The sequence below is a fragment of the Tamandua tetradactyla genome, chromosome 5 (assembly GCF_023851605.1).
Source record: "Tamandua tetradactyla isolate mTamTet1 chromosome 5, mTamTet1.pri, whole genome shotgun sequence".
NCBI lineage: Eukaryota > Metazoa > Chordata > Mammalia > Pilosa > Myrmecophagidae > Tamandua > Tamandua tetradactyla.
Window position 1 is genome coordinate 43,867,992 of NC_135331.1, and position 144,179 is coordinate 44,012,170.

General features: G+C 36.5%; 2 protein-coding genes across 3 annotated transcripts; one reads left to right on the forward strand and one right to left on the reverse strand.

Moving 5' to 3' along the window:
• Positions 1 to 22,679: 22,679 nt before the first annotated feature.
• On the reverse strand, positions 22,680 to 26,683 carry SERP1 (stress associated endoplasmic reticulum protein 1). The gene is made up of 3 exons (XM_077160772.1): positions 26,079 to 26,683; positions 25,719 to 25,794; positions 22,680 to 24,660 (listed from the first exon to the last, which is right to left on the reverse strand). Exons 1-3 carry the CDS (start codon positions 26,160 to 26,162, stop codon positions 24,620 to 24,622), a joined length of 201 nt encoding a protein of 66 aa, XP_077016887.1. The 5' UTR covers positions 26,163 to 26,683; the 3' UTR covers positions 22,680 to 24,619.
• Positions 26,684 to 26,721: 38 nt separating this feature from the next.
• Positions 26,722 to 97,052, forward strand: EIF2A (eukaryotic translation initiation factor 2A). Of its 2 annotated transcripts, XM_077160770.1 has the most exons (14): positions 26,730 to 26,870; positions 36,720 to 36,789; positions 50,653 to 50,727; positions 53,614 to 53,732; positions 54,742 to 54,841; positions 55,115 to 55,197; positions 57,496 to 57,569; positions 57,700 to 57,844; positions 58,040 to 58,156; positions 61,858 to 62,429; positions 83,923 to 84,036; positions 95,060 to 95,188; positions 96,021 to 96,086; positions 96,675 to 97,052. In XM_077160770.1, the coding sequence occupies exons 1-14, from the start codon at positions 26,819 to 26,821 to the stop codon at positions 96,738 to 96,740; spliced, it is 1,782 nt and encodes a 593-aa protein (XP_077016885.1). In that variant the 5' UTR covers positions 26,730 to 26,818; the 3' UTR covers positions 96,741 to 97,052. The 2 variants fall into 2 exon arrangements, with proteins under 2 accessions (XP_077016886.1, XP_077016885.1); XM_077160771.1 differs by lacking the exon at positions 50,653 to 50,727 and having other exon boundaries at positions 26,722 to 26,870.
• Positions 97,053 to 144,179: the final 47,127 nt, after the last annotated feature.

Here is a 144,179-nt window from a genome sequence, read left to right on the forward strand (position 1 = left end):
ATCTATACTTTGACTAGTGCATCTCCTAATATAACTTATGTAGATAGTTGATTGAACACCTTAAGTACATGGAACTTTGTATAGGACATGAGAGTTTGTTGGTTTGTCCAGGTGATACCATGATGAATCCCAGAGTGATTTGATCAGTGAGTGGAAAAGTATTTGCAAAGTCCCCTTTGGGGAATGGTGAGAACAGGGGAAAACTCAACTTCCCCAAGTTGAATTCTTGATATTCTCACAAGCAGTGTGGACAACTAAAGCTATAGGCTGAGCCCCCAGTCTTGGGGTTTGTTCATATGAAACTTAAGCCCACAGGGGATAGATCAAGCCTACTTAAAATTAAGCCTAAGAGTCACCCCCAAGAGAACCTCTTTTGTTGCTCAGATGTGGCCTCTCTCTCCAGCCAACACAGCAAACAGACTCACCACCTTCCCCCTGTCTACGTGGGACATGACTACCAGGGGTGTGGATCTTCCTGGCAGCATGGGACAGAAATCCCAGAATGAGCTGAGATTCAGCATCAAGGGACTGAGAAAACCTTCTTGACCAAAAGAGGAAAAGTGAAATGAGACAAAGTGTCAATGGCTGAGAGATTCCAAACAGAGTCAAGAGGTTATCCTGGAGGTTATTCTTATGCATTAAGTAGATATCACGTTGTTATCCAAGATGTAATGGAGAGGCTGGAGGGAACTGCCTGAAAATGTAGAGCTGTGTGCCAGTAGCCATGTTTCTTGATGATGATTGTATAATGATATAGCTTTCACAATGTGACTGTGTGATTGTGAAAACCTTGTGTCTGATGCTCCTTTTATCTACCTTGTCAACAGATGAGAGGAACATATGGAATAAAAATAAATAATAAGGGGAGCAAATGTTAAAATAGATTTAGTTTGAAATGCTAGTGATCAATGAAAGGGATCAGTAAGAGGTATTGTATGTAAAATTTTGTTTGTTTGTTATATTTTTCTGTTGTCTTTTTTTATATATATATTTTGTATTTTGTATTTTTATTTTTTTCTCTATATTATCATTTTATTTCTTTTTCTGTTGTCTTGCTATTTCTTTTTCTAAATTGATGCAAATGTACTAAGAAATGATGATCATACATCTATGTGATGATATTAAGAATTACTGATTGCATATGTAGAATGGAATGATTTCTGTTGTCTTTTTATTTCTTTTTCTGAATTGATGTTAATGTTCTGGGAAATGATCATGATGATGAATACGCAACTATGTGATGATATTGTGAATTACTGAGTGTATGTGTTGGGAATGCTTGTGTTTCTTGTAATTTTTTTTAATTAATAAAAAATTAAAAAAAAAAGAATTAGCTAGCTAGATGTATGAATGAAATCCAAAAAAAAAAAAAAACTATCCTTGTAAGGAAGACCAAACTTAATTGGATCAGTCTGTGGAACAATTTATGCCTCAGGATGGCATTGGGAAGAACAGAACAATCAGCCAATAATTTGTGGAGCCTAACAGCTGGGCATGGTCAGAGAAAGAGACAAAGAGAGCCTTGCCAAAATCACTGTCACCCCAGGATGCCTGCACCCATGCTGGAATTTGCATTCTCTGAGAAACAATATCAGAGGCTTCATACTGTGTGTGCGTGTGTGAAGGGGGATAGAATGATAGAATTCACTAAAATAATCAGCCTTTCACTAAACAAATAGACAAGCAAATATCAATAACCAGCACTGGAGGGCTGAAGGGGAGGGGGAGACAAGTTTACAGAGTTGCTACAATACATTATCTTAAATGCCTAGTTTCTAATATAAAAATCACAAGACATGCAAAGAAACAGGAAAGTCTGAGAAACATACAGGAAATAGGAAGCAGCGGAGACTGCCTGTAGGGGGCAAAGAGAAATGAGACAAAATAGCTTCAGTGGCTGAGAGATTTCAGAGTTGAGAGGTTGTCCTAGAGGTTATTCTTATGCATTATATAGATATCACTTTTTAGTTATGGTGTATTGGCGTGGCTAGTGGGAAGTACCTGAAACTGTTGAACTGTGCTCCAGCAGCCTTGGTTCTTGAAGATAATTTTATAATTATGTAGCTTTTACAATGTGACCATGTAATGATGAAAATGGCATGGCTGATGCTCCCTTTATCCAGGGTATGGACAGATAAATAGAAAAAAAAAACTAAGGGCAAAAATAAATAAATAATTGGAGGGGATAAGGGATAAAAAAATTTGGGTAGATTGCTATACTAGTGGCTAATGAGAAGGAGGGATAAGGGGTAGTGGGATGTATGAGTTTTTTCTTTTGTATTTGCATTTCTTTTTCTGGAGTGATGCAAAATTTCTAAAAATGATCATGATGATGAATACACAGCTATGTGATGATACTGTGAGCCATTGATTGTATACTTTGGATGGACAATTATGCACATGAAGTTACCTCAATAAAAATACATATATAAAAAAGAGACTGCCTAGAAGAGTGACAAGATGTTGGATTTGACAAACTTCAAAGTAACCATTATGAACATGTTCAAAAACTAAAAGAAAACACACATGAGGAAGGAAAGAAAGATATGATGATTATTTTCATCCAATAGAGAATATCAGAGATATGAATTATTAAAAAAAAACATGAACAAATGGAAATCCCAGAGGTGAAAAGTTCAACAATTGACATGAAAAATTCACTAGAGTTTTGTTCAATAGCAGATTTAAGGCACCAAAAGAAAGAACAAGTGATTTTGAGAAAAGATCGATAGAGATTATGCATATCTAAAGAACAGAGAGATCAAAGAATGAAGAAAAACAAAGTCTAACAGAAACAAGGGACATCATTAAATGCACCAATATATATGTAATGGGAGTGCCAACAGAAGGCAGAGAGAAAAGAGAAAAAAAATTTGAAGAAATAACAGCTGAAAAATTCCCAAATGTGAGGAAAAACTTGATATATTCAAGAAGAAAGAAAATGCCAAGTAGAATAAATACAAAGATATCCACGAACAGATCCATCGTGGTAAAAATGATGAAAACAGAAGAAAAGGAGAAAACCTTGAAAGTAGCAAGAAAAAATTAATTGCCACTTACAAGGGAATCCAATAAGAATAATAGCTACCATCTCATCAGAAACAATGGAGGCCAGAAGGCAGTGGGATAACATATGAAAGTGCTCTGGGAAAAAATCTATCAACCAAGAATTCTATATCCAGTAAAAACTACCCTTCAAAAATGAAAGTGACATAAAGGCATTCCAAGATAAAGAAAGCTCAAAGCATTCATTGCTAAAACAGACCCACTCTCCAAGAACTACTAAGGGGTAAAAGCAAATGAGTCCAGACTGTAATTCAAATCCATATGAACAAAGAGCATCAGTAAAGGTAATTTTGAAATTATAAAACAGTATAAATGTGTATTTCTTTTCTTTTATTCTCTTAACTTAGTTGAAAACCGATTGTATAAAATGATTTGTGTATAATTGTATTGAGGGCCTATAATATTATAGAAATGTAATATATTTGCCAATACAAAGGCAGAGCATGAGTGTAGCACTGTACTAGGGAAATGATTCCAGATTGCAATTTGAAGCCAAGGAACAAATGAAAAGAGCCAGAAATAGAAAATAAGAAGGCTGATATAACAAAAGGTATAAAGATATTCTTGCTCTCTTTTTTATATTAGCATGTTAAAAAGTTCTGGGCCACAGTGGCTCAGCAGGCAGGAATGCTTTCCTGCAATGCCAGAGGACTCGGGTTCGATTCCCGGTACCTGCCCATGTAAAAAATAAAAAAATAAATAAATAAAATAAATAAAAAAAAACTTCTATAATTATATAAAGTAATAATTATAACAACATATTATGGGTTTGTAACATATATAGATAAAATATAAATAACAATAGTACAAAAAAGGGAAGAAATAATAGGGCTATATAGGAGTAAAATCTCTATATCTCATTGGAATTAAGTTAGTATAATACAAAATAGATTCTAATAACATAAAATATAAGTAGTAAGGCTTAGGGCAAACGTTAAGGAAATAACTAAAAAATATATATAGTGAAAAAAAAAACTAAAATCTTAAATAAAAAAGTATTCATTTAATACAAAGGAAAGTCATAAAGGAAGAAAAGAAGAACAAAAAAACATGAGGTATATGGAAAACAAAAAGTACAACACATACAAATTCAGCCTATATCAGTAATAATATTAAATGCAAATGAATGCAACAATTCAATAAAAAGACAGAGATTGTGAGTCTGGATAAATAAACAATATCCATATATATACTGTCAACAGGAGGCATAGTATAGACTCAGCTACTAATAGATTGAAAGTTAAAAGATGGAAAAAATATATCATGAAATCAAAACCATAAGACAAGCGGCTAAACTAATATCTGAGAAAATATGTTTTAAATAAAAAAATCCTATTAGAGAAAAAAAGAAACATTTTATAATGACAATTAGGTCAATTTATTAGGAAGATATATAATACTATAAACACAGATGTGGCCTCTCTCCAAGTCCAACTCTGAAAACGAAATCATTACCCTTGCCCCACTGTAGGACATGACATCCGAGGGTGAAAGTCTCCCTGGAAACGTGGGATATGACTCCCAGGGATGATCCTGGCCCTGGCACCAAGGAATTGACAATGCCTTCCTGATCAAAAGATGTAAAAGAATTGTAACAAGGTATCAGTGACTGAAAGAGTTCAAACAGACTTGAGAGGCCAGTCTGGAGGTACTCTTATAGAAGCTTCAGCTAAATATTGCTAATTACCATGATTTGCCAAACCTTAATGGAAACCATTCCTGCCAACCCTAAAGAACACCTATGGTTTTATCTAAGATTCTACAAAGGTTCCATGCACTAGGATTACTTTTCAGAAACCTCCAACCTCCAGATGGGCTCCTGGACCAGATAAGTTCTGAAACTCAGAGGGGCTAGCCTCTCCAGAACATCAACTATTTCCATCCCCCATCCCATATTATTGACAGTCCTTTCCAGCATGAAGAAGTTAGAATGGGCATAGTCCAAGTAGTCCTAAAGATTGGGAGAAAGATTAAAGAAGAAGGTGGAGTTATAGCAGAGAAGATAGGATTTAACAAATGAATATGATTGCTGAATCATTATATTTGTATTTCTTTTAGTCTCCAGTGTCTTGGGGCAGCTAGAAGAAAAAACCTAAGGTTGTGTAACTGTAATCCATATCAAACTCTGAAATCTATTCTATACCTAATTGTTGCAGTGTGCTTTGAAATTTATTGGTTCTTTTAAATATATTTTATTTTTCAGAATAAAAAAATATATGAATATGTATGCACCCAACAACAGAGCACCAAAATACATGATGTAAAAATGGATAGAACTGAAGGGAGAAATAGAAATTAGACAAAAATAGTTGGAAACTTCAATATTCCACTTTCAATAACAGACAGAACAACTAGGCAGATGACCAACAAGAAAATACAAGACTTGAATAATGCTATAAACTGTTTAGCCCATGTAGACACCTATAGAGCACTCTGCCCAACAACAGCAGAATACACATTCGCAAGTATACATGGAAAGTAGGCCATATAGAAGGCCATAAAGGAAATCTTAATATATTGAAAATGATTGAAATAAGACAACAATGGTGTGAAATTAGAAGTCAATAATAGAAGGAAATTAGGGAAATGCTCAAATAAGTAGAAATTAAACAACATACTCCCCAAAAAAACAATGGGTAAAAAAAGAAATCACACCACTTCTGGGCCAAGATGGCGGCTTAACAATGTGCACATTTTAGTTTGTCCTCCAGGAAAACTGCTAAATAACCAGAAACAGTACAGAACAGCTCCTGGGCCACATCAGTGACCGGACACACAGTGTATCCCAGTCTGGATGAGCTGGACCGGCTGCGAGCTCCCCCAGAACTGTGAGTTCCCCAAGCCGTGGCAGCTGGCGTCCCTCCCTGACAGGCTGCTTCCCAGAGGGGAAAGGAAAGAGACTTTACTGGCAGCAGGGGATGAGCCCAACCAAACGCCAGTTGTGAAATTAATTAACAAATTCTGACTACTAAAAGTAGGCCTCCAGCTCAGGTGAACCTGGTCAAAGCAGAGGTCGCTGATTTTTTTCCCAGAGCTGAGGGGGCAGGGCTGACTGAAAAAGAAAAAAAAAAAAGGAAACAGAGGTTTTTGTAGCTGTGTTTCTACAAAGGCTTGACTGCCTCTGGATTCAGCGGCAGTACTTCTCGGGCTGCACCTGCCTCAGACATAGCAGAAACAAGGATGAGAGCTTGTCTGGAGGCTTTGCCTTCCCCAGTGGAGTGGGGAAGCCCACTGCAGGGGGAATCCCTCCCTCGGGGAATTCAGACCCTAGGGCTTGGTCATTTGGAGCCATTAAAACCAGCCTACAACCTCTCCTCTGTCTCCACCATGCCCCCACAGGGACAGTCTGCCAAAGTTAAAGGTACTGCATCATCTTATGCTGGTGGGACCCGCAGGCAGACAAGCGTCACATACTGGGCAGGATAAGAAAAACAGAGTCCAGAGACTCCACAGGAAAGTCTTTCAACTTGCTGGGTCTCACCCTCAGGGAAAACCGACACAGGTGACTCTTTCTTCCTGATAGGAGGCCAGTTTGGTCTGGGAAAATCCAGCTGGGGTCTATAATACCTAAGTAGACCCTCCTAAGTGTGGGGGGAAAAAGGCACCACACAAGCAGGGCAAGAAACAAACAAAAAAAGAACCGAAAAATTCTCCTCTGTTAAACAAAACTTAAGCTAGAGGTCCAGATAAAGCCGAACTGAATATCAAAGAACAGATAGACAACAAATTCACCCAACAAGAAAACTCTAGATAAAAGAAGTGAAAGCAATCTCCAGAATAAAGTAATTAAGGTAATTAAATGCCTAGACGCCAGCAAAAAAACAAATCACACTAGGAAAATTGAAAATATAGCCCAGTCAAAGGAACAAACCAACAATTCAAATGAGATACAGAAGCTGAAACAATTAATTCAGAATATACAAACAGATATGGAAAACCTCATCAAAAACCAAATCAATGAATTGAGGGAGGATATAAAGAAGGCAAGGAATGAACAAAAAGAAGAAATTGAAAGTCTGAAAAAGAAATCACAAGGAAAATTATAAAATATTTTGAGAAGAATGAAAATGAACACACAGCTTACCAAAGCTTATGGGATGAAGCGAAAGCAATGCTTGTAGGGAAATTTATAATTATGAATCCCTATCTTAAAAAAAGAAGAAAGATCTCAAATCCATAACCTAAACTTATACTTTAAGACACGGGAAAAAGAAGACAAAACCAAACTCAAAGTAAGCAGAAAGAAACAATAAAGAGTACAGGATAAATTAATAAAATGGAGATTAGATAAATAATTCAAAAAGTTAAACTGAAAGTTGTTTCTTTTAAAAGAACAGCAAAATTGACAAGCAACAAATATTACTGAAACTGACTCAAGTATAAATAGAATATCTGAAGAGACCTACAACAAGTTAAAAGATTAAATCTGTAACCAAAAACCTCCCAACAAAGAAAACCCAGGCCCAGATAACTTCACTCATGAATTCTTCCAAAGAGAATTATTGCCAATTATTCTAAAACTCTTCTGGAAAGTAAAAAAGGAACTCTTCTCAGCTCATCAACTCATTCTATGAAGCTAGTATTATACTGATACCAAAATCAAATAAAAACATCCCTAGAAATGAAAACTACAAAACAATGTTTCTCATGAATATTGATTCAGAATTATTCAATAAAATACTAGCACACTGAATCAAGAAACATATAAATAGAATTGCACAGTATAACCAAGCAGGATTTATACAGGAATACAGGGTTAAAAACTGAAAATCAACAAATGTATACATCTTATTAGTAGGGAAAAAAAAATCCCTCATGATGATCTGAATAGATTTAGAAAAAGCATTTGACAAAATCCAACCCCCTTTCATGATAAAAACGATTAATGAACTAGGAATAGAAGCAAATAAGATAAAGATGTCCACTGTCATGACTTCTATTCAATATTTTACTGAAACATTTAGCCAGGGCAATTAGGCAAGAAATAAATGATATTTAGATTAGAAAGGAAGAGGTCAAATTATACTCTTGGGTGGCATGACCTTGTATATAGAAAATATTAAAGAATCCACTAAAAAACTATTAGAACTAATAAACAAGTATAACAAGGTTGCAGCATATAAAATCAATATATAAAAACAAATAGTATTTCTATACAGTAGCAGAGAGCAAGCTGAAAATGAAATTAAGAAAACAATTCCATTTATAACAGCATTAAAAAGAATAAAATAGGAATAAATATAACAGAAGTGCAAAACTTACAGTCTGAAAACTATGAAAATTGTTGAAAGAAATTACAAACAACAGAAATAAATGGAATCGCATCCTATATTTATGGATCAAAAGGCAATCAAGGTGAAATAGCAATGCTCATTAAATTGATATACAGATTCAAAACAATCCTTATCAGAATCCAAATTGGCTTCTTTGTAGAAATCAACAAGCCCTTCCTAAAATTCACATGGAAAAGAGAGGCTGCAGAATGGCCAAACAATGTTGAAAAAGAAGAACAAAGTTGGGGACTCACACTTCCTGATTTCAAAACCTACCACAGAGCAACAGTCATCAAGACATTGTGGTGATGCCATAAGGATTGACATACAGATCAACGTAAAAAAAAATTGAGAGTCCAGAAATAAGTCCATATCCATATATTCAATTGATTTTTGCCAGGGTGTCAAGAAAATTCAATGGGGAAAGAACAGCCTTTTCAACAAATTGCTCTGGAACAACTGGAAAACCACGTGTAAAAAAAAAAAAAATGAAACTGGACCTTTCCTCACACCAAATACAAAAATTAATTCAAACTGGATCAAAAACTCAATGTAAGAACCAAATCTGTACGGCAGAAGAAAACACAGAGGGTACATCTTTCTAAACTTGGATTTGGCAATGGATTCTTCGATATGATACTCAAACCACAAACAACAAAATAAAAATAAATTGGATGTCATTAAAATTAAAACTTTTATGCATCAAAGGATACTATCAAGAAAGTGAAAAACAAAATGAAACAAAACTCATAGACTGGAAGAAAATATTTCCATGTCCTCTATCTGATAAATATCTAGTATTGTAACTGAGAAACTAGGATTTAAGGGGTGATTTTGATTACTGAGTCATTATATAGATTTTTTTTTTACTTTTTGGTACATTAGACAGAGGGAAATACTTGAAATCTCTTAACTGTGATCCAGCTGCTTTGATCTCCAATAATGATTAGATAGGCTTTATCTTCTGTCCCTGTGATTATAAAAAACCTTGTGATTAACCTTCATTTGTACCCATTTATCCAGTTTTTCAACTTTAGAGTCTTGTAATCACTAAAAACGGTCCCTAATGTTTATTAATGAAGGGTCTTAGGTCAGCCCAGAACTAACTCACCCCAAGTCTACAGTTATCTGGATAACTGAGACTAGCCTTAACCAAAATGGGCCCACCTGACATGAGTTGTAACTCAGACTTTAACCTGCAAGTCACCTATAACTCATTGTAATACTAAAAATCACACCCGTCATCATATTAAGGCTGCCATTTTCTTACGTACATTCAGTGACTAAGCATGTAATTAATCTATGCATGCTCAATAATTAGTTCACCTCTAATTACATCATCGGGGACCAATGTGCTCATTATCCTAAATCCTGCCCACATTTTCTCTAATAAAACTATCCAAATTACTGCAGTTTGGGGAGACAGATTTTGAGCTCATAAGCCATCTGCTTTCCTGCCACATGCCTGGTAATAAGCATTTTCTCTCTTTGAAAGTTTAGTGTCTCAGGAATTGGTCATTTGAGTGCATTGGGCAGGCAAAAGAATCCACCACCTTTGTCCAGTAACAGTATCAAGAAATATATAAAGGATTCTTACAACACAATAATAAAAAGCCAAATCCCCCAATTTAAAAAGAGGCATAGGATGTGAATAGACATTTCTCCAAAGAAGATACACAAATGGCCAATCAGCACATGAAATGAAGCTCTCAATATCATTAGTCATCAAAGAAATGCAAATCAAACAATGACATACCACTTCACACCCAGTTGGATGGTTATAATCAATAGGTCAGATAATGTTGACAAGGATGGGAAAATTCTGAACCTTCTTGTACTGCTGGTGGGAACGGTAAATAGTACAGGCCTTTAGGAAAAGTCTGGCAGTGCCTCAAGAATTTAAACAGAAAAATTAAAAAAAAACAAAAATCATAGAAATGTACAATACAAGAGTGAACATAATGTAAACCATGGTGTATAGTTAATAGAGTATTTATTAGTGTTTCATTTAATATTTTTTCAATTTAATATTGAACAATTGACAATTTTATAGTGTTTTATAAATTTTAACAAAGCTACTATACTAATGCAAAATATTTGTTATAGGGAAAATGGTGAAATGGTGTGTATATGGGTGCATATATGGAAACTTTGTACTTTCTGCATGCTTTTTTCTGTAAACCTACAAGTGCTTTAATTTAAAAAATATTAAAAAGTTAAACATAGTGTAACAGTTTGACCCAGCAATTCTGCTCCTAGTTATATATCTAATAGAAATGAAATATATATGCACACAAAAACTTGTACACAAATGTCAATAGCAGCATTATTCATAATAGCCAGAAGTTGGAAGCAACTCAAATGTACATCAACTGATGAAATGATAAATAAATGCGTTATATACAAATAATGGAATATTATTTGGCTTTTAAAAAGAATTAAATACTGATACACGTTACAACATGGATGAACCTTGAGAACCTTGATAAATCTAAGTGAAAGAAGCCAGTTACAAAAGACCATATATTATATGATTCCATTGATATTAAGTGTGGAGAATAGGCAAATATTAGGAAATAGAATGGATTTGCACTTTCTTAGGACTAGGGGCAGGAATGATTGAAGAGGTTGTGGGGTTTCTTTTTGAGGTAATAAAAATGTTCTAAAATTGAATATAGCAATGGTTGCACAACTCTGTGATTAAACTAAAAACCATTGAATTGTACAGTTTAAGTGGGTGAATTTTAATCATATATGAATTACATCTCAATAAAACTGTTACACACAAAATAAAAGTTAAATGAGAAAATGAACTTGACTGTGTACTGCATTAGTTACTTACATAAAGAAAAATTTCATTTGTATAATAGTAATTTGACTATATGTGCCTCGTGAGATATTCCTAAAGACAAAAGAACAGTAAAGAAATAAAAAACTTTTTTTCATAATCATATTGTTTGTAATAAAATTGAGATTGTTATTCTGAAATTATTTTATATTTCGTAGGATAAAGCAGGTAGGCAATTCCAGTAACGTGTATAGTAGCCAAGATTTTCAACTTAAGAAAAAAAGAGATATGAATTCAAAATGAAAGAAATTATGTGAAAACTTATCTTAAAACTGAATTGGATAAGTGTTCCAATTTCTCCACATCCACTCCAACATTTGTAGTTTCCTGTTTGTTTAATAGCAGCTATTCCAATAGATGTGAGGTGATATCTCATTGTAGTCTTGATTTGCATTTCCCTAATAGCTAATGAGTATGAGCATCTCTTCATGTGCTTTTTAGCCATTTGTATTTGCTCTTTGGAAAAATGTCCATTCATATCTTTTGCCCATTTTATAATTGGGTTGTTTGTTCTTTTGTTGTTGTTATGATTTCTTTATGTATACAAGATATAAAGCCTTTGTCCCATATGTGGTTTCCAAATATTTTCTCCCATTAAGTTGGCTGCCTCTTCACCTTTTTGACAAAGTCCTGAGGCATAGAGGCATTTGATCTTGAGGAGTTCCCATTTATCTATTTTTTTTTTTTCATCAATTGTGCTTTGGGTGTAAAGTTTAAGAAGCTACCTCCCAATACTAGGTCTTGAAGATGTTTTCCTATGTTTTCTTCTAGGAGTTTTATGGCACTAGCTCTTATATTTAGGTCTTGATCCACTTTGGGTTAATTTTTTTATAGCATGTAAGGTAGGGGTTCTCTTATCCATGCCCATTTATTGAAAAAAGTATTTTGTCCCAGTTCAGTGGATTTGGAGGCTTGTCAAAGATCAATTGACCATAGATTTGGGATTTTATCTCCACACTCTCAATTCAGTTCCATTTGTCAATACTTCTATCTTTGTGCCAGTATTATGCTGTTTTGAGCACTGTGGCTTTATAATAAGCTTTAAGGTCATAAAGTGTTAGTCCTCCCACTTTGCTTTTCTTTTTTAGTTTTTTAGCTATTCAAGTTCTCTTTCCCTTCCAAATAAACTTGATAACTTGCTTTCTCAAACCTTCAAAGTAGGTTGTTGGAATTTTGATAGGTAATATATTGAATCTGTAGAACAATTCAGGTAGAATTGACATCCTAACTACATTTAACCTTCCTATTCATAAGCATGGAGTGTCTTTCCACCTATTTAGATCTTCTTTGATCCAGCAGTATTTTGTAGTTTTCTGTGTACAGGTCCTTTACATCCCTGGTTAAGTTTATTCCTAGATATTTAATCCTTCTCATTGCTATTTTGGATGGGAGTTTTTCCTCAATTATTTCCCTAGTTAGATCATAACTTGTGTATAGAAACATTACTGGGGTTTTTTGTACATTAATAGTGTACCCCACCAAATTTGCTAAATTTGTTTATTAGCTTAAGTAGCTTTGTTGTAGATTTCTCAGAATTTCCCAAGTATAGGATCATGTCATCTGCCAATAATGAAAGTTTTACTTCTTCCTTTCCTATTTGGATGCCTTTTATTCCTTTCTCTAGCCTGATTGCTCTAGCGAGAACTTCTAGTACAATGTTGAATAATAGTGGTGACAGTGGGCGTCCTTGTCTCATTCCTGATTTTAGGGGGGGATGCTTTCAATCTCTCACTGTTATGTATGATGCTAGTTATGAGTTTTTCATGTATGACCTTTAAGCTATTGAGGAAGATTACTTTGATTCCTACCTCTTAAAATATTATCAGAAAAGGATGCTGAATTTTGTCAAATGCTTTTTCAGCATCAATCGAGACAGTCATGTGGTTTTATCCTTTCAATTTGTTAATGTACTGTATTACACTGATTTTTCTTGTGTTGAACTATCCTTGATTTTCTGGTCATAGTGTCTTATTTCTTTAATGTGTCATTGGATTCAATTTGCCAGTATTTTGTTGAGAATTTTTGCTTTTATCTTCATTAGGGTGATTGATCTATAGTTTTCCTTTCTTGTAGCTTCTTTATTTAGTTTTGGTATTAAGGTGATATTAACCTCAAAAAATGAGTTAGGTATTGCTCTTTTTACCCAATTTTTTTGAAGTGTGTGAGAGGATTAGTTAGGTTTTTTTTTAGAATGTTTGATAAAATTCCCCTGTGAAGCCATCTGGCCCTTGGGCTTTTCTTTACAGGAAGATTTTTGATTGAATCTCTTTACTTGTGTTTGGTTTTTTTTTTTTTGAGATCTTCAATTTCTTCTTGAGTTGGTGTAGGTTGTTCATGCATTTCTATGAATTTATCCATTTCATCTAAGTTGTTTAGTTTGTTGACAAATTGTCATTCATAGAATCCTCACGTTGTTATTTTTTTAATTTCTCCAGGGTCCATAGTAAAAACATCCTTCTCATTTCTGATTTTGTTTATTTGCATCCTCTCTTTTTTTTCTTTGTCAGCCTAGCTAGGGATCCATAGATTTTTATTGATATTCTCAAAAAAAAAAAAAAAAGAACACCTTTTGGTTTTATTGATTCTTTCCATTATTTTTTGTTCTCCAATTCATTTATTTCTGTTTTAATCTTTCTTATTTCTCTTTATCTATTTGCTTTGTGGTTGGTTTGCTGTTCTTTCTCTAGTTCCTCCAGGTGAGCATGATTTTTGCTCATTCTTCTTTTTTTTTTTGTATACTGCATGATGGGGGTCACATTTTATTCTTTTTCCATGTGAGTATCCTGTTATTGCAGCACCATTTGTTGAATTTTTGTTTGGTTGGCTTTTTGTTTGTTTGCTTGTTTGATTGTTTTTGGGGAAGTGCATGGGCCAGGAGTCAAACTCGGGTCTCCTGCATGTCAAGAATTCTACCACTGAACTACCCTCGCACCCCTCTGCTTATTCTTTTTTTTTGTATGCTTTATGGTGGGGTCACATTTTATTCTCTTTCCATGTAAGTATTCCGTTATTGCAGCACTATTTGTTGAATTTTTGTTTGTTTGTTTTTGTTGGTTTCTTTGCTTGGGAAGTGCATGGGCTGGAAATTGAACCCAGGTCTCCCACTTGGCAGGCGAGCATTTTACCAGTAGAACTATCCTTGCACCCCTCATTCTTTTTTAATGTAGGCATTGAGTGCAATAAATTTCCCTCTCAGCACTGCCTTTGCTACATCCCATCAGTTCTGAAATGCTGTATTCTCATTTTCATTCATCTCCCTGTATTTACCAATACCTAGCAATTTCTTTTTTGACCCACTGATTAAGAGTGTGTTAATTAAATTTTCATTTATTTGTAAAAGCTCTGATTCTTTGGTGGTTACTGATTTCCAGCTTCATTCTGCTGTGGTCATAGAAAGTACTGTGAATAATTTCAATCTCTTTGAATTTATTAAGACCTGTTTTGTGCCCCAGTATATGATCTATCATGGAGAATGCGTCATGACCATTAGAGAAGAATGTATATCCTAGTGTTTTGGGATTTAACGACCTATATATGTCTGGTAGGTCTAATTCATTTATCACATTGTTTAAGTTCTCTATTTCCTTGCTGATCTTCTGTCTGGTTGTTCTATCTATAGAGGAGAATGGTGTATTGAAGTCTCTAACTATTATTGTTGAAACATCTATTGCTTCCTTCAGTTACAATCCTTTCAGTTTTAAGCTCTTAGAGCAGCCACGTTTATTCCTGAGCTTTAAGTGTTATTTCTAGATTCTGAGATGCTGTGCTGTGTATGTATAGCCACGTATTTCTCTGGAAATTAGACTACCTGTGCAACATCTTATACTCAGAGTTGAAGTTCTGCAGCTCTGGATGTCAGCAGAACTTAGTTCTTTAGTCTGTTAAAGAAATAGAAAGATCAGTCTTCAATTAGAGACAGGAATGAAGCCAATCTAGTTGTGACTAAGGTAAATCAGAATACAGGGTAAAGGGTGACAGTGTTTGTACTTTAGAACTTTCCCTACTGTATGAGACCAAAGAAGAGAGGTTTATTTTGTCCAAAACCTAAATTTTCTGTAGCACACAATCTAACTCAAACTGTCTGGATAATTCATTTAAACAACCCAAACACATGAGAGTCCAGAATGAGAACAAGAGCCTGTAATTATGTATAGCTTAATGTAATACCTGAATACATCCCAGATTATGTTGGGCACATACTTAAAAAGTATTGGCAAAGTCACTTGAGGGACTGGAGAAAAAATATGGATCTGTTTAACTTTCCCCCTGGGGAAACTCCTGATATTCTCTCAAACTTTAGGGGCTCTCAGGTTAATAGGCCAAGCCCTTGATCTTGAGGCTTACTGTTATGAAACCAATTTCTGTAGCAGAAAAGCTAAGCCTAACTATAATTCTTCCTAAGAGTTACTTTCAGAAAACCTCTTTTATTGCTTAGAGGTGGCCTCTCTCTCTCTCTTTCTAAGCCCAACTCTGCAAGGAAAATCACTACCCTCTCCCGTATGTGGGACATGACATTCATGGTTGAAAGTCTCCCTGAAAACATGGGGCATGACTCCCAAGGATGAGTTTGGCCCTGGCACCATGAGATCGACAATGCCTTTGTGCTGGTTTGAAAGGAAGTATGCCCCCTAAGAAAAGCCATGTTTAATATAAATCCCATTTCTTAAAGGTAGAATAATCTCTATTCAATACTGTATATTTGAAACTGTGATGAGATCATCTCCCCGGTTGATGTGATTTAGTTAAGAATGGTTATTAAACTGGATTAGGGGATGACATGTCTCCACCCATTTGAGTGGGTCTTGATTAGTTTCTGAAGTCCTATAAAAGAGGAAACATTTTGGAGAATGAGATATTCAGAGAGAGCAACACTACAAAGCAGAGAGTCCACCAGCCAGCGACCTTTGGAGATGAAGAAGGAAGACACCTCCCGGGGAGCTTCATGAAATAGGAAGCCAGGAGAGAAAGCTAGCAGATGACGCCATGTTCGCCATGTGCCCTTCCAGCTGAGAGAGAGAAGCCCTGACTGTGTTCGCCATGTGCCTTCACACTTGAGAGAGAAACCCTGAACTTCATCGGCCTTCTTGAACCAAGGTATCTTTCCCTAGATGCCTTTGATTGGACATTTCTTTAGACTTGTTTTAATTGGGACATTTTCTCGGCCTTAGAACTGTAAACTAGCAACTCATTAAATTCCCCTTGTTAAAAGCCATTCCGTTTCTGGTATATTGCATTCCGGCAGCTAGCAAACTAGAACAGCCTTCATGACCCAAAGGGGAAAAATAAATAGGTTTCAGTTGCTAAGAGAGTTCAAATAGAGTCCAAAGGCTACTCTGGAGGCTACTCTTATGCAAGCTTCAGCTAGATATTACTAATTGCCACAGTTTGCCAAACCCCAACCAACATCAGTCCTGTTAACCCTAAAGAACACCTAGGGCTCTATCTGAGATTATAAAAAGTTTTCATGCACTAATTTTACTTTCCAGAAGCCTGTAACCTCCAGATAGCTTCTAGGCCAGACAAGCCCTGAATCCCAGAGGGGCTAATATCAACTAATTCTATTCCCCTACTCTATATTGTCGATACCCCCTTTTCAACATGAAAAAGTTAGAATGGGCATAGCCCAAAGACCCGTAAAGATTGGGATAAGGATCAAAGGAGAAGGAGGAGTTATAACAGAGAAGATAGCATTTAACAAATGAATAGACTGATGAATCATTATATTGATATTTCATTTAGTCTCCAGTGTCATGGAGTGACTGGGAGAAAAAACTGGAAATTGAGCAAGTGTAATCCTTACAAAACGTTGACATCTGTTCCATAACTACTTGTTAAAATGTACTTTGAAATTTATTGCTGTTTTGTATATATGTTATATATTTCACAATAAAAAAGTTTTTAAAGAAGGCACTAAACAGAAGCTAAATGTCAATAATAGGGGGAGATAAGGACTATGGGATTTTTTTTTTTTTTTTTTGGAAGAAATGTGAATGTTCTCATATGACTGTAGGGGTGAATGCATAACTATGTGACTATACCAAGAGCCATTGATTGTATACTTAAGAAGGACTGTATAGTGTATGAATAAAACTGTTTTAAAAAATTGAATGGAGGAGAGGCAAGGCAAGATGGTGGTGTAGGGAGGTGTGAAATTTAGTTAGTCCTCTGGAGCAGCTAGTAAATAGCCAGAAACTGTCCTGTTTGGGGACATCCATGATGGTTCACACATTGTAAACCAGTCTGGAATGGTAGAAGAGCCAAGATCACAGCACAGAACCAAATGGAAATGTCTTCATATAGATTGGGGTGATGAATGCATCATTATGTGATTATACCGGGAACCACTCATTGCTCACTGTCATGCATAGGATAGATTGTATGGCGTGTGAATAAAACTGTTTAAAAATAAAAAGGAAGGGCGGGCCATGGTGGGTCAGTGAACAGTTCTCACTTGTCTCTGTCAAGGTCCTCACAACTCTTCCAGAATCTTCCCCTTAGCTATTTAAAAATCTATTCCAATATATTTGGTATTTGCAAACCACAGCAACACCTACTTCTCCAGCACCAGAACAGAAACATAATATCAGCTAATCAGAACATTTCCTCACTTTTCCCACATAAACTCACTTTCCACTTCTTTGGTAGCACTCCCTTCTATTTTTTTGGATGGGACAGTGCCATATTCATGAATTGCTCAATAGAGCTAAGATCTTAAATTACATGAAAAGTTTTTCTTTTAAAATTCCTATATTTTCTTTTGTTAAATGGTTTTAGCTATTATATTTTAGTCTTTTTCTTAGTTTCCTAGGGATGCTATAACAAATTTCCCAGATTTGGTTAATTTTAAGAATCAGGATTTATTGCCTCACAGTTTTGGAGGCTAGAAATCCAGAACCAAGGAAAATGTTTTCTCCTAAGACTAGTGTTCTGGTGGTGGCTTGTCAGCAATCCATAACTCATCCTCTACCTCTGTCACATGGCCATCTATCTGCTGCCTCCTACTTCTCCTACCAGTGTCCAAATTTCCTGTTTATAAGGACTCCAGTCATATTGGATTAAGGCCCACCCTGGTTCAGCTTGGCTTTATCTTAACAGGATCTTTGAAGATCCTATTTACAAATGAGTTAACATCCACAGAACTAGGAGTTAGGACTTTAATATATCTTTGTGGGGGACATGATTCAATCCATGACAGTCTTTGATATTTGTAGTTAATATTTGTATGTGGTGGGAGATAGGGGGCTCAACTTCATTCTTTTGCATATGAATACCCAGTTGTCCCAGCACCATTTGTTAAAGAGTAATGGCAGTCTTTACATAAAGTAATAAAAAGGGGTGTCATAAAAGCCTCTGGAAGTAGAAGTAACCAGTATGGATCTCAGTATCTTTGAGTCAATATGCCCCCTGGTTTCTTTTCACTTTCTCAGGTGCAACAAATTTTTTGTTGTTATTGTCGTTATTTGTTTTTTTGAGGACCTGCTATATAGAAAGCATTTAGTGGTGGAGGATAAAAAGCTAAATGTGGTTTATGGTCCTATAAGTTTTGAGAAGCCATTCAGAAGGCAGCGCTTAGGAAACAAAAAAGTATAATTCTATATTTGTAAATAGCAGGTGATCCTGCCAAGTCAAATACAAAGGCTACAGCAACTTTTGACTTTCAGTGGGAAGTCCCTCTCCCGCCCCCCCCCCGCCCCCGCAGAGTTCCTTGTATTTGTACTTCACAGTTGACGGTATCACATTTGCATAAGGCACTTTTTAACTTTTCAAAGTACTTTTACCACCATCAGGTCTAATAGCTCCCTGAAGGAGGGAGGTAAATGTTCCCTTTTCCTCCTAGGAGAGGCATGTAGCCCAAGAAAGTTGTGGGATTTGTTTAAGGCCATGGAATTAAAACTCATAACCCTCTTCAGCAAATCTCAGGGTTTAATTTATATGTGAATCCCCTATGAATCCTGTGAAAATGCAGATTCTGATTCAGTGTATCTGGGTTTAGCCCTGAGATTCTGCATTTTTAACAGGCTTTCAGATTATTGCTAGTTTCCAGACCACACTTTGAGTACGAAGAGATTACACCTTTATCCTGTGCTGGGTAATGAACTCTGCTAGTCAACTTTCCCTGTGTGTACTTGGGAATGTGGATGGATTTTAGGGTAATGTTTAGCAAAACAATCTCGCCTTGAGAAACATCCTGATGCTGTTCTCAGTCAAGCAGGACTGACTTTTAGAGATCAGGGTGGTTTTCATTCTCTGTAGGACCTTCCTTCTCCACATCATCCTCCGTAATTAATGGTGGGTTGTGTACACATACACAAGGATGAAACTAGGCAGAATCATGTTTGGATACTCCCTCTGTTTATTTACCTTTTTTTATTTCTGCTTTGTTGGAAATTATAATCTCTTTCTCGGTCCAGGATGTTTTCACTCCTTGGTTGTATTGTTCACCCTGGTCCCTTGGTGCCAGTGGCTGCCAGGAGTTAAGTGTTCTCCAGTCGGGGTGCTGCGCGCATTTTCCAGAGGGTCCTCGGAGCCGACTTTGCAGAATATGAGATTTGGTTGGGAAACCACATCACATTTGTAATACTTTGCATGGGCCAGTTAGCCAACATGGTGTGACCTTGCTGTGGGGAATTCCTTTGTGAGGGGAACAAACCTGCCCATTCCCAGGGACTAGATTTGGTTTAGGAGCATGCCTGAGGTGCACAGAACAGTGTTGGTCTACCCAGGTGTGGCATGAAGGGTTCTCCGGTATGGTGTCCTTGGACTCTGGTGCACTGGAGATAGGGTTTATGGCTGAGGGAGGCCGACAGCCCACAGGCACCTGCTTTAACCAGTAAGCAAGGCTGTTTGACTCTTTGCTTATAACCAGACAAACTGGTGTGATGAGGTGTCAGCTTTCCTTAATAAAGCACTTTTAGTTTTCTGAAGGACGCTTATTATGAACGGTTCAGATACGACTGAACGACAAATCTTTCCAAATATTAAGCCTATCTCTGGTGAATTTGTTCCAAGGGTAGAGAATCTGAACTCTGGCCTTGTGCCCAACCATTAAGCAGGTCACTAAGATTGGAAGTGGTTGGGATGGCTGTTGTACCAGGGCTCGAGGAATTCACAAGATGTGTTTCTTTAAAGATTATGTAAATATTATTGTCATATCAAAGGGCATTCCTTTGCCCTCTTTCACTGTATCACTCAATTAATGTGCTGAATCCTTACTGTGCATAAAGCACTATACTAGCCTTAGGGTGGTGAGAGCTGTTGAGGAAAGAATAAAAAAGAAAGAAAAAGATATGGCACTTATCCTTCAAGATTCCATACTCAACTAGTTGAGAAACGAGCTAACAAAACTAATAAACATAGTAACATATAAAAAATGTTAACTGATCCAGAGTCATCAAGCTTTCATAGCTGTTGGATAGAAGAGCATGTTTTTGACACCCCTGCTAAGGGAAAACTTAGGAGGTGAAATTTATGTGGACCTGGCAAGACAGGTAGTATTGCAATGTGGGGAAAATGAGCAAAAACATTTGAAGCTGTGGGGAATGCGACTCTAAGGCAGGCTGGAATCAGCTTGTAAAGTCCTGAAAAATCAAGGCTAATAATTATTTCATCCTAATGGCAATATGAAGCCATTGAAGTAAAAAACCTCAGATTTTACCTTAATGAAACACTCACGGAGTTTCATGAAATTAATACATAAATAATTCCTTTAAGATGCTGTTTGGTCATCACAAGACCAGTTTTCTAAACCTTGCTCTGCTACAGGTTCACTGGTGTTGGCAAAGATAACCTCCCTAGGCTACAATTTCCTCAAGTGTAAAATTAAGCACCCAATCTAGCTAATTTCTAAAGTTCCTTCCAGTTCTAAAATTAATTATTTTCATTTTATTTGAGAGACTTTCTCCATAACAGTGAGAAAGAAAAAACCTTCTACAGAAGGTACTGATGTTATTTTTATTTAAATCAATACATTTTTACTCACAGTAGTTCTAACAGCATCCCAAGGTAGACATTCACACACTGGAAAAGAAGTCACACATAGTTTATTCATTTGCCTTTGTTAAAAAGTGACTTTAAAAAAATTTTTTTGACTACCTAATAGGAATTACTTTTCAGTATCACATATGAGAAATTTTAAAACAAGCACAGTAAACCTATTGCAAAATAATTTAAAGAAAATGTACTCTTGAAGGTGCCTCAGTTAATATACTGCTTTGATCTTTGCATTTTTGTGCTGTACAGGAAACACCAATAGTAAATTTGCCATGTAAGTTTATTTTCAAAAGAAATTGCATCCATGAAAGGAAGAGTTCTTTTTTTTGAACCAGCAACTCGAAAAAAATTTTAAAGAACTTTTCTCTAAAAGCAGAAGTAAAGATCCCATGAAAACATGAGTGTTCTGTATGGTCTTTTTGCAATCATTCCCATGGCTTCTATACAAGACAATGAGTCAGGAAATCTGGGTTCTAGTTTCTGCTCTACCTCAACAAGTCCTGCAACAAATACCACCACATAATTTTACTTTTCTTTGGAAGTACATATCACAATGATGATCATAATTTCATTTTACATTCTGTTCCTTCACCTACTGGACTGAAAGATTCTTGAAATTTTTAGCCCTTTATTGTTTATCAGTTCTCTTTCCAAATAAGGACATTTTTGTCCTAATCTAAACTGAAGACAAAGTAATACAAACCGCTTGTGACTATAGGGAGTTTGCTGACAACGCCAATTCTTAAAGTTACAGTTTACTTCTAAAACAATAAATCAAAATACCAAATAAAAAGGTAAAGGCAAATCAGGCATGAGAACAATTTCTAAATGGAGAATTTGTTCTAAATTTTATACATGCTAAAGAAAAATAAGTTTGTTGATGAACTTGCTACTGAGCCCAAGAACATAATCCAGTTCTATAGGGTAGCTCTCTGTGCCAGCAGAACAGTATCTAATAACCTCAGTGAGAAGAGCCATGGCCCTGCACAGTTGTGTATGTTACTTTACTGTAAGTCAAAGCCTATTACAAAGCATCCTGTTACAGTGAAAATCTTTACTCATCTTGGAAGCCCACTCAATTATTTTAAGCAACAGTATATACAACCTGACAGATACAATGAAATTGACAACCATTTGAAATGTTACAGCTAAATCACCAATTGGATAATGTAGACAATTCAAATACATTTTATTTCAATACTGTGCTCAACATTAAATATCTAAATTCAACTGGGAAAGGGAGATCAAAAGACATTTTTCTATAGATCAAACTGGGATAATAGTGAGATGAGGGTAAACCCTAGGGGAAGTATTTAATTGTGCTTTTTATATATTTTTCTTGCTACCCACTTCCAGTTATAAATCTGTGCTGGGTACTATTTAAACTCAAGTACAACTTAACACTAGGCACTCTTTAAAAATAATTTTCTATTAATTATAAAAAGTAAATTTATTTTGTAAAGTAAGTAAATTTTGAAAATAATTTTCTTTTAGAAGGCATGAAATATTCAGGGAACTTTATTTTTTAAAGGACAAATCAAGTAAGATACAGTTTTCATTTACTCAAACATGCATAATCCATCCTTAATATAAAATGCACTCAGTTGGTAAATTACACATGAAATACAAAGGGAATGCAATTTTACAAACGTAAAACGAGCACATCGATACCAATTTAACAGTCAAATTAATCAAGACCGTATTTTTTTAAAACCCAACATTTTAAAGCCAATTATCTATAGTAAACCAGGGGAAATTCTGATATGGAATGGTTTAACTCAAAACAAAAATTAAGGCACCTGCTATGAATTTAGAGCAGTAACTTTCATTTGAAAAGTTTAAAAAACAGACTTATTTAACCAAGACACCTATTTCAGGAGGGAACCAAATAGAGGGGTTGATTTATTGGATGAGAAAGGCAGGTAATGATGTGATTGAAAACCGACTGGCCCAAGGTCAGCTGATTTCTATTCCTTCATTTGGAGCAGTTAAGCTAACCTGAGTAGTCAACATCCTTAACTACTTCTCTCCCTTCTCCCCATGGGGGGGTTATCTGAAGCTATGAGGTTCACACTGTGTATAGACTAGGTAGATTTCCCTTCTTTTCCTCTTAACTTTAAAAAGAGATATCCTGAGACTATCAACAAAGCCAACAGTAGCAGCTTTTTTCCAATTCATTAGTAGACACCTCAGCCTTTTTTTTACTAAGCTATGGCTAAGGATATAAACAGCCAATACTTGCAGTTTTTCAACAGTACTAGAAAATCCAAAACCTGCCTTATCACCCTCACCCCTACTAGAAGGGAAATTTGATCAATCAAAACTTCAAAATCATACTACAAAGGAAGACTAAAGACTGATTCTTATCACTAAATTGATTTAATTTCAAATGTCACTCTAATCTGATGTACCTAGTAACAATAGCTTTTAATCATAAACCCAGTAAAAGCATTTCTAAACTAAGTATGACTTTTAGTTTAGTTGATGTGCCTTTTTGGTATTAAAAGTGCTAGTAACATGCAAAGATGTCTTATGGCACATTGGGCTCAAAAGCATGTCCTGATGAGGCACCCATCTTTAGCAGTATCTTTTCCATTTATTTTGTCTAATATAATAAACTCCTTTGACATATTTAAATAGTTCCGATCAAATCAATGCTGACATAAACAACCTTCCCTGACTTGGCTCTACAGTAGCTTTTAGTGAAACTGCAACGACTAAGTTACAAAATGCTCAATCGTTTTTTTTCTTTTTAATGGCATCTTAGATTAGTATATTCACTCATGCAAAATCCAAGGTAGTATAATAGAAAGACTATTGTTAAAATAGATGTTGTGACTATACGCATCTCCCTTCATATTAGGCATTTAGAAGCTTTTCAAAATTTTCAGGTGCTAAAGGTTGCGGTAAAACTAGGCCATGAAGCTGTTCCATTTATAAGCACCTTATTACAGGACAGTTACTTTACCTTATATGGGAATGTGCTTTCAATTCAAAAGATAGTCATAAAGTGCCTACTTATCTATACAAAAACCAGATTTCAATTTTTAAATTAAGCTAATTGCATTGACACATTAGGGCTAACAAAATTCAGACCCTGCCTACACAGATTTGATCTAATTATCCATACTGCATACCGTTTTAAACAACCATATAGAAAAATTTACTCTTTACTGACTGAATAAGTAGGGCCCACTACTGAAGCTTAACAATCAAATTTTATTGCTTTATTCATGTGGTGCTTTTGCAAGGCACTGTGGTATGGACTAGAAAACTCGGAATGACTGGTGAAGAAACCTTGGAATGACAGATGAAATATTATATGAACAGTCATTCTGAGGCAGGATGCTTTACTGAATTGTTTTAAACAGGGTATCAAACATCAGGAATGAGTTCAAGTTAAAATTCACAGGAAAATGGAAACATCTTAAGGTCAGTCACTTCACATGCCCATCCTGATACTTTGAATAATCTGGAAAATTGCTGTAAAGAGAAAGAGCAAATATTAAAACAAGTTTTAAATAAAACGGGTCTGATGACTGATGAATATTTTATTAAGGTAGTTCAAGAACCCATGGGTACTCTTACAATTATTTGCAAATGCTATATACACTGTAATAAGACAGACCTACCTTAACAAAATAACCAACTGTTCGTGAGTTATTTTCTTTTAAAATCTTGGCTTCACTGAATTTTAAACTTAAGTGTCCAAGAGCCCTTCCAAATGGCTAGTCATTACAAAAGGAGCGTAAACCACTGAAGCAAACAGGTTTTTCTAGCATAGAACTATTCTGGTTTATCCCTAATTAGTATGTCCTTTTAAGACCTCCTCACAATATATCCAAGTTTCCTTATTTTCACAAAGCTGAAATTCAATAACCTTTAGGTTATATAAATTACTTGGCTCTTGGCCATTTATAAGGAAAGCTTCCAATTGGTTTGTTCAGGAGAAAGTGAAGTGAAATGTTTTAACAAGAATTTCAGAATGTGGAAAACAGAAATATCTACTTCACAGCTTGCATATTAAGATAATAAATGGGGAGGAAAGATATTGTGTAATCCATCTGAGACAGCAGGAACCCATTGCTATAACAACAGCTGTCCTGATAACAATTTTTCTACCATATGTCAAACTTTTTTATTCATCTAAAAACAGTTCCTTTATAGTGAATCAACACTTTGCCCTTGCATTACCTTTCATATATTACACCCAATTTTTTGACTTGCAAAGGCAAGGACAATGGGTTTGCAAAACATCTGCTTTTGCTTTGACTAAATATCTTCTAATTTGATCATGACTTAAGGCCTGACCTCCTTTCTGATCTCCTGTGAGAGCAAACCATGCTGGGAGAAGTTTCTGGAGCACCACCCTCTGTGCATATGTGGGACAAGTAATTTGGTTCAGATGAAATAGAATCATGAGACGCTCCTGGCAGGTGGGATGAGAACTGTACGGGAAGCACTTACCACTGACATTTCACCACGTCATCCCAAAGCCGTCATCCAACATCCTACCCAGCGAAAACCCCCAAATCACTTACCAGAGCCACAAACAACAAAAATGAAGAGAGCTAACAACCAGGGTCCTACAGACGCCTTCTCTTCGGGGGCATTTCTCTGCAAAAAGAAAAACCCACCGTTTCAGATTCAGAGAAACCATCTGGGCCTGGGCCCTCAAAGCTTGCACCCCAGGAAAGGCCCAGTCACCTCACACGTTTCCCTCCAGCACCCACTTCTTTGAATTTTTCGACTCCGGGGCCGGCTCGGGTCACTGAGCAGACCCTCCACGGCAAAGGGAGGCCGGGGTCCGCCGAGTCTGTGGAGACGAGCTCGACGTGGCCCCCGGACCCCAGCCTCAGCACCGGGGGCGGAACAGAGAGGGGCGCTCTCTCACTTCTTACCGAGGTCTTGGCGACGTTGCCGCGCTGGGTGATGTTCTTACTGTGCTTCTCGTTGGCCATACGGATCCGCTGCTTGGCGACCATCTTCGCGGCGCCACTCTTAGCCCCGGCTACCCCCTCAGACCCGCTCGCTCGCCTTCCCTCGGGCCGCTGCGAGGCTCAGCTCCTAGGGTCCGCGCCGCCGGAGCGAGGAGGCTCTCAGGCGGGGCGCGAGCTCCGGCCGCTGGGCCTGGGCGCGGTGCTCGGAGGGGCTGAGCACTAGCCGGCGCGGGCCGCCGACGGTCTGCCGAGCAGGACGGGGCGCGGGAGTAAGAGAGCAGGCTGCCGGGACGTCCCTCCGCCGCCACCGCCGCTCGGGCAGCAGCCGAGAGCGTGGAGCGAAAAACGAAGGAAGGGCAACGCAACAACCGGACGGTACAGCCAGCCGCCTCGAACTACTTCGGATTCGGTTGCCAACGTCAGCACTGGGCGGTCTCCGCTCGGCAGAAGCGTGGGCTCCGCCCTCCGGGGAAAAGGGAGCGGGAGGGCCGAGACACGCGCAAGGGCCTAGCCTAGACCGCTCGCGCCCCGCAGTGTTGTCCCACAGCTGCGCGTGCGCGTGGGCGATCCCTTCCCTGTGCTCTTCGAGACCGGAAGTCAATGGGCCACGAGGCTGTTGGCGGAAATACTGACCCGCGCCTCCCGGCCTGGGGAGACGTGTTGGGGCCGGGTTCGGCCCTCGTGAACTCTGACCCGAACGCATGGGTTTCTCTTTCCGGAATAAGATGGCGCCGTCCGCGCCGCTCCTGGCTGGTGAGTTTTGGACAAGCGAGGGACTGCATTTTCACAGCAGTTTCTTTTCATGCCTTTGCCTCTGAGAACTAGCCGAGGAGCACTGGAGTGTGCTCTATCTTTACTTGTGGCTTGCGGAAGGGCTGGACGGCCTTTTGAGTTTCTTAGTGTGGCGTGGCAGTGGGAAGTGTGGCTTCCGCCCCTCGGCTACGGTATTCTCCCTCCTTTTTTTCCTATCCATTTTTCCCTACCTCTTCATCTTCAGGAATAGAGAGGAAGGGGGTTAGGGAGAGAAAGTGCTACATGAATTTATGACCCCTGGGTGTGCAGTACTATTGTTACCACGGAGTCTTATGTGATGACAGGTCCTGTGGACCGTGTGAAGTCTTTTAACTCTGTAAACATGATAAAAATAGGCATGTGACTCAGTCTTCTAGAATGACCACACACTTTAAATACACCTGAACGTAATACCACATTCTGTTCTCTTTGCATTAATGACACACCTTTTCTAAAGGAGATGGATGGGAACTCACTGGAACCCACAGCTGACTTAGAGAAGAAGCAGTATGTTTCAAAAGACCAGTAAGATGAGATTTGCAGACTCTGTGGTAGTGCAGGATCATGTGATGGTCTAGGGTGATAGCAGTGAGCATTACAGAAATACTCTAGCAACATTTGGTATCTAAACGGTTATGGATATTTTAGGATTAGAACACTAGAGGACTCCTGTAATTTGGAAGCGGAAGCTGAGTTTTAGTGTTGAAGAAAATGATAAACTTAGTTTTGGAAGATGCCAATCCAGAGTAAGGCGGGGAATCTTGTATAAGACTTTTCACGGAAGAAGTGGGGAGGTGACAGGAAAGAAGACTGTGATAAAGTCACAGAAAGGGAAAATAAGTTATTAAGAGGAAGATTGTCTACTTTTGAGTTGGGAATAGTATTCCCCCTGAGATTTGATAAGAATCTTTAAAAAGCTTTTGAGGTTTTGCCATTCTATGTTTTAAGATCTTTGATATTTATTAGGCACTAGGCACACTCAAATTCAGTTTCCCTAGTTCATTCATCACAAATCCAATTTGCTGGATGATCTGCTAGGCCAAGCCTGTTTAAAAGGCATAATAACATAATTAAATGAATTTTTTCTTTGGCTTTATAAACGTGTCTTGAATTTTAATTACGGTTTTCGAATACTAAATGCATTTTTGAACTCTGATAAAAATTAGTACATTTTAAAATCTAATAAATTTCCTTCCCTTTAAAAATCTTCATAATGACTTAGTGCTTACAGAGTAAATTTCATACTGTTCAGCATAGCATTTATAATTTTTGAATAGCTCTTCAGGGTCATTCGTTTCCTTGCCAGTGTTTTGTGCTCCATCAATTCTGAACTGTTTATAAATTCCTTTGAACAACCTATTTCTTCAGTCTAGGACTATACTATAGTTAATCTTGTTGACTTTAACTTCTTTTCATCTTTTAAAATTCTTCTCAAACATCATTCCTTCCTGAATTCGTTCTTGACTCCAGAAAGGGTCAGTCACTCCTCTGGGCTTTTTTTTTTTTTTTTTTTTTTGCATGGGCATGCACTGAGCATCGAACCGGGTCTCAGGCATGGCAAGCAGAGCTCTGCCTGCTGAACCACCATAGCCCGCCCCCTATTTTTGTACCTCATATATGCTTGAATGTTTTTTTTTCACTATTGCATGGGATAATTATCTCGCTACTCAGATGTTTTTCTCCCCTGCTAGACTGTGAGCCCTTTGAAGCCAGGGGTATTATATCAATACCAAATACAGTACTTGATAAGCAGTAAGCACATTAAATGTTTGAGGAATACATTAATGAAGAATGGCCAGTTAATAGTCATATTAACCAAGAATGGCAATTTTCATAAATCGGATTTTTTTAATAAATGGGAATGACTTTAAATGTTATGTGGTCTACTCATATTCTGCAGAACGAATAGAGTCTCAGATTAAATACTCAAATTCACACTGCAAGTTAGTAGGATCAAAAATATAATTCAGACCTTTCTACTTATTGTAGCCTTTTTTTTTTTTAGAGAAGTGTGTTTACAGAACAATCATGCATAAAATAAAGGATTCTCACATACCATCCCACACCAACACCTTGAATTGATGTGGAACATTTGTTACACTTGATGACAGCACATTTCTATAATTTTACTATTAATTAAAGTCTTTGGTTTAACTTAGGGTTCATTGTATGGCAAATTTCCATGGTTTTTTTTTTAAACTTTATTCTGTTACCATATGTACAATCTAACATTTCTCTTGTAATCACATACAGATATGTATATTTTTAGTGCTTCTAATCGCATTCACAATGCTGTGCTACCATTACGAAAACATTTTTATCAGTTCAAATAGGAATCCTGTACATTTTAAGCCTTAATTATCCCCCACCCCAACCTCTGGTAACCTATATTCTAGATTCTAACTCTGAGTTTGTTTATTCTGATTGTTTCAAAACAGTGAGATCATACAGAATTTATCCTATTGTGTCTGACTTATTTCAGTTAATATTGTGCCTTCAAGTTTCATCCATGTTGTTGCATGTCAGGATTTCATTACTTTTTATGGCTGAATAATATTCCATTATATATACTACAGTTTATCTATTAATTTGATGTTGGGTTGCTTCCATCTTTTGGCAGGTATGAATACTACTACTCTGGTTTTCATGTCCCTGCTTTCAGTTATTTTGTGTATATACCTAGTAGTGGCCTATTTTTCTCTCACTAAAATGCTATTTAATCTTTTAAACATTCTTACTATAGGTGGTCCAGCAACAGTAGAACATTGTACTTCAAAGGGTTTTTATTAAATTTAGACTCATGGGATTTTATAACCATGATTTGGAGATTATCTAGTAAATTTTATTAGTCATAACTTAATTGGAAATGACCAAAAGCTAAAGCAGGTGAAGAAAATAATTTTATTTCTTCTCATGTAACCTGGATCCAGATACTCAAATGACTCAAAAAAAAAAATCTGTTTTTCTCCATCCCTAGGCTCTTGCTTCTCTCTGGATTAAATTCATTGTCAGACTAACTTTCTACATGGAAACTCCAGGGTTGCATTCAACCAGCTAAGCAGACTCAGAGGAAAGAACACCTCTTTGCCAGTAATCCCAGCAAAAGTCTCAAGCTGTCTTTTGGCTTGGCTTGACTCTTGCTCATCTTTGAGAGAATTCTTCAGATTGGCCAGGACCAAATCATATTCTCAGTCCAAACTAATGTCCCTAAAAGGAGGTTTGAGTGCTGGGCATCTAAAACCCACAGTGTCTTATCAGCTTAGTCTGTTAAGGTATTTGAGATAATTTATTCAAATTTAAATAGTTTTCCTAAATTGATATGTAGTTAATTGGATGTAAAGGTGAGAGAAAGTCTCATATTTTAATCACGTTATCCCTGATGTGATCCCTATAGGTCTTTGTGTTTTGAGGCCCAATGTTTTTCTCATTTTAGCTCAGACCTGGAAAGCAATAAATTATACGAGTATCCAGAATGGCTAGTAAGTTTAGAAAAGATACTATGTAGGTACAACATTTAGTGTAATTATTTTGTTGAAACAGTTACTCTGGGTAAAACTCCAGTATTTACTTGTTCCTTTAATGAAAAGCTGTTTGCGTTCTAGATTTTTCTTTCTGGTAGAGCATGTTGTTTATCACCCACCCCCCAAGTTTTTTTTAGCTTTTTATTTTGACATGATTTCACATTTAGAGGAAAGTTGGAAAACCCCAAACTCCATAGAACACCCACTTAGATACCCAGAATTACCAACTATTAGCATTTGCCACAATTATTCTTTTTCCTTCATCCCTTCCTTCTATCCATACATCCATTATTTCTTCATACTCCTTCACTGTTTCATCTGTTTTCTAAACATTTGAGTGTAGTTTGCATACATCATGCTCATTTAACAGTGCCCATGTACATTTTCTAAAAACTAGGATATGCACTTATGTAACAGCTATCAAGTTCAAGAAATTTAACGTTGATATAAAGCATACAGTCCATATCTAATTTTTTCCTGTCCTGATAACGTCCTTTTGGGCCTTTTCTCCATTATTACATCCAGTTCAGGATCACATATTGCATTTAGTTGTCATTGTGTCTTTAGTTTCTTTGTTTTTTAATGGTGGTAACACATAGACAACACAAAATTTCCCATCTCAGCCCTTCCCAAGCCTATAGTTCAGTAGCACTGATCACATTCGCAATGTGCTACCATCATCACCATCTATTGTCAAAACTTTTCCTTTCCTGCAAACAGGAACTCTGTATTCTTTATGCATTAACTGATCCCCTTTGATTAAAGAGGAAAATCATGAAAAACAGAATAACATTACAATTGAGTGTATTATCGTAAGAAATCTCCACATTCTGTTTAATATTTCATGTCTAGGCATTTCTAATTTAAATGAATCCCTCATTAGAAAGTAATATGTAGAAAAATTATTTCAGTTATTTAGAAGGTTTTGAGTCCACATTTATTTTTGCTTTTATGATCTTTTTATGAACACAAAATAGTTTATGTTCAGTTATAACTTGATTTTGTGTTTCTCCTAATAAACTTAGTTTGTATACCCATTTATTCAAATTTATGTGAAGAAGTTGCTCAAATTGATTAAATCCAGGTCTCAAAATGTCTCAGCACTTTCTTATAGTTAGGTATCTTTATAGAGAGGTGTGAAATAAAGTGGTTGTTTTAAATAGTGGCTTAATACATGAAGAAAATTATGATGACCTAATATGACTTGTATAGCTACTTCCTCTAAGTTATCAAATGGACATATGTATTGCAAGGTATCATGTGTAAAGAAGGTTGTCTAATTTAATGGGGATTAACAATGTCATCAACCTCTGATATGTACTTTTGTCTCCTGCAGTATGTTTTGCCTTAGTACAAAAAATCCTGATCTGCTAAGTATTTGATTATAATTTGACACTTTCTTCCAGTATTCCCAAATAAAAACATTCTCAGGAAATGTTGAAAGGCTTAAACTTTCAGTTGGTTTAAATTTCTTGCCATATTGTCAACAAAGCCTTACCAAAAATGATAGGAATCTTTGCAAAGCTTTTTATTTTGATATAACTTAAGACTCGCAAGAAGTTGCAAAACAGTGCAAAGACTTTGTGTGCACCCTTCACCTGGCTTTCCCCAATGATAACATCTTACATAGCTGTAATACATTATCAAAACCAGGGAATTGACGCTGGTATAGTGGTATTTACTAAACCACAGTCCTTATTCAGATTTCACCAGTTTATGTGGATTCTGTGTGTGTGTGTGTGTGTGTGTGTGTGTATAATAACATTTTATCAAGCATAAAGATTTACATAACCACCAGTTATTGGATACAGAACTACTCCATTACAAAGAAACTCCCTTGTGCTGACCTTTTCTACTGAAGTCCCTCCCACCCTAACTCGTTACAACCACGGAGCTGTTCTGTATCAAAACAATTTTGTCATTTCAAGAATGTGATAGAAATAATGCTATACAATATGTAACCTTTGGATTTTTGTTTTTAAGGTGTTCTTTATTTAAAATATGAGCGTTCTAAAACTTATGCATGTTGAAAAGTGGTTGATTAATTTTATTCAAGATTTTACTTCTCCAGAAGCATGCTAAAATCAGGAATTGGTAACCAGATGAGATTTTAAATCCTATTTAAAGAGAAAGGACATAGCACTTCTCACACTGGATGTCTCTCAAGTGTTGCTTTCTAAAATTTTGGGTTGAGAGTCCATATGAAAAAGAAAGGGCTAATTGTTTTTTTGTTTTGTTTAAAGTTTATTCTGTTTATTAAACATAGCAACATACAAACACAAACATTACCATATGATCATTCCATTCTACATATATAATCAGTGATTCACAATATCATCACATAGTTGTATATTCATCATCACGATCATTTCTTAGAACATTTGCATCAATTCAGAAAAAGAAAACAGAAAAAAAATCATACATACCATACCCCTTACCCCTCCCTTTCATTGATCACTAGCATTTCAATCTACTAAATTTATTTTAACATTTGTTTCCCTATTATTTATTTATTTTTAATCCATGTTTTACTCATCTGTACATAAGGTAGATTAAAAAAGCATCAGACAAAAGGTTTTCACAATCACACAGTCACATTGCGAAAGCTATATCATTATACAATTATCTTCAAGAATCATGGCTCCTGGAACACAGCTCTACATTTTTAAGCAGTTCCCTCCAGCCTCTCCATTACACCTTAACTAAAAAGGTGATATCTGTTTACTGCATAAGAATAACCTCAAGGATAACCTCTCGACTCTGTTTGGAATCTCTCAGTCATTGACACTTTATTTTGTCTCATTTTGTTCTTCCCCCTTTTGGTTGAGAAGGTTTTCTCTATCCCTTAGTGCTGAGTCTGAGCTCATTCTAGGATTTCTGTCCCATGTTGCCAGGAAGGCTCACACCCCTGGGAGTCACGTCCCACATAGAGAGGGGGAGGGCAGTGAGTTTGCTCATCGTGTTGGCTGAGAGAGAGAGGCCGTATCTGAGCAACAAAAGAGGTTCTCTTGGGGGTGACTCTTAGGCCTAATTTTAAGTGGGCTTAGCCTATCCTTTGCAGGGTTAAGTTTCATATGAACAAACCCCAAGATTGGGGGCTCAGCCTATTGCTTTGGTTGTTCCTACAGTTGTGAGAATGTCAAGAATTCTCCACTTGGGGAAGTTGAATTTTCCCCCTTTCTCACATTCCCCCAAGGGGTCTTTGCAAATACTTTTTTATTCACTGTTCAAATCACTCTGAACAAACCTACAAAATCTCATGCCCTGCTCATGGTTCCGTGTACTTATGGTGTTCAGTTAAGCTGTCTGCTTAAGTTATATTAGGAAATGCACTAGCAAAATACAAATTTAGTACCAAAGAAACATTTTTTGCTTTAGTCTCACACATAAAGTTTTAAAATATTAATTACCGTCTATTTTCAACACCCTGCAGTATTGACATTCCTTTGTTCTTCCTCATGCAAAAACATTTTTAAATTTGTACATTTAGTCACTATAATTATACACTGTAGGCATTCCTAGATTATATCATCTCAGTCTTTATTCTGTCTTTCCTTCTGATTTCATTTGTGCCTCCTGGCCTCCTCCCTCTTTCATTCTCACATTTCAGCTTCATTCAGTGTTCTAACATTATTGTATTACAGTTAGGTAGTATTGTGCTATCCATTTCTGAATTTTTACAATCAGTCCCATTGCACAATCTAGCCCTTCAGTTTCAATTACCCAATATCTACCCTATATCTATCTCCTGATGACCTTTGTTCTTAACTGAAATTCTCCAAGTTCATTCATTAATGTTAGTGAGACCATACAGTATTTGTCTTTTTGTTTCTGGTTAATCTCTCACACAGCATAATGTCCTTAAGGTCCATCTGTGTTGTTATATACTTCATATCCTGTCTTATAGCTGCATAATATTCTACCGTATGTATATACCACAGCTTGTTTAGCCACTCATCTATTGATGGACATTTTGGCTGTTTCCATCTCTTTGCAATTGTAAGTGATGCTGCTATAAACATTTGGTGTGCAAATGTCCTCTGAGTAGATACCTAACAATGGTATTGCCGGGGCATATGGCAATTCTGTACTTAGCTTCCTGAGGAACTGCCAAACTGCCTTCCACAGTGGTTGTACCATTTGACATTCCCACCAACAGTGGATAAGTGTGCCTCTTTCTCCGCATTCTCTCCAGTACTTGTTGTATTCTGTTTCAGCTAATTGGATTTTTATCCCCTCTATTCCTTTGGGGTCTTTCACCTGTGTCTTAGTATGAGATGTAGGTGTAAAATACAAATTTTATAAAAGGAAAACTTTTTTTTAGTTGCCCTGAATTTCCTAAAAGTTCTTACTGCTGTAGCTGAAAGAGCTGCCTTCATGGGTTAAAGGAATACAGCTGCTACTTAGTAATGTACAAAACCTATGAAATTTTCCCCATAAACATTGTCATTAGTAAACACTAAAATCAACACTTATGGAGGACCAGGGTCTCTAGTTACAAGTGATGAGAAGAACATCAAAAACTAAGATGAGCTAGGGAAAAGTTGGGTTTTTGTTTTATTCTTTGCAATTCATTTCAGGCTTATGTCTTTGGGTCCACCAGTTGATGGCAGTAGAACACGTCATTATGTGGCACATTTTCTAGTTACACTACCACTTCATTGGGTCTACATTGATGATGTATAATTTTCCAGGCCTGTATGTGAATTCTGAAAGAGTTTTTAGTGTATTAAGTTACCACTGCAGCTTGTAGGACTTCCTGAGGCTGACAAAATAATTTTGTAACCTAAGAATAAGGTAAAATCTGGTTACTGTAAGTTTCTTAGTTTGAAACATTCATTTTTTATTAATCCCTCACATAAATGTTTGTTACAACCTTAAATATATTATTAGGAATGGTGTGTTCTCTTCTAAATCATAATCTATCATACATGATATTGTAGCAGGTGATTGATTTGATGATGAGAAATGGAACTGCTGTGCCTTTGTGGTAAGAACATTTTGATGCTAAAGCATTAAACTTAATCATTTTTAAATATTCTAGGAAAGCATTCTCGGTGCATAACATTTTCTGAATGTTTTTAGAGATTTTTAGAATCAATATGTTCAGTGTTTCATTCAAGGTGATCAATAGTCTGAGCCCTTTTGAATTCACTATCTTGAATGCAGTGATGGACTCATTAAAAAATTTTTTTTTATCCCTAATGTCTAGCACTTAGTAGAGCTATGCAAGTCATACAGAGCCATGATGTAAAAAGTTTGGATTTTCCTATGTGCAGAACACTTTGCTGGGCTCTATTTTCTTTAAGGGCAAACTAACCACAGTACCAGCAGTTTTTCCCAGAGAGCTCAGTCCAGTGCTCTGAATATGAGGAGACATGGTATCCAGCTCTAAATTTGTGAGTGGATATCAAGCTCAGTAGTCAATTATGTGCTTGCTTGTTTTCCATTTCTCCACTGGAATTGAAGCTCCATGAAAGCTGAGATCTTGTCTTGTTCATCAGTGGTTCTTTTACTTTAAATTATTTCAGGGACAGTAGGTTACCTGAAAATTGAACTAGTTAATTCTCGGGTAGAAGATCAGAATTCTGATACTTGTGAATAGCTGGCAGAAAAGGAAGCATGTAATGGTAGCCATAAATCTCAGTGAAACCTTTTCTATTCTTCAGCCCTTGTACTGTTGCTGCTAGTAAAAATTCTGACTAATAAATAGCAAGTCATCACCAACCCCTGTCAGTTTTACCTCCTAAATATTGGACACTTATTCACTGGTGATACTGAGTATTTATAAAAATTACTTGAGCATAAGCTGATATGAAGAATATTGAATTTAGCTTTTAACTCTGTATCTAAGTTTACAACTTTTATATATATTGAAATGAGATTAGAAGGCAATATGAAAACAAGTAAGATACCTTTTTTCATTTGAATGAAGGAATATAAGTATGAATGTTGTATATCAATGCACATGTGAAAGTTTCTTATTAAATAAACAAAAGAATTATTGAAGTAGTCACCTTAGAGACTAAATGAATATACTTTATAGGAAAAAAAACAAAGGAATATCACCTATTTATTTCTCAGCAGTTATATAATTTTATGCAGTAGGTTAAGAAAATGTGCCCTTTTATGTTGATATTCTATACTTCTATGAGAATTTTTAGTGATTTCATTAAATTTTGACTGAAATTTGACTGAAAGAAACAAGCTTTTTGTTTTTTATAACATTTGTGAAAAGTCAATCTTTATTAGCAAAATAATGGTGGCTCTTTCCATTTTGTTTCTTTAGTCCGAGGATCAGAAGGACTCTACATGGTGAATGGCCCCCCACATTTTACACAAAGCACAGTATTTCCAAGGTATGGTTTGCTTTGTTGAGTGATGGTATAGGAAACTGCGTCTATTCTAAAATATATTTTTCTGTTATTTTCTGAACAATAAAGAGGAAAGATAAACTAATTTCTTGGGATATATATAATACTAACTGAAGTTGGAAAGAATGCATATTCTTTTTTAAGGAATTTGATAGTGGTATAATTGAGTTCAAGCCTCTAGCTTAGAAAAATTTGATCTTAGGGAATGAGTAAAACTTGCAGACATGATAGCCAAATCATGGCCAGTAATCTTTGTAACATCAAAGAACGTAAAATGTATAAGAAAAGGATACATGAATATATGTGTATAATATGTAGCTCAATAGATAAATACGTATTTTCCTGTAAAAGAATCAGTGGAAGGTAAACTAAAAGCTAATGAAAGTGATTACCTATATGGGAGAGTTACAAGATAAAGGGGACATGTCTGTGAATGAATTTTGTATTATAATTTTGACTTTGGGCCATGTAATTTAAAATTTTAAATTATATTAAAAAATTAAAATACAAAACTGAAACTAGTAAGCCTAGTTTTATATGAAGTTCATGGTATAACTGTATAAAGAACTGAAAAAATCTTAAATGCATTTAGTAGTTTTATTATTAGCAGAAAGTTTATATTACTTTGAATCTATTGTAGGATGAAGCAAGTAAGGAATTATATTAATGTTATTAGGAACCAGGATTTTTCATCACAAGAGTCAAGAGGTAGACTCTCGAATGTCAACATAAACTCCTAATTTCTTTTTGTAAAAACATTTGTACTTCCTAGTTTGACCACTGAAATGGCTTAGAAACATTGAAACCCAGTAGCAATGAATACTCCTGCCTCACAGATTGAGCTCTCTTGTGATGTCTAAATATCATTTCTCACTAAAATGAACCAGTTCCTTAGAACAGTGACTGACTCCAGATCTAGGACAGAAAATGTCAAAGTTGAACTAGAGACTCTTGTACCCCAAAGCAAAGAAGCTGCCTAAGTTTTTGTCAACGAGTCATAAGAGTGAACTTGAAGAGGCTCATGCCAACCTAATAGGGGCCAAATTTGGGCACTAAGAATAATGACTGAACGAGTTAAAACATGTCACACATATAAATGCTCCAAAGAATTCCCCTCCCTCAGTCTTATTGTTCAGCATTGGAGGTTGTGGAGTCTTTGCTCATTACATTGAAAATTGACAAAGAAAGGAATTAAGTAAGTATCTTGACTGCCCTGTGCAAACTTTTTTTTTTATTGACTTTATTTTTCAGAGCTGTTGTGGATTTATGGAAAAATCACACAGAAGTCCAGAGTTCTGTATACCCTCACAGTTTTCCCTTGTAATAACATTTTGCATTAGTGCATACTATTTTTCAGAGTAACCAAATAGTTGGTCAGAAGTTCTTTCTAGAAGAATTCCAGCTGATAAAGGCAGAAGGAATGATGGAACTAGACAATCACAATTGTGTAATCCTAAAGAAAAATCATGGATCTAGGCTAGTGGTTCTGAAATTAGCTTACATCAGAATCACCTGGAGGGCTTGTTAAATTAGAAATTGTTGGCCCTACCCCCAGAGTTTCTGATTCATTGGGTCTGGGGTAGGATCTGAAGATAATTGTTTTTAACAAGTTCCCAGGCAATATGATGATGCTTTAAGAACTACTGATCTATGCAGACAGTCACCAAGATATTGAAGCCATTATATGAAGTCTTGATGAATTTTTTAATCAGGCTGACATGACCTGAATCTATTTACCAATTTTTAAATTTTTTTAAACATAACAACATACAAGCACAAACATTCTTGCGATATGATCGTTCCATTCTTGTTATATAAACAATAACTCACAATATCATCACATAGTTGTATATTCATCACCACGATCACCTCTCAGAACATTTGCATCAGTCCAGAGGAAAGATAAAAAGAAAAAAGAAAAAAATCCGTACATACCATACCTCCTCCCCCTCCCCCTCACTGATCACCAGCATTTCAATCTACTAAATTTAACATTTGTTTCCCCTATTATTTATTTATTTTTAATCCATATCTTTTACTCATCTGTTGATAAGGTAGATAAAAGGAGCATCAGAAACAAGGTTTTCACAATCGCACAGTCACATTGTGAAAGCTATATCATTATACAATCGTCTTCAAGAAACATGGCTACTGGAACACAGCTCTGCATTTTCAGGCACTTCCCCCCAGCCTCTCCACTACATCTTAACTAAAAGGTGATATCTACTTAATGTGTAAGAATAGCCTCCAGGATAACCTCTCTACTCTGACTGGAATCTCTCAGCCATTGACACTTTATTTTGTCTCATTTCGCCCTTCCTCCTTCGGTTTTCTCCATCCTTTGATGCTGAGTCCCAGCTCATTCTAGGATTTCTGTCCCATGTTGCCAGGAAAGTCCACACCCCTGGGAGTCATATCCCACGTAGAAAGGAGGAGGGCAGTGAGTTTGTTTGTCAAGTTGGCTGAGAGAAAGAGGCCACATCTGAGCAAGAAAAGAAGTTCCCTTGGGGTGACTCTTATATTTACCAATTTTTTATTAAGCCCTAATTATCTAGAACCTTGCTACAGAGATTGTGGGCCCAACAAGACTTGCCATATAGGAATCACTTGCGATCTAGTGCAGATGTGTAGCATCTCAGGCCCTACCTGATTTACTGAATCAGAATCTGTATTTTTTGGATTTTGAGAGGCTGTTTTATATATATAACCTGATATTTAGAGATAAGAATGAAGCCAAACAGATTGGGGTCAAAGTAATTCAGAACATAGGGGTAAGGAAGACAGTGTCTGTATTTTAGAACCACACATATTCTTTGAGACCAATGGAAGAAAGGTTTATTTGGTCTGGAACTGAAATTTTCTTTAGTGCATAATCTAATTCAACCTATCTGTATAGCTCATTTGAACAACTGAAACACAGGGAGCACAGAATAAGAAAGAGGTCCTTTAATCCTGTATAGATTATTGTAATGCCTGGAAACATCCTAGAGTATATTAAGCAGATAATCAAAAATTGTTGGCAAAGTCCCCTGAGGGATGGGAGAAAGAATATGGAACTATTAAACCTTACTATCAGCGAACTATGTCATAGTTTAGGGATACCCAAATCAATAGGCCATGCCCTTTATCATGAGGCTTACTCTTATGAAGTTTATGTAGGTAGCGGAGAAGCTTATGCTACCTATAGCCATGCCTAAGAGTTACTTCTGTAGGACCTCTGTTGTTGCTCAGATGTGGCCTCAGTCTTTCTAAGCCCAACTCTGCAAGTGAAATCATTGCCCTCCCCCGTAAGTGGGACATGACATCCAGGGATGAAAGTCTCCCTCATGACATGGGAGATGACTCCCAGGGATGAATCCAGACCTAGCACTGTGGAATCAGCAATTTCATCCTGACCAAAAGGGGGAAAAGAAGTGTAATTGATAAAGTATCAGTGGCAGAGAGTTCAAATAGAGTTGAGGCTACTCTGGAGGTGACTGTAAGGTAAGCTTCAGTTAGACCTTGCTACGTATCATAACCTGCCACCCTCCAACCAGGATCATTCCAGCCAATCCTGAAGAACACCTAGGGCAATATATAAGATTCCATGCGCTAGAATAACTTTCCAGAACCCTACAACCTCCAGATGGGTCCCTGGTCCAGCCTCTGCAGAATATCAGATAGTTCTATCTCCCTACCCCATATTAGTGACAGATCCTTCCAATATGAAAAATTTAGAATAGCCATAGCCCAAACACCCCTAAAGAGAGAGATGGAAAGATCAAAGGTGATGGTGGAGTTATAGAGGGTAGATAGGATTTAATAAATGAATATGAATGCTGAATCTTGAAATTGATATCTTAGTCTCCAGTATTTTAGAGTAGCTAGAAGTAAAAACCTAAAATGGTGAAATTGTAACCCATGTCAAACTCTGAAATATGTTCAACAACTAATTGTGGTACTGTACTTTGAAATTTATAGCTTTTTTCTATATATGTTAGTCACAAAAAAAAAAAAAAGAAGGGGAAAAGTCTATTGTGATGATAAAAAAAGTATTTAAGCCCTCTAGCCTCTTATATTCTGGAGAAGCTAGAAGGAAAAATATGAGAAGATTGTATGGTAGCCCATGACAAACTCTGGGATCTATCCTGTAACCAGTTGTTGAAGAGTCCTTTGAAAACTGTTGCTTTTTATGTTTTGCTTTTTATATATGTTTTACTATACAATAAAGAAAAGTTAAAAATAAAAAATAAAATGTATTTTAACAAAATCCTCAGGTGATTTGTATTCATGTTAACATTTGAGAAGCACTGCTCTGGAAAGCAGAGTCTGAGTTAAACTTTATGTGGTATATTCTATTTGGGTGTGCAATCTCTAGGCAGTAGGAGTAAGAAAAAAAGGGAAGTGAGACAGGAAAGAAGCACAAATAAACACAAGATAAAGTGCATACAGCCTCACAAAATATAACCAGTTGCTTGGTCATGCAAAATGTCTCCGGAGAGGCTGTATAGAACCACTGTGCTTTGTAACAGTTTGTTGAGGGAAGGAAAGGTAACAAACTCATTTTCAGCAAGAACTTTTTTTGGTCATTCAGGTTGAACCTGAGTGCCAGAGCTCCTCTGCCTGTTATTGAAGTGCAGCCTTAGCTAGAGAGAGTCTGAAATAACCAGTGGTGTTAGGAGATGAGGTGGCCAGTTGAGAGCAGGAAGATCTGAATGAATCTGAAGAGATACATAACTGAGTCCAGAACAGTCTCAGCATCATCAAGGGTGTAATAACCAACCAGACATTATGTGCCTCCTAAGAGCTGTAATAGGAACTACATGGTACGTTGCAGCTATGAATAACTTGCCTAAATAAAAACCTGATTCGGGCTTCTAGACAAGTGGTTCTCAGATTTGACTGCATGTTGGAATGACCTGGGGAGCTTTCTAAAAACCCCAGATACCCAAGCCAAGTACTGGGTGTTAGACAGTATGAAGGGGTTATTGTTAATTTTGTGAGATGAAATGGCATTGTGATGATTATGTTTTTAAAATATATCTGTATCAATTAGAAATGCATATTGAAATATAGAGTGAAATGCCGTAATATCTGGTTCTTGTTTTAAAATACTCTGGCATTCAAAAGAATGAGTGAGGATTCCTATCTTACACCCCATACAAAAATTAATTCAAAATGGATTAAAGACCTAAATGTAAGAGCCAGTACCATAAATTTCTAGAAAAAATGCAGAGAATCATCTTCAAGATCTTATAATAGGAGGTATCTTCTTAAACTTTATACCTAAAACACAAGCAGCAAAAAAAAAAAAAAAAAAGACAAATGAGGATTCCTGAAGGTCAAGAGCTTCTGTGCCTCGAAGGACTTTGTCAGAAAGGTGAAGAGGCAACCGACTCAATGGGAGAAAATATTTGGAAACCATGGATCAGATAAAGGTTTTATATCCTCAACAACAAAAGAACAAACAACCCAATTAATCCACTTATAAAATGGGCAGAGGATATGAATAGATACTTTTCTGAAGAGCAAACAGGGATAGCTAAAAAACATATAAAGAGATGCTCATTTTCATTAGCTATAAGGAAAATGCAAATCAAGATGACAATAAGCTATCACAGCTATAGGATTGGCTGCTATTAAACAACAGCACTACAAATGTTGGAGAGGATGTGTCATTGAAATACACTGTTGCTAGAAATGTATAATGGTGTAGCTGCTGTGGAAAACAGTTTGCGGAGTCCTCAGAGAACTAAATAATAAGTTGCCTTCTAACCTGGCTACACCAATACTTAGTATGTACCCAGAAGAGCTGAAAGCAGTGACACAAGCACACATTTGCACACTGATGTTCATAGCAGCGCAATTCACAGTTGCCAAAAGATGGAAATAATCCAAGTGTCCGTCAACAGAAAAATGAATAAACAAAATGTAGTATAGACATATGATGGAATATTATGTACCAGTAGGGTAAAATGAGGTCCTAAAGCATATGACAACATGGGTGAACCTTGAGGACATAATGCAGAACTGCAATGAGTCAGACAAAAGGACAGATACTGTATGAATTGCTATTATGACTCTGATAAAGGTTATCTCCGAGGTTACACTGTAAAATATAGCATTCCTAAAGGTACACAAAGCCTCGACATGGGGGAAAGGCTACTCAATGAGGTGGAACCTAAATACAAGAAAATAGATAGAAGTGGTGGTAACTAATTAGTGGGGTTGTAGATAACATTGCCATATTGAAAGTGAGTATGATTGAAAGGGGATGTATAGTGCCATATATCCCACTGATTAAATCTACAGTTATAAATAAGTTCTCACATGAACTGTTCCAAAGATTCAGTGGTGGATAACGAGTCAATAGTAGAGGGGTATAGGGGAAAACTAAAAAATGCATGCTATGACCAGTAAGTAACAGAAGACATCAATGGCACCACAGCACTACCAGGGACAACCAATTAGGGGGAAGGGACAAGTGACAAGGGGTAGTTATTTGATAGTTCCTGAAGCTGTGCTTCTTGGTTCTTTGTTGTTACAGACCAATAAAAATTGTCTAAAATTGAGAGTGTTGCTGATTGTACACCAAGTGAGACTAGTGTAAGACATGGTTTGTTTATTACAGACATTATCCGTGTTGTCCAGTACAAGATGGAGGGAGCTGAATGGTACAAAGGTTGAGAAGCAGAATGGCAATCTATGCTATGTTTTTATGATGAAATATGGTGTGACTGAAAGGAAGGATGTTTTTGAGAGGCATGTAATGAACTGAGTAAACTTTGGGAGCAATGTGTTGTGCAAAGTATGCCATAAACAGAAGAACAAATATGTTAAGGTCTCTTTCAGAAAATATTTATAAGAAAGTGGGAGCCTAGATTGTAAGTCCTTATAGCAGCCACACTTTGTCTGAAGTTGTACATATATTTCTAGATTCTGAGACACTGAGCTCTATGCATATCAGCTGGTATTTCCCTGGAACTTTGAGTAACGCCTATGACCCAGAAATGGAGTGCTGCAGCCCTGAAAGTTAATATAGCTATATATAATAAAATTAAAGTAACTGAAAAATATCAGGTCTCAGTTAAAGTTAAGAACAAAGCCAGTTTAACTGGGTCTAAGGTGTACATTAGAATACAGAGTAAAAGATGATAGTGTGTGTACTCTAGACTTTCAGTAACTATATGGGATCAAAGGCAGAGAGGTTTATTATGTCTAGACCTAAATTTTTGGTAACACATAATCTAAATCAGACTGTCTGGATAGCTCATTTAAATAACCCAAACTTCTGGAGTCCAGAATGGAACAAAGCCTTGTAATTCTGTATAATGTAATACCAGCATACATTTCAGAATGTGGTGGGCTGATAATTAAAAAGTATTGGTAGAGTCCCTTGAAGGTTCAAAGGAAATAACTATATATATATATATATATATATATATATATATATATGGAACTATTAAACTTTCCCATCTTGCAAACCCCAGATACCCTTTCAATCATTGGGGACTCCCAAGAAAATAAGCCAAGCTCCTGATTGGTTTTTTTCAGAGTATTTACTTTATTTAACAAACACTTATAGAGTACTTACAATGTGCCAGGTATTATTCTAAACGCTTTACCACTGTGAACTCATTTAATTCTTTTACAAATCTCATGAAGTATGAACCTATGATGATTCCCATTTTATAGATGAATAAACTGCCCAGAGAGGTTAAGTGATTTTCCTGAGGTCACACAGCTGGTGTGTGGCTGAGCTGGTATTTGGATGCAGAGAATCAGGCAATATCCAGATTGTTCTATACTGCTAACAGAGGAGCTCCACCCACACCGAGAGAAATGAGAGCTTGGTGTTTTTTTCTGTGTGCCCAGATTCAAGTCTTTGATTTTGAGACTTGCCCTCATGAAATTTATTTCTGTAGGGGAGAAGTTAAGACTATAATGAGCCCTAGGAGGTGCTTCCAGGAAACTTCCTTTGTTGCTCAGATGTGGCATCTTTCTCTCTCTAACCCCAATGCTGTAAGGAAAATCATTACCCTCCCCCCCGACGTGGAACAAGACATACAGGGGTAAAAATCTCTCTGACAATGTGGGTTTGACTCCTGAGAATGAGTCTGACCCTGGCACCATGGGATCAACAATGCCTTCTGGACCAGAAAAGGGGAAAGGAGAGTAATAAAATAAGGTATCAGTGGCCAAGAGAGCTCAAATGGAGTTGAGGCTATTCTGGAGGATATTCTTAGCTTCAGTTAGATAGTGCTAATTGCCTTGGTTTGCTAAACCCTAACCAACATCACTCCTGTTGATTCTTAAAACACCTGGGGCTCAAACTGAGACTCCATAAAGGCTTCATGCACTAAGTTTGCTTCCCTGGAACCTATAATTCCCAGAGGGTTCCTAGGTCAGATAAATTCTGAAATCCAGAGCTACCAGCCTCTCCAAGATAATTAATTATATCCCCCTATCCTTTAGTGCAAACACCCCTTCTCAACAGAAACAGAACAGGCATTGCTCAAAGATTCCTGCAGACTGGGAGAAGGATCAAAGAAGGAGGAGGCATGATAGAGGAAATAAAATTCAGCAAATGAATATGACTGCTGAATTACTCTATTATTATATTCCTTCTAGCCTCCAGTGTTTTGGAGCAACTAGAAGGAAAGATCTGTGATGGTGAAATGGTAGTCCATGACAAACTCTGGGATATGTTCTGTAACTACTTGTTCAAGTGTGCTTGAAAATTATTGCTTTTTTCTTTCTTTGCTTTGTATGTATTTTATATTTTATAATAGAAAAGTTAAAAAAAATACTGTGGAAAAAATCAAAATAAAATTAATAAATAAATGATACTCTGGTATTAAAAAAAAAGTTGTAAGGTAGAGTAAAGAAGATTGGTTGTAAATTAATAATTATTTAACTTAGGTGATGAATGCATGGGGTGAATGTTTATTATACCTTTTCTTTATTTTTGTGTATGTTTGAAATTTTTCATTTAAGAAATTGTACCAGAAGGAAATGGAGAAAATTATGCAGTTGCCAAAATTAAGAAAATAATTGAATTTTGGATTCTATAGACTAATAAAACTTGCCTTCATCCTACCTATTCTAGAGTGAATTATTAAATGAACACTTTGTAAACATTGAGTTAAGGGGGTGATTATTGGTGTCAAAATGATGAGCTTGTTAAGAATAATAGAACTATAAACTTGATTTTAGAAAAGTTAAAAATGAGAGTTTGGGTTGAATGAAGGAAATTGTTGATGTTGGTTATGAATTATGAATTCATCTGATTTTGAGTTGATTGTAGTTTGAGGAAATGTACTTTGGTGGAACCACAGCATCCTCTTTAGAGCTGATTCAGTATTCTTATAAATTATTTAGATTATAGTTTAAAAAAGTGCTTTATAATTTACACATTACACAAATCTGAGGATTGACTAATATTTTCAGGAGAGAGAAAAGCTTAAGTGGGTCTTAGTAGGCTGGAATGATAGGCCAAAATCTAAATGGTAGAATTTTTTTTTTAATGCCAGTACCATTGTATTTTTTTGTTTTGTAAATCTACTTTTTCTTTCTACAAGGTAGAAAATGCAAATGCACGAAAAGTAATGATAAATCACTGACTTTAGACTTACAATGTGTAAATATGTACCTTGTGACAAGAACTACAAAATGGGGGAACAGAGGCATATAGGAACATAGTTTTGATATGCTAATGAAGTTAAGTTAGTATCCAATCAAACAAAATTGTTATACATTTAAGATGTTAAATTTAAATCCCACTACAGTCACATAGAAAACATTGGAAAATATTTTTATAGAGGAAAAAGAGAAGAAGTTCTAAAGGATTCACTACAAAAGGCAAATTAAATACAGAAATAGACAGTAAATAGAAGTGAGTGGCAAAAAGGTTATGAAACTTACAAAAACCATAGAATAGAAATAGCTCCTGTATTATCAGTAAGCCACTTTAAATGTAAGTGATTGAAATTACGTAATCAAAAGTTACAGATTGGGTGGTGCCATGGTGGCTCAGTGGCAGAATTCTTGCCTGCCTTGCCAGAGACCCAGGTTTGTTTCCCGGTACCTGCCCATGTAAATAACAGCAACAACAGCAGCAACAACAAAAAATAATCCAATAGAAATTGGCATGATTTTCTCAATTGTCACAGAAACGGGACGTGACAAAATCTAGTACCTTTCATTGATTAAAAAAAAGCATGACCAAACTGTAAGCTGTTCACTAGAAACCCACTTTAAATCAAGGTTAAAAGTGGGTGATTCAGTGGTAGAATGCTCACCTCAAATCAAGGTTAAAAGTGAAAAAATGTTAAAAAATATATATATAACATGCAAATAGCCAAAATAGAGCAGGGTGGCCACAGTAATATCAGACAAAAAGGACTTTAAGTAAAAAACTGCTTAAAGAGGGGAAAATGACATTATATATTGATAAAAGTATCTATATATCAAGAAGATATAACAGTTACAAATATCTGCACCTATAAAGGGTAGAATTTAATAAGGATAATTATAAAATTCTGCTTTAAGGTTCAGAAATGATTTTCAGAAGTACAGAATGGGGTAAATATTGGGCAAAACTTATTATGTGAGAGAGGGAAAATATGTTTAGATAACTACAAACTGATTGTAAGCTATAATTATTGTGTGGCTGCAGAAATACTTAAGACGAATTAATGCAAAGATAGTATCAGTTTAAAGAGGTGTCTTAGTTTGCCAGGCTTCTATGACAAATACCACAGCACGTGGTTGCTTAACAGGAATGTGCTAGCTCATGGTTTCAAAGGCTAGAAGTCCAGAATCAAAGCTTTTGCAGGGCCGCGCTTTCTTCCTGAAGTCTGGATGCTTCATGGCTTGCAGCATTCTTTGGGGTTTCTTGGCTTGCGTCTCTACTTCCCATCACATGGCAATCTCTCTTTCCTTGTGTCTGTCCTTTCGGTTTCCCAGAATTTCCAGTTCCTGACTCAGGTTCTCTCTCACTTCTCTTTTAAGACCTCCACTACTACAGATTAAAGCATACCTTCTTTCATTTTGACCAAACATTAGCTAAAAAATAATATTTCCAAAAGGTCCTGTTTACAGTGGATTTGTCTTTTTGATGTACATAATTCAGTCTACTGCAAGAGTATATACTGATCAGTTCTGAGTGCCAATTTATTTAACAATTCAAGCATTTATAATCATTGAAATTCTGATGTTATGTGAGTACACATATGGATATCTACATGTATACAAATAGGCATTTCTATTTGAGTCCTCATCATCACTGGAAAATATACTCACAGTGAGCATCTCTGGTTGAGAGGCACAATCCTTGGAGTTTTGATGTTCACTTGGTAGAATATTGCCAAGAAGTCTGATTTCCTTGAGTCTGTTTTTTGTACAAGAATCCAACATCAGTGTTCTAGTTTGCTAGCTGCTGGAATGCAATATACCAGAAACGGAATGGCTTTTAGAAACGGGAGTTTAATAAGTTGTTAGTTTACAGTTCTAAGGCTGATTAAAATGTCCCAATTTAAAACATTTAAAATGTCCCAATTAAAACAAATCTATAGAAATGTGTCCAATCTAAGGCATCCAGGGAAAGATACCTTGGTTCAAGAAGGCCAGTGACGTTCAGGGTCTCTCTCAAGTGAGAAGGCACATGACAAACACAATCAGGGTTTCTCTTTCATCTGGAGGAGCACATGGCGAACATGGTGTCCTCTGCTAACTTTCTCTCCTGGCTTCCTGTTTCATGAAACTCGCCAGGAGGCATTCCGAAGATAAATGACTCTCAAACCTTGAAATCTAATGGACTTGGCTGTGCGGGTTTTCGAAACTGTATGGGTCCAGTGACCCCTGTGTTCCTTCCTCCTTATGGAAATGGCTATATGTATCCTATGACTGTTCCTCCTTTGCGTGTTGGCAGCAAATAATTAATTCTGAATTTCACAGGTCCAGAGCCAGAGGATAATTTTGCCTTAGACCATGCCTGTAGCTAACTTTGATAGGAGTTTGTACTGTTTCTAACTTTGTATTTCATTTGTATTGCTAAACTGAAATTGTTTAAGGATTTCTGATATTGCTATGAAATTAATGTATTTTGTATATGGGGAAAACATGTCTTTTTTAGGGTCCAGAGGGTGGAATGTGCTGGTTTGAAAGGATGCATGTACCCTAGAAAAACATGTTTTAATCAAAATCCTGTTTCCTAGAGGCAGAATAATCCCTATTCAATACTATGTAGTTAGATCATCTCCCTGGAGATGCAACCCAATCAAGAGTGGTTGTTAAGCTGAATTAGGGGAGATGTGTCTCCACCCATTTGAGTGGGTCTGGATTGGTTTACTGGAGTCCTATAAAAAGGAAACATTTTGAAGAATGAGAGAGATTAAAAGAGAGCAGAGCAGAACGACATAGCCACAAGAAGCAGAGTCCACGAACGACCTTCAGAGATGAAGAAGGGAAATGCCTCCTGGGGAGCTTCATGAAATGAACAAAGTCAGGAGAGGAAGCTAGCAGATGACTCCGTGTTCGCCATGTGCCCTTCCAGATGAAAGCGAAACCCTGACTGTATTTGCCATGTGCCTTCTCACTTGAAAGAAAGATCCTGAACTTCATTGGCCTTCTTGAACCAAGGTATCTTTCCCTGGATACCTTAAATTGGACATTTCTGTAGACTAGTTTTAACTGGGACATTTTAAATGTTTTACATTGGGACATTTTAATCGGCCTTAGAACTGTAAACTAGCAACTTTAACTAAATTCCCCTTTTTAAAAGTCATTCCGTTTCTGGTGTAGAACAATCAGCATTTATTTAATATGAAAATGTTCTTGTTAATAATGTTTCTGTTTCTATGTATATTAAGTTGATAGAAGTTCTTTGTCCTTCAAATCCAGGGGCACTTGTTTTGAGGATATTCTGTCCACTAATGTTTTGTTAGAAAGGGTCAGGAGCATTTTCCACAAAGACTCCATCTTGAAATCTTTCAGCCCTTTCAGGATCTAGTTGATGGGGGATAACTTTCACATTCACTTACATTTTGGGTTTTCACCTAAAATAATTTTAAAAAAGAAGTATTAAGTCAGTTTTCAGCTACCTGGACTGCAGAAATTTCAAACACTAATGGTATAAACTGTAATAACTTCAGTCATCAGCTGCAATTTAGTTCTGCTTAACTACTATAACTTTTTTATAATCATTCACCCAAAATAATTATTAAAAAGTAATTTTAAAGTCAATTTTCAGCTACCCAGACGGCAAAAACATCATACACCCAATGGTATAAGTTATAGTAACTTCAGTCATCAGCTGCAATTCACTTCTACAGTTCAGTTCTTTAATTTAACTCTGCCTAACTGGTGTTAGACCAGACTCCACATGTGAAGGAGCACTATTCTACAAGATTGCCCTTCAAGGCATCAGTCACAAAATTTGGAGGTCCAAGCTACCTCCACTTCTGACCAGCTGTTTACAAAATGGGAGTTCCCACCATTTCATGTGGGTAGGACCCTCTCCGCTCTAAAACTACTGGTGAGGCTGATCCCCTCCCCTCATCAGCATATGAACTGTCAGGCTTGGCCCAGGGACCCTCATGAAAACATGAGAAATGTCAAGGATGTTCCTAGTAGTAGGATAAAGGCCAGAACTTTTTTTGGAGGTTAAATACCTTACTGTGACCAGATTACTTTACAGTTGTCATCGATACTACATCTTGAGAGATTAAAGTATTTTGACAGACTCAGGTATTGTGGAATTCATTTCTAAAATTTATTTGAGTTATTAATTATTAAATTAAGATTGTGGATATTGTAATCAGATTTTTGAGAAGCATTAATGTAAACATTTTTTTGGTCATTTTTCAGGGAGTCTGGGAAAAATTGCAAAGTCTATACCTTCAGTAATGATGGGACCGTGTTTGCCTGGGGCAACGGAGAAAAGTTAGTGTTCATTTATGAAACATATTTTATATGTGTATCATGATCATAAAGCATATCTAGCATTATTTGAATGGCATGTATTTGGGTATCATTAGTAAAATCTATCTTTTAATGTCATGATGTAATTAGACTTTATCTCTACCTCCCAAGTTGTTAGTTTCTGTTTATGTGCCCTGATTTATTTATCAAAATACTTTGAATTAAAATTCAAAATGTTAAAAAGGGCAATTAATTTAATGCTTTCTTCTTTTTCTTTTGAAGAAGTTGGAGATTTTTCGAAATGGTGCCCTATTATTTGAGGCTTCTTAATTTCTGCACTAACATTTAGAGAATAATTCTCTTTGCTTTTTTTGCCTTAGATTTGGATGCCTTTTACCTTTGCTGTTAAATTGATAACAACTAGCTATGGTTATTCTTTTATTGTATATAAAAATATATTATCTAAGTATTTTATAGATTATACATGTAGCATAACTTTTGAGTTATTATGTTAAGTATAATCTGTTACATAAAGTATCAGTTTATTGAATTGGTCTTGCAAAAAAATAAATATTTTTATTAAATATCCATAATTTCACTAAGAAAACCAAGCCTTTTTTTTAGAGAAAGGGCTTAATCATCTTCTGTATTAGGAAAAATGTTACATAAACTAATTAGAAAAAAACACATAATTCAGTGCAAAAATATCGAAGATCTGATAAGGCAGTTCACTGATTTCAGATGAGTAATAAATATACAAAATAAAAAGCACAATCTCATTTGTAGTCAGGTTATATAAATGGAAACAAAATGCCATTTTTACCTGTCAGATTTGGTAGAAACAGAAGCATACACCCACCCAGTGCTGGTGAGGAAACTAGATACTGTTGTCTCCTGTTGGTGGGTCTCCCTCATTTTGGAGGCACAGTTTCAGTGGATATAAAACTCTTGTCTGGAAGTTTTTCCCTTTCAGTATCAAAAACATATCATAGCACTCCCTTTTCACCTCCATGGTTCCTGCTGAGAAATCTGCTCTTGGTCTTATCAAGCTTCCCTTGTATGCTATGAAAACCAAGCCTTTTTAATTTTTCAAGTGTCACTATAGCATTTCAGTTCACAGAACCAGGAAAATATTAAATATTTGTTGCTTGGTTAAAACGTTATGTATGTTGTTTTTAATCAGATATAATCCTGTAAGGAGAAAAAAATGTATGCAGTAGTTTGAAAAGTACTTTTGAAATGCTGTTCTTTGCACAGTGGTAATGTATTCTGAAGTCTTTTTATTATAGGGTCAGCTTGGAGTAATCATTTTGTTTTTTTGAAGTTACTGAATCTAGACAATAAACTACTGTTCTCAAATTATGAACAATATAATCCTGTTAGATCCTGTTCACAGTCCTTGCAGACCAGTCTGAATCTCAGCCTCAAGGATAGGCTATACTCTTAGTTTTTCTTATTTCTTTTGGTGATGTGGGTTTTTGAGGATTTTTCTATCCATATTTTTTTTAGGAATGAACTAAGAATTAATTGAAATTTACCTTCTAATGGGATATATCATACTTCTTTAATTGCTTATTATCTTTCTGAAGTCACCCTTATTTTGCTAGCTTTAAAATTTATTAAATAAGTTTCTTTTCACCTTGGCAATTATCATTAATGATTTTATGTACTATCCTATTTATATTCCCACTTAGCCTTTTAAAGTGTGACCACATAGTACATATTGTTCCAGGACCAAGTGAATCAGACCTAATATATTAATTGTAGTTTTTAGTGAGTTAGTAGTTAACTAAGTCAGAAACACAAATTTTCCCTTACATAAGGGAAAGGTTTTATTTTTAATCAAAACTAATACCCTTCATTAAACTAAGAATAATTATTAAAGGTTGATAACAACAATTTGAAAAAATGAAAGCTTTATTTAATCCTAAAATATGTAATTTAAAGTAAGTTGTAAAGAATTTTACATGGGTACGTCACTTTTTATGTGTGTATTTAAACAGTATGCAGTAATTACATTCTTATCAGTTACTGATTATCCTAACCTCAATGTCCTTCTCAAAACTGAGTGAAACAAAGTGACTTTAAAGCAGTTTCTGGGAAAAGATGAAGTTGTTTTTTTTTTTTAACCCCAAAGTGTTTAGTGTAGTGCCCAAAAGCAAGTCAGGCAAAACTTATTTCAAAGCTAGGCTATGAGATTTATCAATAGTAAGATCTTGGGCAAATCACTTAATTTTCCTAAGCCTCAGTTTTACCATTTGTAAAATGGAGATGATAATACCTATTTCCTAAGACTGTTGTTTGGGTTAAATGAGAAAACATATGTGAACTGCTTAGGCCAGTACAAGACACATGAAAAGCCTCTAACAAATGGAAACTGCTTTTATTATACTATTTTTTATTTTTGTCATTACTATAATGCTATAATTCTTAAAGTTGTACCTTTTGAAGACATCCTCTAAAATTTTAGTAGACTTCTAAGTCTCCTTGCTGATTTCCATAGCTTCTACAGCTACCATTTATTCAAAAAATATTTTTGCTATACCTCTAGTTAACGCTGCTTTCCTGTTGGTATGACATACATCGGCTTCTCTGTAATTTAGCTGAGTTCCCTTTAAGATCCAGTTGTTTCTTTTCAGCTGTAGAAGGAATCATTTATTGCATATTCTGGCTAATTTACATTATTCTCCATTAGCAGCCCTACACAGGAGCCTTTTGGTAGAGTGCTCACTTCTTTTTTAGTTAAGGTATTTACTGGGTATTTTGTAGAACTAACTACAAATTGATTTTTGTGAAAAAATGAACTCATTAGAGTGAGCTAAATTTGAAAAGAGGTGTGACTGCTTTGGTTAGTGTTGGCTATTATAAAACAGTATTCACTGCTGAAGTAATTTCTTTTGAAACCAGAGTAAATATTATCAGTGTCACTAACAAGGGACCACTGCACTCCTTCGACCTCCCAAAGACGGTTTGCCTTGAGTTCTCGCCAAAAAATACTGTCCTGGCAGCGTGGCAGCCTTATACTAGTAAGTATTTTCCAATTGTAAAGATATGTTGATAGAACCAATTAAATTCGGTTAGAAAATATGAAAGCAGTTTATAACCTCATATTAAAGTAATTAGTCTTTATGATAGTGAATAGTATTTGTGAACATTTTTAATCAGCAGTGAATCTTTTACTCTCCAAATACAAGGTAGTTTAAGTAATTTCAAAGTATAATAAGTTAGTGAAAAGATCTGTTATGAGATGGATGAAAAGAAAATCCTCAAAGGAAAATTTAGGAGGTATATAATTATTGAATATGAATAGTCCTTAAAAATTAAGAAGAATAATGACTTTTAAAATAGAGAATGTCTTAAATTTATCTTTATAAATGGAAGAGGAAGTATAGTAGATAAAACATTCAACAGATAGGTATGATATGACAAAAAAAAGTAGAAAATGTGCCATTTTTTCTAATGTGTTTGAAGATATCTAGTAATAATATATTTTATGAACATTTTATATAGTGGTGCTTCATAAATAAGGAGTGGATATTGATGAATTAAATATAAAATAGTTCATTATTGGGTTCTAAACCTTCTGGTTTGCTATTTTAAGAGCCATGGGCTCTAATGAATTTTATTTGTCCAAGAAAATAAAACGGAAATTGAGACTCATTTGTGAATTATGAGTGGTTTTATATAATTTTTTTGCATGGACTACTTATAGATGCAGGCCTTATTGATAAGTGACTTAATCTGTTTTTCATTTAAACCATGTTAAACTTGATAAACAAGAGATCTCTTAAGTATTCTTAAAATCTGTAGTAATTGTCTCATTTTCGGAGACACTGGACTTTTGCTCTTAAACCGCTGTCATATTGTCACGGCTCTAAGAATGGATGATTAAGTCCATAATTAAGGCTAGGGGGGAGAGATTTAAAGCAATCCTTTTCCTTGATCTGTGTAATCTGGTACAAAATTTTTTTAAGAATGATATATTTTTTAAAATGTTGGGAAACAATTAATGCAAAAAATTTATTTTTATTGCAGCCTCTAGAGATGGCACAGCTGGAATACCCAACCTACAACTTTATGATGTGAAAACTGGGACATGTTTGAAATCTTTCATTCAGAAAAAAATGCAAAATTGGTAATTAAATGTTTTAAAGAACTAATTCTTAACAAAATATTAAAATGTAAATATCTGCATTGAGTATTTGTTTTAGTGATATGAATTTCAAAATACCTTGTCAGACAAAAAACTAGACCTCAGAGACCATATGTAGGAATCTTAACTTAAGCCATTATAGCAAAAATAAGTATTTTTTCTTAAACAGTAAGCAATATCACAAATTTTAACATGTGAACAACAAAATTATATTCTGTCTAAATTATTTTTTTAACTTTTTCTTTTCAATGTTAGGTGTCCATCCTGGTCAGAAGATGAAACCATTTGTGCCCGAAATGTTAACAATGAAGTTCACTTCTTTGAAAACAACAATTTTAGTATGGGAAGGTTTATGAAATAATTTTATTATTTGTGAATCTATATATATAGTTTTCATTACCTTATTTAGCATTGTAGGGTTCTCATAAATAGTATTAATTTATTAATCGCTATTATGTTAATTCATTGGAATAACTCTTTGTAAGTCTAAATGCTAGTGAAATTCTGTAACACATAGGTTTTCTCTTATAATAGTCTTTTATTATTTAATAATTACTATTAAATTAAGTCATTTGAATACCTCTTCCAGACTTTAATTGCTAATAAAATTCTGTGACACCAATTTTTAAATTAAAAAAATTTCATTGTAGAGAATTTCAAACAGAAAAGTAGACATTTTTTCCCAACAGTTGTTAGTCCATGGCCATTCCTACCTATCCATTTATCTCTTCATCTACCATCTCCCTTACTATGCTGTAGCAAATCCTAGACATCATATAATTTTACCTATAAATATTTTAGCATGTGTTTCTGAAGATTGGGGGCTCTTAATTTTTTCCCAAATTGTTAAATATCTTGTCACTGTTCAAATTCAGTATCTGATCATTTTTAAATTTGTAATAATTGCAAATATAATTTTTTAAGCTTAGCATCCATACATTGCAATTGTTTATATATCTTTTTTTTTAATCCATAGTTTCTGTCTCCATCTTTTTTTCCTCCTTGTAATTCATTGTTTAAGAAACAAGGTTGTCTTGTGTATGTACCCACAGCTTGAGTTTTATTATTTTGTTCCATGGTGTAATTTAACATGTGCATCTGTCCTCTGTAACTTGCTAATTGGATCTAGAGTTAATCAGCTTTAGGTTCTTTTTTTGGGAGGGGGGGTGCAGTGAGGCCTAGGCTACATCATAGGTTGGGTTTAAATCTTTTATCAAGTAACTTACATAATATCTTTAATTTTGTGAGGTTGACTGTCATTAATGTTCAGTTATTTCATTTATGGTTGCCAATTGGTGATATACTAATTCTTCTTCTTCCCTTGATCCTTATTTATTAGCTAGACTACTTCTATAAAGGGAAATTACCACCTAGTGGTACATGGTATATAGTAAAATCAGAAAAAATATTCTTTGCCTTAATTTATCAGTTTTAAAATAATGAGTTCTTTTTCTCACATCTCATTTGCAGTCAGTTTTCCCCTCCACTCCTTAATAACTCATGGATTTAAATATATATGTTTTTCAGTTCATTGCAATTATTATTTGTATTAATGTTTATATTGTCCTTTCCTTGACTAATAAGCTTTTAATGATTTCTTCACTATATAGTAAGATAAGATGTAAGATGTTCTGAGATCATCTTGCCTTTTTCCTGCTATATACCTAGAATTGGCCAAATCTCCAAGAAACCCTGGTTCCTTTCAGTGGAAAATGATTTTTAGACACCACAATTTGGGTTCTAGGGTTTTCATTGCTACAGAGTTGATCATTGTTTCTAGGCATTTTTCTTTTCTTTTTTAAAGGTGTAAAAATCATGATTTCATATGATAACTTCCATTTGAATTAAAGACAAGATTGCTACTAAACCTCTTCTGTTTTATATCTATATTGCCTTCCTCTGAAACCAAGAATCCTGTTTTTCTGGGATACCAGGGAAAATATCACATTCACATACGTACTCATTTGCTTTGTTCCACGTTATCCACATAATAGTCTCAGAATACCAACACTACCAACAGTCACGTGATTACTGAAAATAATTTAAAGAAAAAATGTTGGCAGTTTTTTTTCCTTAAGAGCATACCATTAAAGAATTTTTACTTTTTTTTTTAATTTAAAGATTGTTTACCTTTGAGTATGTTAAAGTAGAATAGGAATTGGTGGCTTTGTTTACGTGTACCAAAGATGGCATGTACGCTGATTTTAAACATCATCCAAACAATAAGTACAGCCGTGCATTTCTTTTTCCTGCTTTTGAGATTCACTCCTACTCTACTATTTTAGAGTTAGCTTGCTTTCCCCTCTTAGTCTCTTTAGAGCATTCCAAAAGAAAGGAGCCCACCAGTAGTACCTACTATGTGTATGCACTATGCTCTTAAAAGAGTAGGTAGTATAATCACATAACTTGCCCAAGGTCACATAACTAGAAAATAACTGAGTAGGAATTTAAGCCTAGTCTGCCTTGCTTCCTGCCTGTGCTTTTCCATTGTATTGATCTGCCTCACCTACATGAGACTACATTGAGCAGTATTAAAATATAGCTATATTAACCTTTTATAATGCTTTCAGAGTTTAAAGTACTCCTGTTAGCTGTCTTCTCTCATCAACCTAATATCATTTAATTTTTTTTTTTAGGTACAATTGCAAATAAATTGCATTTGCAAAAAATTAATGATTTTGTGTTATCACCTGGACCCCAGCCATGCAAGGTAATTGTTATATTTTTGTTTGTTCATATGGATTATTGTGTGATTAAACCTTTTCCCAGTTTTCAGGACTATAAAAACATTTTAGTTTATAAGCTTAAAAAATTAAATAATATTTATGTCTATATCTTAGGTGGCTGTTTATGTTCCAGGAAGTAAGGGTGCACCTTCATTTGTTAGATTATATCAGTACCCCAACTTTGGTGGACCTCATGCAGCCTTAGCCAATAAAAGTTTCTTTAAGGCTGATAAGGTTACAATGCTTTGGAATAAAAAAGGTATGATAAATATATTTTATGCTTTTTCTGTTTATCAAGTGTTAATTTAAACTTACATTCCTATGTGATAGAAAAACAAAGTGTATCCATGCTTATATAATGGGAATTTAGATGAGCTCTTATGTTTTTCATATTTTTCTTGTCACCCTTAGGTTAATTTATATTTTAAATCTAATTAAAGTTTTTATATTACAGCTACTGCAGTGTTGGTAATAGCTAGTACAGATGTTGACAAGACAGGCGCTTCTTACTATGGGGAACAAACACTGCATTACATTGCAACAAATGGAGAAAGTGCTATAGTGCAATTGCGTAAGTATTCCAGAAGTTTTCCTTTAGTAAAAAACACTATGCCATAAGTATGACATAAACTAATTTTCTTTGAGCAAGTACTTGAAACTCACATATTTTAATAATTTTTAGGATAAAAATTCCTCTTAATGAGTTTAAGATCATCCCTAAACTTAAATTATTTTGATAGAATCTAATTAGTTGAGTTATTCCACCATTTCATTAGGGAATTTGCAGAGTGTGATATATCCATTTTAGTTGCTCTTTTGGGATTTATTTAATTATGATAGATTAATCTAATGAGTTTAATACTGTCTTACCATTGTGACTTATACCTGAGAATGTTGCAACATTATTGTTTTAATGAGCTAAATTAACTATAAATTAAGTTTTAAAATTCTGACATCTCCCTAATATTTTCATCTTGAATTGAACATGTAAATATAAGGTAACTTTCCTTACAAAAACTTACTCATTTCCATTGAAATCAGAAACAAAATAAGAATGGCTCCTCTTCCATTATTATTCAGAAATATGTAGGACCTATAGAAGAATACTTTAACTCCTCTGAATTAGGGACAAACTATGTCCTTTAATAAAAATGTTCAATTTTTAAAAAATTTATTTATTAATTAAAAAAATTGACAAATGAAATAAAAATTAACATAGATAATCAGTAATTCACAATATCATCGCTTAGTTGCATATTCATCATTTCTTAGAACATTTGCATCCATTCAGAAAAAGAATAAAAAAACAGTAGAAAAAGAAATGAAACGAAAACAGAAAAAAAAAATTATACCTACCATACCCCTTACCCCTTGCTTTCACTGATCACTAGCATTTCAAACTAAATTTATTTTAACATTTGTTCCCCCTATTATTTATTTTTATTCCATATATTCTACTCGTCTGTTGACAAGATTAAAAGGAGCATCAAACACAAGGTTTTCACAATCACACAGTCACATTGTGAAAGCTATATCGTTATTCAATCATCTTCAAGAAGCATGGCTACTGGAACACAGCTCTACATTTTCAGGCAGTTCCCTCCAGCCTCTCTATTACATCTTGAATAACAAGGTGATATCTACTCAATGTGTAAGAATAACCTCCAGGATAACCTCTGGACTCTGTTTGGAATCTCTCAGCCATTGACACTTTGTCTCATTTCACTCTTCCCCCTTTTGGTCAAGAAGGTTTTCTCAATCCTTTGATGCTCAGTTTCAGCTCATTCTAGGGTTTTTCTCAATCCCTTGATGCTGAGTCTCAGCTCATTCTAGGATTTCTGTCCCATGTGCCAGGAAGGTCAGTACCCCTGGGAGTCATGTCTCACAAAGACAGGGGGAGGGTGTGAGATTGCTTGTTGTGTTGGCTGGAGAGAGAGGCCACATCTGAGCAACAAAAGAGGCTCTCCTGTGGGTGACTCTTAGGCCTAAATTTTAAGTAGACTTGACCTATCCTTTGAGGGTTTAAGTTTCATATGAACAAACCCCAAGACTCGGGGCTCAGCCTATAGCTTTGGTTGTCCACACTGCTTGTGAGAATATCAAGAATTCAACTTGGGGAAGTTTTGAATTTCTCCCCGTTCTCACCATTCCCCAAAGGGGGCTTTGCAAATACTTTTCCATTCATTGATCAAATCACTCTGGGATTCATCGGGGCATCACTCTGGGCAAACCAACAAAATCTCATGTCCTACCTGAGATTCCAAGTACTTATGGTGTTCAATCAAACTATCTACATAAGTTATATTAGGAAATGCACTAGTCAAAATATAAATTTTGTACCAAATAAACATTTTTTGCTTTAGTCTCACATATAAGGTGACATTTTAAAATGCTAATTACCATGTTTACAGCACCCTGCAGTAATGACATTCCTTTCTTCTTCCTCATGCAAAAACATTTTTAAAATTTGTACATTTAGTCTCTATTATTGTACACTGTAGGCATTCCTAGATTATACCATCTCAATCTTTAACATCTATCTTTTTTTCTGATTTCATTTATGCCCCCAGCCCTCCTCCCTCTATCATTCTCACATGCAGCTTCATTCAGTGTTTTAACAAAATTGAATTACAGTTAGGTAGTATTGTGCTGTCTATTTCTGGATTTTTAAAGGTGTCATTTCTCTCCAAATTAATCTAAAAATTAAAATGCCAGTAGATTTTTTTTTAATTAGATAAGACTGATTCTAAAATTGTTATTGAAAAATAACATACATATTTTAGAAAGTTTTGCAAAAGAAAAGCAGGGCAAGGGGAGTTTTGATACTACCAGATATTAAAATGTAAGACAGTTGTAATGAAGATAATTTTGTTCTGGGCTATAGAGTCCAGAAGTAGCCCATATTTCTATAAGCGTGAATATATAATAAGGTCAGCCTTTAAATCAATGGGGAAAATATTAATCATTCAATATATAGTTTGGAGACAACTGGCTAATCCTTTGGAACAAATAGTATCTCTGCCTCTTCACCAAAATAGATGGGCCATTCAGTTATAGAAGAACTAGAAGAAAATATGAAGAAATTTTTCCTAATCTTAGTAGAAAAGACTTTCTAAACAAGATCTAGAAGTCATAAGAGAAAAGTGATAAATTTGAATATATAAAAATTAGAGATTTCTACACTGGGAGAAGAAAAGAGTCCATAAAATAATAAAAATTTAAAAAATGGGGGAAATATTTTTTAAAACAAACAAGTAAATTTTATTGATATACCAAATAAATTAAGAAAAAGACAAATAATCAAAGAAAATAGACATGAGACAATAAAAATCAGTCCACAGAAAAAGAAATGAAATTAATTATAAATATATTAAAAGGTGCCTAACTTAGAATTAAAGAAATATGAAAATGAGGCACAGTTTTTAATTTAATATTTTGATAGGGATAAAAATATGGTATTTTGCAGTAAGATTGAGTGCACAGGGAAATCTGTACTATCAAAACCTGTTCGTAGGAATGTAAATTGGTAAAACCTCTTTGGAGAGCATTTTGGTGGTATGTATATATTTTTTTAACACAGTTTAATTGAAATATTATATATTCATGTACCATATAATTATCCAAATTATTTTAGTATTTTATTACCAAGCAAGTGTATATGCCCTTTGACCTAATAGTTTCATATTTGGGTACACTCACATAGTGGGAAATACTCAGCAAGGTTTGTAAAGGAATACAGCCCAATGTAGAAGAATGCGGTCAATCTTAATGTGTTATGTGGAATAATCTCCAAGATATGGTGTTAAATGAAATTACAGAGTTCCAGAACTGTGTGTATTTGTGTATGTGTATGTTTGAGATAACCTCTAGTTCAAAAAAACATTGTGAAAGAATGTGCAAGAAATATAGCAAAGTATTGCCACTGTGTAGAGGGACCTATTTTTGTGGCATGTCTTTTTATATAGTTTGTATTTTTATTATTATGTGACTATATTATCTTTTCCAATAGAAATTAATTTATTAATGACAGCTTATCCTTTTAAGTCCATATTGCCAGTTTTTGAAATTGAGATTCAGTAGGAGTTCTTAATAAATTTATGATTATACATTAATCCCTATATCATGTAAGGATACTTTTAACATATTTTGAAATGTTGGGATTTCTTTTACTATTTGACAAGATTATAAATTTCTATATGTTCATATTTAGTTCTAATAATTATAATTGTGTAATTCTTTATTACTAATTTGGGTTTTGTATTCTGTTTCTAGCAAAAAATGGTCCCATTTATGATGTAGTTTGGAACTCTAGTTCTACAGAGTTTTGTGCTGTTTATGGTTTTATGCCTGCCAAAGCGACAGTTTTCAACTTGAAATTTGATCCTGTGTTTGATTTTGGAACTGGTCCTCGTAATGCAGCCTTCTATAACCCTCATGGACATATATTAGTACTAGCTGGGTTTGGAAATCTGAGGGGACAAATGGAAGTGTGGGATGTTAAAAACTACAAACTTATTTCCAAACCAGTGGCCTCTGATTCTACGTATTTTGCTTGGTGCCCAGATGGTGAACATATTTTGACTGCCACCTGTGCTCCTAGGTTACGTGTTAATAATGGGTACAAGATCTGGCATTATACTGGCTCTATCTTGCACAAATATGATGTGCCACCAAATTCAGAAATTTGGCAGGTTTCTTGGCAGCCATTCTTGGATGGAATATTTCCCGCAAAAGCAATAGCTTACCAAGCAGTTCCAAGTGAAGTACCCAGTGAGGAACCTAAAGTTAAAACAGCTTATAGACCTCCAGCTTTACGAAATAAACCAATCACCAATTCCAAACTGGTAAGTAAAGTTTTACTGCTTTGCTAAGAAGTAAAGAAGATTTTTCAATGTGTGATGTTCTCATGTTTTCGTGTTACTTAGTACTCACATAATGAAAATAGAAACTCTAGGGCAGGAGTCATCTAGGACCAACTGCTGAAGATCCTGAACAGCTCATATTAAACAAAGTAGTTACATTTAAATAATCTCTGGGAAAGATAACTACGTGTGATATACCAGCTTTGTAGATCAGGACTCAAAGGCTAGGCAGGTAAGGCTATAGAGAGTAGGAATGATTAATAAATGAGAGATCTTCATGCCCTATTTAAAGGGCTTCCACAGGGAATTATAGTTCTAGTTTGCCGAAATATCTGATTTTTCAAGATGAAACAAATTTGGATGCTTACATGAGATTTCTCAATTTTCAAAATACTGTGCTCCCAGGGATGAGCCTGGCCCTGGCATCATGGGATTGACAATGCCTTCTTGACCTTAAGGGGAAAGAGAAATGAAGCAAAATAAAGTTTCTATAGCTAAGAGATTTCAAATAGAGTCAAGAGGTCATTCTGGTGTTTACACTTACGCAAGCTTCAGCTAGATATTACAAGTTGCCACAGTATGCCAAGCTCCAACCAACAGTATTCCTGAAAATCCCTTGGCTCTATCTAAGTCTATATAAAAGTTTTACCTATTAAGTTAATTTTTTTAATTTAATTTATTTTGTATTATCAAACCAAAACTGCATACAAACATGAATATCCTTAGCATACAATCATTCCATGTATGGTGTACAGTCAGTGACTCAGAATATCAACACATAGTAGCATATTCATCACCATGATCATTTTTTAGAACATTTGCATCACTCCAGAAAAAGAAATAACAAGAAAAAATTCATACACACCATATCCCTTACCCCTCCCTCTCATTAACCACTAGTATTTCCATCTACTCAATAGATTTTAAACTTTGTTCCCCTTTTTTTTCTATACCCCTTACCACTCCCTTTCATTGTTCACTAGTACTTCAGTCTCCTCAATTTATTTTAACATTTACCATTACTTTTAATCCATATTTTTTACTCATCTGTCAATATCATAGATAAGAGGAACATCAGATACAAGGTTTTCACAATCATACAGTTACATTATGAAAGCTATATCATTATACATTCATCTTCAAGAAACATGACTGCTGGAACACAGGTTTACGGTTTCAGGCACTTCCCTCTAGTCTCTCTAATATACCTTAAACTAAAAAGGGGATATCTATAAAATGGATAAGAATAACCTCCAGGATAACCTCTCGACTCTATTCGATATCTCTCAGCCACTGACACTTTATTTTGTCTCATTTCTCTCTTCCCCTTTCTGTCAAGAAGACTTTCTTAATCCCTTGATGCTGAGTCCCAGTTCATTCTAGGATTTCTGTCCCACCTTGCCGGGGAGTTTTACACCCCTGGGAGTCATGTCCCACATAGAGAGGGGGAAGGCAGTGAATTTGCTTGCTGAGTTGGCTGAGAGAGAGGTCGACCAAATCTGAGCAACAGAAGAGATTCTCTGGGGGTGACTCTAAGGCCTTATTTTAAGTAGGGTTAGTCTATCCTTTGCAGGGATAAGTTTCATAGGAACAGACCCCAAGATTGAAGGCTCAGCCGATTGATTGAATTGTCCCCACTGCTTGCGAAAATATCAGAAATACTCCAAATGGGAAAGTTGAATTTTCCCCGTTGCTCGCAACTACTTTTTTTGTTCACTTTTCAGATCACTCTGGGATTTATTGGGGCATCTCTCTGGACAAACCTACAAAATCTTATGCCCTATTCAGCGTTCCATGTGTTCAATTAAACTGTCCAATAAGTTATGTTAGGAAATGCACTAGTTAAAGTATAAATTTTGTACCAAATATGCATTTTTTCTTTAGTCTCACACATAAGTTAAAGATTTAAAATATTAATTGCCATCTGTTTTCAACACCCTGCAATATTGACAGTTCTTTGTTCTTCCTCATGCAAAAACATTTTTAGATTTGTACATTTAGTCACTATGATTGTACACTCTAGACATTCCCAGATTATACCATCTCAGTCTTTATTTTCTGTCTTTCCTTCTGGTTTCATTTGTCCCCCAGCCCTTCTCCCTCTATGATTCTCACATTCAGCTTTATTCAGTGTACTAACATTATTTGGCTACAATTAGGTAGTATTGTACTATCCATTTCTGAATTTTTACAGTTAGTCCTGTTGCACAATCTGTATCCCTTCAGCTCCAGTTACCCAAAATCTACCTAATTTCTATCTCTTGATGGCCTCTGTTCTTAACTGAAATTCTCCACGTTCATTCATTAATGTTAGTTCATATCACTGATACCATACATTTTGCCGTTTTGTTTCTGCCTAAACTCACTGAGCATAATGTCCTCAAGGTCCATCCATGTTGTTATATGCTTTATGACTTTATTCTGTCTTACAGCTGCATAATATTCCATTGAATGTATATACCACAGCTTGTTTAGCCACTCATCTGTCGATGGACATTTGGGCTGTTTTCTATCTCTTGGGAATTGTAAATAATGCTGCTGTGAACATTGGCATGCAAATGTCTGTTTGTGTTCTTGCCCTCATGTCCTTTGAATAGATACCTAGCAATGGTATTGCCAGATCATATGGTAATTCTATATTTAGCTTCCTGAGGAACTGCCAAACTGCCTTCCACGGTGGTTGTACCATTTGACCTTCCCACCAACAGTGGATAAGTATTCCTCTTTCTCCACATCCTCTCCAGCACTTGTCATTTTCTGTTTCATTGCTAATGGCCATTCTGGTGGGTTTGATATGATAACTCATTATAGTTTTTTTTTTAGAGATCATACCATTCTACATATGCAATCATTAATTCTTAACATCATCACATAGATGCATGATCATCATTTCTTAGTACATATGCATTGGTTTAGAAGAACTAGCAACATAACCAAAAAAGATATAGAATGTTAATATAGAGAAAAAAATAAAAGTAATAACAGTAAAATCAAAACAAAACAAAACAAAACAAAACAAAAACCTATAGCTCAGATGCAGCTTCATTCAGTGTTTTAACATGATTACTTTACAATTAGGTATTATTGTGCTGTCCATTTTTGAGTTTTTGTATCTAGTCCTGTTACACCTTCTGTATCCCTTCAACTCCAATTGCCCATTATCTTACCCTGTTTATACCTCCTGCTGGACTCTGTTATGAATGACATATTCCAAATTTATTCTCGAATGTCTGTTCACATCAGTGGGACCATACAGTATTTGTCCTTTAGTTTTTGGCTAGACTCACTCAGCATAATGTTCTCTAGGTCCATCCATGTTATTACATGCTTCATAAGTTTATCCTGTCTTAAAGCTGCATAGTATTCCATCGTATGTATATACCACAGTTTGTTTAGCCACTCTTCTGTTGATGGAGATTTCGGCTGTTTCCATCTCTTTGCAATTGTAAATAATGCTGCTATAAACATTGGTGTGCAAATATCCGTTTGTGTCTTTGCCCTTAAGTCCTTTGAGTAGATTCCCAGCAATGGTATTGCTGGGTCGTATGGCAATTCTATATTCAGCTTTTTGAGGAACCGCCAAACTGCCTTCCACAGTGGTTGCACCATTTGACATTCCCACCAACAGTGGATAAGTGTGCCTCTTTCTCCGCATCCTCTCCAGCACTTGTCATTTTCTGTTTTGTTGATAATGGCCATTCTGGTGGGTGTGAGATGATATCTCATTGTGGTTTTGATTTGCATTTCTCTAATGGCCAGGGACATTGAGCATCTCTTCATGTGCCTTTTGGCCATTTGTATTTCCTCTTCTGATAGGTGTCTGTTCAAGTCTTTTTCCCATTTTGTAATTGGGTTGGCTGTCTTTTTGTTGTTGAGTTGAACAATCTCTTTATAAATTCTGGATACTAGGCCTTTATCTGATATATCATTTCCAAATATTGTCTCCCATTGTGAAGGCTGTCTTTCTACTTTCTTGATGAAGTTCTTTGATGCACAAAAGTGTTTAATTTTGAGGAGTTCCCATTTATTTATTTCCTTCTTGAGTGCTCTTGCTTTAGGTTTAAGGTCCATAAAACCGCCTCCAGTTGTAAGATCCATAAGATATCTCCCAACATTTTCCTCTAACTGTTTTATGGTCTTAGACCTAACGTTTAGATCTTTGATCCATTTTGAGTTAACTTTTGTATAGGGTGTGAGAGATGGGTCTTCTTTCATTCTTTTGCATATGGATATCCAGTTCTCTAGGCACCATTTATTGAAGAGACTGCTCTGTCCCAGGTGAGTTGGCTTGACTGCCTTATCAAAGATCAAATGTCCATAGATGAGAGGGTCTATATCTGAGCACTCTATTCGATTCCATTGGTCGATATATCTATCTTTATGCCAATACCATGCTGTTTTGACCACTGTGGCTTCATAATATGCCTTAAAGTCAGGCAGCGCGAGACCTCCAGCTTCGTTTTTTTTCCTCAAGATGTTTTTAGCAATTCGGGGCACCCTGCCCTTCCAGATAAATTTGCTTATTGGTTTTTCTATTTCTGAAAAATAAGTTGTTGGGATTTTGATTGGTATTGCATTGAATCTGTAGATCAATTTAGGTAGGATTGACATCTTAACTATATTTAGTCTTCCAATCCATGAACACGGTATGCCCTTCCATCTATTTAGGTCTTCTGTGATTTCTTTTAGCAGTTTTTTGTAGTTTTCTTTATATAGGTTTTTTGTCTCTTTAGTTAGATTTATTCCTAGGTATTTTATTCTTTTAGTTGCAATTGTAAATGGGATTCGTTTCTTGATTTCCCCCTCAGCTTGTTCATTACTAGTGTATAGAAATGCTACAGATTTTTGAATGTTGATCTTGTAACCTGCTACTTTGCTGTACTCATTTATTAGCTCTAGTAGTTTTGTTGTGGATTTTTCCGGGTTTTCGACGTATAGTATCATATCGTCTGCAAACAGTGATAGTTTTACTTCTTCCTTTCCAATTTTGATGCCTTGTATTTCTTTTTCTTGTCTAATTGCTCTGGCTAGAACCTCCAACACAATGTTGAATAATAGTGGTGATAGTGGACATCCTTGTCTTGTTCCTGATCTTAGGGGGAAAGTTTTCAATTTTTCCCCATTGAGGATGATATTAGCTGTGGGTTTTTCATATATTCCCTCTATCATTTTAAGGAAGTTCCCTTGTATTCCTATCTTTTGAAGTGTTTTCAACAGGAAAGGATGTTGAATCTTGTCGAATGCCTTCTCTGCATCAATTGAGATGATCATGTGATTGTTCTGCTTTGATTTGTTGATATGGTGTATTACATTAATTGATTTTCTTATGTTGAACCATCCTTGCATACCTGGAATGAATCCTACTTCGTCATGATGTATAATTCTTTTAATGTGTTGTTGGATATGATTTGCTAGAATTTTATTGAGGATTTTTGCATCTGTATTCATTAGAGAGATTGGTCTGTAGTTTTCTTTTTTTGTAATATCTTTGCCTGGTTTTGGTATGAGGGTGATGTTGGCTTCATAGAATGAATTAGGTAGCTTTCACTCCACTTCAATTTTTTTGAAGAGTTTGAGGAGAATTGGTACTAATTCTTTCTGGAACGTTTGGTAGAATTCACATGTGAAGCCATCTGGTCCTGGACTTTTCTTTTTAGGAAGCTTTTGAATGACTAATTCAATTTCTTTACTTGTGATTGGTTTGTTGAGGTCATCTATGTCTTCTTGAGTCAAAGTTGGTTGTTCATGTCTTTCCAGGAACCCGTCCATTTCATCTAAATTGTTGTATTTATTAGCGTAAAGTTGTTCATAGTATCCTGTTATTACCTCCTTTATTTCTGTGAGGTCAGTAGTTATGTCTCCTCTTCCATTTCTGATCTTATTTATTTGCATCCTCTCTCTTCTTCTTTTTGTCAATCTTGATAGGGGCCCATCAATCTTATTGATTTTCTCATAGAACCAACTTCTGGTCTTATTGATTTTCTCTACTGTTTTCATATTTTCAATTTCATTTATTTCTGCTCTGATCTTTGTTATTTCTTTCCTTTTGCTTGCTTTGGGATTAGTTTGCTGTTCTTTCTCCAGTTCTTCCAATTGAACAGTTAATTCCTGCATTTTTGCCTTTTCTTCTTTTCTGATATAGGCATTTAGAGCAATAAATTTCCCTCTTAGCACTGCCTTTGCTGCATCCCATAAGTTTTGATATGTTGTGTTTTCATTTTCATTTGCCTCGAGGTATTTACTAATTTCTCTTGCAATTTCTTCTTTGACCCACTCGTTGTTTAAGAGTGTGTTGTTGAGCCTCCAGGTATTTGTGAATTTTCTGGCATTCCGCCTATTATTGATTTCCAACTTCATTCCTTTATGATCCGAGAAAGTGTTGTGTATGATTTCAATCTTTTTAAATTTGTTAAGACTTGCTTTGTGACCCAGCATATGGTCTATCTTTGAGAATGATCCATGAGCACTTGAGAAAAAGGTGTATCCTGCTGTTGTGGGATGTAATGTCCTATAAATGTCTGTTAAGTCTAGCTCATTTATAGTAATATTCAGATTCTCTATTTCTTTATTGATCCTCTGTCTAGATGTTCTGTCCATTGATGAGAGTGGGAAATTGAAGTCTCCAACTATTATGGTAGATGTGTCTATTTCCCTTTTCAGTGTTTGCAGTGTATTCCTCACGTATTTTGGGGCATTCTGGTTCGGTGCATAAATATTTATGATTGTTATGTCTTCTTGTTTAATTGTTCCTTTTATTAGTATATAGTGTCCTTCTTTGTCTCTTTTAACTGTTTTACATTTGAAGTCTAACTTGTTGGATATTAGTATAGCCACTCCTGCTATTTTCTGGTTGTTATTTGCATGAAATGTCTTTTCCCAACCTTTCACTTTCAACCTATGTTTATCTTTGGGTCTAAGATGTGTTTCCTGTAGACAGCATATAGAAGGATCCTGTTTTTTAATCCATTCTGCCAATCTATGTCTTTTGATTGGGGAATTCAGTCCATTAACATTTAGTGTTATTACTGTTTGGATAATATTTTCCTCTGCCATTTTGCCTTTTGTAGTATATATATCATATCTGACTTTCCTTCTTTCTACACTCTTCTCCAACCTCTCTCTTCTGTCTTTTCATATCTGACTCTAGTGCTCCCTTTAGTATTTCTTGCAGAGCTGGTCTCTTGGTCACAAATTCTCTCAGTGACTTTTTGTCTGAGAATGTTTTAATTTCTCCCTCATTTTTGAAGGACAATTTTGCTGGATATAGGAGTCTTGGTTGGCAGTTTTTCTCTTTTAGTAATTTAAATATATCATCCCACTGTCTTCTAGCCTCCATGGTTTCTGCTGAGAAATCTACACATAGTCTTATTGGGTTTCCCTTCTATGTGATGGATTGTTTTTCTCTTGCTGCTTTCAAGATCCTCTCTTTCTCTTTGACCTCTGACATTCTAACTAGTAAGTGTCTTGGAGAACGCCTATTTGTGTCTAATCTCTTTGGGGTGCGCTGCACTTCTTGGATCTGTAATTTTAGGTCTTTCATAAGAGTTGGGAAATTTTCAGTGAAAATTTCTTCCATTAGTTTTTCTCCTCCTTTTCCCTTCTCTTCTCCTTCTGGGACACCCACAACACGTATATTTGTGCGGTTCATATTGTCCTTGAGTTCCCTGATACCCTGTTCAAATTTTTCCATTCTTTTCCCGATAGTTTCTGTTTCTTTATGGAATTCAGATGTTCCATCCTCCAATTCACTAATTCTATCTTCTGTCTCTTTGAATCTATCATTGTAGGTATCCATTGTTTTTTCTATCTTTTCTACTTTGTCCTTCACTTCCATAAGTTCTGTGATTTGTTTTTTCTGTTTTTCTATTTCTTCTTTATGTTCAGCCCATGTCTTCTTCATGTCCTCCCTCAATTTATCGATTTCGTTTTTGAAGAGGTTTTCCATTTCTGTTCGTATATTTAGCATTAGTTGTCTCAGCTCCTGTATCTCATTCATTTGAACTATTGGTTTGTTCCTTTCACTGGGCCATATTTTCAATTATTTGAGCGTGATCCGTTATCTTCTGTTGGCGTCTGCGCATTTAGACAGATTTCCCTGGGTATTGGATCCAAAAGTTTGGAAGATTTTTCTGTGAAATCTCTGGGTTCTGTTTTTCTTATCTTGCCCAGTAGGTGGCGCTCGTGGCACACGTTTGTCTGCGGGTCCCACCAGTAAAAGGTGCTGTGGGACCTTAAACTTTGGAAAACTCTCGCCGTCCAGGGGGTTCGCTAGCCGAAGCGGCTTGAGCCGGCCCGGGGTCCGAACGCAGGGAGGGTTACTGGTCGCTGCAGCCCGGGAAAGAGCCCGTCCGAATTTCCTAGTCGCCCGGGCGACAAGCGTGGCGGGAGGGCGCCAGCGGCAGCGGCCCGCCCGAGAGAGTGCACGTTCCCCGGGAGTCACGGGTTTGGAAGGGGCCTCCCCCGCCCGTCACCGTTCTCCACGGCCTGGGGATTTCCGATCCAATTCTCTCAGTTGGTCCGGGGGGCTGCGCGTGGTGTGGGCGCCAGCCGCCTTGGTTTCAGGGGACCGCCTCTCCAGTTCTCCCAGCCGGCCCGGGAAGGGGTAAGGGAGTATCTCCGGCCGCTTGCCACCCAGCCCAGTGAGGCCTGTGCGCCTCGGTGATCTCACCCGAGCTGCTTCTCTCAGCCAGCCAGCCATTCCAGAATGGGGTACGCTGTCTTTTTTATCTCTGTTGTGGCTTTGGGCGCTTTCTGTATCGTTTCTACTCCCCTAGTAGCTGTCCTGGAGAAGAAACTAAGATCCGCGCGTCTTACTAAGCCGCCATCTTCCAGGAAGTCCCCGGCGTTATCTCATTATAGTTTTGATTTGCATTTCCCTAATAGCCAGGGAAGTTGTGCATCTTTTCATGTGTCTTTTAGCCATGCGTATTTCTTCTTCTGAGAAGTTTCTGTTCATGTCTTTTGCCCATTTTGTAATTGTTTGTCTTTTTGTTGTTGAGTTGATCAATCTCTTTATATATTCTGGATACTAGACCCTTATTTGATATATCATTTCCAAATATTGTCTCCCGCTGTGTAGACTGTCTTCTTACTTTCTGACAAAGTTCTTTGATGCACAAAAGTGTTTAATTTTGAGGACTTCCCATTTATCTATTTCTTTCTTCAGTTCTTGTGCTTTGGATGTAAGATGTAGGAAACCGCCTCCTATTATAAGATTTATAAGATATTTCCGAGCATTTTCTTCAAACAGTTTTATGGTCTTATATCTAATGTTTAGGTCTTTGATCCATTTTGAGTTAATTTTTGTATAGGGTTGGAGATATGGATCCTCTTTCATTCTTTTGCATGTGAATATCCAGTTCTCCAGGCACCATTTATTGAAGAGACTGTTCTGTCCCAGTTGAGTTGGCTTGAGTGCCTTATCAAAGATCCATTGTCCATAGATGAGAGGGTCTGTATCTGAACACTCTATTCAATTCTATTTGTCAGTATGTCTATCTTTATGCCAGTACCATGCTGTTTTGTAGCTTTGTAATATGCCTTAAGGTCAGGGAGTGTGAGGCCTCCAACTTCATTTTTCTTGCTCAGGATATTTTTAGCTATTCGGTACACCCTGCCCTCAGATAAATTTGGATATTGATTTTTATATTTCTGAAAAGCAAGTTTTTGGTATCTTAATTGGTATTGCATTGAATCTATAAATCAATCCAGGTGGAATTAACATCTTAACTATATTTAGTCTTCGAATCCATGAACACAGATGGTATACCCTTCTATTTATTTAGATCTTCTGTGATTTCTTTTACCAATTTCTTGTAGTTTTCTTTGTGTAGGTCTTTTGTATCCTTAATTAAATTTGTTCCTAAATATTTTATTTTTTTGGTTGCAAATATAAATGGACTTTTTTTTCTTGATTTCTTCCTCACATTGCTCATTACTAGTGTGTAGAAACACTACAGATTTTTTTAGTGTTGACCTTTGACCTTGTAACCTGCAACTTTGCTGTACTCATTTATTAGCTCTGGTAGTTTTGCTGTGGATTTTTCAGGGTTTTCAACATACAGTATCATATCATCTGCAAACAGTAAGAGTCTTACTTCTTCCTTTCCAATTTTGATAGCTTGTATTTCTTTTTCTTATCTAATTGCTCTGGCTAGAATTTCCAACACAGTGTTGAATAAAAGTGGTGATAATGGTCATCTTTGTTTTGTTCTGATCTTAGGGGAAAGGTTTTCAGTTTTTCCCCGTTGAGAATGATATTAGCTGTGGGTTTTTCATATATTCCCTTTATCATTTTAAGGAAGTTCCCTTCTATTCCTATCCTTTGAAGTGTTTTCAACAGGAAAGGATGTTGAATCTTGTCAAATGTCTTTTCTGCATCAATTGCGATAATCATGTGGTTTTTCTGCTTTGATTTGTTGATATAGTGTATTACATTAATTGATTTTCTTATGTTGAACCATTTGCATACCTGGGATGAATCCTACTTGGTCATGATGTATAAGTCTTTTAATGTGTTGCTAGATTCGATTTGCTAGAATTTTGTTGAGGATTTTTGCGTCTGTATTCATTAGAGAGATTGGTCTGTAGTTTTCTTTTTTTGTAATATCTTTGTCTGGCTTTGGTATGAGGGTGATGTTGGCTTCATAGAATGAGTTAGGTATCTTTCCTTCCCCTTCAATTTTTTTGAAGAGTTTGAGCAGGGTTGGTACTAATTCTTTCGGGAATGTTAGAATTCACGTGTGAGCCATCTGGTCCTGGATTTTTCTTTTGGGGGAGCTTCTTAATGACTGATTCAATTTCTTTATTTGTGATTGGTTTGTTGAGGTCATCTATTTCTTCTTGAGTCAAAGTTGGTTGTTCATGCCTTTCTAGGAAGTTGTCCATTTCATCTACATGGTTGTATTTATTAGCATAAAGTTGTTCATATTATCCTGTCATTACTTCCTTTATTTCATGGGGTCGGTGATTATGTCTCCTCTTCCATTTCTGATTTTATTTATTTGCATCCTCTCTCTTCTTCTTTTTGTCAGTCTTGCTAAGGGCCCATCAATCTAATTGATTTTCTTATAAAACCAACTTCTGGTTTTATTGATTTTTCTCAATTGTTTTCATATTCTCAATTTCATTTATTTCTGCTCTAACCTTCATTATTTCTTTCCTTTTGCTTCCTTTGAGGTTAGTTTGCTGTTCTTTCTCCAGTTCTTCCAAGTGGACAGTTAATTCCTGTATTTTTGCCCTTTCTTCTTTTTTGATATAGGCATTTAGGGCAATAAATTTCCCTCTTAGCACTGCCTTTGCTGCATCCCATAAGTTTTGATATGTTGTATTTTCATTTTCATTTGCCTCGAGATATTTACTGATTTCTCTTGTAATTTCTTCCTTGACCCACTGGTTGTTTAAGAGTGTTGTTGAACCTCCACATATTTGTGAGTTTTCTGGCACTCTGCCTATTATTGATTTCCAACTTCATTCCTTTATGATCTGAGAAAGTGATTTGTATTATTTCAATCTTTTTGAATTTATTGAGACTTGCTTTGTGACCCAGCATATGGTCTGTCCTTGAGAATGATCTGTGAACACTTGAGAAAAAGGTGTGTCCTACTATTGTGGGGTGTAATGTTCTATAAATGTCTGTGAAGTCTAGCTCATTTATTGTATTATTCAAATTCTCTGTTTCTTTATTGATCCTCTATCTAGATGTTCTGTCCATTGATGAGAGTGGTGAATTGAAGTCTCCACCTGTTATGGTAGATGTGTCTATTTCTCTTTTCACTGTTTGCAGCATGTATTTTGGAGCATTCTGGTTTGGTGCATAAATATTTATGATCGTTATGTCTTCGTGCTGAATTGTTCCTTTTGTTAATACATAGTATCCTTCTTTGTCTCTTTTAACTGTTTTACATTTGAAGTCTGATTTGTTGGATATTAACATAGCTGCTCCTCTTTTCTGATTGTTATTTGCATGAAATATCTTTTCCCAACCTTTCACTTTCAACCTGTGTTTATCCTTGGGTCTAAGATGTGTTTCCTGTAGACAGCATACAGATGGGTCCTGTTTTTTAATCCATTCTGCCAGTCTGTGTCTTTTGATTGGGGAGTTTAATTCATTAACATTTAGTGTTATTACTGTATGTGTAGTACTTTCTTCTACCATTTTGCCTTTTGGATTTTATATGTCATATCTAATTTTCCTTCTTTTTTACCTTTACTCATAGTCTTCCTTTCTACACTCTTCTCCACACTTCTCTTTTCTGTCTTTGTGTATCTGTCTCTAGTGCTCCCTTTAGTATTTCTTGCAGAGCTGGTCTCTTGGTCACAAATTCTCTCAGTGATTTTTTTGCCTGAATATGTTTTAATTTCCTCCTCATTTTTGAAGGGCAATTTTGCTGGTTATGGAATTCTTGGTTGGCAGTTTTTCTTTTTTAATAATTTAAATATATCATCCCACTATCTTCTCGCCTCCATGGTTTCTGCTGAGAAATCTACGCATAATCTTATTGGGCTTCCCTTGTATGTTATGAATTGTTTTTCTCTTGCTGCTTTCAAGATTCTCTCTTTTTCTTTGACCTCTGACATTCTGATTAGTAAGTGTCTTGGAGTGCGTCTGTTTGGATCTATTCTCCCTGGTATTTGGGGTACACTGCACTTCTTGGATCTGTAATTTTAAGTGTTTCATAACTTAAACCTCTGACAGTAAATGTCTGATTAGTAAATGTCTTGGGGTACGTCTGTTTGGATCTATTCTCTTTGGGGTACATTGTACTTCTTAAGTCTTTCATAAGAGTTGGGAAATTTTCAGTGATGATTTCCTCATTACTTTTTCTCCTCCTTTTCCCTTCTCTTCTCCTTCTGGGACACCCACAACACGTATATTTATGCGCTTCATATTATCATTCAATTCCCTGAGTCTCTGCTCATATTTTTCCATTTTTTCCCCTCTATTTTCTTTTTCTTGTCGGATTTCAGATGTTCCATCCTCCAGTTCACTAATCCTATGTTCTGCCTCTCCAAATCTACTATTGTAGGTTTCAACTGTTTTTTCATCTCTTCTGCTGTGCCTTTCATTCCCATAAGTTCTGTGCTTTGTTTTTGAAGACTTTCAATTTCTTCTTTTGTTCATTCCTTGCCTTCATTATATCCTCTCTCAATTCATTGATTTGGTTTTTGATGAAGTTTTCCATGTCTGTTCGTGTATTCTGAATTGTTTCAGCTCCTATATCTCATTTGAATTGTTGATTTGTTACTTTGACTGGGCCATATCTTCAATTTTCCTAGTGTGATTTGTTATTTTTTGCTGGCATCTAGGCATTTAGTTACCTTAATTAGTTTATTCTGGAGATAACTTTCAATTCTTTTACCCAGGGTTTTCTTCCTGGATGAATTTGTTGTCTGTCTGTTCTTTGACATTCGGTTCAGCTTTATCTGGACCTCTAGCTTAGGTTTTTGTTTAACAGAGGAGATTTTTTCGGTTCTTATTTTTTTGTTTCTTGCCCTGCTTGTATGGTGCCTTTTTCCCCCCACCCTTAGGAGGGTCTACTTAGGAATTATAGACCCCAAGCCAGATTTTCCCAGACCAAACTGGTCTCTTGTCAGGAGGAAAGAGTCACCTCTGTCGGTTTTCCCCGAAGGTGAGACCCACCAGGTTGAAAGACTTTCCTGTGGAGTCTCTGGACTCTGTTTTTCTTATCCTGCCCAGTGTGTGGTGCTTGTCTGCCTGCAGGTCCCACCAGCATAAGATGATGTGGTATCTTTAACTTTGGCAGACTCTCCCTGCTGGGGGCGTGGTGGAGACAGAAGAGAGGTTGTAGGCTGGTTTTAATGGCTTCAAATTACCAAGCCCTGGTGTCTGAATTCCTTAAGGGAGGGATTCCACCTGAGTTTGGCTTTACCCCTCCCCTGGGGAAGGCACATTCTTCAGACAAGCCCTCAAACGAGCTTGTTTCTGCCTATGCCTGGGGCAGTTGCAGCCTGAGAAGCCCTGCCGCTGTATGCAAAGGCAATCAAGCCTATGTAGAAACACAGCCACAAAAACCTCTGTTTCCTTCTTTTTTTTTTTTTTTTTTCCTTTTTCCATCAGCTCTGCCCCCTTGGTGCTGGGACAAAAATGAGCAAGTCCACTTTGACCAGGTTCACCTGAGCTGGGGACCTATTTTTAGTTGTCAGAATTTGTTAATTAATTCCACAGTTTGTATTTGGTTGGACTGAGCCCCAGGTGCTGGGAAGCAGCTTGTGGTGGAGGGGTGCCAGCTGCTGCGCCTTGCAGAACTCAGAGTTCTGGGGGGGCTCACAGCTGGTCCAGCTGGTCCAAACTGGGGTATGCTGTGTGTCCAGTCACTGATGTGGCCCAAGGAGCTGTTGTGTACTGTTTCTGGTTATTTAGTAGCTGTTATGTAGGATGGACTAAATTGCGCACATTGCTAAGCTGCCATCTTGGCCCAGACTGCCCCTCTCATTTTTGAAGGGCAAATTTGGTGGATATAGAATTCTTGGTTGGAAGTTTTTCTTATTTAGTACCTGAAATATATCATACCACTGTCTCCTTGCCTCCATGGTTTCTGCTGAGAAATCTACGCAAGGTCTTACTGGGCTTCCCTTGTATGTGATGGATTGCTTTTCTCTTGCTGCTTTCAAAATTCTCTTTCTCTTTGACATCTAATGTTCTGATTAGTAATTGTCTTGGAGTACCTCTGTTTGGATCTATTCTGTTTGGGGTACACTGCACTTCTTGGACCTGTAATTTTAAGTCTTTCATGAGAGTTGGAAACTTTTCAGTGATAACTTCCTCCATTAGTTTTTCTCCTCTTTTTCCCTTCTCTTCTCCTTCTGGGATACCCACAACATGTATCTTCATGTGCTTCATGTTGTCATTCAGTTCCCTGAGTCCCTGCTCATATTTTTGCATTCTTTTCCCAATGTGTTCTTTTGCTTGTCTGATTTCAGATGTCCTGTCCTCGAGTTCACTAATCCTATCTTCTGCCTCTTGAAATCTAACATTGTAGGTTTCCATTTACTTTGAATCTTGTACTGTGCTTTTCATTCCCATAAGTTCTGTGGTTTGTTTTTTCAGACTTTTAATTTCCTCTTTTTGTTCATCCCTTGCTTTATATCCTCCCTCAATTCGTTTGTTTGATTTTTTTTTATTTATTAAAAAAAATTAACTAACACAGCATTTAGAAATCACTCCATTCTACATATGTAATCAGTGATTCTTAATATCAATCACATAGATGTATGATCATCATTTCTTAGTACATTTTCATCGATTTAGAAAAAGAAATAGCAAGACAACAGAAAAAGAAATAAAATGATAATATAGAGAAAAAAATAAAAATAAAAAATATATAAAAAAACAGAAAAAAACATACAAAAAAACTATAGCTGAGATGCAGCTTCATTCAGTGTTTTAACATAATTACATTACAATTAGGTAGTATTGTGCTGTCCATTTTTGAGTTTTTGTATTCAGTCCTGTTGCACAGTCTGTATCCCTTCAGCTCCAATTACCCATTATCTTACCCTATTTCTAACTCCTGATGGTCTCTGTTACCAATGACATATTCCAAGTTTATTCTCTAATGTCGGTTCACATCAGTGGGACCATACAGTATTTGTCCTTTAGTTTTTGGCTAGTCTCTCTCAGCATGATGTTCTCTAGGTCCATCCATGTTATTACATGCTTCATAAGTTTATTCTGTCTTAAAGCTGCATAATATTCCATCGTATGTATATACCACAGTTTGTTTAGCCACTCGTCTGTTGATGGACATTTTGGCTGTTTCCATCTCTTTGCAATTATAAATAATGCTGCTATAAACATTAGTGTGCAAATGTCTGTTTGTGTCTTTGCCCTTAAGTCCTTTGAGTAGATACCTAGCAATGGTATTGCTGGGTCGTATGGCAATTCTATATTCAGCTTTTTGAGGAACCGCCAAACTGCTTTCCACAGTGGTTGCACCATTTGACATTCCCACCAACAGTGGATAAGTGTGCCTCTTTCTCCACAGCGTCTCCAGCACTTGTCATTTTCTGTTTTGTTGATAATGGCCATTCTGGTGGGTGTGAGATGATATCTCATTGTGGTTTTGATTTGCATTTCTCTAATGGCCAGGGACATTGAGCATCTCTTCATGTGCCTTTTGGCCATTTGTATTTCCTCTTCTGATTGGCGTCTGTTCAAGTCTTTTTTCCATTTTGTAATTGGGTTGACTGTCTTTTTGTTGTTGAGTTGAACAATCTCTTTATAAATTCTGGATACTAGACCTTAATCTGATATGTCATTTCCAAATATTGTCTCCCATTGTGTAGGCTGTCTTTCTACTTTCTTGATGAAGTTCTTTGATGCACAAAAGTGTTTAATTTTGAGGAGCTCCCATTTATTTATTTCTTTCTTCAGGGCTTTAGGTTTAAGGTCCATAAAACCGCCTCCAATTGTAGGTTTCATAAGATATCTCCCTACATTTTCCTCTAACTGTTTTATGGTCTTAGACCTAATGTTTAGATCTTTGATCCATTTTGAGTTAACTTTTGTATAGGGTGTGAGATACTCTGATCCCAGTCAGAGTTTCTAGACCAGACTGGCCTCCTCTCAGGAGGAAAGAGTCACCTGCATCAGTTTTCCCTGAGGATGAGACCCAGCAGGTTGAAAGACTTTGCTCTGAAGCCTCTAGACTCTGTTTTTCCTATCCTGCTCCATATGTGATGCTTGTCTGCCTGTGGGTCCACCAGCATAAAGTGTTGTTTTGCCTTTAACTTCAGCAAACTCTCCCTGCTGGCGGTGTGTTTGAGATTGAGGAGAGGTTGTAGGCCGGCTTTAACCCCTTCAGTTTTCCCGACCTGAGGTCTGAATTCCTTGAGGGAGGGAAACTACCTGAGTTGGGCCCCGCCCTTCTCCTGGGGTAGGCACAGCTTCCAGGGAATTACTTCATTTCACCTAACCAGCCTCTTTGTCTCTTGGATAAGCTTAATTCCACCATTGCCTGGGGCAGTTATAGCCTGAGAAGCCTTGCAGTTGTATGCAAAGAACAGTCAAGCTGTAGAAACACAGCCACATAAAAGAAAAGAAAAAACAGTTCCTTTCAGGGCAGGACCCCCATTCCTGGGGTTTGCCAATCAAGAGCGTAAGTTGGTTCAGTGCTCTGTATTTACAGGTCCTATGTGTTCCTCCCTTTCCTTCAAGACCCAGACCTTTCCTAGCCGAGAAAACGTGTTTTTTTTTTCTTTTTTCTTTTTCTGCCAGCTCTGCCCTCTCTGCGCCATGGCAAAAACCAGCAACCTCAGCATTTACTCAAGGTTCAGCTGAGTTGGGGTCTATTTTTAGCAGTCAGAATTTGTGAATTAATTCCACAGTTGGAGCTTGGTTGCAGTCAGCCCCTGCTGCTGGTAAAGTTTCTTTCCTTTCCCCTTTGGCAAGCATCCTGTCAGGGGAGGGGTGCTGGCCTCCACAGCTTGAGGGACTTAGTTCTGGGTGGAATTGTACCCAATCCAGCTTGTCCATACTGGTGTATGCTGTGTATCCGGTCACTGATGTGGCCCCAGCAGTTGTTCTGTGCTGTTCCTGGCTATTTACCAGCTTCTCTGGAGGACGAGCTAAATTCCACACCTCTATGCTGCCATCTTGGACCCTCTGTATTAAGTTTATTTTTTCAGAAACTTTAAGCCACCCTATCGCTCCTGTGCCAGATAAGCCCTGAAACCCAGAAATATCAATCTCTCCAACAACATCAACCAGTTTCATTCCTCTACCTCATAATGTTAACACCCCTTTTCAGCATGAAGTTAGAATTGTCATTGCTCAGGTATCTCTGAAGATTAAAAGAATGATCTAACGAGAGACAGGAGTTGTAACTGATTTTAGGATTTAAGAAATGATTTTGACTACTAATTCTTTATATAGTGTTTCTTTTTACTTTCTGATATTAGAATAGCAAGAAGGAAATATCTGAAACTGTTGAACTGTAATCAGTAGCTTTGATCTTTGGTAATGGCTGTATAACTATATAGCTTTCATCTTGTAACCATGTGATTGTAAAAACCTTGTGACTGACACCCCCTTTATTCAGTGTATAGGTAGATGAGTAATAAAACAAGACATGCATGAAAAACAATAACAACAAAAATACTGTGTTGATCAAATGAAGTGTATTTCTAGTTCTCAGATCATAAGTTCCACACTGCTAGTACAGAATTATGACCAGATTGTTGATTATACTCTGATCATTTAAATGTGAGTTTTCCCTTTTGCAGGAAAGTGCATGAATTAATGCCCTAGCTTTTTGTGATAGTGTTGAGGAATAAAATTGCACTGCAACAATAAACAGTAATATTATTGGTATTATTAGAAGGGTGACCATACAAAAGGCATAAACTGGGACTGTTTCAAGTAAACAAGGCTGTGTAGTCAATTATTAGGCATTGAAGGAAGTAAATACTTTTTCAAGAAATAGTCATTCCTATGTTTTCCTTGTGCTGCTCGCCCACTTCCCCCCCACAAAACAACTCTTCCTCCTCTGCTAACAAAGTGTAGCAATGGTCTGTAACTTTTTGACTTCCATTGAAATGTTCTGTTTAACCATTTTTATTATAGGTAAGTTATATTTCATAAAAACATATAAAAGCTTATGTAAGAAATTTAGCTCTATTTATGATATTTGTGTTTATATCAAAAAAAGGAAGTATATAATGATCTTTGGGATTTCTCTAAGCCCTATTTTGAAATTGTTCTTACTTAAGATAAAAATAAGAGTAACCCCAAACCACCCTGGCTTCCTAATCTGAGATGGAACTAGAAGAAGAACTTCTAAATCAATATATATTTTTATTTTCTAATCCTTAAAACTAATTGGTTGTTTCGGTGGGGGGAGGAGGGAAGAAATTAAGACCCTGCATTGAAAACAGTGATTAAAGTACGAAGAAACGTAAAATCCAAACTTTTTTTTTTAACATTTAAGATTTCCACTGAATTTTGGCTTTTGTATATGACATAGTCATTTATACAATCCTTATGAAATCAAAAATTAAGGAACCACCCTTTTTTTTTCAGGAATCACATTTAAAGACTTTTTAATCCTATTTTATTGATATTTTTATATATTCACATACCATGTAATCATCCAAAGTGTACAATCAACAAGGAATCAGTTTTGGGGGGGAGGTAGGGGGGGCATGGCCCAGGAAATGAACCCGGGTCTCCCACATGGAAGGCAGGCATTCTACCACTGAACCACCTGTGTACCCAAGGAATCATATATATGTATATATATATATATATTTTTTAATTAATACAACGTACAAGCACATACATTCTTAACATACAAGCATTCCAATATACATGGTGTACAAACAATGGCTTACAATATCATCACATAGTTGTATATTCATCACCATGATCATTTTTGAGAATATGTGTATCACTCCAGAAAAACAAATAAAAAGAAAAAACTCATACATGCCATACCCCTTACTCCTCTCTCTCATTGACCACTAGGTTTTCATCTATGTAGTATATATATTTTTTAATTTTAACATTTGAGGAACCATATTTTTATAAACAAATTTATATATAAATTACTTGAAGAAATATTTCTTGACTTCCTAAAAATCCTCCATTTTGTGATGTTGTTCATCAGAACAGTCCCATAATAATCATTATACTTAAGAAACAAATTTTATTAAGAATGAATCTTCTAAATTTTGCATGCTTTCTGTGAAAGCTAGAAAAGTTCATAATCCACAGTAGTCACATAGAGTTTTGTCTAAAATAAAAGTTTGTCCGTGGCCACATAATACAGACTTTAATTCTTCCTTTCTTCTATCACTTTTACTGATGGATTTATCATTTTTAGAAGAAGTGCTCATGTACAGAAACTTTTTCAGCTAAAGCCAGGTACTAAAGAAGAATCTCACTATTGAAAGAATTTTGATGTTACTTAAAACAAATACTCATTTAATATTGTGTATCTTGCGTAATATGGTGCATGGGAATATAAAAGAAGAAAGAGAATCTTGTACTCCAAATTCGTTTGTTGTACAAATGTGGGTTTTTTTGTATTAAATTTGCTTGAAGTATACATAGACTTTTTTTTAACTTTTTTTATTAATTAAAAAAATTAACAAAACATTTAGATATCATTCCATTCTACATATACAATCAGTAATTCTTAATATCATCACATAGTTGCATGTTCATCATTTCTTAGTACATTTGCATCAATTTAGAGAAAAAAATAAAAAGACAACAGAAAAAGAAATAAAATGATAATGGAGAAAAAAAAGACTATGCATACATACCCCTTACCCCTCGCTTTCATTTACCACTATTTCAACCTGAATTTATTTTAACATTTGTTCCCCCTATTATTTATTTTTATTCCATATGTTCTACTCTTCTGTTGATATAGTAGCTAAAGGGAGCAACAGACATAAGGTTTTCACATTCACAGAGTCTCATTGTGAAAGCTATATATACATAGACTTTTGATGACCTAAAATAGCTAATGTACCTACTAAAATAGATACCTGTGAAGATAGATACACTTTATGCTTTCTTATTTATTCCTCTGAAACTTAAATGTTTGAGTCTTGCTCATTTCCTTATAGAATTTATAAGTAAAATGTAAATTTGAGACCCAGTTCTCAAGAAACTTCATGGAGAGCTGGTACCTTCGATGTGCTAAGTATGGTAGTGTCTAAGAGACATTTAATACCAAGATCATAACAAGGTAGAGAGGAAACAATGATAAGGAGTTGTAGTGTCATTACTTTTACTGTACGTTGCTTGAAGGTACTCTGGAGATACCTTGAACCTCTATATAATTCACCCTCTTTCTGTTCTGAAATATAGTTTATATATGGTTATATAAATGTCTGGTGATGGAAATGGTTATCTTCATTTTGTAGTCTGATAAGCCATGTATTTTTTTTGAAGGTCTCAACCTTATGTTAAGCTCAAATTCATAATTAAGCAGTTACTTACTCCTTTCTTTCTGTTTGACTTATTTTCATATGCTGTATTTTAATTTTTTTCATTGTTTGCTTTTGGTTTTAATTGTCTGTGATATTGCAAGTAAAGATTTAGCAAGTAATTTTTGTGCAAAGAAAATAAGACACTTGGGCTTCTCTTGGCATTAGATCAAAAAAGACCTCAGGAGAAGTTGTTGGTGTCTAATTTCATAAGAATCATGTTTCACTAGAAGTACTAAGAAAAATTCCTTCGTTTAAACAAAGCCAACAAGTAAAGTCTGCTAATTCTTATGTAATTGAAAAGCATATATAAATTTATACAAAGAACCTAATTAAATCCGCCCTGACATATGGAGTGTGCACCATTAATAAAAGTTTTGAAATATTCTTTGCTTGAGAGCTTAAAATAAATTTAGTAAAAGTTTATTCTATACTTGCAAAAGTTATATAATTTATATATGTTTTTAAGAACTTGGATTCCATTTCAAAATCACTTAATTTCTATTTTCCTTAGCATGAGGATGAACCTCCTCAGAATATGAAGCCACAACCAGGAAATGATAAGCCATTATCAAAAACAGCCCTTAAAAATCAAAGGAAGCATGAAGCCAAGAAAGCTGCAAAGCAGGTATTTAGGATTTATTCTCTTCAAACAAACAAAAAAAAGCCAGTTTAATTAGCTCTGTGCCATAAAGTTTAAAGAATTGTGGTCCTAAAGACTTGATTGTTATGTTATAAAATGTAGTGGGAATTTGACTTAAATAGCCAGAATGTCTTTCTTTTAATATTTGTCTATGAATTTCTAAGTAACCCTGTAGGCATAATGTGTAAAGAAACTGGACCTAACCTTAAAACCTTAGAGTCGCTAACGGGGTTAACGTATTGTGTTACTTGCTGAAGACCCTTTTGGTGAGCTTGTATGAAATGGTGTAGTTTGTTTTCTTTAAAGCATATGTTTATCAAGAGAGGCTGGAAATTACCTGATTATAAAAGCCAGTTTGTCACCCCGTTTTATATTACAAAGTGAGATTATTCAGCTGGGAGTCAAATAGCAGAAGTAGCCAAACACTACTTTAGAATTATTCTAAAATAATTACTTATTTTATTGTGCTGCTGAAAAACCATACTAGTTCAGTGGTTAACAAATTCTGATAATATATGGCTCAAGGGGATGGTGTGATCAGCTGGGCTGAATGTCTGGTTAAATGTGATAACATGGTGACCACATTTTTGAGATTCAAACATAATGGGGTAGATTTTTTGTAGCTGATTGCTGTGCTACCAATGCATTTTTGTTTGTAATGTTTGAATTTTGATGTTTTGAGTTACCTAGTGATTTGGCAGGCAATTATTATTTTAAGGCCCAGAATTGCATTATCTAACTATATTCTGCTAAAATTTCAGTTTAAAAAAAAAAGTCTTTATGGTTTTTTTGTAGTTAATGTATTTCATCTCCGGAAAGATCATAAATAAGTCAGGGCTACATCATTTTAAGTAAAATGATCTAGGTGTTATATTTGTATAAAAGTAGGGCTTGTCTTTTCATCATTGTGTTTAGAGAACTCTGCTGGCCCTGGATATTACAAGTTAGTGAAACAATCCTCTTGGCAGCAGTATCAATGTATCATTTCATAGAAATGTCAGAATTCTTTAGTAGTATCCTTAAAACTACCAGAAGCTATAAGATTCTTTCTAACTGAAATTTAAAATCCTTCTGAAACCCACTCAATTTAGAATCCTCTTTTTATAAGCACAGTTTATTTATCAGCGTATGTTTTTTAATATGACCATCTCAGATACTGAATGAAGACCCTTTTATGATAAAATGTTAATTGTTTATGTTTTATGTTTTTATGGTATTTGAACACATTAATTTCTTTATGATATAGAACAGTATGTCTTATTCAGAATATCAATTTTAAAATAGTCTGACTTTTTCAAAAAGCCTTAGTGACCCATTATTAAAAAATGTTTGCCATTAAAATAAAACAGCAATTAGAAAAACAATCTCTCACCCTCTGCACTAACTTAGAATTAAGCAACTGTATTGGTTACTAAAAGTGATACTACTAATCTGTTATAGGTAGGCTGCTCTCTGAATGTTTTCTCAGTAATGGCAAAGGTTTTCTACTTACAAATAATTCTTCTCAGTATGCATTTTTGAGATGACTGACTAGAGTTAGTAAAATTATGACACTAAATGGCCCCTAATGCTATCTGACCTTGATCAGGCCTTCTTGGCCCTGACTCTAAATTAAGTAACCAAAGATAAAGGAGTCAAAGTTACATAATCTGACCAGTATTTTTATAAACTGCTGATAATTCTATAATTCTATTATCTTATTAACTTTACAAAAAATAGTTTAGATTTAAAATTATCTTGCTGTCCTTTTAAGAGTATGACCAGAATTTAAGTGTTGTAATAATACCAACAACTTAACTTACTATTCTTAGAAAAGTTCATTTAGTAAGTTCAAATTTCACTTACTTTAACATTTATTTATGTTTATAACATCACCCTTCCTTCTTAAAAGAAAAGTTAATATTCTCAGCTCAATATGAACAACTAAAAATTTGCATTTTTATTTATCAAATGTATTTTGGTAGTCAAAAATATCTTTTTCCTTTTATCCTTTCACCTTTTAGTTTTGTGTAAAGAAAACTACCAAATTGCATTTTATTAGAGCTTTTTATCAATACCTTAAGAGTGGAAGCTTAATCTTTTCTTTTCTGAATGCTCTGTTAAAGTGTAGTAAATGTGCTTTCACACAGAATTAAGGTATTAATTTGTTGAATAAGGGTGTACAAAAAGATGCCACCAATAAGTCTCCTTTAAAAAGAAAATATGACTCCCATTCAACACTCTTAGACAGATGTTTTCAAAGCTAGAGACCTAGGAGTGATACCCTGTTCCATGTCTCCATTGGGGAAATGTGATAGGAGATAAGCTCAGCAGAACCCCACTTCTTTGGTACCAAAATCTGTTTTAGTTTGCTAAAGCTTCCAGAATACAATATACCAGAAATGGAATGGCTTTTAAAAAGGAAAATGATAAAGTTGCAAATTTACAGTTCTAAGGCCATAAAAATGTCCAACTTAAGGAAGCAACCAGAGTACCTTCACTTAAGAAAGTCCAGAACACCTCTGTCAGCCGGGAAGGCACGTGACCGGCATCAGCTGCCCCATGTTCCTGCACTCCAGTGCTTTTAGCCTCTGTTCCTGTGAGGGTTCCTCAGTTGGCTTCTCCTGAGCTGGATTTCATCTCTAGGTTTCCCTTGGCTCTTTCCAGGTTCTAGCTTGCTTAGCATCTCATGGGAAAGCACACGGTAAAGTCTGCTGGGCTCTGCATTTCCGAAATTCTGAGTCTTGTGTTGGTTCTGTCTGCTCTTTCCAAAATGGTTCCCTCTGAAAGGACTCTAGTAAGTGCCCGACCTTGAACAGGTGGAGATACCACCTAATCAACAGGTCCCATTCACAATTAGGTGGGTCACATCTCCATGGAAACAACTATCAAAAGATCCCATTCAACAATACTGACCAAGATTAAAGAACACGGTTCCTCTGGGGTACATAACAGTTTCAAACTGGCACAAGGATAAACCCAAACAGACCCACACTGCAACATATTATAATCAAATTGCTGAATATCAAGGATAAAGAGAAAATTCCCAACAGGTCCAAGAAAGAAACAATGTGTCACACATAAAAGAGCCTTAATAAGATTAAGTGCTGATTTTCCATGGAGGCAAGAAGGCAGTAGGGTGACATAATTAAAAGGCTGAAAGCAAAATAACTGCTATCCAAGAATTCTATATCTGGTAAAACTGTTGTTCAAAAATGAGGAAGGGATTAAAACATTCCCAGATATACAAAAGCTGAAGGAAATCATCACTGTTAGACAAGCCCTACAACAGCTACTAGAGAGAATTCTACAGTTTGAAAAACAAGGACAATTAACTGAAGCTGCATGAAGATTTAAGATCTCCAGTGAGAATAATGACATGGGTAAATATAAATGCCAGTATTACCACATTTTTTTGGTTAATAGCTCCACTCTTTACTTCCTATAAAATCTAAAAGGCAAATGCATAAATGTAATCATAATTCAATGGTTTTAGACTCATAATGGCCTTAGAACTGTAAATTTGCAACTTTATCATTTTCCTTTTTAAAAGCCATTCCATTTCTGGTATATTGTATTCTGGAAGCTTTAGCAAACTAAAACAGATTTTGGTACCAAAGAAGTGGGGTTCTGCTGTTTGCAAATACCAAACATGTTGGAACGACTTTTTAAATGGATAAGGGGAAGATTCTGGAAGAGTTGTGAGGATTTTGATAGAGATGGCCTGAATTACCTTGAAAAGTTTGTTGGTAGAAATGTTGACTCTGAAGATACCTCTGACAAGGCATTAGACAGAAATGAGGAGTGTGTCATTGCAAACTGGAAGGAAAGATGACCCTTGCTTTAAAGTGGCACAGAATTTGGCTAAATTGTATACTGTTATTAGATGGAAGTTAGAATTTAAAGGCGACAACCCAGGATACTTAACTGAAGAGATTAAGAGAGTTCCAAATAAATGTGAAAAATGCAGCCTGGCTTCTCCTTGCAGCTTATAGTGAAATGTGATAGGAGATAAGCTGAGAACTGAACTCTTGGGTACAAAGAAACCAGAAACTGATGGTCTGAAAAATTCTGGGCTTGCAGAAAGACAGACCACAGAAAATAGTGCCCCACATGAAGATTTAACTAAACATGAAACCAGTCAGCCATTTCAGAAGAAGCCAGGATTGGAGATGGCGTTATCCAGAAAGGATTGTAGACAGTCTTATTGTTTGGTGATTATGATCCCTACATACTACATAGAAAACCAACAAGAGTGTTGTGGGTCTATATAAATGGAACCACTGCCACTCTGAACTAAAAGGAACAGAAAAGGGACAGATTGAAGGAAAAATGACTTCAAAGGCAGAACCATGGAAGCTGTGTTCTGAGGCCAAGAAACCTTGGGCTAGGAGAATGGACCCATCCATGCCCTTGGAGAGGATGCGTTTGCACCAAAAGCAGAGAGAACAGGCCTTCTGCCTCAAGGCTCAGGAAGAGTTTTACTTCCTCAGGCCTTGGAGAGGGTGGGGTATATAAACCAGAGATTGGGGGAGACTGCTGCTGCCCCAGTCTTTGGAGAGGGTGGAACCAAGAAAAAAGTGGTCCCCGCAATGTGCCTCAGTATTGTAGCTTTCACCCCAGCATTTGGAGAGAGCAGGGCTGCTGCATAGGCCTTTGGAAAGGGTGCGACTGCTGCTTTCAAGAGCTCTGAGGATAAATGACTTTCAGACTTTGAAATCTAATAGAGTTTGTCCTGCAGGTTTTCACAGCTGTTTCGTCCAGTGACCCTTGTGTTCCTTCCAGTATCACACTATGAGATGGGAATAGGTATCCTATGACTACCCCTCCTTTGTATGTTGGCAGCAGATAACTTGTTCTGAATTTCACAGGTCCACAGCCAGAGGACAATTTTGTCTTAGGACTGTCCATGCCTGTAGCTGACTTTGATGAGACTTTATACTTTGTATTGTATTTGTATTGTTACTGGAAAGGTTTACAGCTTTGTGATATTGTAATGAATGAATGTATTTTGCATTTGGAAAGAACATGTCTTTTTGGGATCCAGAGAGTGGAATATGCTTGTTTGAAACTATTGTGTATCCCTAAAAAGCCATGTTCTTTAATCCTCATTCAGTATTATTAAGTAGAATCCTTTTTATTAAGTGGTTTCCATGGAGATGTGTCTCCACCCATTCAAGGTGGGGCGCTTACTGAAGTCCTTTAAGAGGAAACCATTTTGGAATGAACAGACAGAGCCAACATGAGACTCAGAATTTTGGAAATGCAGAGCCCAGCAGACTTTGCCATGTGCTTTCCCATGAGATGCTTAGCAAGCCAGAACCTGGAGAGAGCCACGGGAAGCTTAGAGATGAAATCCAGCCTGGGAGGAAACCCCACAGGAACAGAGGCTAAAAGCAGTGGAGTGCAGGAACACGGGACTAGCTCGTGCATGTCACGTGCCTTCCCAACTGACAGCTGTTCTGAACAGCATCAGCCTTTCTTTAGTGAAGGTAACCTCTGGTTGGTGCCTTAATTTGGACTTTTTTATGGCCTTAGAACTGTAAATTTGCAACTTAATAAATTTCTTTTTTTAAAATCCATTCCAGGGTGGGCTGTGTTCTTACCTGCCATGCTGGAGACCTGGGTTTGATTCCTGGTGCCTGCCCATGTAAAAAAAAAAAAAAAAAGCTGTTCCCATTTCTGATATATTGCATTCTGGCAGCGTTAGTAAACTAATACAATCCTGTGTGGAGTTCATTGAGCATCTTGGATGTGTATATTCATTTCTTTAATTCCATTTGGAGAGTTTGCAGCCATTATTTCTTTTGCCCCTTTCTTTCTTTACCTTCTAGGACTCTCCCAATGCATATATTGTTTTGCTTGATGGTGTCCCACAGATTCCTTAAGCACTGTTCACTTTTAGTCATTCTTTTTACTTTCTTCTCCTCAGACTGAATGATTTCAGTTGTCTTACCTTCAGGTTTTCTGATTTTTCTTCTGCCATCTTCAGTCTGCTGTTGAATCCCTTTAGGGCATTTGTAATTTCTGTTACTGTGGTCTTCAGCTCTGTTGGGTTCCTTTTCATAATTACCATTTTTTTAATACTCTCTTTGTGGTTCACCTTTGGTTTTTATGATTTACTTTAATTCTTTGTTCTGGCTGATTGATGAGGATGGCAGTGTGAATAAAGCCATGCCAGACCTTTGAATTTTTTCAAGAAAAGCCAGAAATTTGGATTCTTTTTAACGTTATGTATCTCTGTTTTTCGTTTGTTTGGCCCAATTCAGATTTAAAGTCAGCACTTGGAGGCTAAACCAAACAGGCCAAATTCCACCTGTCAGCTTGCAATCTCTGATCTGATTCTTTTTTATTGTTATTACTGTTTTAAAATTTATTTAATTATTGTTTTTATTAGAGAAGTTGTAGGTATGTAAAATATAGTGCTCCCATATACCCCCCATTATTAACACCTTTCATTAATGTGGTACACATAATAATTCATAGAAGAACATTTTATAATTGTTCTTTTTATAACTGTAGTCCATCGTTTACAGTAGGGTTCACTATTTGTGTTATGCAGTCCCATGTTTTTTGTTTTTTTTATTGAATTTTATTCTTGTAACATATATACCACTTGAAACTCCCCCTTTTAATGAAATTCAAATATGTAATTCAGTGCTGTTAATTATATTCACAATGTTGTCCTACCATCACCACCACCCATCATCCCAAATAGAAACTCTGTGTAGTATAAACATTATGATGTGATTCTTTTATTTTTTTACATTTTTTACCGTGAAATATACATACAAAAAAGCAACAAATTTCAGCGTACATTTTAACAAATAGTCATAGAACATATTTCAAAGTTTGGTGTGGGGTACAGTTCCTGAATTTCAGGTTTTTCCTTCTAGCTGCTCTAAGACACTGGAGATTAAAAGAAATATCAATCTAATGATTCTGCAGTCATACTCATTTGTTAAATCCTGTCTTCTCTACTTCCTCCTTCTGCTTTGCTCCTTCTTCTAGTTTTTAAGGGTATTTGGGCTATGTTGGAAAGGGGTGTTGACAATAGGGGATAGGGAGATGGAACTAGTTGATGTTCTTGGAGAGACTGGGTTTCAGGGCTTATCTGGCTTAGGAACCATCTGGAGGTTTTTGGTTTCTGGAAAATAATCTTAGCATGTGCAACTTATAGAATCTCAGCGCTGTAAATGTTCTTAAACTTAACAGGAATGATGTTGTTTGGGGCTTGGCAAGCCATGGTAATTAGCAATATCTACCTGAAGCTTGCATAAGAGTAGCCCCCAGAATAGCCTCTTGACTCAATGTAGACTCTCTTAGCTGCTGATGCCTTATTCTTTTACATTTCTTTTCCCCTTTTGGGTTAGTGAGGTGTTATCAATCCCAGGATGCCAGGACCAAGCTTGTCCCTGTGAGTAATGTTCCACATTGTCAGGGAGACTTTTACCCCTGGATGTCATGTCCCACGCTGCGTAATAATTTTCCTTGCAGAGTTGAGTTTAGAGAAAGAGAGATTGGCCACATATGAGCCACAAAAGAAGTTTTCTGAAAATAACTCTTAGGCATAACTATAGATAGGCTTAGTTTCTCTGCTACAAAAATAAGTTTCATAAGAGCAAGATCAAGGGCTTGACCTATTGACTTAGGAGTCCATAATGTTTGAAACAGTATCAGGGATTTCCTCTGTAGGAAAGTTTAATGGCACCATATTTTTTTCTATAGTTTCTGAAGGAATTTTTCCAATATTTTTTAATAATCTGTTCAACATACTCTGGATGTATCTGGGTATTACATTAAGCTGTATAAAGTTACAAGCCCTCATTCCCATTCTGGACTCCATGTGTTTGGGTTGTTTAATTGAACTACCCAGACAGGTTGAGTTCAATTATGTGCTACAGATAAATGAAGTTCTAAAATACAGACAGTGTCATCCTTACCTCTGTATTCTGACTGGTCTCGACCCAGTCAGCTTTATTGGAGCTTGATCTCTTTTTTGGTTTCTTTAACAGTTGTATGTAGCAGTGCTGATTTTCAGAGCTGCAGAATTTCGACTCTGAGTCTTAGGTACCCAGAGTTCCTGGGAAATACCCTGTTATACGTATATAACACAGCATCTCAAAATCTAGAAATAACGCTTACAGCTCCAAACTAAATGTGACTGCTATATGAGCTTACAAGCTAGGCCCCAGTTTTCTAAAAGAGGCCATACAATATTTGTTCTCCCGTTTCTTGCTTATTTTCTTTATGTATACATATGTTTTTTATTTTGTGTGTGTGTGTGTGTTTATTTTTATTTTTTAGATTTATTTTTTAGATTTATTTTTTAGTTTCTGGCTTACTTTGCATCACATAGTGTCCCCAAGGTTCATTCACCTCGTGGCATGCCTCATGACTTCACTTCTTTCAGTATTCACACAATATACCATCATGTGGTTGTACTATGGTTTGCCATTCTGCTTCTTAGTCAATGTATCCTTCAGCCAACTCCAACCATTGAGTATCATGTATAATAGCCAGCGTAAACAATCCGTGATTCACATTATCTTCACTTAGTTGAATAATCATCAGCACTCTCAATTTTAGACAATTTTCATTGCTCCAAAGAGAAAAAATAAAGATAAACACACCCTCACCATATAGAAAATCGAAACCTCCCCTTAACTCTTGTCTTCTCCCCCACCCCCTCCCCAGTGTCTTACCCCTGGTATTGCTATGGTACTCTTGATATCTTTCTATTAAAATAGGCCATGGCATGCAATAGTAGTTTTCCCCCTATGCCCTTCTATTATTGACTCTTCGTATAGGATTCATACCTTTGAAATAGTTCATGCAAGAACTTACTTATATTTGTAGTGTTAATCTGTGGGAGGTATGGCTCTATACAACTCCTTTCAATCATGTTCACCTTCAGTATGGTAGTTACTTATACATCCACTAATGAACTGCCTTCACTTCTGTCCATTCCCTTATATTTAAGTTCGACCTCATTAGCTATCCATTCACCCATTTCTAGCTTCTATCTCTAGGTCCCCTATATTCTATATTATATGCCTCTGAGTTTACCTTTACTAAGGTCATAATAGCAAAATCATATAGTGTCTAGCCTTTTGTGTCTGGCTTATTTCACTCAGCATTAGGTTCTTATGGTTCATCCATGTTGTTATATGCTTCAGGACCTCATCCTTTTACTGTTGCATAATATTCCATCATATGTGTATACCACATTTTGTTTATCCATTCGTCTGTTAATAGACACTTGGATTGTTTCCATCTTTTGGCAATTGTGAATAGTGCTACTATGAATATCAGTGTGAAAATGTTTGTGTCACTTCTTTCTGGGTGTGTACCAAGTAGTGAAACCTGGACATTTTGATATTTTAATGTGTTATCGTTGGAATTTAGACTCTATGTGTCTGTTCCTTAAACTTCTAACCAGCTAGTGCCATGAGAGTTTTCCTTAATTACCAGAAGCTAAAAAGAACAAAAGGAGGAAAAAACGAAAACACCTTTCCCATTTTTACAGGTTGAGCTTTGCAGATGCTTTCCTTTCATGCTTATCCATTCAAAGAGTTTAGAGAATTGCTGCAGGCCAAAGTCTAGTGGCTTCTCTGATCCCTTCTGCACATGTGTCTTGTCTTGGGCATGTGCCTGTGACCCTAGGAATCCCTCCTACCCTGTTTACATAATTACAAATATCCCTTCTCCCTTAGGAAACCATTTCTTTGCATTCCCAGGAGCTGCACTCTATGTCCTAAAATCAGTAATCCCTTGCCCCAGTCAGCATGACCTTGACTGTTCTCCCCCAGTATTCCGTAGGAGAGCTCTCCAAGCTGCCTTCTGCATTCAGGGCAATTTCTGAGACAGTGTATCCTTCAGGCTACCACCAGAGAGATTAGGTAGATATATATGCTCCCAGTATATGCATGAGGATTACTCTGCTCTCTCCAGAATCAAGTCCAGGGAGCTGCATTAGGAGTGGGGACTGGCTCCATACCAAGCCAGGAAACCATGAGAACCTACCACTATTAAAGTAACCTTTTTCTTGATTCAGTTCTTCCCCTGTTACTGCAGTCCTTTAACTGTTTTCTGGGGCTTTGAGAAAGATATTTCTGCAAGTTCTTGCTGATTGTTCAGTGCCTCTGTCAGGGGACAGAGCCCTAAAGCATCTCAGTCTACCATCTTGCTCATGATAGAGCCATTTCATTTCTTTTCTTCTTCTTTTTTTAATTGTGAAAAATAACATATATACAAAAAGCAATAAATTTCAAAGCACACTGCAAAATTAGTTATAGAACAGATTTCAGAGTTTGATACGGGTTACAGCTCCACAATTTTAGGGTTTTTTTCTAGCTGCTCCAAGACACTGGAGACTAAAAGAAATATCAAAATGATTCAGCAGTTATATCCTGTCTTCTCTGTTATAACTCCATCTTCTCCTTTGCTCTTTCTCCCAGTCTTTAGGGGTATTTGGTCTATGCCCATTCTAACTTTTTCATATTGAGAAGGGCTGTTGATAATATGGGATAGGGTGATGGAACTAGGTGATGTTCTAGAGAGGCTGGCCCCTCTGGGTTTCAGGGTTCACCTGGCCTAGGAACCCATCTGGGGGTTGTAGGTTTCTGGAAAGTAATCAGAGTGCATGGGACCACTGTAGAATCTCGGACAAAGCCCTAGGTCATTTCATTTCTTTTTGTCATTTTATTATATTAATAATACTGTATTTTTGTTATATTATTTTAACTCTAAATTCTAGATCTAGCGATGTTCTGTATAACAATTAGATGGTAAAAACCTTGTGGATGTCGCAAGGTCATGTGATTTTTTTTTTTTTAAGTTGTATTTTGTCAACTTGTCTATTATGGGAACATGTGATCTTACTTCATTAGAACTCCAGTTTGGATCCTTTCTTTATATAAAATGTACTATAAAGGATAGAGTTGCATATTTTGTGTCAGCATTTTGTACACAAAGGTTATGTTGGTTGATATACTTCAATGTTCTCATTTTTTTAAATTCCCTACAGGAGGCAAGAAGTGACAAGAGTCCAGATTTGGTACCTACTCCTGTCCCACAAAGCATACCCCGAAATACTGTTTCTCAGTCAACTTCTGGAGACCCTGATATAGACAAAAAAATCAAGAACCTGAAGAAGGTAAGAGACTTAAATGAGAAACAAATGTATTTTTCAAAGAAGGTAGTACTTGATGCCTACAGACAAACGAAGTTTGTAACAATTTTCATTGTTGCTTTCTCACTAGGAAACATTGTAATTTAAAATTGGCATGGATTTTAGTTCTTTTCACAAATGGCTTAAAGTCTATTAATCCATTTATTTGTGATTTTTGGATTAATAAGATATACGTTTCTGTAGAGATCCCCAATACTTCTAAACCAGTATTTCACTAGATACCTGTGAAATATGCAGAAAGATAATTATTCCAGTTTTAAAGATGAAAAACAGACAAAAAGAAGTTCATTTAACTTGTCAAATTGTAGCTGGTATTTGATGGTGGCCCTGGGAGTAAATATCTCTTCCTATCTTCCTACAAGAAGTCTTTCCCAGATTGCATTGTGAGGTTTCTTTTGAAACCAAAGGCATAATCCAGATATGATGAGGTACTGAAGTAAATGGTGAAATTGGTGATAATATTATGATATAGCATTAATTAAAAGATTGTCAAACTCCATGTTCTAAATATTTCCAATTAACTTTTTTTTTTTTTACATGGGCAGGCACCCGGAAATGAACCTGGGTCCCTGGCATGGCAGGCAAGAACTCTACCTGCTGAGCCACCATGGCCTTACAATTAACTTTTAAAATATAGTTTACCCTATCATTTTGACAGACCATTCTTGATAAAATGTAAGATAATTGATACTCCTTATTCAGTTTTCACATTCATATGATTGCTAATAAGAGAATATGCATTTAAAATGGCAATTTCTTTCTTCCTCTTAACTCATAATATATTTGATGTTTACAGAAACTGAAAGCAATTGAACAATTGAAAGAACAAGCAGCAACTGGAAAGCAGTTAGAAAAAAATCAGGTATCTGTATTTTTCATTTGGGCTTACAGTTGCCATTATCTCTCCCCCTTTTATTATAAGCAATTGTTTAATCTGATAAGAGAGTGAATAGATTTTAAAACTTCTTTGAAAACAGTGTGCTATATAAAAATGTAGTGACTGTGAAGCAGTATAGGATAGGGGAAGAAATGATATGGTGAATTAGATAGTTGCCATTCCTAAGAAGCATAGTAATGGTATTGCTGCTAAAAATAATGACAGTTTTTTACATTAGACAAATATAAGAGTCTCTTCTTTGTTATATCTCAGGTTGCACTGCTCTGTCACTTTTTCCCTCCTTTCCTAACTACTTTTAGCCCCAATGTGAGATGGAAAATCACTGAACCCAAAGGGATGCAGTAAGACCACTTCTGTCCTTCACCCGTTTTCTTCATAGCAGATAATTTAGAATATTATTTAATCTCTATTTTAAGCTGTGTTCACCAGTGGATCTGATAGTGTCAGAAATAAGTTTTCTCCATTGATATTGGTTATAGACCCAAAAACATTGAATTAATTTATTTTATTTCATTTTCTATTTAATAACTTTCCTGTTTTGAATTTTTCTAGCTGGAGAAAATTCAAAAAGAGAAAACTCTTCTGCAAGAGTTAGAAGAATTGGAATTGGGTATTTAGAGATTCACAGAAAGCAAGTTGGTTACCAAAAATCAGTACAAACACATATTATGTTAAACCCATTAGTGTACATGGAATATCCGTGTACTTACATTATTGTCCACCTATAATTTTAACCATTTGTCCAAGTCTCTGCATATGTATGAAATTATTTAATAATGTGTTAAATTGAATTCTGTCTGTTAATACATCATTTAGAAAAGTGACTCATGAATTTTTAAGCTAAGCTTGACATATTGAAAGATAAATATTACTCTTTTTAAGTAGGGAACATTATTTACCATATGAATGAATAAAGACATTTTAAATTTACTCATTTTTGCCTTTCTTAAAATCCAAATTGAGATGTTCTTTATTAATTTACCAGGTAAGTTTGGGAAATTTTTAATTTGAATATATAATACTGCTTATTCAACCTAAAGCATCATATTTTCCAAATACTTAAGAAAAGCCTTAAAAATCTGGTTGTATTAAATAAAGTAAATTATTTGTATTTTTTCTAGTATTTGAAGTAAAGTTTTTGTAATTAGCTAAAAGTAAATATAGACTTTAAAAATAGGAAACAGTAAAATATTTAACTTTGATGTTTTAAATAAGCCCAGTGATATAAGGGCGAGGTAAATATTTTCTTTGAGAACTATGATTATTTTGCTTAGTCAAGTCTTGATTATTTTGCTGGTTCATTCTTATAATGAAAAAAATGTAATGATAATCCAAGACTGACAACTATCAGGATAATTTAAATTTGTTTTTGGAGTCTGTTATAATTAAATTTGTAAAAACTTTTTATTTTGAAATAATTTCTGACTTTACAGGGCACTTGCAAAAATGATGCAAAACTACACAAAGAACTTTAATATATTCCCCATCTGGATACCTAGATCTACGTACTTTTAACATGTTGCCACATTTGCCATATCATTCTGTCTGTCCAGATATCTGTGTATCTGTCCTATCGATTTATCTCTTATAATTAATTTTTTATGCCAGGTAAACATTTGAAATTATTTTGTTTTATTTGCATTAATATAAGAATTCATTTTCCAGAACCAGCTAGTTAAAATGGTAATACCTAAACTGATAAGTGAGAGAAAGAACCCACAAGCAACTTGGGAGAAGCACACATAGATAACTGAGTTGACCAAGATCCCAAAACTTCTGCTTAGATTTGGTAAAGACCTAATATATTAAAATCTAAGCAGTATTTTAAATGTTTGTTTGGTGTATGTGTGCCTGCACACATGTACATATAATTGCTTTCAAAATTAATTCATTTCTGGTAATAGAAATAAATGTATATAGACTACTTTTACAGTATATTACTTTAAAAACATTTTCTCTAATAAAATGTTAAATAATGTATCCTGATACAGGTCATTTTTCTTGGTCTGACCACCTAATGATTTCTCTAAGTTACTATTTATAGGTAGCTCACAGTATAAACACTTTATTTTTAAACTATTTATCTTAGAGGTAGTATCATTTGTTCTTTTGTTTTAGTCAGATTTTTTTAATTGCTGATGAGTGATTGATCCTACCAAAATTCTTAAACTCATTTTTTAAAAAAAATTGTCTTTAATCCATTCAATTGTTTCCAAAGAAGTCTTTTAGTACTTAGGCACACATCAGTATAAAAATCATTGAGGTATTCTTTGACTACATATTTTGTATACTTTTTATTTTAATCATATCCTCTGGGGATATGACAGAAGTGATGAAAGTCTGTTTGGAAATAAAATTTAAAATACATTGCTGTATTCATTAAAAAGGAAAACCTGTCAATCCCAGATTCTTATAGAGACTCCTTCCTTAGTCATCTCAGAGATATAATATGTGTGTACCGTTAAGACATCTCTAGAGACATTGTAAGGTTGAGGGAAATGCTTCAGTAGACACAAAGCTCTTCCTCCCTTACCTTAGGGTTAAGCATTCTTCCCAGTGAGGGAAGAGAAAGGAGCAAAACCCAAGTTTAATCCTAAAAGAAGGAACTATCCTCTTAGAAGAGAGATAGATACAGCCTTTATGTCAAATCATGTGTATGTATATTGTTACCTAAAGTAATACTGAATATTTTGAAAACAATACTATTTTCTTTGGATACATTTAAATATGTAAACATATGGAAAAATATCTAGTAATAGATATATACTAAACTGACTACATTGACCACAAGGGTGGGGAGATGAAAAGAGATATTAGTTGGCAATGTTTAATTTTTTAATGAAGGAAAAAATAATTTTTTACCATTTAAAAATTATAATTGAGACTTGGCTTCAGAGTAGGAAAATTGTCCTCTTCCAGTCCAATATTAAGACTCCCTTTATACCTTTGGGGAGTATATCTAAAATAAGAACTCAGTGTTATGGAAATTGGGTAGAATTCATTTAGTTTTTGGTGTGCGTCACCTAATATGTGAGGCAAGATGAGAGAGAGACGTGTTTCTAATCTATTTTTTCCTTAAGAATTTTGACAAGTAGATTTGGAATTTAGCTGTCTCCTGTGCTCTCATATAAATGCATACTAGGTTTGGCTTGCCTTTTATCCTGGCATATTACCTAATTTAAGAACAAAAATGAGTTTGATTCCTGTTTCATGTACTCATTGATCCATTACATTTTTTTTTAATCAATGGGTAACTGATTTTTATATAACAATATATATATATATATCAATAAGATTTATAACTTAGACTTACTCATTGATTAAATTATCCACAGCCTATCTAAAGATTGCCTTGATATCTTTTGATTTGCCAGACATCCTTTTGGTTGTTTTGAACAATAAGGAATAACAAATAGGACCTAATTTTCAATGTCAATAGTTTTAAATATAGCATTATAGTAATTGTTAAACTACACACATGACAATCCTATATAAATGGTATTGAAATATCAGAGAGAGGAACATGTTTGGCAGTTTTTTCTTTTTCCCTTTCCTCTCTTCCCTTTCTTCTCCTCCCTTCCCAAGAAGAGACACAATGAGCATCCTTAATAACTCACATTTACTGAGCACTTGCCATGAGCTAGACATTGTTCTAAGTGCTTTATTTGCATTAAATTTTTTAATTCTCATAGCAACTCTATGAGGTAGATACTGTAATCTCTATAAATGAAGAAACTAAAGCCATTAAATTAAGAAATTTGGCAACATCATAAAGCTAAGAGATAGGATTTTGAACCTAGGCAGTTCGATGCCAGAGCCTAGGCGTCTTAGGATACTCTAGGACACCATGACATATTTCTTCTTTATCCTTGGGTGATAAGATCCTTGTATACTCAATTTAGTGTTTCTGAAGGATATTTATAAATGACCGTTGGATCATAGACCACACATTTAAATTTTAATGGATACCACCAAATTGCCCTCTTTTAAGATTTATATTTCTACCTGAAAGTTTCCCATACCCTTGTCAGTATTGGATGCTGTATTTGTATTTGTATTTGAATTTGAATTTAATTTCTGCAATGTGGAGAACAGGGAAATGATGCTCTTTCTTATTTTTATATACATTTCTTCATTTGGGATGTTTTATGTGCTTTTTAACATTTGAGTTATTTGTATTTCTTTAATGAACTGTCCTTCCTTTTCCTTTACCATTTCTCTATTTGGCTATTTAGTTCTTGTCTTATTAATTTGTAAGATTGTCCTATGTGGTAACCCATAAAATCTTTTAGAAAAGAATTTTAAGTATAAAATACATGCACATGATTTTTAAAAAATATATAAGCTGTACAAAAAGGCATACAATGAACATTGTCTCTGATCTCTATTCTAGTGGTAACAATTATTTCATTTGTGTATCTTTCTAGACAGTTGTATATATATTCATGTATACATAAATACATACTTTAAAAACAAATGATAGTCTGTTACATACATTGTTTTATACTCTTTTCCCTTAATATATTTTGGTGATCATTCCTTATCAGTACATTGCCCTTCATATATATATATATATATATATATATATATATTTATAAAACTTCATAATGGTCCAGTGTGGAAGTGAGATAATTTAGCAGCTTCACACTGATATACACTTAGGTTATAAAGCATTAAATACATATGCATTATGCATTAAAAAATTCTATTAATCTGTGTCTTAGGATTAAGTTGAATGTTTGGAAAAATTGAATTAATTCCTTGTATGTTCAGTTTAACTGGCGGTCATTTTGTAGTGTATTTCTTTTAGTTAATGATACTAGAAAGGACAGCAGGGAAGATTAAAAGTCGATTCAAGGGCGGGCCACGGTGGCTCAGCAGGCAGAGCTCTAGTCTGCCATGCCAGAGACCTGGATTTCATTCCTAGTGCCTGCCCATGCAAAAAAAGAAGTCTATTCAAGTGAGGTTTCAAAGCAGTTCTTTGTTTCACCCACCTATGTAAATACATTACTATCCAAAGCAGTGCAAACTGGCAATAATATATGAGTGAAAAATGAGATGAATGACTGACAGCCTTGTTCTTTATTTTATTCTGGAAAGAAAGAAGAATAGTAGAATAGGCCTATACCAGGTTCCTACTGAGTCATCTTCTCTACCATCCTCCAAATCCATAAAATCAAGAGATTTAGGAGAAATAACCTTCACCCTAATTATTATTTTTATTATTGTTGTTATTGTTGTTATTATTTTTAGTTATGTGAATCTGTTCACCAGTTGTCCATTGGGAACTATGCAATGTACAAGGGAAATACAATGTATAATTTAGAAATATCCAGTTATTTGTAGATCTAAATAAGTAGAAGACAGTTCAAGATCTGGTGCCAAAAGATGTGGTCAGAAGTAGTAATAGACACAAAATTCAAAGTATATCGATATGAAAAGATGGGAGATATTACTGTGCTCACCAATATTTCTTTTTCTCATCCCCTGACATGTGGGAAAATTACACTTCCCCGTTCTCTTGAAGTTAGGCATGGCTAAGTGACTTGCTTCAACCAATGAAATGTCAGGGAATGAAGTTTGTCATTTCTAAGCAAAAGCATGTAAAAGCCAGTACATGATTCGTCCTACCTCCTGCCCTGTTGTAGTGAATCCTAAAGCCTAGAATTGAGATGGCAGGGATAGGTCTCCGAGTGACTAGGATGAGCCAAGTCCCCTTGCTGACTCATGTTGGGTTTGTACCATGAATTATGTTTTTGGTTTGTTTATTTTGACTATTTTTTTTTAATTTAAAGTTTTATTCCCACACCATGTAATCCATGCTAAGTGTATAATCTATGGCTTCTAGTGTAATCGCGAAGTTATGTATTCACTACTGTGCTGGTTTGAAAGGATATATGTACCCTAGAAAAGCCATGTTTTAATCCTAATCCCATATTGTAAAGGCAGCCATTTCTTCTAATCCGTATTCAGCATTGTATGTTTGAAACTGTAATTAGATCTCCCTGGAGATGTGATGCAATCAGGAGTGATTGTTAAACTGGATCAGGTGACAACATGTCTCCACCCATTTGGGTGGATCTTGATAAGTTTCTGGAGCCCTATAAAAGAGGAAACATTTTGGAGAATGGAGTCGATTCAGAGAGAACAGAGAATGCTGCAGCACCACGAAGCAGAGTCCACAAGTCAACGACCTTTGGAAATGAAGAAGGAAAATGCCTCCCGGGGAACTTCATGAAACCAGAAGCCAGAAGAGAAGCTAGCAGATGATGCCGTGTTTGCCATGTGCCCTTCCAGATGAGAGAGGAACCCTGACCGTGTTCCCCGTGTGCCTTTCTACTTGAGAGAGAAACCCTGAATTTCATTGGCCTTCTTGAACCAAGGTATCTTTCCCTGAATGCCTTAGATTGGACATTTCTATAGACTTGTTTAATTGATTAGGACATTTTCTCGTCCTTAGAACTGTAAACTAGCAACTCATTGAATTCCCCTTTTTAAAAGCCATTCTGTTTCTGGTATATTGCATCCCAGCAGCTAGCAAACTAGAACAACTACCACAGTCAATATAAGAACATTCTCATTTCTTCTGGAAAAAAAAATCTCATACCCCTTATATCCCTCTGTTATTGCCATTTAACTTTGGTATAGTATCCTCTCTAGCTTTCCTTCTGGTGACATACATGACCCTAGCCTTCTCTCTTTCAACCATACTTCACACTCCACTTTTTACACTTACAGTTTTGTGCTACCATCACAAAGATTGCACTGTCTAGTTCCAAACATTTACCATCAACCTTATTAAACATTCTTTAGTTCTTAAGCATCATTTGACCAAAGTCTGCCTACATAGGTTATCTCCTGATAGGTTATCTCTCACATTTAACTCTGATTTTGCTCATTATAATTAGTTCACATTAGTGAGACCATACAGTGTATGTCCTTTTGTTTCTGCTTTATTTTGCTCAACGTAATGTCCTCAAGGTTCATCCATGTTGTTGCATGCCTCGTGACTTTATTCCTTCTTACAGCTACATAATATTTCAGTGTATATTATATATATATGTATACCACAGTTTGTTTATCTCACTTGTCAGCTGATAGACATTTGAGCTGTTTTCATCTATTCACAATCATGAATAAACATTTGTGTGCATATTGCTATTCATGTGTCCCTGCTTTTCAGTTCTTCCAAGTATATACCCCAAAGTATTGGAAACAGGTATACAAACAGGTACTTGTATACCAATGTTCATAAGCAACATTTTTCACAATATACAAAATGTGGAAACAACCCATGCCCATCAACAGATAAATGATAAACAAAATATGGTATATACATACATTAGTGTATTAATCGGCCATTAGAAAAGAATGAGTTTCTAATACATCCAATAGCATGCATTGTTAAGGATTGGATCTTGTCCCCCATAAAGATAAGCTCAAGTCTTAATCCACCTTTCCTGTGGATGTGAACCCATTTGTAAATAAGACATTTGAGTAGGTGATTAGTTAAGGTGTAGACTCATTTGTGAATAGGATCTTGAAAGATCTAAATAGGGTGAGGTATCAAACTGAATCAGTGTGGTCCTTAATCCATGTGACTGGAATCCTCACTAGGCTGAGGAAATTTGGATGCGGCCAGAAAACGCAGTGGAGAACAAGGAGACAGATCACCAGGCAACAGAAGAAATGCAAACCAAGGAACCCTAAGGCTTACTGCAAGCCAGTATCAGAGCACTGCAGACCAGCCACTGGAGATCGTGACTTTTGCCTCCCAAACCATGATAAAGTCCTATTCTTTAAGCCAACCCATTATGTGGTATTTCTCACAGCAAACTAGAAAAGTTACAACATGGATGGCCTTTGAAAACATGATGCTAAGTGAAATAATCCAGACACAAAAGGTCAATTATTGCTTGATTTCCCTTAAATGAAATATCTATAATTGGCAAATTAATAGGGACAAAAGTTACATTAAAAGTTGCCAGATGCTGGGGGCAAGAGAAAATGGGGAGTTATTACTTAATGAGTACAGTCTCTGGGATAATGAAAAAGTTTTGGAAATAGTGGTGATTGTTGTACAACATTGTAAATATAGTTAATGCCACTGAATTGTACACTTAAAATTTGGTAAAATGAAAACAAAACAAAATTGGGTAAAGTGATAAATTTTATGTTACATGTATTTTACCACAATAACAATTTTTTAAAATGTTAATTCCAATCATATTCCCAATAGTGAACATAATAGTGACTACTTTAGTAATAGAGGACTGGTTAATTTGTGGTACATCCATACAATGGAATACCATCAACCTTTAAAAAATGATATAGAAGAACAGATGTCAGCAAACCATAGGTCTTAGGCTAAATATGACCAGACATCGAGTGTTTTATGTATTTTTAAATGCTGAAAAACCAAAAGAATATTTTTTGACACTTGAAAATTATGTGAAATTCAGATTTCAGCATCCAGAAATAAAATTTTATTAAAACACAGCCATGTGGTTCCGGGTCAAGATGGCGGCTTAACAATGTGCGCATTTTAGTTCGTCCTCGAGAACAACTACTAGATAACCAGAAACAGTACAGAACAGCTCCTGGGGCGACGTCAGTGACCAGACACACAGCGTACCCCAGTCTGGACCAGCTGGACCGGCTGTGAGCACCCCCCAGAACCGTGAGTTCCCAAAGCTGTGGTGGCTAGCGCCCCTCCCCCACAGGCTATTCCCAGAGGGGAAAGGAAAGAGACTTTACCAGCAGCAGGGACTGGGCACAATCAAACACCAATTGTGGAATTAATTAACAAATTCTGCCTACTAAAAATAGGCCCCCAACTTAGGTGAACCTGATCAAAGTGGAAGTTGCTCATTTTCGCCCCAGCACCAAGGTGACTTGACTGCCTCTGGATACAGCGGCAGGACTTTTCAGCCTGCAACTGCCCCAGGCATAGGCAGAAGTGAGCTCTTTTGGGGGCTTATCTGGAGCCTGTGCCTTCCCCAGGGGAGAGGTGAAGCCCCACCCAGGTGGAATCCCTCCATCAAGGAATTCACACACCAGGGCTTGGTAATTTGAAGCCATTAAAACCAGCCTACAACCTCTCCTCTGTCTCCATCACGTCCCCAGCAGGGAGAGTCTGCCAAAGTTAAAGGTATCACATCATCTTATGCTGGTGGGACCTGCAGTCAGACAAGCACCACATACTGGGCAGGATAAGAAAAACAGAGTCCAGAGACTCCACAGGAAAGTCTTTCAACCTGCTGGGCCTCACCCTCAGGGAAAACCGACGCAGGTGACTCTTTCCTCCTGATAGGAGGCCAGTTTGGTCTGGGAAAATCTGGCTGGGGTCTATAATATCTAAGTAGACCCTCTTAAGTGTGTGTTTGGGAAAGGCACCACACAAGCAAGGCAAGAAACAAGAAAACAAGAACTGAAAAATTCTCCTCTGTTAAACAAAACTTAAGCTAAAGGTCCAGATAAAGCTGAACGGAACGTCAAAGAACAGATAGACAACAAATTCATCCAGCAAGAAAACCCTAGATAAAAGAAGTGAAAGCAATCTCCAGAATAAATTAATTAAGGTAATTAAATGCCTAGACGCCAGCAAAAAATAACAAATCACACTAAGAAGATTGAAGATATGGCCCAGTCAAAGGAACAAACCAACAATTTATAGAGGAGCTGAAACAATTCAGAATGTACGAACAGACATGGAAAACCTCATCAAAAACCAAATCAATGAATTGAGGGAGGATATAAAGAAGGCAAGGAAAGAACAAAAAGAAGAAACTGAAAGTCTGAAAAAACAAATCACAGAACTTATGGAAATGAAAGACACAGTAGAAGAGATGAAAAAAACAATGGAAACCTACAATGGTAGATTTCGAGAGACAGAACATAGGATTTCTAAACTGGAGGACGGAACATCTGAAATCCGACAAGAAACAGAAACTATAGGGAAAAAAAAGGAAAAATATGAGTAGGGACTCAGGGAATTGAAAGACAATATGAAGCACACGAATATACATGTTGTGGGTGTCCCAGAAGGAGAAGAGAAGGGAAAAGAAGGAGAAAAACTAATGGAGGAAATTATCACTGAAAATTTCCCAACTCTTATGAAAGACTTAAAATTACAGATCCAAGAAGTGCAGCGTACGCCAAACAGAATATATCCAAATAGACATACTCCAAGACTTTTACTAATCAGAACATCAGAGGTCAAAGAGAAAGAGAGGATCTTGAAAGCAGCAAGAGAAAAGCAATCCATCACATACAAGGGAAGCCCAATAAGACTATGTGCAGATCTCTCAGCAGAAACCATGGAGGCAAGAAGACAGTGGGATAATATATTTAAATTATTAAAAGAGAAAAACTGCCAACCAAGAGTTCTATATCCAGCAAAACTGTCCTTCAAAAATGAGGGAGAAATTAAAACATTTTCAGACAAAAAATCACAGAGAATTTGTGACCAAGAGACCAGCTCTGCAAGAAATACTAAAGGGAACACTACAGACAGATACGAAAAGACAGAAGAGAGAGGTATGGAGAAGAGTGTAGAAAGGAAGGCTATGAGTAAAGGTAAAAAGAAGGAAAATTAGATATGACATATAAAATCCGGAAGGCAAAACAGTAGAAGAAAGTACTACCCATGCAGTACTAACACTGAATGTTAATGGATTAAACTCTCCAATCAAAAGACATAGTCTGGCAGAATGGATTAAAAAACAGGACCCATCTATATGCTGTTTCTACTCAAAGGACATGAGACCAAGGACACAAATGGACATTTACACACCAATGTTTATAACAGCATTATTAACAATTACCAAGAGATGGAAACAGCCAAAATGTCCATCAACAGACAGTTGACTAAACAAACTGTGATATTTACATAAGATGGAATATTATGCAGCTATAAGACAGAATAAAGTTATGAAGTATGTAACAACATGAATGGACCTTAAGGACATTATGCTGAGTGTGATTAGCCAGAAACAAAAGGACAAATACTGTATGGTCTCACTGATATGAACTGACATTAGTGAATAAACTTGGAATATTTCCTTGGTAACAGAGACCATCAGGAGATAGAAATAGGGTGAGATATTGGGTAATTGGAGCTGAAGGGATACAGATTGTGCAACAGGACTGAATATAAAAACTCAGAAATGGACAGCACAGTATTACCTAACTGTAATACAATTATGTTAAAACACTGAATGAAACTGCATATGAGGATGATAGAGGGAGGAGGGCTGGGGCATAAATGAAATCACAAAGAAAGATAGATGATTGAGATTGAGATGGCGTAATCTAGGAATGCCTAGAGTGTATAATGATAGTGATTAAATGTACAAATTTAAAAAATGTTTTTGCATGAGGAAGAACAAAAGAATGTCATTACTGCAGTGTGCTGAAAATAGATGGTACTTAATAGTTTAAAATTTCAACTAATGTGTGAGACTAAAACAAAAAATGTTTATTTGGTACAAATCTATACTTTGACTAGTGCATCTCCTAATATAACTTATGTAGATAGTTGATTGAACACCTTAAGTACGTGGAACTTTGTTTAGGACATGAGAGTTTGTTGGTTTTTGCCCAGGTGATGCCCTGATGAATCCCAGAGTGATTTGATCAGTGAGTGGAAAAGTATTTGCAAAGTCCCCTTCGGGGAATGGTGAGAACCGGGGAAACTCAACTTCCCCAAGTTGAATTCTTGATATTCTCACAAGCAGTGTGAACAACTAAAGCTATAGGCTGAGCCCCCAGTCTTGGGGTTTGTTCATATGAAACTTAAGCCCACAGGGGATAGGTCAAGCCTACTTAAAATTAAGCCTAAGAGTCACCCCCAAGAGAACCTCTTTTGTTGCTCAGATGTGGCCTCTCTCTCCAGCCAACACAGCAAGCAGACTCACCACCCTCCCCCTGTCTACGTGGGACATGACTACCAGGGGTGCAGATCTTCCTGGCAGCGTGGGACAGAAATCCCAGAATGAGCTGAGATTCAGCATCAAGGGATTGAGAAAAACTCTAGAATGAGCTGAGACCTAGCATCAAGGGACTGAGAAAACCTTCTCGACCAAAAGGGGAAAAGTGAAATAAGACAAAGTGTCAATGGCTGAGAGATTCCAAACAGAGTCGAGAGGTTATCCTGGAGGCTATTGTGCATTAAGTAGATATCACCTTGTTATCCAAGATGTAATGGAGAGGCTGGAGGGAACTGCCTGAAAATGTAGAGCTGTGTTCCAGTAGCCATGTTTCTTGATGATGATTGTATAATAATATAGCTTTCACAATGTGACTGTGTGATTGTGAAAACCTTGTGTCTGATGCTCCTTTTATCTACCTTGTCAACAGATGAGAGGAACATATGGAATAAAAATAAATAATAGGGGGAACAAATGTTAAAATAGGTTTAGTTTGAAATGCTAGTAATCAATGAAAGGGATCAGTAAGGGGTATTGCATGTAAAATTTTTTTTCTTTGTTATATTTTTCTGTTGTCTTTTTATTTCTTTTTCTGAATTGATGCTAATGTTCTGGGAAATGATCATGATGATGAATATGCAACTATGTGATGATATTGTGAATTGCTGAGGGTATGTGTTGGGAATGTTTGTGTTTCTTGTAATTTTTTTTAATTAATAAAAAATTAAAAAAAAAAAAAAAGCTGAGAAGGCTCAGCATTAGGCTATTTATGTGACTCCTTTTAAAGCCTTGCAAGCCCTGGCCCAACTTTTACTGAGAGGACATTTCATGGACTTAAATCATCAGTAATTTAATTACATCTCTGATTATATCTACAATCAGCTTAGGAGAGAGTCTTCAGCAAAGACAGATGTTTAATCCAATCAGTTGAAGGCACCAAAAGGAGAAGTGATCACTTCAGCAGTCAGAAGAGAATTTTTATCTCTATTTCAGCCAGCCAGCCTTTCCTGGGGAATTCATAAAGAACCATCATTGAAGTTTCTGGCTTCCAGCCTGCTCTATGGAATTTGGACTCATACATCCCCACAGTTGTGAAGGCACAGGATGATCTCTGCTGGTCTTCTCTCCAGGCCTCTGAGTTATAACAACTTTCCCCGTTGTGATTCCTTTCTGCATCTCCAAAGGCCCAGGCTGAGCTGCGAGTGCTGAGCTGAGAGACCTGCCCCAGGCATGTTATCATGCTGAAAATGATAGACCCTTGATGGAAAGCTTTGGGGATATTTGATCAGATCTGAAGGACAACCATCCCCACACGGGATATATTGATGAATGGAGACAAAATGGCTCAGTGGAAATCCATGAAATGTGAAGGGATTTCCAGTTCTCACTGATTCTCTCTGTTTTAAAATTGGCATAGGAAAGTGAATTTATTTCTTGCTGAGGCTCCTATTTCCTCTAACTCTATTCATTGATGAAACAAAACATGTAAACATATGAAAACAAATACCAAGAGCAGCAAAACGAGTGTGACTGTCCCCAGTGTAGGGAAATTCTGGCTCCTTTAAAGAAAAAATGAGACTTGGAAGTTGCAGGTGAAAATATTACATCTGCTGAATATGAAGTCTTATTTTTCAGGCAAGTGTGTGTGAATGCTCCATGGCAGAGTGTCACCTATTATACCACCACATCACACCCTGAGTGTCATGCGTGGAGAATGAGGATGGCATGGTATTTCAGGGGTCTTCAAGGTTGCATGAGGGGATACATGGGCTTAGAATGATATCAACCTATGGACTTGTCTGCTCTAGCCATGATCAACCTTTTCCATAATGTACATAGGTGACCAGAGTAAAGTTAGTGAACTCATTCCTAAAACCTGCCTCCCTCCTAACTATCACACTGATGGTCTCTCTTTGTTGTCAGGCCCTTGTTTTTGTTTGAAATAGAACACTCTCAGGGTTCCAAGCTGGCAGTTACAGACCAGAAGTTACTGGCCAGAGGCAGATCTGAGGGTGCTCTGGGTCCATGAAAGTCACAAAAATGTCTTTTCAGCTAATACTTGTACAACTGCCCAATGTTTTTATGGTTTTACGTGAAATTTCCTTGGAAATTTTAATATATGCTATTTTGATTGCTCTCATAATTCAAGTCCGTGGATGTGGTTTGAAGGCGAAAGCACTAGCCAAGCAACTTGCATCTCAATGTGAAAAATACCATGAATTCATTGAGCAGATAGGAGAGATTACCAAACTGTGTGAAGACCTCAGGTTAACTGCAGTGAAGACTTCACCTCCAATGTTACAAACCCTGTGTCTTGTAACACTTAACAAGGATACAAACCAGTTCCTCTTGCCAATTGAAGATTTATTAGAAATTCTGGACAAAGAACAGAAACGTGAGACTCCAAGATTTTCCTTCCACAGAATGATTCAGGGTCATCGTCAAGGACAGAAACAGTCACTCGATGAGACATTCAAATCCCTGCAGTGGAATGAGACTGGGGCCAAAGACATTTTAAAGTCATCTCAGCAGAATGGAGAACAATGCCAGGAAGAAATCCTTGAGCATTTGGATGAAAATGCTCAGCTTCATGGAACTCTACACCTGCATGCCTTAGAAGATGCTGCATGGAATGAACGTATTAAGGAAGTAAAGGAACAAATCAATGAAGAACTTACAAGTTGAAATAAACATCTAGAAAATGAGCAGGGGCCGCTACAGCAAGATAATGAACAGTTAGAAAATAAGATTGAAAAGCTTCAGTACACACGGCAAATCCTTCCCGAAGTGCATCGACATCGCCTCCTGCAACTTCACCGGGAATCAGTCCAGCAGGAAAGTGTCCTCTTGGGCATGGAGAACAAAATTACTAAGGTGTATAAAAACATACAAGATCTAGAGTAGCAAGCTGACACTTACAGAAAGATGGCTGAAGAGCTGGAGAAGGAAATGGAGAGTACAGCTTCTTACCATCAGAGATGGATTAGGCACCATGAGAGAAATTCTCAAGAAAATTACCTGGCAGCTCTGGCTGCAGAAAGAAAGCTCATTGAGCTAAGACAGGAAACTGAACAGAATTGGCAAAAATTGCAGGAAAGAGAGCATAAAATCTACCTTTTCCCAAGGGGTCCTTTTGCACTCACTGTTCCACTTGCAGCCCAGGGAGGCTGGAGAGGTTCAAGGCAAGCCCTGCATCATCAGGTCCCCAGTGGGGGAGGAGGGGACCGCAGCGAGGGCTCAGAAGTCCAAGGTGATGCTCTTGTTTGACTCTCCACTACATGAGCCAGTCCCTCACAGTTCTCAGCACTTGAACTGAGGATGTATTTTATACTTTCAAAGAGATTGGGCTTACTAACTTATTAGTATATTTTTATTTTTAGTTTGTTTCTGTTAATTAATCTATACTCTATTTTCTGTTGTTGAAATTTTATAGAATTGTACTACATGGGAATTTTTTCCAGAATATATATAATTTTCATAGTGTTTTAGGAATATACTACTAACCTTTTATTGAATCCCATAGTTTTATGCCATAAAGTATGCATGTTAAACCTATTGTCCCACAATTAGTTTCACAGTTACAGAAATTTGACATGAATGGGTAAAATATTTGTGTAACAGTCATGTTTGTAATTATATATGTGAGGTAAGATTTAAAAGATATAAAAGTAACTTAGTATTTACAGCATTCAATTTTAATAGTTTTATAATCTATAAAGAAATAACACACAGATTATTATTATTATTATTTTCGTGTCTTTCTAATCTCAGTGATTTAGTTTTGGTACTTGATATTTTTTAACTATTTTGTTTCTCATTTCTCTTTAAACTTACCAAATTATTCATGTTATTCTAAGCAACTGAAAAATGTATGTTTCCTTCAATGAACTAAAATTTCTTAACTATTCAAAAATATAGAAACTAAATGTGGAGTATTTCTTAACTTATATCACTAATAAACTTATACAGATGCAAATAAAGAAGATTTATTTATGTTTTAAAAAAAAAATAGCCATGCTCATTCATATACTTATGTCCATGCTGCTTTCATGCTCAACAGCTGAGTTAAGTAGTTGTGACAAACCGTCTGCTTCACAAAGCCTAAAATGCTTCCTCTCTGGCCCTTTACAGGAAAAGTTTGCTAACTCTGCTATAGAAGAATCAATGTGACATTAAAATAATCATAAGATCTAGTTATTTTTCTTCTTGTATTTACTGCTATATAAATTCCTGGAAGTGAAATTGCTTAGCTAAGTGATATTTTAAAATGTTAGCACTCCTTTTATTTTTAAAACTTTATTTTTTCCTTCGCCAACCTCACCTTTTTTTTTTTTTTTTCAATCGATCTGTGTTCATATTTGGTACTGCTATTACTCTGAGTGAATGACTCAGTCATTCTGGTGAATGACTCTGCAAATTGGCGTTTTAATGACTAAACTTTAAAAAAAAAAAATAGTGTAATGGGCCAGATTTTTTTTTACACAGATTGAACCACTTAAACATTTATTGTTCAAAAGGTTAATGACAGGAGTCCAGGGCCAACCAAATTGCATCGGACAAACCATTATGCCACTCTTTTTAAATTAATTTGAACATTGCCTGAATTTATACCCACTGTCAAGTATAAAGATTATGTGTATGAGTTCCAAAACAACTTATATCAGAAAGTCCCTGATCTTTGTATTGCAATCCAAATACACGTGAAAAAAAGATGTTGAGTCTTCCAAAAGTAAATCGTAAGGTGAGCGTTTTATTCTTTGCTCTTCAGCTCTCTATCTACATACACAATCCATTAATAGCTGTAGTACTTCTGAGACTCTCTGTGACCTCTCCATCATATCAGGGGTCGGTTACAGGCCCCCAACAGTAAGGACATCTCCGTCCTGTAAAGTTGATGAGATCACATATCCGGTAGGGATGCCTCTTCAGTCGTGGAGACCTGTTTACAAAAAAGACTTCCGAATGAGGGAACCAACCGCCTACTCACAGCCCTGTGACAGGCAGGTGTCCTGCAAGTGTAGGGGCACAATGGCTGGGGACCACCACAGTTCTCAAAGTAGAGGCTTTCCTCTTCCTCTGATAGCGGAGCTTTCTTTTGCTCGTCAGGACTCTGTGGAGGTCCAAATTCAGAATTGTCTGGTTAAAGAAGTTTGCAGAACTCCAGCCAGAGGCAAATGCATGACCATTTGCTCTTTACACGTGGAGAAGATCCAGGCTTAGCAGTTCCACAGGTGGAGGTTGCTGCTTTAGAGCCCACTCCTGCCCTCTACACCGCTCATTTGGTTCCTGAAACCCATGTAGATCTGCACAAGCCTCCATCTTCACTACCCCTCTTCCAATAGTTATGTTATGGAAATCGTAAGTAAACCAGTTAGTATAATTCCATCTGATTCCTGTTTTTTGGCATTTTTACACAATTTCTGAACCACTTGTTTTTTCAATGTTGCCGTAGATTTATAGCTCGTACCACTTTTCTATCATTTCACTGAGATCCCAAGAAAGGAGGGAAGAAAATGCATGTGATTATTCTGCTACCTTAAATCGGAAGTCACTTTTAAGGTTTTTAAATATATTTTATAGTATATATGTATACATATTTTAGATGAATTTAAAAATTAAAAAAGCATCTTCAAATCACCACAAACAGTTCCTCATATGGCCGCTAGAGGGTTCCAAAGATCAGAGTATAGGGAAATTGATGCAGAATTAGACATTTTAGAACATATTTGAAAAATATAATCACACACCTAAAACTTGCATTTTAGTAGCCTGATTGCTGCTCTTTCTTCCTTTATTGTCACACACCTTGTTTAGCTCCTAGGGATCATGCTTATTCCTTGACCTCCACCTGTGAGCTAATGAATGCAAATGAATCATGTCCCCAGAGTTTGTAGGTCACCTGTTTAGAAGATGGGATGCGTTCTCCTTTAGAGGTAATATAAATGGTTTTGGGTAGTAATGTAAGCCTATGAATGCTTTGAACTGAAGAACTGGGAATAGACTCATTTAAAAGTGGCTTAAAAATTAATTTAAGGGCAGGCCACTGTGGTTCAGCAGGCAGAGTTCTCGCCTAGCATGCTGGAGACCCAGGTTCGATTCCTGGTGCCTCCCCATGCAAAAAATAAATAAATAAATAAAATTAATTTAAAATAATATAATGCCCAAAAAAGAAATATAAGAAAATAGAATGAGGACTGTATTTGAAAGTTTGAATGCAATTTTTTTTTAGAAGAGGTAAAATTAAATGGAGGAAAAATAGAAATAAATTTTAGGATATTTCTAAGATGATTTTGGTCATTTTGTATGCTTTAGGTACTGGTTCTCTGCTACATACATAAAAACTTACCTTCCCTTTTCCTTGATACAGATTTTCACTGTTCTTAAATCTAACCATTAATGTTTAATGGGTACATATTTTCTGGTTAGGATGATAAAAAACAAGTTTTGGTAATGGATGATGATGGTAGCTCAACATTGTGAATGTCATTGACACCATTGAATTGTATGCTTGAAAGCATCAATTAGAAAAATCTTAACCATGATTGGTTGAGGTCATTCAGTCTACAAGTGAAATAAAGATAAGGAAAGAAAGGAGAGAGATTTTCCTGAAACCATTCAACAAAAAATGAAAGCCAGGGAGGAAAGAGAATGGGATTACAGAGAAAAAGATATACATGAGGTGAACAGTGAAAGCGGGAAATAAAGGAAGACATGAGGGAAAGACACTGGAATTGGGTTGGAGACACTGCACACGTACAGGATGTTGTCTCAATCTCCTGTCGGAGCTGGGTAAGGATGGGGCATGGTAAGAAGTCTTGGAAGAGAAAGGAAGTATTATGCAACCATTTAATTATCCCAGGCATCTGTGACCTGGGAATACTTTCACAAAGCTCTTGGAATAAGGATCCTAAAAAGAAAAGTCACCTGTATTTTAAGTCTTAAAGGACCTGGCAAAATCAGAGCTTGCATTTACATTACTGGGCAAAAATACTTCTAGGCACAGTTTTGTTTGTCTGTGTTCAGTTGAGATTAGGACAAATCCTAAAAAAAATTGCCATAACATAGGAGAAAGCCTTTTATAATGTCCATCCTGTTTTTACACCCTTTTTCCCAGCAGGAATACCCTGACAGCATTTCAGTAAACTGAAGTCCCTGGCTGATGCCTCCTGCAGCTGCTCAGTTAAATCGCAGACAACCCATTCATATTATTGATGGAAATGGCACAAACTTGAAGCAGATCTTTGTGTTTTAAACATTGGCAGTGAAAGAATTTCTTCAAGGAATTTCTGAAGGAGCTTGATTATAATGTCAGTGGTAGAGAAGTGGTCATACTTGGGCATAGGAGGACCAGCTACATCATTGATGAGGTCCAGTGCAAAATGAAAATTCGGGGCCCTTGTTCAAAAATGATTATGACAGTCCCCAGGCCATCCATTTCCCTTCTCTAAGAGTCAAACATTTCTTGGTATTATTCGGTACATATACACATATTTAAACATTTATAAATCATGTTTTAATGGTTGTTGAAATACCATTAAATGAATGTGCCTTGATTTATATGTTGTACACTGAGACTATTTCTGATTTAGCCACTTTTAAAATAACATGATGATGATTAACATTGTAACTGAAATCTCTGCTCATTATATCTTTAGGTTAGATTTAGAAGTGAAATCACTGGGTCAAGGCTTATATTCATTTTAAGGCTTTAGGTTCATGTTGATATATTGTGGTCCAGAGGAACTGTGCCTCTTCATTTGCTCAACAGCTAATATAAGAGTGTCCTTTTTCCCACAATATTATCAACATTGAATATAGTCCTTTTCTCCCAACAATTATTAAAATTTGATAAGTGAAAATCTTTGGTCTCTTGCTGACCAGCTTCTTTGAAGGCCTTTGGTTCACCAGGCTCTCATTTATCTCTTCTGAACATCTATGCTCCAGTTTTGGAGATCCCATGGCTACCCCATTTTGATGATTCACTAGGACTCAACAAGAACTCAGTAGCCCATTTTCCTCTTGCTGCTAAAGTTTGTTATAGCAAATGATACAAAGCAAAAGCAAAAGAGAAAAGATATGCTTCAGCTGAGTCCAGAGAAACAAGACACAGGCACCCATGTCATTTCCTGTCTAGAGCCACAACGGAGTACATTCTGTATTACAGGGAAATACAGGGACATATATTCCATAGCCACGTTTTTCTCTGCTCAAGAACCTGCAGTACTTGCCATTGCATGCAAAATTATTCTCTGTTTTTTGTATGGCTTTCAAACAACTAATTGCATTAATTGTATTTTCCAAGGAAGCTCCTCCAGGCCTGTACTGCTGATTTTTTATAGATATGGACTACTCTGTAACCTGAATTTTGGACCAAACCACTAGCCTCTGAGGAAAAAAAAAAAAGATTAGCATTAATGTTACCTAAGCCAAGCTCTTGATCTTTTTTTAAAATTTTTCTTATTTATTAAACATGCCAACATACAAACACAAACATTCTTACCATATGATCATTCCATTCTGCATATATATAATCAGTAATTCACAATATCATCACATAGTTGTATATTCACCATCATGATCATTTCTTAGAACATTTGCATCAATTCAGAAAAAGAAATAAAACAGAAAAAAACTCATACATACCATACCTCTTACCCCACCCTTTCATTGATCACTAGCATTTCAATCTACTAAATTTATTTTAACATGTTTCCCCTATTATCTGTTTATTTTTAATCTACATGTTTTACTTGTCTGTCAGTAAGGTAGATAAAAGGAGTATCAGACAGTAGGTTTTCACAATCACACAGTCACATTGCAAAAGCTATATCATTATGCAATCATCTTCAAGAAACATGGCTACTGGAACACAGCTTTACATTTTTCAGGCACTTCCCTCCAGCCCCTCCATTACACCTTAACTGAAAAGGTGATGTCTATTTAATGAGTAAGAATAGCCTCCAGGATAACCTCTTGATTCTGTTTGTAATCTCTCAGTCATTGACACTTTGTTTTGTCTCATTTCTCTCTTCTGCCTTTTGGTTGAGAAGGTTTTCTCAATTCCTTGATGCTGAGTCCCAGCTCATTCTAGGATTTCTGTCCCACATTGCCAGGAAGGTCCACACCCCCGGGAGTCATATCCCACGTAGACAGGGGGAGGGTGGTGAGTTTGCTTGTTGTGTTGGCTGGAGAAAGAGGCCACATCTGAGCAACAAAAGAGGTTCTCTTGGGGGTGACTCTTAGGCCTAATTTTAAGTAGGCTTAACCTATCCTTTGTGGGGTTAAGTTTCATATGAATAAACCCCTAGTCTGGCGGCTCAGCCTATTGCTTTGGTTGTTCCCACTGCTTGTGAGAATATCAAGAATTCTCCACTTGGGGAAGATGAATTTTCCCCCTTTCTCACCATTCCACCTAGGGGACTTTCAAGCTCTTGATCTTGGGGCTTGTCCTTTTGAAACTTATTCCTGAAAAGGAGAAGCTATGCCTACTTACAATTATGCCTAAGAGTCACCCCTAGAGAACCTCTTTTGTTGCTCAGATACAGTCTCTCTAAACCAGTTCTGCAAATAAACTCACTATCTTCCCCCCTTACATGGGACATGACTCCCAGGGATGAGTCTGGCCCTGGCATTGTGGAAGAGTAGAGAGGTCATTCTGGATGTTATTCTTACGCATTATATAAGTATTCCTTTTTCGTTTCTAGTGTATTAGAATATCTAGAAAGAAAGACCTGAAAATGTTGACCAGTAATCCAGTAGCCTTGATTCTCGATGATGACTATATAACTATATAGCTTTTACGGTGTGACCACGTGATTATGAAAACCTTGTGACTGATACAACATTTATCCTGTGTACGGGCAGATGAGTAATAAAATAAAGAAATACATAAATACATATATAAAAGGGGGATAAAGGTTATGGGATATTTTGGGTGTTTGTTTTCATTTTTTTTTTTTTTTTTTGAGTAATGAGAATGTTCTAAAATTGATTGTGCTGATGAATCCACAAATATATGATGTTACTGTGAACCACTGATTATATACTTTGGACGGATTCTATGATGTGTGAATATATCTCAGTAAAATTGCATTTAAAAAAATCCAGTTAACTTCACATTCTACCCTGAATGAAAGGGCCATAAATGATTTGTCTCTGTGGTCCCTCCCGCTCATATCTCCTACTCTCCACTTTTGTCAGAGTGCCCTCCACTTGGCTCCTCTGGTCTTAGGTATACCAAGTTTGTTTTCTACTTCCTTATGCCTAGAATATTCTTCCCTCAGATCCTCGTGTGATAAAACTCCCTTGCTTCATTCAGATTTCTGCTTAACTGTCTTCTCCACAAAGAGACCTTCTAACCACATCTCCATTCCTTTCTCTCTCTTTTATGTTGTGCTTGTTCCACTGTAGTTATTATGTGGCATCATTAAATGTTTATTAGTGTATCTGCCCCCTTACCAGAACGTAGCTTTATGAATGTATAATCTTCATCTGCCTTCTTTGCCATTCTCGTCTCAATGCTCTAGCACAGTGTGTGACACATAATAGACATTTAATAAATGCATATTAATAAATGAATAAAATGCCACCTTAAGACACAAAAATAAAATAGAAAAAAAATCATTCCTATTACCATCTCACATGTCACTGACTCATGGTCCCATGCAGATTCCTTCAATGGACACCCCACTCCCACCAAGTATGTTTGGGAAGTTTCAGGGGTTATTTAACTTATGTCCATAAATTATTCACTCTTATCAGGTGTTGCCACTGCCCCCATCAGCACTGTAGGTCTTCTGATGTTGCATGCTGCCTCTGCTCTTGTGAATATCCTGGCCTCTGCTGGGCACTAGGCTGCCCATGGGCACCAGGGTCTCTATCAATATCTACCCACAACCCTGATGTGTCATAGCTGTGTGCCTCTCAATAAGATAGAGAATATATTGCTTTCCTTTGCATTATATGCTTTTTTCAGGTAGAGTTTTTAAAATTCCAACTATTAACCACTAACTTAAATACCATTTGATCAACTATCAAAACTGAATGTTCTCAAAATATCAAGTAGAAAGTTATTATAAAGATCAACATTGCTATAGTAATGACCTATGTTACTAAACATTTTCCTGATTTCAGGAAATTATAAAGATACAAACATTTTTATAATTAACATATGAAGATCTTAACCACCTAAAATGGGTATCTTAGTTTATCCATAGACATGTTTAAATAAAATATTCAAATAATCACTGTAAAGCCTGTTTAAAATTAAATTTAAATTTGGACATTTTCACAGCCTTAGAACTGTAAACTTGCAACTTAATAAATTCTCCTTTTTAAAAGCTAAAAAAATTAAATTTAAAATAAAGCAAGGAAGGAAAAACATCTACAGATATAGATATCAAAATTTCCTAAATTCTAAATATTAAGCGCTATCTTAAATATCATTTAATTAACTATCAAAACTGTGTACATTCTCAAAATATCAAGTGGAAAATTATTGCAAACATCAACTTTGCTATAGTAGTGACCTATGTTACTAAATATTTTCTAATCTTTTATTTCAGGAATTTATTTTATCTAATGTTACTATAGCTGCCTATAGTTGCTTTTTAAAAATATTTTTTGTTGTAAAATACAACATATATATACAAAGCAAAGAAAAAAAAGCAGTAATTTTCAAAGCGTACCTCAACAAGCAGCTACAGAGCAGGTCCCAGAGTTTGTCATGGGCTACCATTCCCTCATCTCAGATTTTTCCTTCTAGCTGTTCCAAAATACTGGAGGCTTTACCAGAATCATAATGAAACCATACAGTATCTGTCCTTTTGTGTCTGACTTATTTCACTCGGCATTATGTCCTCAAGTTTTATTCATCTTGTCATATATTTTGGGACATCATTTCGTGTAACTGTTGCATAATATTCCACCATATGAATATACCACATTTTGCTTATCTACTGATCTGTTGATGGACACCTGGATAGTTTCCATCTCTTGGCAATTGTGAATAGTGCCACTATGAACTTTGGTGTGCAAATGTCTTTTTGTGTCACTGCCTTCAACTCTTCTGGGTATATACCAAGCATTGATATTGCTGAGTCATAGGGGAACTCAATATTTAGTTTTCTGAGGAATTGCTAAGCTGACCTCCACAACAGCTGAAGCATTACACATTTCTGACAGCAGTGAAAAGTATTTCAATTTCTCCACATCCTCTCCAACATTTATAGTTTCATGTTTGTTTAATAGCAGCCATTCTTATAGGCGTGAGGTGCTATTCATTGCTGTCTTGATTTGCATTTCCCTTATAGCCAATGAAGATGAGCATCTTGTGCTGTATTTGTTCTTCAGAAAAGTGTCTATTCATACCCTCTGCCCATTTTATAGTTGGTTTGTTTGTTCTTTGGTTGTTGAGCTTCATAATTTCTTTATATATACAGAATATCTAGCCTTTATCTGATACGTGATATTTTCTGCCACTGAGTTTGCTGCTTCTTCATCTTTTTAAACAAAGTCTTTAGAGGCACAGAAGCTCTTGGTCTTAAGGAGTTCCCATTTGTCTATTTTTTTTATTTTTTATTTTTTTTTTGCTGCTTGTGCATTAGGCATAAAGTTTAAGGAGCTACCTCCTGTTGCTAGATCTTGAAGATGTTTCCCTACATTTTCTTCTAGATGTTTTATGGTACTGGCTCTTACATTTAGTCTTTAATCCATTTTTAATTAACTTTTGTATAGGGTATAATGTTGGGGTCCTCTTTCATTCTTTTGGCTATTGAAATCCAGTTTTCTTGTGCCTATTTATTGAAAAGACTATTCTGTCCCCATTCAGTGCCAGTTTTCTTGTGCCCATTTATTGAAAAGACTATTCTGTCCCCATTCAGTGCCAGTTTTCTTGTGCCCATTTATTGAAAAGACTATTCTGTCCCCATTCAGTGGGTTTGGGGACTTACTGAAGATCTAATGTCCATAAGTCTGGTGTCAATCTCTGCACTCTCATTTCTATTTCATTGGTCAATCCTTCTATCTCTGTGCCAGTACCATGCTGTTTTGACCACTGTGGCTTTACAGTAAACTTTAAAGTCAGGAAGTGATAGTCCTCCCACTTAGCACTTCTTTCTTAGGATATCTTTAGCTATTTGGTTTCTTTCCCTCTCATATAAATTTGATAACTAGCTTCTCCAAGTCTTCAAAGTAGGTTGTCGGGATTTTGATTGACATTGCATTGAACCCGTAGAATTGACATCTTGGTATGTTCAGCCTTCCTATTCATGAATATAGAATGTCTTTCCATCTATTTAGGTCATTTATTTATTTATGTTTGGGGGGAGGGGTGGCGCATGGTCCCGAAATCAAATCCAGGTCTCCCACATGAAAGGCAAGCATTCCAACACTGAACCACCCATGCTCCCTATTTAGGTCATTTTTTATTTCTTTTAGCAGTTTTTTGTAACTTTCCTTGTATAGTCCTTGATATCCCTGGTTAGGCTTAATCCTAGATACCTAATTCTTCTGGTTGCTATTTTGAATGGAATTTTGTCCTTAGTTGTCACTTTAGATAGACACCTTGTGTATAGAAACATCATTGATTTTTGTTCATTAATCTTGAACCCCACAATTTTGCTGAATTTGTTTATTAGCTCAAGTAACTTTGCAGTGGATTTCCCAGGGTTTTCTAAGTATAGAATTATGTAATCTGTAAATATAGAAGTTCTACTTCTTCCTTTCCTGTTTGGATGCCTTTTTATTTCTTTCTCCTGCCAAATCACCCCAGCTAATACTTCTAATACAATGTTGAATAATAGTGGTGACAATGGGCATCCTTGTCTCATTCCTGATCTTAGGGGGAGTACTTTCAATTTCTCACCATTAAGTATGATGCTGGCTATGGGTTTTTCATATATGACCTTTATAATATGGAGAAAAATTCCTTCAATTCCTAATTTTTAAAGTTTTTTTTTTTTAACCAGAAAATGATGCTGGGTTTTGTTTAATCCTTTTTCAGCATTAGTAAAATAGTCACTGCATCTAAAATAGTTCCCATATTACTTACATTTATAGGGTTTATGACCAGTATGCATTCTTTAATGTTTATTAAGGTAAGGACAATTTCTTAAGGCTTTTTCACATTCATTACACTCATAGTGTGTCATGGTCAGGTTCATGGGTCAACTTAGCCAGGTGGTGGTGCCTGTTTGTCTGGTTGGGCAAGTGCTGGCCTGTCTGTTACTATGAGGACATTTCATAGAGTTAAATCATGATCATGTCGGCTGCATCTACAGTTGATTCCATTTGTAATCAGCCAAGGGAAGTGTCTTCTGCAATGAGTGATGCTTAATCTAATCACGGGAAGCCTTTTAAGGAGGATTCAGAAAGACAGGTTCTGCTTCTCTTCCTGCTTCGGCCAGCGAGCCTCTCCTGTGGAGTTTGTCCAGGCCCTCCATCAGAGTCGTCAGTATCACAGCCTGCCCTATGGACTTTGAGCTCTACGTTCACACATTTACATGAGACACTTTTATAAATTTTCTATTTACAGGTATTTCCTGTTGAATCTGTTTCTCTAGAGAACCCTAACTAGTACATAGCGTTTCTCCCCAGTGTGAATTCTCTGGTGTATAAGGAGGTGTGCTTTACTGCTAAAGGCTTTCTGGCAGAAATTGCATTCATAGGGTCTACTGCCTATATGCAGTCTTACATGTCTAGTTAGGGTGGGGCAATCAGCAAAGACTTTCCCACACTCATTACATCCATACGTTTTCTCTCCAATATGTATTCTCCCATGTCTAACCAGGTATGACTACTGTCTGAACACTTTCCCACATTCATAGTTTTTCTCACCAATATATATTTTCTTATACTTCATTTGTAGTGAGTTATACCTGAATACTTTTAATCTCCATTAAATTCACAAAGGTTCTTTCTTTTACAATTAAGTAAGTTTAAATTATGTTTTATATTCCTTCCACTTAAGACATGTTCATGGAATTTTATTCTTGGAATAATATTTGAGGTCAGATTAAATATATTTGCAAAAGCTTCATATCCATAGCCTTTCTGCTTAGTAGCTACTTTCGCATAGACGTTCACATGATCGAAAGTTGCTCCATATTTTCATCGTACATTATTTGGTTTCCAATTCCCAAGTCATCTCCCTCTCCTTGGTTTGGAAAAGACACCACAGCATTATTGAAGCTCCGTGAGAACTCTATGAACCTGTCTCCTCACTACCAGCAGCAAAGGGTACACATAAATATATATGTATTTATTATATTTAAAATAACACCATATATATGGTGTTAAATAAATAAAGCAAAGTGAAGAACAGTGTTATGCTATGCAAACCTTGACACCTTGAGGTAGGGTTTCCTATTCCACCATCCCAGCTTTTCTCCTTGCTCCAACTTGAAGAGCACATCTAATATGGTAACATGGTACCCTAAGTCTTGGTCATTTCCTGCTTTTCCTTGTTAAGGGCAGAGGGTGCAGGAGACTGCACAAAGCTGCACAGCTAGTTGGGAGCCAGAACTTGCACCCAGGCTATCAGCTCCAGACTCTTGCAGGCCAGTGAATGACAAGGGCACCAAAGAACCAGGCCAGGTGCATCTGCAGCTTCCTGCTCACTCTCAGGAGAGATGGGGGCCAGTGGGAGAGCATCCCAACCTACAGAGGGCAGAGACCCTGGTGCGATTTTTTTTCTTAATATCATTTGTCTGTAATAAGTAGACTACACCACTGTAAACACCTGACTTTTGTCCTCTCCTTACCCCAACAAAAGTCAGGAACTTGCTCCATATTAGTGTCACTTTTATTACTGGCATTTGTAGAAGTGATGTCCATGAATGAGCCTGTGCTAGTGGCAGAGTTGCTCTGTGCTTCACCTGAATACTGACAAGGACATTGTAATGGCCCATCTGCTCCTGGAAATTACCGCATCAAGTGAGTCATTATTTTCACAATTTCCTCCATAGAAGGGCACTGAGAAGGATCTTTAGACCAACAACGAGTCATCAGACTCTCAATAGGCTTAAGTAAATTTTTGATCAGTGATCGTTGAGTACCATTATGAACAGCCCACATGGTAGGGAATGCTACATCATCAATCTCATCAAAAGGTTTCTGACCCGTTATCACTTCCCAAAGGATAAATTTTTTTCAGAATTTCTCAGGAACAGTTTTTTTTTTGATCATTTACTATATTGGATATGAGGAACTACAGGGCATACATTTATTGAGAACTTCCATATCCCCCTTTTCCTCAAACTCATATCTGATGTATTTCATGTTTACAATGCCAAGGCAAAATGATCCAGAATGGACATATTAATTGATACTGATACTTTATTTTTTTTTAAAAGTATGACACCAAATTAGTCAATGCTTCCTCACCTTTGTCTTCAAAAGAGAAGAGGCCAGGTAGGTCCAGTACCGGAGGTCATATTCTTTTACTTTGAGTTTCTCCAGAGAGGACAACTGATTAAAATCAAGTATTTTAAGGTTAGGCCCCAAGCAACTTAATTGGTTTCTTTGCAGAAAGGGGTATGGGGTTGAAAAAAATTTAGCCTTCGTGGATTGGAAGGGGTCTGGCTTCTCGTGAAGGGTTGGAAAATGGATTTTTTCACTTCCTCACCCTCTCCTCTACTTTCCCTTCTCCTGCCCCTATTTTCCTTAATATAATCCCTTTAAAAATCGACCTTTCATAGGCATTTGTAGTAGCCTGGATTCCAAATTAGCTCTGAGGAAAGTACAAATAATAAACATAAGGAAATCTTCTCAAAACTCATAAGGAAGGACTTCAGGGAAGATGGGAGAATAGAGTAGCTCGAGCTTAGCCCTGCTCCATGGAAAAGTTAGAGAAGGGACAGCAGGGTGACTGAGATAGTGATTCAGGAGTGCGGCTGACCTGGGAGAGCCTTCTGCACCACATGGGGTGGCCTTTGTTGCAGAGGCCGAGGAACTGAGAAACAGAAAGCTGGAACTTGGCATGGAGGTGCAGAGGCATGGAGCCCTCAGGAGTGCAGGGATGGGAGTCAGGGACTAGGAAGTAAGCCAGGCCACGTTCTTTGGGTGTGCTACCCTTACCAGCACAGCCCCATGACCGGCGACTCATCCCATACACCACACACCCAAACCCGGTCACCCACTCCCTTTCCTCATGGGCCAGGTGCCCCCACCCCACCAGCCTCAGTGCATGTACCTACCCCACACCCCCACCCCAAATGTAGCCCAACCCACCTCTCCTGCACCCCTTCTGAGCACTACCTCCTCCTCTTTGTTCCCTGAACACTGTTGCCAGCACATAAAGGCCGCAGGCACTAACCTCCATACCCAGACTACCCCTGCCCCCTGCCCATAGTGTTGTACAACCTCACCCTGCCCTCCTTGAGCTCTGTGCATCAGTTTATGGCAGTCCAACGCCTTCACATGTGCACTGGCCCCCAATCATGTCATTCATCTCTGGGAACCACAATTTATAGCAGTCCTAGAACTGTGCATGCGCACAGCCCTCAGACACACTTCCCAGCTCTGAGAAAGTGCTGATCTGCACAGCCGGGTCACATCTGCCCCCAGTCCACAAATGGGCCCAACCCCTTCCTATGCATGCACACAAAGGGCTCTGTGCCTTAGACCAGTGCACACCAGGATTACACCCCCCAACAGTGCACCCACATCCTCCCTGGCTGCCAGGCACCCACATTCACAAGCATCAGTGTAACATCCCAGCCTGCCACTATACCTGCTATGAAACAAATCATTGCACTGAGTGTTCCACCCCATGCCCTGCTCCCTGCTGTACAACCATCATGCAAACACAAGGCCTTTGACTACTGAAAGAAATCAACTCCCAAAGTAAATCAATCAAGATATTTACATGACACAAAGACAGCAGAAGGTCACTAAGCATATCACAATGCAAACAGATATAGCCCTACCTAATGACCAAATTAAAACACCAGAGGTGATACAGACACTGGAACAACTAATCAAAGATGTTCATACAACTCTACTTAATAAAATAAGTGGGATAGCAAATGACATAAAGGAGATCAAGAAGACAGTAGAAGACTATAAAGAGGAATTTGAAAGAATACATAGAAAAATAGCAGATATCACAGAGACTAAAGACACTGTTGACCAAATAAAGAGCATACAAGAGGCAAATAACACCAGATTTGAAGAGGTAGAAGAAAGAATAAATGATATAGAAGACAGAATAATTGACTTTGAAGACTCAAAACAGCAAATGGCAAAAAAGATGGAAAAATTGAATTGGATCTCAGGGAAGTGATAGAGAAAGCAAAGCACACAAATATAAGAATCACTGGTGTCCCAGAAGGAGAAGAGAGGAGTAAAGGGATAGGAAGAGTAGTTGAGGATAAAATTGGGGAAAACTTCCCAACCCTCATAAAGGACATAAATATACAAGTCAAAGAAGCCCAAAGAACTCCAACAGAATAAATTCAAATAGACCTTCCCCAAGACACATACTAATCATTCTGTCAAATGTTAAAGAGAAGCAGAAAATCCTGAAAATGGCAAGAAAAAAACATTCTATACATACAAGGAAAATCAAATAAGACTGAGTTCAGACTACTCAACTAGCACCCTGGAGGCGAGAAGGCAGTGGTATGATATATTCAAGATCCTGAAAGAGAAAGACTTCCAGCCAAGAATTCTATACCCAGCCAAATTATCATTCAAAACTGAGGGAGAGATTAAAGTTTTCCAGAAAAAAAAAGTCATGAAAGAATTTCTCAACAAAAGACCAGCCCTACAAGAAATACTAAAAGGAGTTCTGCCAGCTGAAAAAAAAAAAAAAAAAAAGACAGGAGAGGGAGGTCTGGAGAAGGGCACAGAACTGAAGAGTGCCACTAAGGGTAATTTAATGAATACAAAGAGAAAGAGGGAAAAGCATATATAGATCTGACACAAAATAAAAAAGATAAGATGGTGGATTCAAGAAATGCCTTTTCAGTAATAACTTTGAATGTTAATGGACTAAATTTACCAATTAAAAGATGCAGATTGGCAGAATGGATTAAGAAACATAATGCAGTTATATGCTGCTTACAAGCAACTCATCTTAGAAACAAAGATACAAATAGATTAAAAGTGAAAGGATGGAAAAAGATTTTCCGCGCAAGTTGCAACCTAAAGAAAGCAGGTGTAGCTATACTAATATCGGACAAAATACATTTTATATGTAAAGATATCATAAGAGACAAAGAAGGACACTGTATACTAATTAAAGGGTCAATTCACCAAGAAGATATAACAATCATAATTGTTTATGGTCCCAATCAAGGAGCTCCAAAGTACATGAGACAGACATTGGCAAAACTGAAGGGAGTGATAGATGTTTCAACAATAATAGTAGGAGACTTCAATACACCACTCTCCTCTATAGATAGAAAAACCAGACAGAACATCAACAAGGAAACAGAGAAGTTAAATAACTTGATAAATGAATTTAAACTAACAGATGTATATAGGTCATTTCACCCCAAAGCACAAGTTATACATTCTTCTCTAGTGCTCATAGAACATTCTCCAGGATAGATGATATGCTGGGGCACGAAACAGTTCTTTCCACTTTTATGACCAGCATTAAGGTATAATCAGAGGCTTATAATACAGAATATAGGGAACTTAGTGATACATAAAAGCTAGAGATGAGTGAACCATTACTTAATGAGGTTGAACTCCAATGTAGGGGAATAGATAGGAGCAAAGGTGATTCTCTAGTGGGTCTAGAAGTAATATTACCATATTGAAGATGAACAAGAGTGAAAGGGATTATATAGACCTATGTGCATGGACTCACACTAGAAATACGAATGAGTTCTTGTAAGAATTACTTCAAAGTTATGATTCTTGTATGAAGAGTGTTTAAGTCCAGGGTACAGGGGAAAACTGCTATTGCATGCCCTGAGCTATGTTTAAAAGGAAACCAAGAGCACTACCACAACAAGAGCAGAGGTAAATAATGGGGTAAGGGACAAGAGTTAAGAGGAAGTTTAGATTTCCTCTCTGATAAACAATGGTTTTCTGTATCTTGGGAACAATGAAATTACGTAAAATTGAGAATTTTGATGGACTGTGGATTTGGGCCATGTACATGATGCCCAATGAGTGCAGGTGGCTGAAGGATGCACTGACTGAAAAGTAGGTGGGCGAATGATGGTGTATTATTATGAACGAAGGTTGGGCTGCTACAAAAGGAACAAAGTCATGAGGCATGCAATGATTTGAATGAACATGTGGGACATTTGGTGAGACAAAATAAACCAGAAACAAAAAAACAACAATGATATGGTCACCTTTAGAAAATGCTTATAAGAAAATAGAGGCCTAGATTGTAAGCTTTTAGAGCAGACAAGTCTGGAGTGGTCATTATTATTTTTGGATATTTTGACAGGCTGTTTTATATGAATAACCTGATATTTAGAGATAAATATGAAGCCAAACAAGTTGGGGTTAAAGTAATTCAGAACATAGGGGTAAGGAAGACAATGTCTATATTTTGGGACCACACATACTCTTTGAGACCAATGGAAGAAATGTTTATTTGATCTGGAACAGAAATTTTCTGTAGTGCATAATCTAATTCAACCTATCTGTATAGCTCATTTGAACAATTGAAACACAGGAAGCACAAAATAAGAAAGAGATCTTTAATCCTGTATAGATCATTGTAATGCCTGGAAACATCCTAGAGTATATTAAGCAGAGAATCAAAAAGTATTGGCAAAGTCCCGTGAAGGGTGGGAGAAAGACTATGGAACTATTAAATCTTACTGTCAGGGAATCCTCTGATACTGTGTCAAACTTTAGGGACACCCAAATCAAGAGGCCACGCCCTCGATCAGGAGGCTTACTCTTGTGAAGCTTATGTAGGTAGTGGAGAAGCTTAACCTACCTGTAGGTATGCCTAAGAGTTACTTGTGGAGGACCTCTGTTGTTGCTCAGATGTGGTCTCAGTCTCTCTAAGCCCAACCCTGCAAGTGAAATCATTGCCCTCCCTGCTATGTGGGACATGACATCCAGGGGTGAAAATCTCCCTGTCCATGTGGGAGAGGACTCCTAGGGATGAATCCAGACCTGGAACCGTGTGATCAACAATTCCATCCTGACCAAAATGGGGAAAAGAAGTGTCAGTGGCAGAGAGAGTTCAAATAGAATTGAGAGGCTACTCTGGAGGTGGCTTTTACGCAAGCTTCAGGTAGACCTTGCTACCTATTGAAACCTGCCACCCCCTAATCGGGACCATTCCAGCTAATCCTAAAGAATACCTAAGGCAATATATAAGATTCCACAAGGATTCTAGGCACTAACTAGAGTAACTTTCCAGAAACCTACAACATCCAGATGGGTTCCAGGTCCAGATAAGCCCTGAAACCTAGCTTACCCTCTCCAAAACATCAGATAGTTCCATCTCTCTACCCCATATTACTGACAAACCCTTCCAATATCAAAAATTTCTAATTGCCATAGCCCAAACAATCCCAAAGAGAGGATTGGAAAAATTAAAGGTGATGGTGGAATTATACATAGAGAATAGGACTTAACAAATGAATATGAATGCTGAATCATTAAATTGGTATTTCTTTCAGTCTCCAATATTTTACAGCAGCTAGAAGTAAAATCCTAAAATTGTGAAATTTTAACCCATGTCAAATTCTGAAATTTATTCTACAGCTAATTGTGGTGTTGTGTTTTGAAATTTATAGGTTTTTTTGTATATAAGTTATTGTTCACAAAAAAAGAAGGAAAAAAAAGTCAATTGTGATGATAAAAAAGTATTTAAGCCCTCTAGCCTCCTATACCCTGGAGCAGTTAGAAGGAAAAATATGAGAGGATTGCATAGTAGCCCATGACAAACTCTGGGTTCTATCCTGTAACCACTTTTTTGGGGAGTACATGGTCTGGGAATTGAAGCCGGGTCATCTGCATGACAGGCTGGCATTCTAACCACTGAACTACCCATGTACCCTTCTGTAACCACTTTTTGAAGAGTGCTTTGAAAACTAATGACTTTTTATTTCTTTGCTTTGTATATATGTTACACTATACAATAAAAAAGTTAAAAATAAAAAAAAAACATAAGAAAAGCTGACAAAAGAAGCTCAGAAGAAACAGTTTTCAACCTCAGTAGTCTGAGGGAATGGGAATTGAAACACATAGGTACAAGACAGGGTCTAAAATAAGGAAGTGTTTAAGACAGGGTTTAAAATCTTGACTGGCTTTAAAATAGGGAAACAATTGGGACATATTCTAAAGGAGTTCACTTTTGTTGGATTATCGTTAGAATTTTGAGGCAGCACATATCACTCTGCGTACATCTCAAAATGTAAATAAATCAGAATTCAAATTTATATCAGTGCTAAAATAAAGACTATTATAACAGAAAAGTTTGCAGTTCTTTAGCACCTAAAAATAACATAGTACATGAAATAACGAAGGCCAATATTACAATCAGTAGACAATAAATGATCTCAAAGGTCTCCAAGTTTTCTATTTTTTAATATTTTATGGTTTTCATTTCTGTAAGAATCTAAGAAAAAAAAATTAGTGAGCATATTCTGGAACAGAGTGTGGACCTATTACTGTCATCTTAGTACCAGAGTCTTACTTTTTGTTTGTAATCATATTGGTGCAATTTACCTCCTGAAGTAAATTTTCATGCACTATTAGCATGTGTTATGCTAAATGGGGATAATTTCCTGTCTGTTCTTGTATTCATTTAGAATTTTTTTTTTATGAATCATGAAGATAAAATTATAGTCTTGCCCCAAAAATCGAATTTAAAAATATACAAGTCTCTAGATTCAACTACCAATTTACAGGAGACATATGGAACAGAGACACAGAGATACATAGTAAACAAAACCAGGAGTTCTGCCATCAGCAATACCCAGGTTGTAGGAAACACTACAAGAGAAACACATGGTTTCTTAGACAAATGAATTGCAAGGGAAAAGGGGAAAGGTGATGAGGAAGAATATACAAATTAGAAGGGACTTAGAAAGAAAAAAGATTTAATTTTGTCTAAGCACAAAACAAAAACAAGTGCTATCCCTCAATGAGAGGGAAAGGTAGGGGTATGGTATGTATGAGTTTTTACTTTTTTCTTTTTATTTCTTTTTCTGGAGTGATGCAAATGTTTTAAAAAATGATCATGGTGATGAATATGCAACTATGTGATGATATTGTGAGCCATTGATTGTACACCATGTATGGAATGTTTGTATGCTAAGAATGTATGTGCTTGTATGTTGCTGTATCTACAAAAATTTTAAAAATAAAAATAAAACCATACCTCGAAAGACACACACACACACACACACACACACACACACACAAGTGCTATCCAGAGAAAAAACCCTTACACTCAGCCACATGAGAGAATGCTGTTTTTTTAAAAAATTAAAGCTTTATCCTTTATTTATGTTCTGAAGATAAATTTTATTGAGATACCCAGTCATGGAATTGCCCCCACTTTTTCACAGCACCCTTCCTCAAATCATCCAAAGCCCAGATACCGTAACCAAGAAATTAAGATTTAATGAGTATTTATGATGACTGAATCATTATATAGATGCCTTTATCTTACTTGTTAGTATATTGTACAATAATCAAAAGAAAATACCTGAAATTACCAGGACCCACTGAATTGCAAATTGTTAAAACTGGCCCTGCCTTGCGCCCTTTGAGTTAGGTTCAGGTGTCAACTTGGCCAGGTGATGGTGCCTAGTTCTGTTGCTATGGACATGAATCATTAGCCTGTGAAACTCATTTCTGGCTGGTTATAACTGCAGTGGGCTAAGGTGGGTACCTTCCATGATGAGTGAGGTTTAACTTAATTAGTCGAGGCTTAAAAGAGAGATGTGAGAAGAGAGCTCAACGTAGCACAGCCCAAGCAGCCCCGTGTACCTCATCTCAGCTCTTGCAGCTGAGCCCAGGCCTTTGGAGATGTAGAAAGGAATCACCCCAGGGAAAGCTGTAGGCCAGCAGACAGTGCCCTGTGTATTCCCACGTAAGAAAGAATCTCAGATGAAAGTTAACTGCCTTTCCTCTGAAGAACTATAAATTTTTAAGTAAACAAATACCCTTTTATTAAAAGCCAACTCATCTCGGGTATGTTGCATTTTGGCAACTTTGGCAGACTAGAACATACCCCTAGTAGTCTTATAATCACAAAGGTGGCCCCTAATGTTGATGAAGGAACTTGGGTCAACTCAGAACTAACCATGGACTTGTTCTTGCAATAGTTAACTTAGTTCTAGCCTAACTCCACGCCTCTACATTTGTAAATTGTAGCTGCTTATGCCTGTTATTGTAATGGCAACAACCCCATCTCCCCTTGTTTAAATTCATAAAAACTTTAAATTCCTCAGACTCAGACAAGTTATTTAGGCTGTGAGTTCCTCTGGTCTCTTGCTTTGCTTAGCAATAAACTTTCCCTCTTTGAAACCCCAGTATTGTAGATCAGCTGCTATGTACATCAGGCAGAGAATCTTGCTTTTGTTTGGTGTCAATTTGTTTTGGTTTTATTTTTATTTTTAAAATTTTTGTAGATACAGCAACATACAAGCACATACATTCTTAGCATACCCAGATATCCATAAAGAGTGAAGAGACCAAGTGCCCCAAGTTCTGAAGCCCCAGCAGGACAGGAAACATGGTAACCAAGCCTTTCGTGCCCACTAAGCTCTCTAAGTCCAGAGGCTTGGCAACCAGGTTTCCGTCTGCCCTGCCACCACTCCAGGTTCTTCAGTGCTTTAAAGCTTCAAAGGGAAAAACAGTTTTCCAGTTCCAGGTCCAGACATCTGACTAGGTGAGTGGTCACCAAGGTGGAAGTGGACTAGGAAGTTCATGCTGGGGTTCTTGTCTCTTGGCCTGGGTTTGAGGCCCTGGGTGTTGCTTCCAGAATGATCCCCCTTGCCCTGACCTCAACACCTTTCTGTTCTCTGAGTAGCATCCTGTATGGGGTACAAGGCCCTACCTGAGTCTGTCTGTCAAGTATACACCTGAAATATACTGTAAAGTAAGGAAAGCAACAATCAATTTGTACTTAATGAAACTAAGTATGTGTTTAATGTCTGTTTAATTGATGTGTTACTTAGATTATAGTATTAAGTTTCCATTAAATTGTTAGTCAGCATGTTACTGCAATTATATTTTTCAGTTGTTCCTAATTGGTTACTGTTCTAGTTTACTAGGTGCCAGAATGCAATATACTGAGAAATGGAGTGGCTTTTAAAGGGGGGAATTTAATAAGTTGCAACTTTGTAGTTCTAAGGGTATGAAAATGTCCCAATTAAAGTAAGTCTATAAAAATGTCCAAGCTAAGCCATCCAGGGAAAGATACCTTGGTTCATAAAGGCTGATGACATTCAGCATTTCTCTCTCAGCTGGGAGGGCACATGGCAACATCTGCTAGCTTTCTCTCCCGAAGCTCCCTGGGACGTGTTTCCTTCTTCATCTCCAAAAGTCGCTGGCTGGTGGGCTCTTTGTTTTATGGTTCTGCTTTCTCCAAAACACTTCCTCTTTTAAAGGATTCCAGTAAACTAATCAAGACCCACTTAGAATAGTTGGAGACATGTCTCTTTCTAATCAAATTTAACACCCACAGTTGATTGAATCACGTCTCTGTGGAGGTAACCTAATCAAGCTTCCAACCTATAGTACTGCATACAGATAGGAAGAAACCATTTCTCCCACAAGATTGATTATGATTAAAACATGGCTTTTCTAGGATACATAAATCCTTTCAAACCAGCACAGTTACTAATTATTGAAACTCTTTAAAATGGAAAATTCTAATAACATTCCTGAATGTAGCCCTTTGAGCTGTATTTTGAAAAGTTGGGAAAGTTTTAGTTTTGAGCCTATGAAAAAACACACAAAAAAGTTTATTTCAGTAATATAGTCTGGCCTCAATATGATTTAGAATCAGAAGAGAAATGGTCTTAAATTTGTTCTTTAGAAAAACACTATTACAATTAGATTTGTTTTACAAAAGAAAGTAAAAATAGTATTTGATAGTGTATATTCAATATTTTATTTGCTTTTCAAAAGTCAATGTTAATGAGAAAATGAAAAATTCTACCTGCAAATATTAGTGGAGAAAAGAAAAGTTTTCTCTACTTCCAGTCTGATTTAAGACTGATTTAAGACTGGAAGTTCTACGGAGCATTTATTAACTCCTCCTTTTGTACCTCATTATCAGAGATAAAAGAGCCTGAGATACCCATCCCATACTTGTCAGGGTACTCAATTCAGCCAGGACTACCCTTTAAAACCACCAGCTGAGTCACTGGAAAAATTTCTACGTTTCCAGCAAGTGCTTACAGAAATAGACAAACAGGGAGGCTCAAGAGGAGTTGTGCATTTGCATACTTGTTCTCCATATCGGATTTATATAACTAGGAAAATAATACCCTACTCTATAGAGAAGACTCAAAGAAAATACAAAGCTTAGTGTGCTGGTTTGAAATGATATGTGTACCCTAGAAAAGCCAAGTTTTAATCAAAATCCCATTTCATAAAGGCGGAATAATCCCTATTCAATACTGTATGTTTGAAATTGTAATCAGATCACCTCCCTGGAGATGTGATTTACTCAAGAGTGGTTGTTAAACTGGATTAGGTGAAGACATGTCTCCACCCATTTGGGTGGGTCTTGATAAGTTTCTGGAGTCCTATAAAAGAGGAAACATTTTGGAGAATGAAAGAGATTCAAAGAGAGCAGAGAATACTACAGCGCCATGAAGCAGCAAATTCACAAGCCAGTGATCTTTAGAGATGAAGAAGGAAAACATCTCCCCGGGACCTTCATGAAACCAGAGAAAGCCAGGAGAGAAAGCTAGCAGATGATGCTGTGTTCACCATGTGCCCTTCTGGCTGAGAGAGAAGCCCTGACTGTGTTCATCACATGCCTTCTCACTTGAGAGAGAAACCCTGAACTTCATTGGCCTTCTTGAACCAAAGTATCTTTCCCTGGATACCTTTGATTGGACATTTCTATAGACTTGTTTTAATCAGACATTTTCTCGGCCTTAGAACTGTAAACTAGCAACTTATTAAATTTCCATTTTTAAAAGCGATTCTGTTTCTGGTACATTGCATTCTGGCAGCTAGCAAACTGAAACACTTAGTTACTTCACTATTAGCAACCTTAACCCAAATTGGGCTAATAGTCAAGCATACCAGAGAAGAATGAGAAAGGAGGGTTCAAATTAGAGTTTTATATTCCTGTTTCTGCTTTTTGCATCTAACTTTCTATTTATGTCTGTCTTGTTCAATTGTTCAATGTATATTTTCCTACCTCTGGATGGTAACACCCCAAATTAGCAAACAAAAATTCTTAAAAGAGTTCTATTTAAATCACTTGAAAATAAATGAGTGCATGTTTATATTTATAAATTAGTATTCCTGGAGTTGGACTCTGGGGTGGGGAGTAACTCTCTAGGTACCAAGGTTAAATGTATTCATGTAACCAAAAAATAGGGATTTAAGGAATGATCTTGATTACTGAGTTGCTATATAGATATTCCTTTTTATTTTCTGGTATATTAGAGTACATAGAGGGAAATATCTGAAGTCTCTAAATTGTCCTCTAACTGCCTTGAACTCTGATAATGATCGTATAGCCTTATCTTGTACCCCCGTGATTATAAAAACCTTGTGACTAACCTCCATTTGTACCCATTTATACAGTTTTTCAACTTTAGAGTCTTGTAATCACTAAAGACAGCTCCTAATATTCATTAATGAAGGGTCTCTGTTGGCTCAGAACTAACCTGTTCCAGTTTGCTAGTTGCTGGAATACAATATACCAGAAACGGAATGGCTTTGAAATCGGGGAATTTAATAAGTTGCAAGTTTACAGTTCTGAGCTGTGAAACATGTCCCAATTAAAGCAAGGCTATAGAAATGTCCAATCTAAGGCATCCATGGAAAGTTACTTTGGTTCAAGAAGGCCGATGGAGTTCAGGGTTTCTCTTTTAACCCTAGAAACACACATGGCAAACATGGCAACATCTGCTAGCTTTCTCTCCAGGCTTCTTGTTTCCTGAAGCTCCCCCAGGGACATTTTCCTTCTTCATCTCCAAAGGCCTCTGACTGCACGGGTTCTCATGGATCTTGTGGTTCTTTCCAAAATATTTCCTCTTTTAAAGGATTCCAGTAAGCTAATCAAGACTAACCAAGAATGGGAGGACTAGCATCTCCCTCTAATCAAAGGTTAATACCCACAACTGGGCGTGTCACATCTCTGTGGAGATCATCTAATCAAGGTCCAAAGTGCAGTGCTGAATGATTAAAAGAAACTGCTGCCTCCACAAAATGGATTAGGATTAAAACATGGCTTTTCTAGGGTACATAATCCTTTCAAACTGGCACATAACCATACCAGGTCCAAAGTTATCTTGATAACTGAAACTGGATCTAACCAAACGGGGCCTGCCTGATGTGTATAGTAGTTTAGACTAACCTACAAGTCACCTATCCCTCCTTATAATACTAAAAATCATGCCCAATCATCATATTAAGGCTGCCACTTTCTTACATTCAGTGACCAGGCATGTAATCAATCTGTACATGCTCATATAATTAGGTCACCTCCAATTACAAATCTGAGGCCACAGATGATACAGTTTGGGGAGACAGATTTTTGGCTGGATAGACCATCTGATCTCTTGCTCTGTTCCTAGAAATAAATGTTTTCTCTCTTTGTCCCAGGAACTGGTCATTTGAGTGCATCAGGCAAAACAATCCACCATTTTTGATAACTTTAGTACTTGAAAATTAAATTACAATTAAGCTAGTTAATTGTAATAAGCTAAAGGGGACCACTTAGGAGGAAGAGGAAAACCTGGTCCTGTTCCAGAGGAGGCTATTGGAAGCTCCGCAAATTATACTAATATAAGCCTGAACCCCCAGGAAGGTCATATTTTGCTGGGAACTCCTTTCATCAGCCAGTCTGCCCCTGAAACATAGAGAAAGCTGCAAAAGCTTCCCATGGGCCCACAAATTCCCACTAATGACCTGTTAGGCTGTCTTTTAACAACTGGGACAAGGCCAAGGAGGAAGAGAAGGCAATGAGAGGTAAGCAAAAGACCAGAAAATAGGCTCAACTTATTGCAGTTACTGTTAAAAGCACCCTGTCCCTATATGGTAAAAACTACTTATTACATGCTATGGTCTATATTTAACAGAAATACATCACCAGTATCACAGTAATATTAAGGCTAAATAATGGGGGGGGGACAAAAGTCAAGGGGAGTTTGGGCTTTTCTCTTTGGTGTGGGTGTGTCTGTTATTTTTCTCTTTGGAGCAATGAAAATAGTCTAAAATTGAGAGTGATGATTACACAACTAAGTAGGGATACTGTGAAATATTCACTGTTGTTGATTTCAGATAAAATGTATGTTATATGAATATATCTCCACAAAACCTGCAGATCCAAAATAAATAAACAGAAAGATTCAAGTGCTAGAGAAAATGTGGAGAGAGAAGTATACCTATTCAAGGTTGGCAGGGGAGCAGAATGGGATGGGGCAGCTCCTACAGAGGATATTGTAGTGGATCCACAAGGAGCTAAATGTAGGGTCACCATATGGTGAAGCAATCCTATTACTGAGAATATACTCAAAATAACTGAAAGCAGGACTCAAATAGACATTTGCATACTGACATTTATGGTGACATAATTCATGATACTCAATGGCTAGAGGCAGCCAAAGGGTGCATTGACTGAGAAGCAGAATGGTAAACTGTAGTGTATATGTAAGATGGAATATTGAGTGGCTACAGAAAGGAATGAAGTTGTGAGGCATGTAAAGAGGTGAATCAATCCTGAGGACATTGTGTTGAGCAAAATTAGTCAGAAACCAAAGGACAAATATTGCATGGAAAATTGGGGCCTAGATTGTAAGCTCTTACAGCAGTCACATTTATTCCTGAGCTTTAAATGTTATTTCTAAATTCTGAGATGCTGTTTTATATGTGTATAATCTGGTATCTTCCTGGAACTTTGGGTATCTGTGTGACACCTAAGACTTAGATCTGTAGCTCTGAAAGTCAGCATTGCTACATATAGCACCTGTTAAAGAAACCAAAGAAAGAGATCAGTCTTCAATTAGAGATAAAAATGAAGCCAATCTGGTTGGGACTGAAGTGTACCAGACTACAGGGTAAAGGATTTTACTGTCTTTATTTTAGAACTTTACCTACTGCTTGAGACCAAATGAAGAAAGGTTTATTTTGTATAAAACCAAAATTTTCTGTAACACATAATCTAACATGTCTGTCCAGTTCAGTTAAATAATCTAAACACATGGAACCTAGAATTTGGAAGGTGTGGCAATTCTATATTGCTTAATGTAATACCCAGATACATTTCAGAGTATGTTGGGTGGTGTGCCGGTTTGAATAGATGCATGTACCCTAAAAAAGCCATGTTTTAATCCTAATCCCATTTTGTAAAAGCAGCCGTTTCTTCTAATCCCTATTCAGTACTGTATGTTTGAAATTTTAATTAGATCATCTCTCTGGAGATGTGACTCAATCAAGAGTGGTTGTTAAACTGGATTAGGTGAAGATGTGTCTCCACCCATTCTAGGTGGGTCGTGATTACTTTACTGGAATCCTATAAAAGAGGGAAATTTGGAGAAAGCAAGAGATTCTGAGAGAGCAGAATGATGTAGCCATAAGAAGCAGAGAGCCCAACAGCCAGCGACCTTTGGAGATGAAGTAAAACACCTCCCGGGGAGCTTCATGAAACAGGAAGCCAGGAGAGAAAGCTAGCAGATAATGCTGTGTTCTCCACATGCCTTTCCAGATGAGAGAGAAACCGTGACTCGGTGTTCACCATGTGCCTTCTTACTTGAGAGAGAAACCCTGAACTTCATCAGCCTTCATGAACCAAGGTATCTTTCCCTGGATGCTGTAGATTGGACATTTCTATAGACTTGTTTTAATTGGGACATTTTCTCAGTCTTAGAACTATAAACTAGCAACTTATTAAATTCTCCTTTTTAAAAGCCACTCCATTTCTGGAGCAGCTAGCAAACTAGAACAGGCAGATAATTAAAAAGTATTGGCCCCTTGAGGGGCTGGAGAAAAAAATATGGAACAAATTAAACCTTCCCACCTGGGAAATCCCTGATCCTCTCTCAAACATTAGGGACTCCCAGGTTAACAGTCCAAGTCCTTGATCTTGAGTCTTGTTCCTATGAAAATTATATCTGTAATGGAGAAGGTAAGCCTACTTAAAATTATGCCTAAGTGTTGCTTCCAGAGAATTCTTCTGTTGTTCAGATGTGGCCTCTCTAAGCGCAACTCTGCAAATAAACTCACTTCCCTCTCTGCTATGTGAGGCATGACATCCAAGGGTGCAAGTCTTCCTGGCAATGTGGGACATGACTCACATGTCCCACATGACTGGCATCAGCCAGTTGCATCCCCTACCCCATATATTGACACCCTTTTCAGCATGAAGAAGTTATAAAGGTTGCAGCCCAGGTATCCCTCAACATTGAAGAAAGAACAAAAACAAAAGAGAGGAATTGTAACTGTTAACCAAGAAATTCAGAATTAATAAATGATTATGATTACTGAATCAGTATATGCTTTTTTCTTTCTATAGTGTAGAATAGCAAAAAGTTATTACCTGAAATTACTGAAACTCAACTAGTCTCAGCCTGGTGTATACTTACTAAAGTAATTGTTATTCTAGCCTAATTTCAATCTTTGTTAATAGTTGTTATTGTAATGGTAACAACTCCATCTCCCTTATTTGAATCCATAAACTCTCTAAACTCCCTGGACTCTTTTTTTTTTTTTTGCCACTTTGTTGAGATATATTCACATACCATATAATCATCCAAAGTACACAATCAATGGTTCAGAGTATCATCATATAGTTGTGCATTCATCACCACAATCAATTTTGTGATTTTTTAACCAAAAAAAGTTAAAATGAGAATAGAAATGTAAAAGAACACTCAGGAGGCAGGGCAAGATGGCAGCATAGGGAGGTGTGGCATTTGATTAGTCCTCTAGAGCAGCTAGTAATTAGCCAGGAACTATCTGGAACAACGGTTTGGGGGACATCCTGGACTGGACACACATCGTACACCAGTCTTGAATGCTGACATCACAACAGGAATTGTAAGTAAAGCCCCTGAACTGTGGTGCTCCTCCCCTACTGGCATGGCATGCTACTGGAGACAGTTCCTTGCACGTAAAAGAAACAGACTCTACTAGGAGTAAGGGAAGGTAGCTCAATCAAGGCCTGATTACAGTTTTCATTAACAAATTTTGATTGCTGAATACAAGCTCTAACCACAGATAAATCCGGAGAAAGAAGGGAAGTAATCTTGTAGTCCCTCTCACCCAGCAGAGAAGAAAAGGGGCTAATGAAGAGAAAAACAAACAGAAAAACTGGATGCCCCTGGAGTTGGCCAAGGTCAGAATATTGGAAAAAGGCAGTGCCCCTTTAAAGACTCTTTATGCCTCTTGACTGATGAACCTTGAGGGATGGGGACTACATCTGAAAAGGGATTTTATTTTCTTTTTAAAAGTATTCTAAGTAGTTCACTAGAGAAAGCCTCAGGCATTTTCAATTGTGAGTGCTGACTCAGGCAAGGGCAGAGTTAAGATAGGTCTGAGAGACAAAGTAACAAGTCAACTGAAGGAGATAATTCCCTAAAGGGCATTTTCCCCCCAAGAAAATGGGAGCAGCACCCAGCTCAGGTGGCAGCCCTGCTTCAGAGAATTCAGACCTCAGGGCCTGGGAATCAAAAGCTGCTTAAGTTTGTCTTTCACCTCAGCTGCTGTGTCAGCCATGCCCCTGGCAGGCTGATAATTCAAGGCCACACATTACTCTATGCCAGTGGGGAACTGTTGGCTGGTAGGCACCACCTGCGGGGAAGGATAGGAAAAGCATAGAATCTAGATGCTCCATAGGAAAATCAGACAAACTGCTGGGTCTCATCCTCAGGGAAACTTGATACTGATTACACTTTTCTCCTGAGGTACAGGCCTGCCTTGTCTGGGAAAATATGATTGAGGTCAATCATATCTGGGAAACCCTCTTCAAAAGAACGTACCAGAGTTCCAAGATGGTGGCTTAGTGAGGTGTAGAATTTAGTCTGTCCTTAGAGCAGCTAGTAAATAGGAACAGTACAGAACAACCATCAGGGCCCTATCGGTGACCAAACACACAGCGTATACCAGTTTGGACAAGCTGGACCCACTGAGACCTCACACAGAGCTGTGAGTCCCCCAAGCCACAGAGGTGAGCACCCCACCTCCACAGACATGGCAGCCTGATTCCCTGAGGGGAAGGGAAACGGACTTTACGATCAGTAGGGGTTTATCTTCACCAAGCTCCAATTGAAGAATTAATTAACAAATTCTGACTATTGAAAATAGGCCCCCAGATCAGACAAACTTCAAAAAGAGCTAAAGGTACTACGAGTTTTTGCCCAACAGAAAGGGGGCAGGGCTGATGGGGGATAAAAACAAAACAAACAAACAAACAAACAAAAAAAACAGAGACCTTTTGGATCAGACAGCACAAAATACTTGAAAAAGGCTGGACCTGAAAAAAAGGGATGGAGGCACATAGAGCCTGGAGATACATAGAGCAATATACCAACTTAAGCTCTTGATTAACAAACCAGAGGAATGGGGTTCCTGCTATTAGATAGAATGGCAAAGCGTCTCAGGCTCCAACTGCCCCAGGCAAGGATAGAATTAAAATTCTCTGAGAGACAAAGTGGCTGGTGAAAGGAGTTAATTCCCCAGGAGAGGGGTGGGGACCAGCTCAGGTGGAATCCCTCCCTCAAGGAATTCAGATGCCAGGGACTGGAAATCTGAAGCAATTAAAGCTGGCCTACAACCTCTCCTCTATGTCAAACACACTCCCAGCAGGGAGAGTTTGCTGAAGTTAAAGGCACCACAACACTTTATGCTGGCGGGAAACCACAGGCAGACAAGCACCACATACTGGGAAGGATAGGAAAAACACAGAGTCTAGAGGCTTCCTAGGAAAGTCTGTCAACCTGCTGGGTCTCACCCTTAGGTAAAACTGATGCAGGTGACTCTTCTCCTGAGAGGAGGCCAGCTTGGTCTGGGAAAATATGGATGGGGTCTATAATATCTAAGTAGAGCCTCCTTAAAAAAAGGGGGGGCTCCATATAGGCAGAGCAAGAAACAGAAAAAAAGAACTGAAAAATTCTGATCTGCTAAACAAAACCTATGCTAGAGGTCTAGAATAAACTGAATTGAAAGTCAAAGAATATATTGAGAACAAAACCATCCAGCAAGGAAATCCTAGGTAAAAGAGTAAAAGCAATTTCTAGAATAAACTAATTAAAGAAATCAAATGTCTAAATGTCAGCAAAAAAATGAGTCATACTAGGAAAATCTAAGATATGGCCCAGTCAAAGGAACAAACCAACAATCCAAATAAGAATCAGGAGTTGATCACTTTATTTCTTTTTCTGTTGTAGTGCTATTTCTTTCTCTAAATCGATGCATATGTACTGAGAAATGATGACCATACACCTATGTGATGATATTAAGAATTACTGATTGCATATGTAGAATGGATTGATTTCTATTGTTGTGTTAGTTAATTTTTTTAATTAATAAAAAAAAAAAAAAGAATCAGGAGTTGAAACACATAATTCAGGGTGTTTAAGCAGACATGGAAAATCTCATCAAAAATCAAACCAATGAGTTGTGGGAGGATATAAAGAAGGCAATGGGCAAACAAAAAGGAAAAATCATAAATCTGAAAAAACAAATCACAGAACTTATGGGAATGAAAAGCACAGTAGAAGAGATGGAAAAAAAAAAACAATGGAAACCTACACTGATGATTTGAAGAGGCAGAAGAAGGATTAGTGAACTGGAGGACTGGACTATCTCAAATCCAATACACAAATGAAAATATAGGGAAAAGAATGGAAAAATATGGGCAGGGTCTCAGGGAATTGAATGATAATAGGAAATGCATGAATATATGTGCAATGGATGTCCCAGAAGGAGAAGAGAAAGGAAAAGGAGGAGAAAGACTAATGGAAGAAATTATCACTGAAAATTTTCATCTCTTATGAAAGATATAAAATCACAAATCAAAGAAGTGCAGTGTACTCCAAACAGAACAGATCCAAATAGACATACTCCAAGACACTTACTGAAGAACTCTCAGACATCAAAGAAAAGAGAGAATTTTGAAAGCAGCAAGAGAAAAGCAATCCATCACATAAAGGGAAGCCCAATGAGACTCTGTGTAGATTTCTCAGTAGAAACCATGGAGGCGACATGGCAGTGATATGATATATTTAAGATTCTAAAAGAGAAAAACTGCCAACCAAGAATTCTATATCCAGCAAAACTGTCCTAAAAAATGTGAGGGAAATTAAAACATTTTCAGACAAGCAATCACTGAGAGAATTTGTGACCAAGAGACCAGCTCTGTAAAAAATACTAAAAGAAGCACTAGAGGCAGATAGGGAAGGACAGGAAAGAGAGTTCTGGAGAATAGTGTAGATATGAAGATGACCAGTAAAGGTAAAAAAGAGAAAAAAATTAGCATGACATATAAAATCCAAAAGGCAAAATGGTAGAAGAAAGTACTGCCTTTATAGTAATAACACTAAATGTCAATGGATTAAACTCCCTAATCAAAAGACACAAACTGGCAGAATGAATTAAAAAACACAACCCATTTATATGCTGTCTACAGGAGACTCATTTTAGACCCAAGGACAAACATAGCTTGAAAGTGAAAGGTTGCGAAAAGATATTTCATGCAAACAACAATAAGAAAAGAGCAGGAGTAGCTATACTAATATATGACAAATTAGACTTCAAATGTAAAACAATTAAAAGAGACAAAGAAGGACAGTGTGTACTAATGAAAGGAACAATTCAACAAAAAGACATACAATCACATTTATGCACCAAGCCAGAGTGCTTCAAAATACATAAGGAAAACACAGAAAACACTGAAAGGAGAAATGGACACCTCTACCTTAATACTTGGAGATTTCAATTCCCCACTCTCATCAATGGATAGAATATCTAGATAGAAGATCAATAAACAAACAGA

Bases quoted from the DNA above. Each gene is read 5' to 3' on its own strand.
- SERP1 (XM_077160772.1), bottom strand. From the start codon at position 26,162: ATGGTCGCCAAGCAGCGGATCCGTATGGCCAACGAGAAGCACAGTAAG. The intron at 25,795-26,078 runs GTAAGAAGTGAG...TTCTTTTTGCAG, and splicing joins GCAACGTCGCCAAGACCTCG to AGAAATGCCCCCGAAGAGAA. The intron at 24,661-25,718 runs GTAAGTGATTTG...TTCTCTTTACAG, and splicing joins TTTTGTTGTTTGTGGCTCTG to CAATTTTCCAGATTATTCAA.
- EIF2A (XM_077160770.1), top strand. From the start codon at position 26,819: ATGGGTTTCTCTTTCCGGAATAAGATGGCGCCGTCCGCGCCGCTCCTG. The intron at 53,733-54,741 runs GTAAGTATTTTC...TTTTTATTGCAG, and splicing joins AGCGTGGCAGCCTTATACTA to CCTCTAGAGATGGCACAGCT. The intron at 95,189-96,020 runs GTAAGAGACTTA...TGATGTTTACAG, and splicing joins AAATCAAGAACCTGAAGAAG to AAACTGAAAGCAATTGAACA.